Here is a 144,179-nt window from a genome sequence, read left to right on the forward strand (position 1 = left end):
CAACCATATTTGGCGTTTGTTATACCGACAGAGTATTTTTATTCGCTAGGACACCTTCTGTTTTCCAAACATGTTTTGAAGTTGCTTTATTTTCGAAAAAACACATGGATACAGATTATTTTGCCCATATTGAATGATGTAGATAACATATCCTCAGCAGTGAAATTCAGCAGTAGGCAGTGAAATTGGTAAAAAGTAAGTGGATGGCCAATCTACTACTGTTTAAAAACTGAAACAATTTGGCGAGTTTCTTCTATAAAATACCTCCTCGTTGAGTTAACGGGGATAAATACTGGTGTATGCGCACAAAAAAAGCACGAGACGCACTTATGCTTCATTAGCGTTTGGTTCAACTGCTATTTGCAAAATACCAGGATTGATTTGTTTTACCATCGACTTTTTAGCGGTCAAACTAGCACTCGGTTTATGTGTCAGGTGCACATGTCGTATGAGTACTCATCGTGATTGGTGAGCTTATACAGACCTGCGAAAGCTTTTATATTTTTCGTGGTCCCGAACGTGTTTATTAGCACAATGAAGCATTCGCCGCTATTATAGGAAGCCGAGGACACTGCCCCCTCCCCAAGTATTTACAAATAAAACAGCAACACATGCCACTGATTCACACTATCTTATCCATTGAGAGGACAGCAGTTTTATGACAAGTTGGCCGTATCAGACCACCATATCTTGTAGTAAAGGTTGCTAACCTGAGAAAATTATTACTGAATGCATGAAACCGTTTTTCTAAACTGTATCAGACCCGCAGAGATTCTTCCGAATATGATATCGTGGCGACAGTTGACAGGAATATGCCTTGTAATTTTTCTGCATCAAGACTCATGCAAAACATATTAGGGTAATAAGAAACGCAGTATTAAAAAACCACATACAATGCTTTTCTCCACTTGCGCTCAATCATTTTCCTCCTCACGCCTCACCAACGGTAAAGCTGTGTATATTACAAACTAAAGAGCAATCAACTACGCTTTATCTATGCAGAAACTCTGAACATTGAGTTATGAAGCCAACGGGAAGGCAGTCACTGACATGCACATTTGCACGTAAAGGGGAACATTATATCTACTGATTATCATCCATACTCGAGCCTCCAATATTTGCATGTCCGTACGCCAACATTCCATTTTCTCGTTTTCGAAAAAACTCTTTCAGACACCCTAGGGAATGCTTACAGGTGACAGCCCGCGGTAAAAGCACACAATGTGACCCTCTGTAGACTTCCGTGTCATTTCATCATCCGTGATCCTCGTTGGTGGCCTTCGCTCAGCGCAACTACGTCTCACTGCTGTATAGAATAACGCTTAAGTATCATTCTTTGGCGTTTGCATTAGCTTCGTCAAGCTACAAAGTGCTGCAGGCAACTTGACGAGAAAAAAAAAGGTTCATGTTCATGTGGAACAGACAAGAAATTCGACATAAATAATAGAAAAAGTCAAATGGGACAATGGTACAGACTCGAGGAAGTCAGCTGTCGACTTACGAAGCGCTCTGGTTGCAAAAATTTTAGAAAGGAGACACCACTTCCGTTTCTCTTATTAAGATGCGTATGTAGAAAGAAGAAGGTTTTTAATGTTGTGTAACTCGACAACTTCTATGAAACACGTTATCGTCATACAATAAAGTATACGGAAGAATACGTTATGCATCTTGGCTGCAAGAACGCTTTTTGAACACTCCAGCAAGTGAGCTCGCAAGCAAGCCAGGAAGTGCATAATATGAACGTGAAGTTACTAAAAGCTGTAAAAAAGCAACCTATATTTATTGCAGTTTGTAGATGTCAGAAGCTTTCTCTATTTGTTGCTTTTTTTTAGAAAGGTGATTTTATACACAGAACGAGGGAAGCAGAACAATATAATCAAAAGAAGCAGTAAACTGAAGCAATGAGAATAGGAAAATATCAGTCAATGCGAGACCAACGAAGTGTGCGAGTGATGAAAGAAGGAAACAAGGACGGCAAAATTATACGCGTAAGAAGTTTCCCTACAAACAAAAGCTATGTAAGCAGCTCTGAAACACGAAGCACGAAAAAAAAGACTAAATTGTCAAAATAAGAAGGGAAAGAATGAACAATCAAATCAAAACAGGTGGAGACGTAGGCCAAAATAGCCAGAAGCGCGGAGTGCGCTTCAAGCTTCGTTTCGCACCTCATGTATCGCTGACTCGCAGTATCGAGATTGTCACACTTTCGTGATAGAGTAAAATGGGAGTAGCTAGAACGAGGCCGCTGCTTAAAAAGATAGCATGCTTCATTTCTTATTCTTGCCGGGTTTACTTGACGTCAATTCTGTTGTCTTTTTTCATCTTCTGGTTTCGCAGGTGACAGCAACTCAACCCTTTTTTGTAACACCCTCACCTGCGGGGCAGTGCTAGGCTACATAAATACAGAAATAATGTGAGTCTTCGCGTATAAGTAAACAGGCAACTATTACGTGTAATCATATGATCGGGTGGAAACATTGCTGCAAGTGATGTTATGTTATTTATTTGTGGAAGATGTCTGAAAGAGCAATCGGGTCAATTTCGAATGCACGTATTACGAAATTGCGGGCTTGAAGATGACACTGCGTTGTTCGGAAACTTTTGATTGCTTATTGGTGTTTACACCTCAATTATTAGCCTTTTCTTCCTTTCTGTTGCTTCTTTCATCTTCCTTTCCTCCATGCTTTTCTTCCTCAAAGAGCACGCAGGAATTGTTGGTCGGTTGGTCGGTCGGTCGGTCGGTCGGTCGGTCGGTCGGTCGGTCGGTCGGTCGGTCGGTCGGTCGGTCGGTCGGTCGGTCGGTCGGTCGGTCGGTCGGTTGGTCGGTTGGACCCAAGAGGAATGACTCAAACCACCACGAAGTATCGGCCGTGAATCGCGCAGCAGTGGGATGTCGGGGAAAAGGAAGAAAATAAGGAGTGTGATGCCTAATTTTTATACGAACGAAAAGCTTAATTGTGCTAACAGGCAGTTAATAATAGTTTACCAATGAAATAAATAAAAAACCAAAATAATAAAAAATAAGTACAGTAAAGAATATATGAATTAGACTAATTACAAAAATAAGTAAGGAGTATATATGTACTTGTGAGATTAGCATGGTAGCCGTTTTAATTTTTATATAGTTGTATATCGCCCCACATGTGTCTCTGTTGCAATTACCCAGTGCCGAAGCCTCTAGAAAGAGCAGTACTGTTGTAGACACCTCAAGCCCGTGTTTTGGAAAGCTGGTATTAGAAATTGTTGCTGTAATTTTCGATACCTGCGACATTCTTAAAACGTGCTTTATAGTTTCTGTTTGTGTGCAATGGTGACAATGAGAGGCAGAAACAAAACGAAGTCTGTATACTCAAAAGTTTAAAGGTAGAATCATGCATCGCAATTTAGTGAATGTCACTTCGAAATGTATTGTTTCACACCAAGCGCTGTACCAGCGAACCTAAGGAGCTGAAAATCTACGCCATTTAGAACAGAGAGATGGTGTGTTCCTGCCGTATACAGAAATTTCAGAATCGCGTGATTGTACATATGCAGCAGGGTCTTAGAATATTCAGGACGGGGTCCTAGATTGATTCTCCCTCCAGTGTGTCAGCCGCTTCATTTAGTTTTAGTTTAGTGTAACCTGGCTTCCAAACAGATAGGATAACATGAACGGTATTGGGTTTATACGTATGAAATTCTGACAAACAAAGTGATGTCTTTGGTGCTGTCAGAGCAGTTCAAACTGACCAAGAATCGGTCAGTATAACAACCCAAGAGTTATATGTTGCGAGCTTGCGTATGGCCAGAATCACTGCCATTAATACTGCCTGGAATATCGGCGTCAAATCGGGCATTCGCAGTGAATAAGACCAATCTAATTCTGTTGAGTAGATGCCCACTCCTGCTTTCTCGGCAATAACGGAAGGCATTGTGCCCTGTTAGGTGCAATCGTCAGCCTCTTTGCTCCCCATTTCTCCGACGTTTTTGTATTTTCTGTCTATCCAAGCCAAGTAAACAATTTCTGATGAGTTGACAGAATCTTCATATCCCATTTAAAATTCAAGGAAAAAAAGTGTGCGTAGCTTGCCATAAAGGACCAAGGCGTAGTGGCGCTAATCGGTTCCTGTCTGATCTCGGCGTACGAGGTGATGCCAAATGAAGTGAAGTTAGCCCAAGTAGCTTTAAGGTACAGGAATATATGCCTTGTGATGCCAAGTTAAAGCACAGTTAGTCACAGTTGAATCTCACTCTTTCGGCTGTTTTACGTCGATGACCACACTAAACGAGTCGAGCCCAGTAGTCTCGCTTCGAAACGCGCTACCACGCTAAACGAGTCTAGCCCAGTAGTCTCGCTTCGAAACGCGCTACCACGCTAAACGAGTGTAGCCCAGTAGTCTTGCTTCGAAACGCGTTACCATGCTAAACCAGTCGAGTCCAGTAGTCTCGCTTAGAAGTGCCCTACCACGCTAAATGAGTCGAGCCCAGTAGTCTCGCTTGGAAGCACGCTGCGATTCGCAGTGTAGCGGCTTTTTTGGTTTTGATCTCCCCATAGTTGGACGCCGCTACCGCGTGCCGCCTTTATATGGAAAGAAGGAACGCATGCGCACCTGGCCCTGAAGTCATGTGTGGCGCGAGCATGTGTCCAGGCAAGTGGCAGGTGGCGTAGCAGTGTTCGTGCAATCGAAGCTGGCTGAAGTCTCTGAAACTGGTTGCTAAGAAACAAGTGGTGTCGTCCTACTGGTGGGGAGTTTCGCTTTTTTTGCATCAAATATAAGATGGCCAGGATAAATAGCTGTTGTGTTAAAATGTATTTTAAGAAATTAGAATGCGTCACGTTTCAGTGTGACTGCACCAGTAAAAAAAACGCCAGGCCTGCGCGGAAGACGCAGTAGAGTCGTGGCGAAAGCTAGAAGAGCGAGAAAAAAAATTTTTTTTGGAAACAAATACCAGTAAGCTCGCTGAATTTTTTGTTGTTGAAATTTGTTTTCCTCCGGTAGTTTGAGAATTATAACTCTCAACTTCATTATATTGCAGAAGTCTACCAAGAGGCCACGCTTTGATGTTTACTTGCCCAGATTGAAGTGCTCCTTGCAAAAACATATTTATCTAGAAAAACCATACTTACAATGTTTCCATAAAACAGCCAGACTATATATAGAGCCTTACTGTATAGCATTCACTAATAGCGTTGCATTTGTCAACTGATACACCACAGATATCCAAACCTGCTGAGTTCCTTACAGCTGCGTATCCACTGCTAGGTAAACAGCATTGAACAGAAATGCGGAGGAGCCAGACAGATGTGTTCGTAAAGTTTCATATTCTACCTGTGTTCTTTTTATACAATTATCGCCTATTTTAAGTTAAAATTCATACCTAAAGTCCAATAATTATATTAAACTTTCGCTGGCTGATTTCAATGTAAACCACAGTATTCGACATACTAGGCATAAGAAAAAATGGCATGTCCCTACACATCAAATCAAATATGACGAAAAATTGTTAAAACATACTGTGCCAGTCATATTTAATAAGCTTACACAGGCCGATTTTGACTCTTTGTGCAACTACAATCAAGAAATAAGACAATTTCGTCAGTCACGTCACAGAGATTCCTATTACTGTAATTAATGTATATTTTTTTTCTTTCATACCTTACCTTTGTGTTTAAGTTGTGTAGAACATGTTACCAAAAGACGTATGCACGTTAGTATATCGACCTGCTTATTTATACTTGTGTATCGGGTATAAAAATGTAAATCCATAAAATCCGCAATTTCGTTCACAGGCAAATATTTTATTGTCTGTACATATATAAATATATAGTGATGCATACAAACGTTTTGTTTTTTATTTAAACTGTATTGTTATCGCGTATTACTTTGTTTTTAATGTGTCGCTTATACTTTCTCTGCAGTGTGTTGCTGTCATTTATAAATGGGGCAGGACCTCTGCCAAGGTTTGGTAGCTTTTATCCCTGTCCCCTCTCTTTCAAGTCTGAAAAGAAATAAAAAGTGAATTGAATCGAATTGAATAATACATTGTTTGGGCGTGTAAGCCCACTGGAGTAGAGAGGCGCGATGTGAGGGTCAAACACGAATCCTTTTCTGTATGTGAACCACGGCCCGTTTAGCAACGAGCACGCGTATAATACTGCTGGCTATACACGCCATCTCCCACCCGGGGAGGAAAAACTAGACCGCTTATCATAAAGCCACGTTCATTACACGAAACAATATAAAACTACCGCAAACCATTCGTAGTGGAAATTTCAAAATGGGAGTATAAAAGCGCTTTTCTCAGGGAAGGTCAAAGCGAAGAAGTGCATGACGGTGTACTGCAGCCCCGCAATTGTCAATATGCTGTAAAAACTGGGACGCCTACGTAAAAAAGTCACAGCTTTGCCGCAAAGTCGAAGCAATGAACTCGATAGCAACAACTTGGAAGGACACGCGCCGAATGGCAAGCACATTGAAACGTGCCCCGCGTTTCTCACACACAAATGTCGCACGAAACGTACTCATGGTTACAGAGTGACGCGAATACACGTCTCAGTTAACACTTCGCTGTGTCGAAAAAGCGCGCCATTTTCGCTAACGGAAGCTGTGCAACAACTGCAGTGACCTTTGTGCGCCCGGTAACTACAACAAAATTGTTCTGATGGAACCCAAAGGATAGCCAAGACGTAGGATTCTCCCACTGCAAGATAAAAGTGTGTGATCGAGCATACACCCTCTTATTCTCTACGTGGGCCAAAGTACGCGTGAGAGATGTGCGCCACCGCGCGCTCACTGCGCCATCTTGCTGATAATGCTGAAAACACGATATTCCCCCCTTCCTCCCCGAGATGCCCACTAACATCGGTAAGTGGTAGATATAAATAGCTTGCCGTTTGTTCGCCCAAAGAAGTACTGGTTAACGCCTCGCATTACCGACGCGCAGGTCCCACGTTCGATTCCGCGCGCCACGGTCTTTTTCCTGAGATTTTTTTGTTCGTTCTTGTGTTTTCATATATATAGATACGTATACATATACGGTGCAAGACATTGACGCCCATGCCGACACCGGCGGCGAAATATAGCAGAGAGTGTTCATATATTTGTTATCGCAATAAATAACACCGCCTTTCACATAACTGGAACAGCCATCACGACGTAAGTTCAGAAAATTTTATTATCTCTGCTAATCCTATTTATGTTCTTATGTCAAATATAGAAGCTCACCTGCACCGGATAAAATAAATTCATTGTTCCGTTGGTTGAACCTGACTTCAAAATCATAGCTCGAACTCGTGGGACCAATGTCACACTTTTATATAACTCTGCAGCTTTAGTATGCCATTTGTAAAAACGCATTTATTCTCTGTGCGCGATAACGTGTAGAGCCGTCATTTTTATCAAAGGGAACGCGTGAGTGCGTGGTCTGCGCGCTCCGGCGGCTGCTTGCACCTCGCTCCAGCATCAGCAAGAGCAATCACTGCCTCTTTTTGCATCATCCAGTGGTGAGCAAAACAACGAGTCACTATTCATATGGAACTAGCAGCAAGGTTTCAACCCTCTTCATGGAGATTTTATTTATTTATTTATTTTAATACTGCCAACTTGCTTTACAAGCCATAGGCAGGAGTGGATTGTACACAAAAGAAAATGATGAACAATCTGTGAGAACGGTTCCAAACAAATCTGTGGAATAAAACTAAAAACAGTGTTGAACAATCTTTTCAGTATGTGAAACAAGAAACAACAGGTTCCAGTAAAACACACACGATAATACAGTTGAAAATACTGGTAAGAAAATACATGGACCACAGGGTGAAAAAATGTTTCAGTTTAGGACAAATAAAATAACTACAAGGGGAAAAAAAGAGAAGAATGTGCAAAAGAGCGCATGTTCACGCAGTAGCCTGCTCGACAACGATAAGAAGGGTGTAATGATTTTTGTTTCAATGTCGCACGCCATCTGGAAAGCGACAGACGCCACAGGAAACATCTCGGTCATAGATGAGCGAGAGCGTGCATAAACGACGACATGGTTGGGCTCTGTAATACATTTTCAGGCAATGCGTTCCATTCATGGATTGTACGAGGGAAGAACGATTTTTTGAACATGTTGGTTCGGCACGAGTATTCGATTAGTTTGAACGAATGAGATGAACGGGTTGGGCGCCTACTACACGGTTTAATATACAATTCCCTATCTATTTTGACATGTTGTCGATAAATCAGGTATAACATCTTGAGCCTGTCTCGATAGCGTCGTACCTCTAGAGTTTCGAGGTTCGCGTCCTGTAAAAGAGCACTGACGGATGTATGACGACGGTAAGAATTAAAGATAAATCTGACTGCTTTCCGCTGTATGTTTTCGATTTCGCTTACGTTTGATTGGGTGTAAGGGCCCCAGACAGGAGTAGCGTATTCTAGTAATGGTCTTATGAATGTCTTGTAGGCCAACAATTTTATATTGCTCGTAGATTTAGCCAAGGTTCTTCTCAGGTATCCAAGTTTCTTCATGGCCTTATTTTTAATGTGAGCTACATGGTTACTCCACCTAAGGTCCGACGTGATCACTAAACCGAGGTATTTATATTGCGTGACAGACGATAAGTTATGGCCATTAATGCTGTACACAAAAGGTAATGACTTCTGTTTGCGTGTTATGGTCATCGATACTGTTTTTCTGAGGTTAATGCTCATTTGCCATTCTAAACACCAAGTAGCTATAACTGATAAAGATGAATTTAGGATAGCCTGATCTGCCTTGCTGTGGATTTCATTGTAGAGTATGCAGTCGTCTGCAAACAACCGAATTTTAACTGGTATGTGTTGCACTATGTCATTAATGAACAGTAGAAAAAACAGGGGACCCAAGACTGATCCCTGTGGTATTCCAGACCGCACATCAGATGAGTCCGACTTTGCGTCGTCGACAACGACTGTTTGCCGCCTGTTTGTCAGATACGCCTCTGTCCATTGAAGTAGCTGGTCGTTTTTGAGAATGGGTTTTAGTTTTAATAGCAACTTTTGATGGGATACACGGTCAAAGGCCTTTTCAAAATCCAAAAATATTATGTCAATTTGACCTTGGCTGTCCAGTGTTGCCGCAATTTCATGTACGGTTTCCAGTAGTTGCGTTACGGTTGACATTCCGCGACGGAAGCCGTGTTGACGTGTGTCGCAGAGGCCATTATTTTCAATGAAGACTGAAATGTGCTTAAATATAATGTGCTCCATTAGTTTCGATGAGGTACAAAGAAGAGAGATAGGGCGGTAGGAGGACAGCAGTGAGCGGTCTTCTGATTTAGGGATGGGAATAATCTTTGCATGCTTCCAGTCGTGTGGTATTTCTGCACGTGAAAGTGATTTGTTGAAAATAATGCACAGATATTTGGCGCACCATTCCGCATATCTCCGGAGGAAAGCATTAGGTATTTCATCGACGCCTGGCGATTTTTTCACGTCAATGCCAAGAAGCAAGGACAGTACTCCCGCTTCGTTTATGTCGAGGGAGCTTATGGGCGGAGTAGCGTCTAGAACAGATATGCGTGGTATCTTGCCATCATCACTCGTGAACGCGGAGCAGAAGTACTCGTTCAGTGCATTTGCAATTCTGAGTTTGTCAGTCAACATGATACCATCAACACAAATATCAGACACGTGGGTCTTCTTTGGCGATAGATATCTCCAGAACTTATCCGGGGATGACTCAAGAAAGTTTTTCAGTGATACATTTTGATAGTGATCTTTAGCTTTTAATATGCCGTTTTTAAGCTGTCGGCGCAGGTTGGTTAGCTTATCAGAGTTTGCTTTTGATGGTCGTACCGTATGCTGCTTTCTCACTTTTTTTAATTTTCGCCCAAGACGCACAAGGTTTCTTGTCATCCACGGATTCGCTTCACGCACATATTTTCGCTTTTTGGGCACAAAATTGTCGATACAGTTGTGAACAAGTTTTTTAAAGAAGCACCATAAGCTATGAACAGAGCCGTCATGTGATTCCGAAAGACATACAAATTTGGAAAACTCATTATCTAAAGCATCAAGTATGTCGACGTCGCTAGCATGTGAGTACACAGGAATTAAGTGTTGGCTTTTAGATGGTTTTAATCGGAAGTTTAACTCTAACGTAAGAGATGCCATTCTGTGATCTGAAATTCCCTCAAATATGTCGACTCTCGGATTGCGCTTGAGGACGTGGTCGTTTACCAGGAAAAGATCTAATATGTTAAGTGCGCGAGTCGGTTGTTTTACTAGTTGCGTCAGCCCATGAAAAAGAACGATATCGGTTAAAGGTTCTGCTGCTGCGCAAAGAGCATTAGGGAAATCAGTTGACCAGTCAACTGACGGGGCGTTGAAATCACCAGCAAGCAAAATGTTCTTACAATGCGTGCCAGCTGTACACAAAAATTCATTCAAATTGTCAAAAAATATGTCACAGTTTGGTGGGCGGTAAAAACCGGCGATTACGAGATGGAAGTCGTTTAAAAAGACTTTCGCAATGACGCATTCGGTGTCTGCTATGTCAGGGGATCTTTGAACATGCATGGACTCTTGAAACAACAGAGCGACTCCGCCCCCTCGGGAATCTCGGTCCTTCCTATATATTTTGTACCCTGGTGGTGTTATCTCGAAGTCTAAGATACCTGAGTGCAGCCAAGTTTCAGATATTATTACGACATGCGGCTCATGCGCCACTATAATACTTTGCAAGTCGCTAACTTTGTTTACGATGCTGCGAGCGTTCAGATTAATGATGCGGAAGTATTTTTGAGTGACCGAAGAAGTTCACTGTTTCTTCCTAGATTTTTTGTTGGCTGCTAAAACGGGAATTCTTTTCATCTCAGCAGCATCCCAAGCATATGTATCTCCATTTATGATGACTTTGTCGTGTACAAGTTTCACTTTCTCGCCCTTTTTCCTGATATTTGCAGTGCTTTCCCATAAGTACCTCCTGGTCTGCCTAGTTTCTGGTGAAAAGTCTTCGGCAACTGAGATATCTTTTCCCTTCAGTTTAGAGCAGTTTCTGAGTACATTAATTTTTTCACGGTGATCAATTAACCGGAGCACTACCGGTCTGTTTTTGTTTCGCCTCTTTTGTCCTATTCGGTGAATTCTTTCGACTGTTGACACCTTTACACCGAGCATGTTTTCAAATATTTCAGAAACCACCGAATTTGTTAGTGACTGGAATGTTTCATCAGGACGTTCCGGTAAACCGAACACAAGAAGATTATTGCGTCTGCTCCTGTCTTCGAGGTCGATCAGTTTGGTTTGTATGGTCTGGATAGTTGCCTCAAGGCTGGAAATTTTGCTTGTGAGTTCTGTAAATGCTGCTGTCGAATTTTCGACCTTGGATTCAATAGTGTCAAGCCTTGCTTGCATGGTTTTTTGACCATCAAGGATTTGGCGCAAAAGCTCCTCTGTGTTCGGCCCAGGGTTCGATTCCACATCACCACACATTATCAGCAATGAGCATACAACATCTTGAACAAAAAAGTACAACTTATTCAGACATGTGGGGCACGTCAGCTGGATGAAACAACGGTTGCTAGTTTTGACAATGGAGTAATTTTTACTAACCTGCATGAAATACAGGAAGGGGTTCATGTTTGCTGGGGAGCAGCCGACGTGCCCACTGAAGAAATTGCAGCTCGGTCCGTCTCTTATAGTCGGCCGCACTGATGACGTCGAACTGGGGGGTGGGTAGATCTGGTCAATGTGGCCGTCGAAGTAACAGTGGCCGTCGAAGCAACAAAGAAACCCATCTGCGCAGGCGCCTCCAGTTAAGTCTGTCGATGCGGTGCCGTGCGTTTTTCCATCTACAGATGCGCTGCTCAGTCCAGTCGAGCCGACGAGAACAATCTGCATGAAATACAGGAAGGGGTTCATGTTTGCTGGGGAGCAGCCGACGTGCCCACTGAAGAAATTGCAGCTCGGTCCGTCTCTTATAGTCGGCCGCACTGATGACGTCGAACTGGGGGGTGGGTAGATCTGGTCAATGTGGCCGTCGAAGTAACAGTGGCCGTCGAAGCAACAAAGAAACCCATCTGCGCAGGCGCCTCCAGTTAAGTCTGTCGATGAGTTAAGTCTGTCGAGATTACGCGTAATCTTGCATAATCACCTTGAAGAGAGAAGAGGTTGTAAATTTGAAGCTTTTACAACAATGAAATCTGTACACATAGTGGAGCACGTGCATACGAAAACAAAATATTGAGCCGTAAAGACAGTAACACCGGATTGTCTACCGGTGTGCGCGAGCCGGCCCCGTGTGTCTCAGTGCCACTTATCGCGTTCTTCCTGTCGTTATACTTGTGTTACGGGCTAAGGTACCTTTATTTTTTTTCTTTTTGCCACGAAACAAATGTTTGAATATATACGCGTATGCAAGAGCGTGCGGGCAGAAGAGAATACATAAAAATATATTGAAGTACGTGAATCGTCCAGTAAGGTGGTCTCATAGTCGGTGAATCGTTGTAAACGGGCTGTGAAGATGTATTTATGCACTATAAAAAAATTTACACCTTAAAAGGTGTGAAAGAGGTGTACGTAATAAAAGCACCCATATGAACACTCTTTTGCGCTCCGATTTTTTAATTTGAGGTGTTCATGAATAAAACACCCTCAAAGCATCCCATTTACACCCTTACATGTGGGGTGTTATGAACACGGCTACGAATGATTGATTGATATGTGGGTTTTAACGTCCCAAAATCACCATATGATTATGAGAGACGCTCTAGTGGGGCCTCCGGAAATTTTGACCACCTGCACCCAAATCGGAGCACACGTGCCTACAAGGCTACAAATGCACGACATTTTTGGGCAGTTTTGCTTATACTGTTAGTATACTGTAACCATCTTGACACCAGCAAGGCTACTACTACTAGCTGCTTGCGGATCTAGTAATGAATCGAAGCAGGAAGTGTTGTTACAGAAACGCAGTTTTCATCGATAAAGCACGCAAACAACTGGATATCACCGACACAGGCAGATTAAGAGACTACAAAACAAAGCACAACGCCCAGTCCTAGACTTCCTTAGACTCTTCGGTAGTTATATTTTGTAATATTATATTTTGTGAGAGAACTTCGAATCTCCACTTTCGGCCATCCTTAGCTGTCACTTATTTTTCTTATATACGTAAGCTCTTCTCATGATAACAACGCATTTCCTGGTATGGTTAGGCGACAACTTTCTGGCAGAGGCCACATAAATCTTCCGATCCGTAATACTTCAATTCTAGAAAATTCATAAAGACAAAAAGATACGGAATCTTTACAAATTTAATAAACGTTCTTTGAACTTAGAGCCTCGCGTAGTCTCCTGGAAAAAAACATGATGTGGCAGTTGCATACAGTCGACAATTTTTAAAAGAGAAACTTCAGCTCCATTTGTCGACGTTGGCAGCATTGTCCGATCTAGAAACTTTTGAACAATCCATTTATCCACTTTGTGAGGCCACCTACAGGAGGTACTTGCCACTGATCTGCAAAGAAATTGGAAGATGGAAAATAAATTGGTGTTTCCTTATGACAGTCACCCAGTACTACCGTTTTTTTTCTTGTTGTCATGGGCATAAATTTGCAAAATTACTAAACTGGAAAAGATATACCCAGTTTTCTCAAGGAAAGATAATAAGACAACATAACTGCAAGCACTTTTGAATTAGGTCAATGGCACATATTATACTAAAGGTCATGACCACCACGTCTAAATGAGAGCGAAATTCAAATAACACCACTGTTCCTATGAAAGTGCGCTCTAAACACACCAGGTGCTCAAAATTAATTAAGGAACTACCACTATTTCACGTCTTATATTTTTATCGTAGTTTTAACACTGAAAATTACGCCACTCCTACATTTCGGTGCTTTATCTGTGGAGCTACACACGGTAGCAAAGCGTAATGTGACGGCTTTCAAAAAATCACTCATACACACAACGTAACTATTATTTCATGATCCCTGATTAATTGTTATAATAATGAGTTAAATCAAACTAACCCAGCAAGGTTAAAAAAACTCTACTAGTCGGAATGAAATGTTGTGATTAGCGAGGGACGCGCAGCATAGACCTTAAGATATAAATAAAGATATATAAAGTTTTGTCGACAGCATGAGTGACTTTTCTATCCTTCTCCCTATCTAACTTTTATTCCCCTTACCCCTTCTCCAGTGCAAGGTAGCATACCAGACTCAGCAATGGTTAAACTCCCTACCTTTCTTTCATCCTTATTCTCTCTCTCTATCTCTGACTCGCATGCCCGTGTTTTGAGATGCTGAAGAACAAATGCTATTTTAAACCCTTTCCCAACCCTAATATTAAAATCCTAAACTGGAGTCTTCAAGATTGTAACTGACGGACTGATTGACTGACTGACTGACTGACTGGCTAATGAATAACTAACCAAGTAATAACTAATGAATGAAAGCATGAACGAACCAAATAACCTAAATAAATGATATTGTACGTACTCCTTCAGGTGTGAAATGCAACAATGGGAACAGAAACAAAGACTAATTCTAGTCAGACCAAAACAACTTCATGACATGAGGGTAGCAGAGCAGCTTAAGCATTCGCGCTTGCGTGAAAAGAAAAAGAGAGCGTTGAAAACACTCACATCTACCGGTCGTCCCGATGTCGGGGCACCTGCGAAGCATTGCGACGCTTTTCGCACGATGAACGCGTCTTGAAGAAGAACTCAGCGAAGGCGATGAGAAAAGACAGACCAAGTCCGGCAAGCAGTACGACGAACACGCCGCCCACCTTGGGCAGGCCTAGCTCGCTCACCGCGTCGGTCCTGGACGCCGCCTGGTCGTCAGGACATCGCCTCCCTGGGTCCTTCACCTTCCACCAGTGGTCCTTGAGCGTTTGTAATATCCCGCTTTCTTGAAGACGTAGAATAGTTGATGAGAGTACGCTGCGGTACGGTGAACCTGTGTTGGAAGAAAGGGCCCAGCTTGTGATGGCGTGTCATCAACGCGATGCTGAAATCGAATTAGTGCGAGTAGGTGTTCGCGACTTCATTTTCATCACACCTTCGACGTGCACCTAAACATATTTGTTTCTGTTAGTAATTACAAACGCTTTTTAGAAATAGTACATTTGTAATCTTGGGAATGCCTCCCATACAAAAAGAGTACTTACGAACCTTCATTACAAGAGAGCCTGAATTAGGACTACGCTGCCTAACGGATATGCTGGGAGCGTATTCATGGAGGTACGCATAGGAAAAGACCCCTAACAATAACATTACCTGCAGGTGTTTTCTAGGTCACAACAACCTTGTTAATGACCCACGCCGTAATTGCGGACTAGGTATCAAGTACACTCTAAAAACTGTGGAAGGTATTGCAAATGTGCTAGAAACGCGAAGTGGTGTTCTACTTTCACAAAGCATCGAATAAAGTGAAATGCGTTTTCACTCTGTATGAAAAGAGAGAGTGAAACTGCTTTATACACTACTTCTCTTGGAGCGAGTGGAATTCACGCATACTCCTAAAGCATGGCAGAGTGAAACCTGGTTATACTGACGCTCCTAATCTATATATGGATGCACCTGCACACCACGAGTGGACTATCACTACATAATACCCGACCATATATGCAGTAAAAAGTATTTTATTTCTTGTTGTGGCAATAAAGACAAATACTACAAAGAATAGCGCTTTCAGCGCTTCTCAGTGAAATTTCGTGCACTCGGAGTCCTCTTGAATAAAAAATCGGTGTTTCTGGCTGCGTATTTATGTAGTTATAAAGGATAATATCAGCTCATTGAATTGGTCTTTCTCGAAACTGAATTGAAACAGATAATGCTTTATTGTTATTTTGTAATTCATATTTCTCGCTGTGAACGTTAAACAGGGAGGATGCTTCCTAATAAGCCTAATGTATGGCACAGCTACAGCGAAGTATTATTGCTTTAGTCACACGAGTTGAACAAGAATGACTGAAAATATATCAAGAATGACGACAACGACATTGTTTCAGTGTGTAGTACAGAAGTGCTATGTTTTCTACACACATAAATGGATAACCCCTTAACGAGTCAGTTCGAGCGCCACACAAAACTTTGGCTACGCTAATCTTTGTTTACAGCGAAACAAGTCAGATCGACGTTGCCACCCTGCGAGACACAAAGCAAACACATGAATTACAATCTGTTTAGTTGTCGCGCGTGCTGAAACACTTAAATCTGCATATCTAAATTAGAAAATGTCAAGACAGATCATGGGCATTACTTGTGATATGAAGAAACTAAGGCATAAGAGCACTTCCGGTGATGTTACTCTTTTCAGGTGAGGTACCTTAAACCTTTCTGGGGGAATAACTAAACTTTGTTTAAAAAAAAGGTGATTTACTCTGGGAATGAGAGTGAAAGATGGGACAAGGAAATACTCTCCCAAAAATAGGGCAGCACTCTGGTATGTGGTTCTTAGAGTCTAGAGTTCCTTATCATGCACACAAATCTTAAAACATGAGTATTCTTCTCATTCACTATCGTGGTAATGCAACTGGCATGGCTAGAAGTTCAACCCATGCTCTGTATATTCAGAGTGCCACACTAAATTTGTTATTCATCACCAGGGGATCATTCCAGCAGACCTTCAAATTAGGTGGCCGCCTAGCAAGAGTTCAGTTTCAAATATTCGTTTATTTCTGTTTTTTACCAAACCAGCAATTTTCGCTATGCGAGATGCTAGTCTGCGCATGCACAGTTACATCTTCTTGCCTGCTGGTAGTTGCGAAAATGTTGCTTCTTGAAACGATTGATTTGTCACAAGCACATGTGACTTTTGACGCGACTGCAGATTGTGTTTCTAGCCTACTGGTCTCCGAATAGTGACATAACGATCAATCATGCATACAAACAGTGCAAGTGGACGGCAATCTTTAGTCAATGTCGTCCCAACAATGTCGGCAAATTGTCTTCACGGCGCCTGTAAATAAGGCTGAATGATATTCTTTTCCATATAGGTTATTTTAAGGGACCCTGCCACACTTTCAGCCAAGGTCAGAAAACACTGTCGATAGGTAGTTGAGGCTTCCGCAAATAAGCGACGCAAACAATAAAGCGCAATATGTGCCCCAAAATTTTCAAATAAATCTCAAAGTCAACTAGAAATCGCTGTATATTCTATCTGCGAATGAAACCGTATACCGAAATAATGGTATATGGAGCGATCACTGTAATAGTAAGCCGAGCGTTGGGAGAAAATCTAAGTGGCGTTAGTGGTTTTCCCAGCATACCCATGGAGTAAACTATGATGAGTGGGACGAAGCGTCTGTCCGTGTGTCCGTTCATCCGCGCGTCCATTCGTGCACCCTTCCGTCCATCTGTCCGTGCTGCCGTCCGGCTCTTCGGACGCAAAGACGGACAGACACGGATGAACAGATGGATTGAAGCACGGACGGACAGACGGACGTACGCATGTCCACTGCAGGGCAAAAAACTCTCCCATGATCCGCCAATAAACTTGGTCTTGTGCTTTCGGCTGTCACGTTATAGCTGCGAACTTTTTAATGACATCGCCCCCCTACATTCTGCATCCCTTTCGAGCACTTGCCTTCACTCAGAATTCAGCCAGTTATCCTTCATGAGCAGCGGCTCTCCTGCCCACGTGCTACGTGCCCGGCCCATGTCTATTTCTTCTTCTTAATTTGAACTAATATAATCTTTACCCCAGTTTGGTTCCTGACCCACTCTGCTCTCTTTTTGTCTCTTAAGGTTGCTCCCATCATTTTTCTTTCCATCAGTCAATGCGTCGTCCTCAATTCAAGCAGAACCATCTCTGTAAGCCTTCCGGTTTCTGCTCCGTAGGCAACTACCGGCAAAAATATTGTTCTTGATGGTTAGTGGTAGATTATCATACATGATTCGAAAATACTTGCCGAATGGGATCCACCCTTTCCTTATTCTTCTAGTTATTTTATTTTCAAGGTTTGACTTCACGGTTACTTCCTGTCCCAAGTGGACATTCATTTACAACTTCCAGCGTCTCTCCCCCTTTCACAATGTGCTCTTTTCTGCCGAGACTGTTGCAGAACGCTTCAGTTTTGTGCATATCAATTTTCAGACCTACTCTTCTACTTTCCGTGTCCAATCCCGTAATCGTGAGCTGCAAATAATCCCCTGAGTAACTGATCAAGGCTATTTCATTAGCTAGTCACAGGTTACTAGGATACTTCCCATTAAGTCTTATTTCTAACTCTTGTATATGTAGGACCCTGAAAAACCACCTGTAAACATGCGGTGAGGAGAGATCGCGTCTCCCTGTCTTACACCCTTCTTTATTGAGATTTTGTCGCATTTTTTGTGGAAAACTATGGTGGCTGTACCTCTTCTGTAGATTTCTTTCAGTGTGTTTATGCAAGGTTCATAGATGTGCCTAATCCATGGCTCCTGCATTACTGCTGATGTTTCGACTGAGTGAAACACCTTTTCGTAATCTGTGAAGGCTATGTATAGGAGTTGGTTGTATTCCGTGCGTTTCTCTATCAGCTGGTTGGCACTATAAATGTGGTCTATTGCGGAGAAGTCTAGCTGTACAAAATCCTGCTTGGTCATTTGGTTGATTGAAGTGTAATGTCGCCCTCAGTCTATTACCTTTTATTGTTGTAAATAGTTGGTAATCAATGGATTATTGTTCACAGTGTGCTCATCAGCCTGTATTTTTCACTCCCATTCTATCTCCTTTCTAATGCATTAAGATGTTGGTGTTCCTCTAAGATTTGGTACCCTTCCCGTGCAATAGAGACTGCGTTTGTAATGTGGCCAGTGAAAAATTTCTCTGCTATCTTTCAGTAGATCTGTTGTTACCTTATCCTTACCAGCAGTTTGATTCTTTGTAGGGTTTTCCGTACTTGCCCTGTTGTTACTGGTAGGATGTCGAATTTCTCTGAGTTAATATTGCTTCTTACGATATCTTTCTGGTTATTTTGGCTTCCGCAGGGAGCTCTGTAGAACTTTTCTGCCACTCCAACTATTCTATATATAATAAGTATGACATTTTCTGACTTGTTTATTATGCATACATCCAATTTTCGCCGATGCACATGTTAGCCTTCACAGCTTTTTGGCTTCTGCCACTTTTTACAGCCTGCTCGATTCTCTCCATGTTATACCTTCTGGTGTCGGCTACCTCACGCCTATACAATAACTTCGAAATCTCCACTAGCTTTAGTTATGGTTGTATTTTATGCATTCGTGGTTTGTGATCTCTTAATGACATTTTTTGTCTCCTCAGATAGTTTGCCAGCGTTCAGTCTAGTGACTGCACCTCCAAATTCTCTTGCACAATTTTAATAATACTAATAAGATTATCCTTCATTTTATAAACAATAACGTCAGTTACACTATTCAGAGCCTCGAATCTATTGTGCAGCAATACTCTCCATTCCCGTTTTTCTCTCACCACTATCTCAATGATTGCCTTCTTGTGTATGAGTGTCAGGTATCGAAAATACTTTTCAAGTAGACACTAATCTTCGTGAAACGCCAATAGTGGTTGCTGTATTGCCTACGTAGTTTTATAAACATTACCTATGTATTTCTTTGATACAGCCGTCACGTTCGGTTAACGTCAATTGTGGTAAGTTGCCATGCGCTGAAGTCGATTTATGTTGCAGTGTCCAGGCACAGCATTCTCGCGAGCATGAGCGCTTCAAATCAGCTTGTGTGTGTTGCTAATACGCATGTTCCAGTTGGCATCGTTGCGCAAGTGAAAACAACAGGCGATATGAACCTCTCCAACTCTTCAACATATGTCTGCGTGAGCAACATTTGTACATATATTTGGCGTTATTTCATGAATGATTGAATGGTATGTGTTGTTCAACGCCCCAAAACCACCATATGATTATGAGAGACGCCGTAGTGGAAGGCTCCGGAAGTTTCGACCACCTGCGGTTATTTAACGTGCACCGAAATCTGAGCACTTCGGCCTACAATATTTCCGCCTCCATTGGAAGTGCAGCCGTAGCAGCCGGAATTCGATCACGCGACCTGTGGGTCAGCAGCCGAATGCATTAGCCACTAGACCGCCGCAGTGGGACGTCATTTCATGACGTGTCGCTCAATAAAAAAGTTGCAACACAGTCACCTTCCCTCCGCATGCTTCGCATAACGTTAACTCTCAGGTGCGGGGACTCTGCTGAATTTTTCGTCATATACCTGAACACATCGTATCGTTATTCGCGCACAAAGATGACATTACCTAGCACACACTAAGCACTGGTATTCTTTAAGCGCGTGTTCAAACATCTTCCGTAATGGAGAGGAACAGCACGGTGTGCGCTCGTGAAACCTACGGGAGCGGTCAAGCATATAAATTGTGCTTGAGCAACGCGGGAAACAAAGGTTGGTAGCTTGAGCCAAGAACGCGAGCCGGCGTTCTACGTCCTGCTGGTCTCAGTAGCGCTCCACCTAGGCGCAACGTTCGCCCATCGACATCGTTCCCTTGCTGCATTGCTTACTGCAGCAGCTTTATTAAAGTGACCACTGCTATCACAAATGAAGTAGTCGGTGATGGGGAACGTATCATGCATGTAACATGCGTGTGAAAGCTGCACGACTCCAACATTGAGAGGTTACGCGCCAACAAGAAGCGAGGCTTGACCTCCCAGTCCCAACTTGGGATTAGCCAGGCAGGTGGCCACACCCTGTACAGGACGTATACATAAAGTTCTTTCTAGCGAAAGAAAAAAAAGACATAACTACTTCGGTGACTCTCCGATGCTCCTTCGGTCAGGGTTGTTCACTGCTAACGTGGAGATTTAATGATTGATTCCAAGACTGCACGCCAGTGCACAATGTCGAATGCCATGTTTAAACTGCGTTGTGCTTCATTACTTATTTTAAGCACTTACACATGGCAGCGCCTCCAAGGTTCGCCTACAAAAAGCGCGGAGTTAACGAAAATGTGTGAAAGACATAGGGCGTGTTCATACTAAGCCCAGCTTTTGTATCAACACCTTGCCCCACCGTGGTGGTCTAGTGGCTCAGGTACTTTACTGCTGACCCGCAGGTCGCGCGTTCGAATCCCGGCTGCGGCGGCTGCATTTCCGATGGAAGCAGAAATGTTGTACGCCCGTGTGCTCAGATTTGGATACATGTTAAAGAACCCCAGGTGGTCGAAATTTCTAGAGCCCTCCACTATGGTGTCTCCCATAATCATATGGTGGTTTTGGGACGCTAAACCCCACAAGTCAATCAATCAATCAGTCAATCAAAACTTGTCTCAATACTTTAGTTGGTAAAATACTTGGTGGTTTTCACCGTTTCCCCAAGAGTCAGAGGTTTGATGATCAATGAGAAAACTTCTTGAATGGTTCTTTCTTTCTCACGTGGTGACGTTATTTTTACAACGTCATATCTGTGACAGAAATAAGTCACTGAAGTCTTAGTGGAAACCGGCATAGAACACTTTCATGTCGAAAAAAAAAATCCAACAGCGTCGTCTTCTGCATTGCAGACATTTTTAAGCGCATTCCTCAACTACAAAGGCGTAACTAGATCACACTTGTCCATCTTAGACCTATGCGTTATCAGCCATCCTTCTTAGTGCCATATCGGCGTGCTCAATATACCGAGATGCTTGTCGGTCTCCATGTGATATTAAAATGTTTTGCTACTGCACTCATAGCTTTGCCCTAGTAACGAAACCGATCATTTTTTTTTGTCCGCAGTCTTGTCTGTTCATAAACCTCCTGACAGTAAGGCCTATATATACCATTTTATGTGACGTTACTTCATAAACAAGCAGTGCAACCATAACTCAAGCTCGTCGTATTATTTTCACATAATAATCTAGTCAATGTTTAGTAATATGTACGTGTACGTTTCAAATCAGGAGAAACGATAAACAAATTTTATCACATACCTTGTGGCATCGCAATACCATATCCCTTTGAATCCAGGAGCCCTCTGAGCTGCGTGAGCTCGCACCGACGCTGAGCCACATACTCTATGCTGGTTGATTCCATCAGAAAGGCGTAGCCTCCACGCTCTACCCGCTCAACGCCCTCGGCGTTGGACGATACCAGGTCGTCTTTCATGACATTCCACATCTTCTCGTATGTCTCATGTTTGGAATCCTGCGCATAAAGCGTACCATTTGATGTGCGTGTCACAAACACTTAAAATGTACCACGCTCAAAAGTGCTGCACAGTCAATGACCAAATTTTTAGGACGTGCTTGCAAAAACTTCGAAATTCCGAGCAGCTCATTCCGTATGAAGTCATCAGGACCACGCTCTTTCCTTAATATCAATCAGGCTCAATATCCGATTTCTAGGCCACCGATTGTAGAAGCGTGTGGTCGTGTCGTGGTTTCACGACAACGAAAATTGCTTCTAGAATAGAACCGCAGATGTATGCTACATATATGTAAAATTAACATATACTGCATGAAAATATAGGTATACACAAATTTTGGTTTGTAAACACAAATTTGTCCTCTGCGCGTAGTAGTAACAGTGCACATGCATTTTTACTTCGATGTTGCCTGTTGATTTTGCACCTTCACTTTCAAGCCCAGTTCACATGACACTTATGGATTATTAAATCAATAACCTAATAGTACAAATAAATTTTATTAAAGCTGCCTACAGATAATTTTGCTGGCAAAGAATTTCGGAGTTCCGCTCTATGAAACCAAGCAAACAAGAGTGAAGTAAAAAGTTCATGTGTCTTTGTTTTTCTTGGGTGCTCCGCTTTGGTGGCCCTGTGTTCATCATGAACAAGTAGTACGAGCTCTGCAATAATTGTTTTTCATTTTACCAAAAAAATTCGCGAGGCAGAAACAACTTTCGCGAAGTTCATGCATATGAACTTTCATTTGAAAACATTAAGCATAAAGTTCAGAAACGAGCTCATACCTTGAAGAAAGCCTGTGTAGATCCAAAGCGGACACAGCCATACAGAACCTCGGTCTGCTTTGTCAAGTCTTCGACGCTTTCTATTGGAGACCGGAGCCTTTCTCGAGTCAAGAAGGACGCCAGGTTGGCGGTGTATGACGATACCAGTACGAACGAAAACAGCCACCAAGCAGCAACGAGAATTCTTGTGGAGGCTGACCTGCAAGATGTAGTCGTTCATCAGGCGATATTTCTTCCGGAATGGTAACTCATGTAGCTGAATCGGGCACTTTATTAAAGACGACAGTCTTTCTTGGGTACCTTCGACGCAAAAAGTTTGGTCTGTCTGTCTGTACACTTGTCTGTTTGTCCACTCTTAACGGCATCGGGTACTTGAAACGGCTGACCCCATCCGCAGCGCTCACCAATGTTGCTCAAGGTAGAGCGTTCATGCTTGTGTAATCGTCAATTAAAAAGCAAATATTGTGTATGTCTGGGGCACCATAACAACACGTATATATTCTGCTTGTGCGTTTTTTACTAGAAAAGGCATACATAAGTAATATTAAGGACCATAGCGCTTATCACGCTGCGCTGACCATGCAACGCTTGCACGGAAAAGCGAGTGTTTCCAACGCTTTGATAAGACGAGACGGTAGTGGCACCTACCCGTCGCCTTGGGTTCTACACCTTATAACCTCTGAGATGGGCGCGCACACTCGTCTCAAAGCCACGCGCTTTGTTTTCTAAGAAAACCGCCAGATGGCACTCATGTCTCATGTGTGACGTGACTTGATGCATTCGTTCGCCTCCGCTGCCCGCTCGAGGCACTCTAACGCAGCGTCTCCAGAATACCATTCACCAACATTCTTGCGCAGAACATCAAATAAATGTCTTGTTCACTCTCTCCGCACGAAAGACTGTCGTCTTTCGATGACATTTGCAGATTAACATGTGGATACGGGGCCAATTTTTTTTCTGCGTACCTTTGAGAGTTTCACTAACACTGCTGACGTTCGCCCCTTGCAGCGGCATCTGAACTAAAATAAATAAATAAATAAATAAATAAATAAATAAGAAATAGGAGTATAAACCTCTTCTTCAGAAAACATGCCGCAGTCGCAATGACATGGGAGATATTGTAATCTAAATATTTTAGGAACCTAAAAATGCTCACACACGAGCATTATTGTTCTGTTATATGCCATGTCCGGCTTTCCCTACGGCAAGCATAAGTTTTAATAATACTGCTTTTCTTACAACAAATGCGTTCAACTGGTTCTAAACGGGAGTCGTTTCTTAGCAAACATGAATCAACCACTGGAGAAAAGACGTGCGCGGGCTCTTTGTGTGCAATCTTGGAAACACGTTATGACATCCTAGCAGCGCGAAGAAACAGGACAAAGGACACAAACAAACGCAACTAATTATGCCAATCACTTTAGTAACTGCCCAATGAATGCGGTTTATTGAATTTCATTGTCTCGCACTGGGCTATATACCAGACAGACTGGATGCTGCGTGAATGTGCGCTTTTGAGAACATTACAACGCGCTAACGCCAGCGCCTACAGTTTGCATTTGTCTGAACATTGCGCAAAGCATGGTTCCACACCGAAATTTCCATGCACTTCCTTTTTATACGCTCATCATGACGCGAGGACTAGGAGGTAGCTGAAGCATCTTTCATGAAGAGGAACACTGATATTTGTGCCAGTTCACCCTCTTCATACCTTTTAGATTGTGAGAATGCTTTCCTCGACTACACCTGGTGACCATACGTGATGCTGTTCCTTCCCCTTGTAACTTATTTTCCCTGGTTTTTTTTTTAACTTGCATATATTTCTGCTGCAATTTAACCCAAGTTTTAGTTTGCGCTATTTTGTGTCTTTTGTGCGGTTTGTCTGCGCTACCATGTTGTCATGATGAACGTAGAATCGCGAATAGGCAGCAAAGGATAAGGGTACATGCGGAGGCAGTCAATGCTGAAAAATACTGTAGTCCTCTTGATGAAAGAGTGAAATGTAGATGTGCAATTGCTGTAAGTCACCGCTGCCACCCTAGCTTAATTAATGCGATTGCACCGTTACGACTTAAGCTTGTGCTTGATATTGGCTGCGCCGACATAAAAAATCATGATAAACGTAACATGATAGGCACTCCACGTAGCGTGTAGTGGCAGGGGAGGTAAGGATGCTCTAAAGCAACGGACGATGTCAACACAAATGTGTTCTTTGTAGGTGCTGCTGTTATCCGGGCACGTTCCATACCATTGCCCGAATCACTGCAAACGCACCGGGCCAAATCTTCCCCAAAAGGCAACCTCGGCACGTAGTAGCCATAATGATGATGGAACGTTTGTGGCTAGTTCTTTCCTTAGAAAGTGCAAATTTTAAGTATAAAAATGGTGGTGTAAGATACTGCATCGAGGGGCATTTTCTAATGCGCGTCTCCATGGCAGGTCTGAAGCAGTGAAAGGGGCATTGCAATGCCCAGTGTATTGAATCGTCACTGTCTTTTGAGGTTGTCATGTGCCGCCAACATCATTATACATGCTCAGTCTAGGCTGCGCTGTATCACTCCAGTGGCGATAAAATTCATTCTGACGTACTTTTGTGAAAATAGCACCCAATAAAAAAATTTATCGTGTTACGTTTCTTCAGACAACATTCCCAGTTTCAAGCCATTTCTTCTGCTCTAAATTTAATACTATGGTTCAGTTTACGCCTTCGTATTCTGCTCTTAGGCAAATCTCAAGCATCTCTAGCTTTAGACTTCGTGGCTCGTACTTTTCCATAAGACATGTCGCTCCCCTTTTTATGCAAAAAATCATTTCAGTGATATGCCAGTCGGTTAAAATGTACACATTGCCGTTGAGCTTCAGCATTAGAACCACACAGCTTTATACACATTTCGTTGCTTCTTTTTGTGAATACGTGACGGAGCACCCGCAATGAACTGTTCGAAAAGTGGCCTTTGCGCTTTGCATTTTACATGGATCACCGACGACTGCAATTGCTTTGCACCGAACGATAAGCACTAAATCAGCTCAATAAGTTTGACAGTAGACTACTGGCTGTTCAATACGAGGATGACATAGACGGTATTATTTACAGGAAGCATACCACGAACTATACTGCAGAATATGCTCAGCGTGTACTCGTATGAAAACTTCTTTTTTGTGCCTCAAGTTTACCGCACGTGCTATAATATTGAGAAAAGAACTTACCTCGGGGAAGTGTCGCAGCCTTGTCTCATGATTGCACTCATGGTGAACCACAGACTGTTTGGGAGAGTGAACTGGCTCTTGGCCGTTCTCACTTCATCGTGTTTTCTCTCATCACTGAATATCCGTTCGCAATGACGTGACCGCAACTCGCCAGATCGGCCGGCCATTACGACATCGAGGCCCGCACTACCGCAATCACTGCGGGTGACATATCCACCGCCCCCGCCACAAATAGGACTTCCCTGGCACGACCAGCAGCAATGCCCAGTCGAGACGTAGCTGCTTTTCCAGCGGGCCCCTCCCGCGCGAGCCACGCAGCTGAGCAACAAGCTGACCACTACGTAGGCTGCCGCGACGCACAACCACACATCTGTGGACAGTGGAGACAGGAAGAAGAGCAGCGAGTGGTCATTCTGGGGTTTCCGGTACAGAAGACCAACTCCGAGAGTCATGAAAGGCATGGTGAAATCAATGACTGCTTCGCGGGCGTAGGTGATGGTCAGGTCGCCAATCGCCAAGTCAGCCTCCTGTGATTAAAAAAAAAGCAGCTCATTTATAGCCCGTGTTTCTTACGATTACCTCAAGTACAAATTACGAGTATAATGAAGAATAAAAACTGGAAACTAAAACATTATAATGATGGAGCGTGCATACCCACTTTCGCCGTAGTTGGAACCCCAAGTGCAAAGCTGGCTTAACTTCTCGGTCAGCAAAAACTAGTGCAAACGGACCATACCATAACTCGATTTCGGTGCTGGCTTTTCATATGTATTGGTATTCGCATAACGACTCTCGTGTAAATTAGGTTATCAGTAAATAGGTTCGCACACCCGGCAATGGTTTCAAGTTTCAAATTTTCGGTTAGTAACAACGGAAACGTGTCCCTGACTACGAGCTACGAGTCGTTTTTCATCTACCGGCACAAGCAGAGAAAATATCGTACAAAAACATGTCAATGTAAAATCGAGAAGCTTTCTGTTCAGTGGTGTGTTCGGCATTGGTAGATAGTCTTTGCGTGATATGTAAAATGCAGAAAGGGTTTTTTTTTCATGTATAAGCATCGTATTGAAGCGTATTAGAAATACACAATCTAACAGCGCTTGAGAAGATAAAAAAACTGAACTTCCTGAATATTGTACGGCAATTAAAGTGTATTCTTACGTTTTTAGAGAAGATTGAAATAAAAAAAAACATGTTTAAACGTTGTATGGTTTCGAACCTCCTTATCTTGCAAAGAGAGGAACATAGAATATTTTTTCAAAGAACCCCGCGGCAGCCTGTAAGCTGAGTTTTCGGAAGTCTGAAACTGTAGAAATTACGTTTTCTTAGTGAATAGTTAATGCAAAACGATACTTTAGGTGCCGTATGGCAAGCAGAAAAATAACAAGAAATATCTTGTTACTGTGTCTTTCAACTCGGATTTTGCTATAAGACCAAAATTCAACGCTCAGTACATATTTGATGAACGACGTGCGTATCTAGTTAGCATAATACGGCCGAAATAGTCGACGTAGCCCAGATTCATGAGAGCAGCGCGATAAGAGAATAACTAATGCCAAAGGAGTCCGGAAGTGTTGAAGATTGACTGAGTATTTTTATCGTATATTGGTTTATCGAGAGAGAGAGAGAAAATTTAATGCGGAAAGGCAGGGAGGTTAACCAGAAAACATATCCGGTTTGCTACCCTGCACTGGGGAAGGGGTAAGGGGAGACAAGAAAAAAAAAAAAAAGGGGGATAGGGAGGAAGAGAAGCACAAACACACACACACACACTCGCACACAGTAGTGTCACAATCGTTCAACGAGGCGGGTCGCTCGCAGAAACTTCATCAGCGCCTTCGTTGCTTTATGGCGTGAAGCTCGATCTTTCCGACATTCCAAGATTGACTGTTCAGAAAATGGCTGGTCGTCGAGGCGAGCAAACACTGCTGAGAGGGACTGTCGCTGAGAGCTGTACTGGGGGCACTGACATAAAATATGTTCAATTGTTTCGTCATTGTCGCAATGGTCGCATGTAGCGCTGTCTCTCATTCCGATGCGGCAGGTAAAAGCGTTCGTGAAAGACACCCCAAGCCACATACGGCAGAGAAGGGTCGTCTCGGATCGGGGTAGGCCGTATATTGGTTTATCGTTGGTACAGCCCATTATGGGAAGAAAAAATGGCCCAGCAGACCAACACAAGGGGACAGAGCGCCATCTTTCAACGAAGCCTCGTTGCGAAATGGTGCCGAATTTCTAGACTTGCGCAAGCATGGAAAGTTCACAAGATTTGACAACACTTCCGCAGGTCACAGACGAAAATTCGTAGATGGTTCATGTTTCATTAAAAGCTATGCAGAGGTGCTGATACATGTTTACCAGCTGTTGCTATGCAGTTCACCGATCACTATTTGGAAACTAACAAAGATTCAATGAAATTCTTTTTGCGGTCGCTTTTAATTTCTTTTCCCGTTCTGTACAGCAATGTTCTCGCAAGTGAGCATGAAAAGCGTTATCATGACTCCAGTGCATGGCTCTACCATTGATATTTCATTCATATTGCGTATGTCACACTCATCGTGGGATTTTGAAAAAATTGGGTCATCAATTTAGAGTAAGGCGCTTAAGTTAGCAAACCACAACGCCTGTTTTGCAATAGAAAGCTGCGCCTTCGAGAGTAGATCTCTATAGTGTAGTCGAGCCCCATGCGCTTCTGCTTCTCAAATACTACAGAGGCTGTCTTCGATTCTAGGTGCGTTCTGTAAGCAATCGATTTACGGCAGGCTATTGACTATAAGATCATACAATTGCTAAACCTTCACGAATCGAATATAGACTTTACTCTGAAAACTAAACAATTTAAATGTCATCATAAATCCTTTCTTCTTTTGACTAAAGACATAGTAGATCCATAGGCTTTTATATTTAGGAATACTTGTATACTGAGTTGATTTTTTTTTTCTTACTGTGAACAATGATACTTAAACAGAATCGTTTGATACCAAAATTGTTTCCTGTTTATGTAAAACATATTCTGAATGTATATCATGTAGAAATAAGCTATGTAACTAAATAAGATATGTTTAATGTCACTTATTTGTATATGTATGTTACTGATGTGTGAATATGTGTAATATGGCACTGATGCAGACTGTATCAGGAGGTCAAGACCTCGTCAGGCTATTTAGCCTTTAGTCTTTGCCTCCCGCAGGGAAGTTTTTGTATTTTTTTTTCCTGCAAATAAACTTTGAAACTACAAACTTGCCAATGGCTGTTTCAAACTATTTCAGAATGCCTGCTGCAAAATATCTGCGCGGCTTCCACTTAACTATATTCACTCATTTTGTGCATTAGGAAAGGGCCCTATACGGATACGCACTAAGGCCACACGTTACCTGACAGAGCTGCACACTTTGTTGAAGCTTTTATAGCTGATGCTGACGTTAACACATGGCAGTGCGCTATGTAATGGGCAGACGTTGGAAATGCCCACTCGTTCATGAATAGCATATATCGACACCTCGTGCGAGTATGCGCTCCTGTAACCCAATGTATGACGCGTTAAGGATACTCCTAGCTTCTACTACATGACATTCCTGTAGTGAATTTCTTTTTAACTTTTTTCACAGCTTTCGAACAAATAACGTGCCTTGGTAGCAGACTTCCTGCTTGCCACAAAGGTGGCCTGTGTTGGATCCTCACTCAAAGCTCCAAAATTTCATTATCTCATTTGCCTCTATCCAGAATTATGGGTGATGTACAACGCTGATTTTTCGCTCAGAACCAAAGACGCCGACACCGAAACCAAAACTTGTGCGACACGAGCTCATTAACAATCTCGCGTTAGTAGACTAAGCGTCTTCAAGCATCGGCTCATTGCATCATTGGTGCAGATGTGATTTATGACCTCTACATCCGCTATGGACACAAATCAAGGAATATTCTTTTAGGTCTTCTAAGAACGCAAAAGTGATGAGCCCGTTAACATCGTACGTTAATTGAACACGCATTAGACACTGCTCTGCGGCTAATGCTGGATTATATGAAACGAACGAGCGTAGAAGTATTTTTACAATAGTTTAAACGTGCAGTTATTGTGTGGTATATGAACATTCTCGGATTTCGACCACGCTTCGACATGGCATATAGAACCAAAAAAGGGTACATCTATATTCTCGCAAGAAGAGCGCGATATTTCATGGAATTGTCACAAATGATGTATAAACAAAAGGACCACAGAGCAGCCTAAATACAAAAATAGAATAATATATCTAGATCAATGTAGGATATATTAAAATACATATACTGTTTCAGGGTTTACCACGCCAAAATCACGGTACAATTATGTGTGACGCCATAGTGGAAAGCTCCGGAAATTCCCATCATCTGGAGGCATTTAATGTACACTAGCATCACACAGCATGCAGGCCTCTGGCATTAGTGTAGCTTGAAGTAAATGTGACCGCTGAGGTCAGGTTCCAACCGGCGGCTGTCGGGTCAGCAGCACCATATATATCAAGATATATCAATATATATATATATATAAATATATATACCAGATTCTTTGAAAGTCATTCACGCTGGACCCGACGTATTGTATGCAAGAAAGAGACGACGAAACTTTCGTGGAAATGACTCTGACGAAGGCTGGTCCACCAACTGAAAACGTTTAGTAAAGACGCTTCCACGACAGTTTCGTCGTCTCTTTCTTGCATATATATATATATATATATCCCATAACCACTACACGACTACGGCCCAAAGCTTACGTACAGCTTTCCATCTACGACATTTTTCTTCATTATCATAGAAACAATGATATTTGACTCTTTATTCAATATAATATTAGTACACCCAATATAAAATAGTGCACACTGCCGATGAAAGTCAGCAGCGTGCACAGAATCACGCAATATCACCTTGAAACGAAGTTTTTGCTCAACAGGTAAGTTGAAATATTCACCAGACGCTTAGCAGTAATGCAATATTCTAAACTTTATTATTGCAGGGTGATTTCACGAGAGATCAACACGGGTCTAAAAGTTGATATTTTAGATTTCATTGAGTATTTTATATTTCGTGCACCTCTCACCAGGTAGCCCGAAAGTCGAATTCGTTTTATGATTAACGGCATAACTTACGAGAAAAAAATATCAAACTTCACCAACACGGAGGCACCAATCTCGTCACCTGTCGTTTTCGAAAATTGCAAATCCTATAAAAACGCAAATATTTTTGTTTCAAGGAAGATATTTTTTACCTGAAATTCATGTCTAATGAAGAATGAATTCATACGGTTTCATGTTTGTAGACCAAGTTTGTGGATACTTGTACGCAAGTATCCAGAGTGCGAATGCAAAACTGATGTATAGTACGTTAAAATGAATTTCACAATATTTTTGTTGATAAAATTACGGGAGGCGTAATCTTTGTCCCTACTTTGAACCATATATTCTAAAGCGTTGCCTCCTAGATGCGGCGCACAGCAATTCATCTGTAGAGCAGACGACGGATGACAACTTGCCCTAAAGCGTGTTCTTCTGTCTAATGCGGTAGTCTTCGTGCCCCAAATATTAAAACTTTGTTAGGAATCGTTTATGAACTCATTGAACATTCAATTCTCTTACCCAACGTGTTGCAAACACATGGCCGTTACAGCAGCTCCATCTGTGTGTCAGTAATGGAGAGGCACCACATATTAGAAGTCTCAGTGCTCTACGTATTAGAGTGAATTCAGATACTGTAGAATACCGTGTTCAAAATAGTTAATAAGCTCGTGCAATTACAAATTATTTTATCTTAGACGAGCTCTTAAGCACTCCACTCCCGCCGTTCGCCTTGTTGCATTTAATGCCATTGTTCAACCTACTTTAGATTATGCATTCATAATTTGGTACCCTTACACCAGAAAAAATATCAGCGAAATGAAAAAAATTCAAAAGAGAGCTGTTACGTTTATTTATAACAGTTTTGGTCGTACTTCAATAACATGTTTATTAGCAAAAGCTAACCTCCGAACACCTACACAAAGAAATAAAGTATTGAGATTGAAATTTTTCTTTCAGTTAGTTAAAGGTTATTTTAAGTTAGACTTATCACATATACTTCATTTGTTCACAGAATATACCACAAGGCGGAGGCATGCCTTTACAATAATCCCATTTTCCACCTGTAATAACACATTCAAGTATTCGTTCTTCCCTAGGACAATTACCGAATGGACTAACCTTAGTAACGAAGTTGTTTCCCAGTCACCCTTGAACCTTTTTGCTGCGCAGCTCTAGCAGCGAGTGTCTAATTCCTATGACATGTGCTCCTGTTGTTTATTTCAATCACTGTAACCATTCTGAACTTGTGATCATCTTGAATGTAGCGCTCATTTCTCTATATGCTCTTATGCTGGTTTATTACAAACCACTGTTCTTTTTTTTCGTTCTGAAAGTGTGTAAATGCCTTACCTGTTTTATATTTATTTGTTTGCCGATTTGTAAATTTATCAAATGTATATTCACCCTGCCAAAACCCTATGTTAGGGCTGCAGTAATCATAAATAAATAAATAATACAAATAAAATACTTCTATTTGCTGAAACAGCCGTTCTTCATCAAATGCGGTCACGTTTACTCGCATTTAAAGCTCATTGCCACTTTTCCGTTCCGATTTCTAGATTTCTCAACTTATCAGCGCATTCTCGAAAAGCTCTGATTTGTACCAAGAATAATGTCGCTAAAAACAAAATATTGCAACATGTTTCTCTATATTACTGTATGATGACCTTCGTTTGTCTATTAACGAGATTTTAGGAAAAATCGAAGATGGGGTTTTACAATATTCAAATTTCAGTGGAGTACACTTTTGCCAATATGAGAAATTTGAGGCAATATATAAAAATTTACATTTGCCCTACGGCACCAATAACTTATGTACCTAATTAACACACTATATCCTAAAAACGTGTCAAGTTTGAAAACGCTGCTTGCGTTACTTTCGGAGAAAAAAAAATAGGAAATACGTAACTTATTTTAAACGGTCGCGAAATTAGACCCTTTTTAAAGCTATTTTCTTAAAGTCTACAAACTTGAAACCGTATGAATTCATTCTTCATTAGACATGCATTTTAGGTATAAAATATCTTCCTTGAAACAAAAATATTTGTCTTTTTATAGGACCTGAAGTTTTCGAAAATGACAGGTGACGAAATCGGTGCCTCCGTGTTGGTGAAGTTTGATATTTTTTTTCGTAAGTTATGCCGTTAATCATAAAACGAAGTTCACTTTCGGGCTACCTAGTGACATGTGCACGAAATATAAAATGCTCAATGAAATCTAAAATATCAACTTTTGGACCCCTGTCGATCTCTCGTGGAATAACCCTGCAATAAGCGCTGCGTTATTAAACACACCATTCTTCTCTAAAACTATGAACTAATGCACACCAAAGAAGTATGTGGTAACTTTCAGGAAATTTCACACGAGTGGTGCAAAGCCTCAATGGCGTGCGGTGCTGGGCTGGGGGTTTTGTTTCCTTAAATTATAACACTTAAATGCTTGATGCCGGGGTGCACCATGGCTGTGCTGACGTACTTCCGTCATGGAAGCGACGTTGAAAAGCATGTACGAAGGAATGCAGAAAAAAAAAAGAAAAAAAGCTGCTTGCCATTCCCACCGCGACTTTCCAAATTCTTCCTGTTGCTGAAACAATGCACAATAAGCGCTAAACTCCGTCTAAGAAGAGACGCTTTATTTTCGTGTTACAGCGATTCCTAGATAGGCAAATCAGCCACGTTGTTTTGTGTTTATGAGTTTCCCTCTGTTTATATATGTTTATTTTGTGTTTCTCTCACTCCATTGAGTTTTCTCTTTGTGGCTTATTTTATTTTTCTTACCATTTTTCTTCTCGATTTCTATTTCTCACTTGCTTCCTCTTTTTTTTTTCATTTGTAAACGCGGTATCTCCGACCACAGCATATCTCCGACCACAGCAAGCGGTATACCGACCACAGCATATCTCCGACCACAGCAAGCGGTATACCGCAAAAGCACCATGGTGCTTTTGCGGTATCTCCGACCACAGCAAGCGACCACAGCATACGGCCGCACACCACAGCCGAGGTCCCTTCAGAGCTCTGAACTTATCATCGTCAAGGCAATCGACTTTAAACGGGAAAAAGGCACTTTGTTGGCGGGAGCGTGCGCTCCCTTTGATACAGATCACTATTTCATTTTTGAGTTTACCTTCGTTACTCCAGCCCTGTAATACGGCGTCGCTTATTTTTGTATTGTGGTTTTCGGACTTTATTTCCAGATATTATTATTTTAGGCTTCGACAGCATGCGATCACAGCATACGGACAGCCCTAGCCTCTCAAATATTTCTCCCCATCAGGACTGCCAAAGAGAAACATAAGCCATACAAAAGTACTGAACACAAGGGGCAATGCCAAGAAATGGCATAATCTAAAGCTTCCTTCCTTTTTATACAACATTTTTTTACGCAAGCTTTTTTTTTCGTGCACGAAGAGGCACGGTATCGCGCAGTACCGGCTTTTCTTTTTACTTTCAAAGCATTGTAAAGTCCACGAACTCTTCGATTTTTTTATGCATTGCTTACAAAAAGGTGTTTCGTACCCGCAGCAGTCTTATGAGTGAAGTCACGTAGGCGAAGAAACGTTTGTGGTCTTACCATGTCGAGTAGTTCACGGACCATGCCATTCCAATGACCGTGGGAGGTTCGGCTGCCGTAGGCACCATCTATGACAAGCCGCAACTGGTAGTGAAAGCCCAGGAGCCGGGACATTTCTCGTAGCAGATCCACGCAGAATCCCTCGAAGCGATCATTACCCACCATCTTCTCTAATGGCCCTTTTTCCATAACATAAGGCGCATTCTGTGACGAGAAAATTTCACTTAAAGCTTCTACAAGCAGTTATACAAGACAATTCAGTTGGCTTTCAGAATGCTGTCGTGGCGATCTGTCAAGTCTTCACCATTTCCGTGTCCACAAATATACTCGAAAAAAGAGTGGACGCTCACTTTCACACTATGTTCGTTAAGATAACCAAAAAATAACATTAGCTCTATTGTTACCACGTGATTTTTTTAGACTTAAGACGTACAACATTCTTTAGTTTTAACAATTGTGCTTCACTTTCACACTCCACTTGCAGATAAGGCGTAAAGATTACAAGTTTTGTCAGTTCAAGATTAATCACGACGTTCGTAAAGCGCAGGACAAGACACGCACAGAAGGTAGAAAAGATGGTAGCATAACTCGTATCGCAATTAGAATAACTGCCACCTGTATTAGAATGCCTGGGCCAAATCTTGTAAACAATATATAGTATAGATAAAGCTTCGCGGCAGTAGGTACAGGGTACAACCACCTATTTTAAGCTCTGCCCTTAAGTTACGAGGTTAATTAGCTTGTTCATGATTACAACGCAAGATTATTTCTCTAAACTTTACGGCTGTCAGTATAAATGTAAGGATATCTGGTTTTGTGAACATGTAGCACATCTATGAAAACATTTAGGTGAATAGACAATGTGCAATAAGCTTGATGAAAGCATACATGGTTCTAACAGGAAATAGGCTTCCAGACATGAGATACAGTGTATTAGGAAGACTGCGAGCATACCAATATTGTAGTAATCCTGAAAGTTTTGTTTTTCAGGGCACTCAAGATTTCTCGCTGGAACATCTGCTCTGTCTGGGCCATGGTGAGACCGGTGGAGGCACTCCATGTTCCGACCTCAGTAATAAAAAGAAAACGACCGGGTAGGTAATGTGGCCACACTGTACCCTTCACAAATATTTATATGCTGGTGCAGTCTAATGACAAACTTGTCGTGCAATAGGCATTGCCCACAATAAAAAAATGTTTAGCACATACAAGAGATTGTAGCTTGTTGCAATGATAAAAAAATGCGACCCCGGACACAATGCTATGTGAATGAACGAACTATTTACTATTTAAATAGTTACTTATCCTTTCATTACTGACGGACTTTATTTATTGTGCAGTAGTTAACTTAGGACGAGCAAGGAGAAAAAGGGATTACCTCTGTCCCATCCCACCCTCTGTTAATGATGATATGCAAAATATATTTCACAAATTTCATTAGGATAATGTTTAAAAGAGAGGGTAAATGTCATTCAATTGACAAATGAACAAGCCCTTGTTGGTGTCTCGGATGGTAGTATAGTATTTAGATACTGTTCTGTAATATACTGCTATAACCCAAAATATGCATACTTAATGAGGAATTAGGAAGATTAATCTTGCCATTTACTAAGCAAGCTCACAATGCGTTCATTTCACATTTAGTTTTGTATGAGCATAAAGATACTTCTATTAAGAGCCTACGTGGAATCGTAATGCAACAAGATAAAGAACTACGTTTTACTTCAATTGTTTGGTTTGTAACATGGCCCTAAACAAGTAGATATGATGCGACGACATTGTATTATCTGCGTCGAGGCTCAAGTAGTTCTGGACATTTTGAATAGGATTGGTCACCCCTCCCCCCCCCCCCCCTGACGGCGTCGCGAGCTGTTTGGCACTCGGAAATGCCACACAAGTTTTCTAACCTTTTCCTTCAGATTTTATTAACAATAAAACTTTAGATGCCTCATAAAGCGTGAAAACTGACCTGCGCCTCACGTTGACGGCAACACGAGGGATGGAAAATTATCGCTACATGATGGCAACATTGACAAATCGTAATTGATATTTCGATGATGAATAAATATAATAAGAACCTAATTCGAACAGAACAGACTACGGGTTGCCGAAACAAACAAGCCGACGTTATTTCACTGTCTCGTATTTAGCCGTTTTCTGCATAATTCTTTTGCATGTATGGCAACCAAAATTTTTTTAACTGCAATGTTCACATGGACCTTACGATGAGTAAAATGAAGCTGGACCCCCTCTGTGACGTATAAACTTATGCCTGCCAGACTCAAATAAAGTCTGCAGCTTGCATGAACAAAGCGTGTCTATGTTTAACTCTACCGGAGCTTACGGCTCCTATTTGTGAGTTCTTTTTTAAATAGATTGTGCATGATGGCTTGCAGTTACCACTAATTCTTTCTTCAAGATATCCCTCAGATCAACGCAGATGATCATAACACGGAATCATCTTTCTCGTGCAAGCAGGCATATAACACAGACTTTACCAATTACAATAAGCAAATATCATGCCCGAGTTACACAAAAATAACACCCGTAGGTGAATCATTGCATTGAGCTTAGATACAGACTGTTTAGGCTGCAGACTATGCGTGTTACAGGGAAAGGGCATTTCAATGCAAGTTCTCACTCATGACTTTTCTCTTTTTTATTCTCACATATATGTAAAAAATGATGTGTGCCAAACGCACGTAATCCACACTGCAGTAGAGCAATGACCCTGACCACTTTGTGGAGTGCATGTGACAGTCGTAGAAGTGCATGTGACACCGCCTCTGAAATATTGAGCGATTTTTAAAATGTCCCAAATGTCAAACCTTGGCAACTTTTGCAGAGCATTTTATTCCACCACCGAATATAGACTGTTCGCGCCCTCACCTATTTTTATAGGGTGTGTTCTAACAAAGAAACAAGTTCTCACCTAAGAAAGCTCTATCCCCAGAACTTCGGCACGTCCGCCATTGGTATGTGTAAGAGAGCCATGCCAGAGGGTTTACGTTTTGGCCGTAAATACTTTCTCGTTAATGTTGTAAACAATAATTACGCTGATCAGTATTAAAATGTTCGTTATACAGACTGAAATTTTTATTTTTCTCGGGAGTGGTTCCAAAATCTTTTCTTGACTTTCACTGCCAGTTCTTATCAAGAACGTGAACCGTGACACGAACATTTTTCTCTGTGGGAAAGCCATCTACCTGCATATTACCAAACTTGGTTGACGTCACAGGAATTATGAAGCTTTATTGCATGGGTCAAAAAGTTATCTTAGTAGGACTGCGAGAGCGTTGAGGTAAGCTCGAATTTGGTTGTAAACAGACTATAGATGGTTTTTCATGTTTTTCAAAAACTAGTTTGCACTGTTACATGATGACTTCATGCCTTGCGGCGCCACGCTAACAATAGTGATATTGCTGCAGTTTTTCTCCCTTTAGAGCTCACTTTTATGAAATCACCAGCTGCTAGAGGTAATGAGTAAATTGTGCTAAAAGTGCTAGATACTCTTTAATTTCTCACAATTTTCAACATAGAGTTAGAGCATGCTTTTTCATTGATTTCCTGCTCCTACAACCACCACCAATTTTTGCCACGTTTTGCCGCCATCGGCACTTCTTGCGCAGTCGAGCAAGCACAGGCGAAGAATCTTGCAAGCATCTTTCAGAAGCAAGACATGTTTCTTCAAACATTTATTGTGATGCTAGACACGTTCTTTGTGCCTTTAAAGCATCTTGCTGTTTTTGTTTTGTGAATTGGGGAGCTGCCTAATGAAAGGGATGCGAAGTGGAAATACGATGCAAGTGGCTGACAAGAGCACGGGAGCACTATCATGTAGCGAACACTCTATGCACGTCTCCTTCATAGAGACAGGCAGGCTCGGACGAATATGGTTTGCGGTTGCATCAGCGAAACAAAAATTACAAGAAGAATTGAAACTGCGCACTCGCGTATAGAATTTTTTGCACGTGTTTGTAGCATGAAGTTTCAAGTTTCAAGTTTCAAGTTGTAAGTGTGTGATGCTAAAAAGCTTTTTTTTCACGTATCTTTGAGGAATTCAGCTGAATTATGAGAATGCATGACAGTGCAAATACCAATGTTCTTCGAAAAAAACAAGGACAGTTCTTCACAGTAATTAATGTGTATTTAGAAAAAGTTGTTAACAATTCAGAGTACTTTATGCTTTACTATGAAAGAGCTGAAAGCCGTCCCATGGGCATCACACTTGATGATGCCGCATCGACAAAAATTACGGCTGGGCCAGGCCAGGCAAGTGGCAAATCATATGTCGTGTCCCAAGCAGATGTGTTATAGAGCTTGGAAGTCATTCCTCAACTACTTGAACAAACGTTTTTTGTTTTGGAAATGAAGTTTTAAGCGTAATAGATTTGTCCTTCTCCCTGACACTTACGTTAGCGCCAGTGTTGCCAGATGCTATCGAGAAAACAAGAGAATTGCAAATGAGCTCTGTGGAAATCCACTAGGTGGCAGAATGAGTAAGAAAGGAAAAAAAAAGACAACAACCCGTTCGGAGCATGAAGTCACAAGGAAATACTCATAACAAAAGAAGTCTTTATTGGGAGGAAACATAAATAGTTTCCCAAAACTCAAGAATATTTTTCATTGCGGTTAAAAATGATGCCGTATACAGGAAAGCTTTTTTAAACACATCGAAAATATTTTCAGCTATGAACAAATGCACATGGCTACTTCTTAACATTAGATCTAGGGAATTACTTCAGTTCGATTGAAAGCACGTTTACCGTTACTCACATTTCTCCAACTTACTTTTCAACACTCAACAATGAGCGTGGGCTCACGGGGTGGTTCAGAGGTCACCTAAAGAGGCGGTGTGCAAGATGTTCCCCATACAAAAACATAGTAGGACGAGGTATGGGTGTGAAGATTAACCTTCGCCTAAAGCACTTTCTACACTCTTCATGGGGAATCATGCGCACATCCATGCAGTCAATTACTAAGGCATCGAAACAGACGGTAAAGGACCAATGCGTCCTAGTGAACACAGTGATCACTAAAATAACTACGTTAGCTAGAAAAATGCTAAAACTTCCTTCCCCTCCAACAATGCAGCAAGCAAAAGTCGTACAATTGACTCGGCGAAAAATTAAGTTGAAATCCATGTATTGTGAGCGCAACTGGTAAACCTTGTTAGCGTTCAACATCATCTTTTGTTTTGTACCATTATGAATGAATGCATAGATATCGTTCAAATATCCACCTTACAATATCTTAAATGCCCTTACATAAGGGCCTCTGCTGTTAGAAAAAGAACATTGCTATTTTTCAGCTGTAGTAAAATAAGAAGTATTGGGGAGTAGTCTACAATGATTGGCGTTAAAACTGTTGACGTAGCATAACTAAACAGATGTTAGTATGCACCAACCGACGCCAGTCCCGATCGCTTCATCCGGACAACTTGCAGAGAAATATTATGTCGGCGTCCCATCGAATCCATGTGAATCGACCCGGTGAGTCCTGAAATTTGAGCCTGCAACAAGCAAAGGGAATACGGTGAGCGAATTAGAACAGAGAGTCGTTTTTACTGTTTCACTTGTTTCAAGGTAGAAGTTCTTTAAGGGCTTAAGTGCCGCAGCTGTCTGTCGTAGCCGCGCCTCGTAAGCGACCTGTTATCTAGAAGGCGCTCCCATCGCTCGCATCGTTGGAGATTTTTCGCAAACAGACAAACAGACAGACAGACAGACAGACAGACAGACAGACAGACAGACAGACGGACGGACGGACGGGCAGATTAACGGACGGACGGACGGATGGAGAAACAGAATGACAGACGAACAAGTGGACGCTTCGCTCCACACATCATTTCATTCCGTATATATGCCGGAATGTTTTTTGTGTTATCAAACTATTTAGTGGCAATTTTCAACTTCTGATGCAGGCATAATATCTTTGCTTTATTGATGTGAGGAGAAGCTAGGAAATGGGCTAGTTCGTTAAAAACTATGAACGTGTCTTACGCAAATTTAACATGTGGGTGGATTTCGACACACACTTACTGCGCTGGCTACTCCAAAACTTTTAAAGATATTCGCCAAACATCCCGCGACTTTCTCACGGCAATACATGCATCAGCAAAACGGAGGAAAGCGTAAACTGAAGGGCTCGTTTGTTTTGTTAGATGCACTATTATTGAGAACTAACAGACAATAATGCCTTAAAAGGATAGGGGAAGGTATTACAAACAATTGTAATATAAGTGTGCCGAAAGAAACGTGGGCAAAAAGATAATTTGCCAGGAAAGTTATGTTTCTGTCCGCTTTTCTTTTTCAGTTTACATTACAATTACCTATATTAACATCCCCTATGCTTTCGATGGCATTATTGTCTGTTAGTTCTTAATAGTAGAAAAAGGGATGCTTCAAACTGTCAAGCGGCGTACTTAGCGCAAACATATTACATAACAAGGAGAGTGAAAAAAATTTCTGAGCGTTAAAAGGGCAGAACCTTTTTAAATCTGCACAGCAATTTTGAATTCACGACCTTTCAAAAAGTGTTGTTTTATAACATATTTATGCGCTCCCTGAATTCTATATATGATGTTACCTCTGTATAAAACTGCATAAGGAATAGTTCATTTCTTTATGCAATAAATATGCCTAGTATATGTACTTTGTAGTATATATGTAGTATATGTACTTTGGTATATGTGAAGCAAATGAAACGGCTGCGAGCGCATCATGAGTGTGGCGTGTAGTCATGTTGTTACATTACATGCGTGTCATGACTTCTATGATAAGGGTCTGTCGCTTGTGTTCGCCATGCAGTCTTGTCATACTACGCCAGTTTTGCAACATGTCACGTGAACGAAACGACCGCAACAGCAGCAAGACCATGACATGTAAATCATCACATTCGAAACATAGATGTCACAATTTTCATGTTTTAGTGGGCGTTTATGCTCATTATACAGTTATGTTATGTCATACCAATTTTGGTATCGATACCATTACCAAAATGACCAGGAGAGCTTAAAGTTGTAAGCGGCTAGATAAATAGATAGATAGATAGATAGATAGATGGATAGATAGATAGATAGATAGATAGATAGATAGATAGATAAATAGATAGATAGATAGATAGATAGATAGATAGATAGATAGATAGATAGATAGATAGATAGATAGATAGATAGATAGATAGATAGATAGATAGATAGATAGATAGATAGATAGATAGATAGATAGATAGATAGATAGATAGATAGATAGATAGATAGATATGCTAAAAGTCGCCAAAGAAATGCATCGCTTTAAAGCGAAATTATGAAATTAGAGCACACACTGCTCAGCATAAAGAAACTTTACGCAGTGCGTTTTCCAGTAAACAGGGCTCTCTTTTTATATCTCAATCCCTCGTTCTCCACCAGCGCTCGTCTTGTATCCTTCCTATGCTCTGTTTTCGTGTTTCGCGCTGTTTACCTCAACGAGCTATGAGTCGTTACCGACTTTCTCCGCTTTCAAAACTAAGTATCTTTTTGAGAGATACGTATATGGGAGCAAAGATAAGGCTTTCCCGCAAGAATTTGCTGAGGGGCTTTTCCATAATCCTCTTACCCATCGATTCTATAATCCTCCCCTGGTATCACAGCCTGACACACTTGGCTGAGTCAGAAACAATGTTGGAGCTCTTATGCTCAGCCGTTAAAATAATGTGTTATATTTGAATGCAACAAAGGATCTCAGAGCTGCAAAAAACAACAATACGAGAAGCTTGGTACTGCAAAGTAGGGAACATTTTTCGATAATAACACAAGGTAAACAAGATAGCAGCAAGAACGCTTGTCAGTTAAGAAAGAATCTATCTGTTCCATTCAGAGCTTATTTTCAACATTCCCAAACTCATAAGCGCTGATTGTACAGAGTGAAGTCCTGCTGTTAAACGACAGAAAAATGATTCAGATATATTCTACACACCGAGATTATATTGGACTAGGAAATACTTACGTAGAAGCTCAGATCAAAAGCGGGGTATCAGTGTGACTTTTTTGAACGTGATAGGCGTCATTCCTTCTACTAACTTTTGATTTCAGTAGTGGCGCTTGTCGGAACTGGAGCATTTGGACGGGATATAATTATCGCAATACAGAATAATATGTGTCTTTGCAGTCTGCTGCACATTGACACCTAGTTTTTGCGGCTTTTACAGATGTGCAGGAAGTGTCATGGCACACATTAAGGTTAATATATTAAGGATAATTGATGAACGACATCAGGAACCAGCCCGATTGTGTTGAAGGTTGATGTCAGATAGACACCTGCTAACTGCAAAGCTTGTGTAGGCGCTAGTTGGTCATGCACGCATACGAAATCATATATATGCTTTTGTTCGTTTTCGAATAAAATTTACTGGTAGTAGGCACAAGTCTTGTCAAACGTGTTTAAAGTCCGTGCCTGATTCGCGCATAGATGCGTGGTAATAGCGAGTGCCTCTTTCTTTGAATTACATAGTATATGAATACTACCGCTGAATAAAGCCACGTGTATGTATTCATAATTTGTACTACATCCAAAATACTTGTGTGTTATGGTAACGGCCAGCAGTTAAGAAATTCTGTAAAAATTATTTTAAGTGGCAGCTGAAAGCTTTTTTATTTCATCGTAGACACAGTCAGCGTTTTTTATTCATAAACGGATAGCCATTTTCGCCAATCTGAAGTGCCAGGAGAAGACAATATTGAGTGCCAGAGCCAGTACTAAATACCTCAATGCCGCACGCCCTAAATTCTCCTACTAATTAAATTACCACGCTCTGAGATTCCGGTATTATGTTTAATTCTTCCTCTAATGCATAAAACAGAAGGTACTACTCTTAACATCAGATCATGTCTCGTTTTATATAGCACTTAATAATAAATCTTCGTGTAAACGTGCGGTGGGGCACATATGAAACACAATTAAGCAAATGACACGTCGCGCTCTTGTCTCTTGCTTTTTTGTCCTTCATGTGTATTGTTCTGTACGTGTTCCCGAACATATTAACCCACCAACTCCCACCTTGCTGTTCTAATTCATCTAAAATTACGTAGTGTACAATTCCACTGCGCCAAGCAATATAAAAATATCACAGCGTATCCACGGAGTGAATGATGAATAGTGGGGCGAAGCGCCCATCTGTTCATCCATCCGTTCATGTGTCCGTCCGCCCATTCATGCGTCCGTGCGTCCGATCGCGTTCAATAATGCAGATGGCATGCGGGTAACACTAACGAAAAGCAAGCCAAGGCCGCCGTCCGCAATCGTCTTCAAAGCACCCGCCGCTCTGCTCCATTCGTGCCCCACCAATGATCCGGCACCTACGGTGACTATATAGAATATAAGAGAGGCACTCGTTCTCCGCGCACTCAGACAAAACACGCGCAGCAGCCAATCGAACAGTACCGGCACTTCAGAGAGTAGCGGCAGAGTAACGCCATCTAGGAAATGAGACGAAAAATTTTGATACATTTCTTTCGCTTTTTTTTTCTTTCTCTTCTCTTCTTCTCTCGGTTACGCTTCACAAGTGACAGGGTTAAGCTAAGAGAAGCTTAGCCCCGAAAACGATATTAGAAAGAGATTGAAACACGCGTAGCGAAATGTGTTGTATACATAGTGTACACAGGGACATCGCATGCATATTTTTGGACGTTTGAACTAGGAGCCCACACCTGTTTAACTGCGTCGACGAAGGCCTGCGACTGTGGTCCATGTCGTGACGCTTGCGGCTCATGGCATTGCACGCTAGGTGGTCGAGCAAGTGTCCGTTCCGACGCTAGCCTTTGAACAGCACGTACCAGAAGGTCCAGCGCATCTTGTGTCAAAGCCGCATCTGTCTGGATGGAAGCATAATCAGCCGGTAGCATCAAGTTTGTCGTAGCATTTCTATTTTTGTCATTTAGAACTATGGAACCCAGCCTGTTTCTTACCTAACCCTACTTGACGTGCCACCACAATTCTTTGGCCCACCGAACGTAGAACTGAAAAGCTTCATGCTTTTTTTTCATAGTCGTTTCAATGGCGTTTTCACCCCATTAGTATGCAATTTATGACTATGTATCTTGCCGTGGACTACGATGGGTAAACATATTGTTACGGTTGGATTAAAGGATATGTCAATTTATTTACAGGGTGAGGATGAAGTTCGGTAGTCGCGGTAAAGGTGGAGTCCTCAGGTCGCACTAGACAACGTCGTCTTCCTCTTCTACATACCCAGCACATACTACAGCCCGGCTCATACCGTAGATATCCCCGGTTCACAGACGAAGCCCGCTGGGCGAGTTTATGTCACTGGAGGGATGAAATTTCTTGAGGCGAGCCACGTGCACCAGCTGCGTTCGATTTGACCAACGAGAAGGTGTCGTCAAGCGTGCCACAACGTACGTCAAGTCAGTCACGCGATCTACAATGACGTAGGGGCCTGTGTACTGAGGTAAACACTTCTGACATAAATCAGGTTTTCGTTGGGGGGTCCACAACCACACAGATTCACCTTTTCAGAATAAAATGACATCATGGCGTTTATCGTACCGTTGCTTGGAGCGATCTTGTGATGCCAGTGTGCGCAAGCGAGCAATTTGGCGGGCTTCTTCAGCCCGGCACAATGTTGCGGCCACGGACTCATCGGTATGGAGCTTAAATGGGAAGATTGTATCAAGGGATGTGCGTGGTGATCGAGCGTAGAGCAGGTAGAAGGGCATGAAGTCCGTGGTCTCGTGCTTCGCTGTATGGTATGCGTAAGTGATAAATGGTAATATCTCATCCCAGTTTTTGTGATTGGATGTGACGTACATAGCGAGCATGTTATTAAGAGTTCGATTGGTGCGTTCTGAAAACCATTCGTCTGGGGATGGTATGGTGTCGAATGTTTGAACTGTGAAGTACAGAGGCGAAGCAATTCTTCCACAGCGTCCGCAATAAATTGGCGACCACGGTAACTGATGATTACTTGAGGTGGGCCATGGCGAAGAACAACGGTGCGTAACAAAAAGGCAGCGACGCCATCAGCTGTAGTAGGTGGTATCGCTGCGGTTTCGGCGTATTTGGTAAGGTGGTCAACGCACACTATTATCCAGCGGTTGTTGTTTGAAAATCGCGGAAATGGGCCCAATATGTCGATGCCCACTTGCAGGCGTAGAAGTGGTTCTTCGGGGTGAAGAAGGCCGTGCGGTTTGCTGGTAGGTCGTTTGTGACGCTGGCAGTTCTCGCAGCTCGAGACGTATTATTTCGTAAATTCTCGCTACCGAGGCCAGTAAAAACGTTGCTGCACTCGATGCAGGGTGCGAATGAACCCAAGGTGTCCGGACGTTGGATCATCGTGCATAGTACGGAGAACGTCGCATCGCAGACTTTGAGGTAAAACCAGTAAATAACGTGCGCCGGTTGCTGAGTAATTTGTTTTGCACAACAGTCCATCACGAATGCGAAAGCGACCACTGCTTTTGAGATTCCAAGCGTCACCGAAGAAAGGCTCTAAAGATAAATCATTCAATTGTTCTTGTTTGAAGATATTGGCGTCAGGAAACGTGTGAGAGACCGCAGCAAAACAGATATCGAGGGTATCTGCACTGTCCTAAGTCGTGGTCATAGGCAGGCGAGAAAGGCAATCGGCGTCCGAATGACGTCGTCCACTTCTGTACGAAATGCTGAAGTCAAATTCTTGAAGGCGTAAAGCCCATCGAGCAAGGCGGTCAGAAGAGTCTCAGAGGGTAACAAGCCAACGTTATGAATGATGGTCTGTCACAATCGTGAATGGACGACCGTAGAGGTAACATCGAATCTTCTGAATCTCGAATACAGCCACTAAACATGCTTGCTCTGTCACCGTATAATTCATTTCAGCCTTTCTTAGAGATTGACTCGTATAATCAACAACATGCTCTGCATTATCATGGCGCTGAACAAGCACACCACCGATGCCAATTCCACTTGCATCACTGTGCACTTCTGTAGGAGCAGAACGATCGAAATGACATAAAATAGGCTCAATAGTCAGTAGAAGTTTCAGTTCAAAAAATGCGGCATCACAACCAGGTGTCCATTCGAATGGGCTGTCTTTTCGCAACAAGCTCGTCAGTGGGTGTACTACGTCCGCGAATCGGGGCACAAAGCGGCGAAAGTATGAATATAGGCCCAAGAAGCTGCGAAGTTCCTTCAGTGTCTGGGGTGCTTTGAATGTGCCGACTGCTTCGATTTTACGGGAATCCGGCCTGACACCATCTTTGTCAACTAGGTGACCGAGGACTAAAGCTTGTCGTTCAACAAACCGGCACTTCTTCGAGTTCAAAATCAAGCCAGCCTTTCCGACACAGTCTAAAACAAGGCTTAAACGGACGTTGTGCTTTTGAAAGGTACGCCCAAAAATGACGACGTCATCCAGGTAGCATAAGCACACCTCCCATTTAAGACCACAAAGGACAGAGTCCGTAAACCTTTCAAAAGTGGCGGGGGCGTCACAAAACCCAAACAGCATCACATTGAATTGGTACAGTTCATCAGGTGTCACGAATGCGGTCTTCTCCTTGTCTGAAGGGTGCATAGGTATCTGCCAATATCCTGATTGTAGGTCTATTGAACAAAAGTACGAAGCCGAGTGTAAGCAGTCAATAACATCGTCAATCCTAGGCAGCGGATATACATCTTTTTTGGTCATGGCGTTGAGTCTTCTGTAATCAACGCAGAACCACCAGGCACAATCTTTCTTCTTAACCAAGATGACCGGTGCTGCCCACGGGCTACACGACTCTTCAATGACACCTTTCTTCAGCATTTTATGAACCTGGTCGGCAATAACTTTTCGTTCTGAAGATGACACTCGGTAAGGCTTTTGTCGGATCGGATGGGCAGTACTGGTGCCAATTCTATGGTGAGCGCGAGAACATGGTAAAGGTAGTGGCTTCTTCTCTTGGCAAAAGTCAAACACAGAAGCATGTCGCCTAAACAGATCTCGTAAAGTCTGCTGCTCGTGTGACCGCAAAGTGGCGCTAATCATACCTAGGATTTGCGACTCGTAAGAGCAACTGCGCTTGCCAGAGACTGTAACTTTCTCGCTTCCATCGTTGTTAACGGCCGCTACAGAACCTTCAGTGGAATCATCGAAGACGCCAAGCTTCATTCCTCGAGGAAGCACAACCGGCATTGGCGAACAGTTCAGTGCCCACAGAAAGGTTGCTCCTTCATCAACAGATACCAAACAACGAGGGACGAGTATGCCTTTCTTAGCACATTGAATGATGGCAGGTTCAGCGATGGCGTCAAAAGATGTAACAGATTCTGGGGCTAACACCGCAACTGAGGTATTGGGAACGATACCAAGCACCTCCACCACAAAACTGTTACGGTTGAATTTAAGGATATGTGGATTTATTTACAGGGTGAGGATGAAGTTCGGCAGTCGCGGTAAAGATGGAGTCCTCAGGCCGCACCAGACAACGTCGTCTTCCTCTTCTACCTACCTGGCACATACTACAGCCCGGCTAATACCGTAGCAATATCTTATATTTCTGATACTGATTCTCCTTTTTGCACTTACCAAAAACAATGTCATATTTTTTTGTGCAAAACAGGCGTATCGCACAGCCGTTAAAAAATGAGCTACAACCAAGTTTGACGACCGGCAAAGTGCATCACGTGAAAGCCTTTTATTCGTATCCGCAGGATCAACAGTGATGACATGCATTTTTTTTCATCAAACAAATACATCAGCAGTTAAAGGGCCAGTTGTACATTACAAGGTAAGAGAACGAGTAAAACAATTAACGCAAACAAAATGAGCGCCAAGAATATAGAATCAAGAAAGGTGCGGCGGGGAGCATTTATTGGAATCTTGCAAATTAGAAACTAGATTGATGAGCAAAAATCGTGATGGATGCTGGTGCTGCTTCAATTCGCAAGAATACAGTATTGACGGTATATATACTGCCTTAACTTCTGCAAAATATTTTCAATTTCAAAGAACAAGATGGCTTAAGAAAGGGCGCGCCTAGCATGAAGAAGTAAATCTTATCCGAAGCCACTTGCACCTCGTGCCTTAAATATTTCTTAATGAGTTCCCAGCAAGCCATTGTTTCATTGTTTCCGCTGCACTTCAAGACCTTCACACGACGCTCCCTTCTAGGTTTTTTTCAAGGCTTGTCACAACGCAAGAGCAAAAAAAAGTATTGCGCAGTTTTTTTGTAATATAATAATAGTGAATAGCCTTACTGCGTTCATTGCACTCCGACAGACTCTTCTACATTCTTCATTGAACCTGATTATGTATTTTCCACGGCCTCGACATCCCCCAAAACAAGTTATTCTCATCTGCCTCCAAAACGGTAATATTTATTATGTAAAATGTATTTTTTACACGGACGTGCTGGAGACTTTGAAAGTGTGCCTGCTGTGGCCCTCGGCATGGCTTTAGTTTCTGCGTAGCGAGACAAGAAATCGGTGGCGACAATGATCCATCTGTTCCCTGTGGTAGAAGTTGGGAATGGGCCCAGGAAATGCATTCCAATTTGGGCGAATGGCTTTGCTGGTACATGGACGAAATGTAATAAGCCTGCCGGCCTACCGGGTGGTGCTTTGCGTCTTTGACAGTCGGCCCATTTTTGGACGTGATATTTCACAGCAGCAGGTAGGTTCGGCCAGTAGTAACTGTTTTGCAGACGGGATAAGGTTCTAGTGTAACCGAGATGTCCGGAGGTGACTTCGTCATGACAGGCTTCTAGAATTTCTTTTCGCAGCGATTCAGGGACGACGAGCAAGTATGGGCTGGTGGGAAAAAAGTTTTTCTTGTATAGGCCGTCGTTCCTTAAACAAAAAGCTGGCACTCCTCTCGCAAAAACTCGCGGCACGTCTTCACGTCGTCCTTCTAAGAAGTCGATAAGCGGAAGCCGGTCAGGGTCACTGCGCTGCTCTTGTGAAATAGTGGCCACGTTGATGACTCCCAAGAATGCGGCGTCCATAGACTCGTCTATAAAAGCGGCAGGCTCGACGGGTGACCGCGAGAGACAGTCTGCGTCGGCGTGCTTCTTCCCTGATTTATAAATAATGGTCATATCAAACTCCTGACGCCGACGGCTCCAGCGTGCTAAACGGCCGGATAGGTCTTTCAAGTTAGTGAGCCAGCAAAGCGAATAGTCATCACTGATAACCTTGAATGAGCGGCAGTACAGATATGATCGAAATTTGAGAACCGCCCAAACCACGGCGAGGCACTCTTTCTCGGTAGTCGAGTAGTTATCTTGCGTGTGAGAGAGAGCTCTGCTGGCATATGCTATCACTTTGTCGCAGTTATCTTGCCATTGTATCAGTATAACGCCCAGGCGTACATTGCTTGCGTCGGTGAGAAGGGCTGTTGGCGCTTTCTGGTCGAAGTGAGCAAGAACCGGAGGTGTTTGGAGGCGTTGGCGTAATTCGTTGAACGCTGTTTGTTCCTCTTCGCTCCAAAGGAAGGGGACATTCTCTCGTGTGAGCCACGTCAAAGGCGCCGCAATAGACTAAAAGTTGGCGTTGAATCGTCGGTAATAAGCGCAGAGGCCTAAGAAGCGTCTCACTGATCTTTTGTCATGCGTTGCGGGAAACTTTGCGACAGCATCGATTTTGCCCGGGTCAGGTTGAACACCTTCGTGGCTGACCACGTGGCCAAAGAAGCAAATTTCGCAGAAACCGAAATGGCACTTCTCTGGTTTTAAAGTCAGGCCAGCCGAACGTATAGCTTGTAGCACTGCGAATAATCGACTTATGTGTTCCTCGAATGCAGCTGGGAAGACGATAACGTCGTCTAGATAGACCAAGCATGCCTGCCACTTCAGTCCTGATAGCACAGTGTCCATTAAACGCTGAAAAGTGGCTGGCGCAGAGCATAACTCGAATGGAAGCACTTTACATTCATAAAGACCGTCCGGCGTCACGAAAGCAGTTTTCTCGCGGTCTCTCTCGTCGATCTCTATTTGCCAATAGCCACTTCGCAGGTCCATCGATGAGAAATAGCGTGCATGCCGCAGCTGATCAAGAGAGTCATCTATGCGTGGCAGTGGGTAGACGTCTTGCTTCATTACTTGGTTTAACTTGCGGTAATCTATACAGAAACGCAAGCTGCCGTCTTTCTTTTTAACCAATACCACGGAAGATGCCGATGGACTTTTGGAAGGCTGTAATACGCCATCTTGGAGCATCTTCTGAACTTGCTTTTGGATCTGCTCACGTTCTTTCGAAGCCAGACGGTATGGATTTTGACGGATCGGTCTCGTATTTTCCTCAACGATGATTCCTTGCCGGGTCAGTGGTGTTTGCTTGACTTTCTACGTGCACGAAAAACAATTTTCGAACTGGTGTATCAGCTCTAGTAGGCGCTGTTTATCCGAGGGTGACAGGGTTGACCAAATGTTGACAGACAAAGTTGTCGAGGCTGGGATGGTCGCGTCGTCCAGTTGCAAAGCGAAGCAATTACTGGCTTGGTCCACGTTGTCGTAGTAGGCAATCGCGGTGCCCTTCTGGGTGTGACGATGCTCGTTGCTGAAGTTGATGATGAGCACTTTTGCCCGCTCATCATTTAGTGCCAGAACGCCTCTCGCTATTGAAACACCTTGCGTAAACAATAGCGTGTCTATTCGCTCCGCTATCACCTCATTACGGCATGGCCGTTCACATAACACCGACATAAGGCATCAAGATCTCGGCAAAAGCATCACATCATCGGCTACACGTAAACGTTGCAGTTGTTCTTCAGTGGTGGCGTCGACATAAGGATGGGCGGAAAAGGTGACGATACGTTCTGGATTGTTGATGACGGCACCGTACTCTTGCAGAAAATCCATACCCAAAATCAACTCTTTACAACAGTCTGGTAAAATTACAAAAGTGGCGACGAAGCACGAATCACCGATTACGAGCTGAGTGGTGCATTTACCGGTTGGCGTCATTAGCTGTTCACCAGCTCTCCTTATGCTCGGCCCACTCCACGGCGTCTTGACCTTTTTAAGGCGGTCGGCGAGCTCTTGCATCATAATAGACAAGTCAGCACCAGTGTCAACCAATGCTGTTACGTGGTGTCCGTCTATAATAACGCCGAAGTCGGCACGTACAAATTCATTGGCATTAGTACTCGTGGTTGTCGTCATCTTCGTCATCACTGCCGTCACGTCGTCTTTGTGCAGAGGCAAGGGGGTCTTTTTGGCGTCTCGGCGATTGGAAACCTTGCCCCCGGATGTCGCGGCCGTTAGTTTTCCTGGGACGGGCTTGCGGAGCGGTTTCTGACGGCGTCATGGTAGCTTTGGCGATTCGGGGAAGTGTGACCTCGTGCAAGTGAGGGAGACCGCCAGCGACGACTAGGTGAAGACGCTTGGTTCACCGGCAGGTGATCAGCACCATGTTCCCGAGGGTCGTCAAAATAAGATGAAGTGGGCCGAGAAAAGTTTCCAAACCGGGCTTCTCGATGACAGCGGTAGCACGAGATGTGGCCTGGTTCGCCGCAGTTGAAACAAAGGGGTCGACGGTCGGCAGTGCGCCACAAGTCGGTGCGACATACTGATGGTCGCCGCACAGGTTCCCGCTGCCACCACGGCAAGGTAACGGGCCGTGGCTGAAAGGGTGCTTTTCTGGGGCAGGCGGATGACGGCGGACGGCATCAGTATAGGTCAGTGAACGTGGTTTGGGTGGTGGCGCCGGTGATGGAAAGGCTTACCGTAGTTTATGGCGCACGATTTCCGCAACAGAAGCAACTGGGGGCTCGGTAGACGGAAGGCCGAGGGCCCGCAGCTCTTCCTGCAGGATTTGCCTAATCATTTGGCGTAAAGATTTTTTGGAAACAGCAGCGTTTTGAGCGGCGGTACCAACAGGCGTTTGGTCGGGCAGGCGGTCAAAGTGGCAGCATCGTTGCCGGAGCGCCCGCTTGATGACAGTCGCCTCTTTGATGAATGCATCCACTGTTGTTGGTGGATTTCGTACAAGGCCGGCGAAAAGCGGTTCCTTAACTCCCCGCATCAGATGACGAACTTTACTTGCCTCGGGCATGTCAGGGTCAGGGCGGCGAAATACACGGGCCATATACTCAGCGAACATGGCCACGCTTTCGTTCGGCTTTTGCATGCGGGCTTCAATCATCTGTTGTGCGAGATCCCGTCGGTCCGCACTCAGGAACGTCTTGAGAAGCTTTTGGCGGAAATTGTCCCAGGTTTGGAAAGTAGGCCCCCTGTTCTCGTACCTTGTGCGAGCGCTATTCTCCTGTGCGAAGTAGGCACGGCCAAGTTTTTCTTGCACGCTCCAACGATTCACCACCAGACCAACTGCGCAGCTCCGCCCACCTGCTTTGACACTGTTCGAGAACGTTCCCGGACGCGGAGCAGTCACCCCCAAGCCACACAGGCCGTTGTGATATCGCGAGCATGTGCGGCCTTCAAGAATAGATCTAAACAAAGTTTATAATAAAAGCCCCACAAGAAGTACACCTTGCAGCTAAGCTGGAATATGTTGCGACATGCCAGGCTTTTTAGGCTGCAGCAAAAGTGTCATCGGTCAGTAAAAAGCCGCATTGTGCCTCTCGACGTAGGGAGCACTACAAGCAGAATAACCCCAAATACGTGCCCTGTCTGTGTGTGGTCTAGAACATAAAGGGCAGAGTGAATCCTGTTCAGTGGATAACAGGATTTAACGAGAGTTTCTGAGCATGCCTCTCGCACCCGTGCGAAAACTATTCAGGCCTCACAAAACCAACAAATACATTCATGAAACATTATAATCAATCACGTTTTCTGTATTTAAGGCTACCATGACTTAGCGGAAGCTATGGAGTTTTTTTTGTTCGGAGTACTCCCAAAAATAGTTGAAAGCTTCTACACACATCTCACAGGAACTGCTGTTGTACTGCTTTCTTTGCTGATGGTTTTCTGTGACCAGCCTATTTAGTGCAATGTCGGGCAGCAGGGCGTATTCCCAAAGTGGGTTCTGATGTGGCCTGCAAGCTATCCCAATTCATATTGAGAGACATTTTAAAATCGGGCTAGAACTTGTTTCTGTTTTTGAAAGCCCTGAAAACAAACGACATTCAAAGAAAAAACACGTATGTTTCTGCTGTGAATTCATGGGTACCATAGCAGACCTAAAGATTTTTCCACGTTGTCATTGTTTCCGTACTGGTGATATGCTTATAGACAACCAAGTCTACCTCTTTCAACTGTAGCAGTATATTACGAGCGCTAAACTACACAAACAAAACTTCACTTTGTCTAACAATGCATACCACTTTCAAAAAGAAATCCACTGGTTGCCTCAAATACGCAAAACTTATGATAAAACAAATATAAATTATCATGTAAATGTGGATATCATTAAAATGTTGATTACTGTTGATTTTGATAGCGCGTTTAAATAAGTAAAAAGCAAACAAATAAATATTTACTCGAGTATGATTTGTGCTTTGTATAGGTTCGCATTTTGTATCGTTTTGGGTGTTCACTGCTTTGTATATTCTCTACGCTACATGCCTAACAGCACCATTATGTTGTACTGAGAAGTGCAGTTAACTCTATAAATATACGTTTTCATTAATTTAGGTAAGGCTGTACAAAAAAGCCGAGGCCTTGATCAGACACTCTAACCTTTAGCGGCGGCTTTCTTTATATTGTGAAAGGAAATAATACACTCCTCTTTGTTTTCTGGCAGTGAGAAATATGCGTGCTGGCCTTAGTTTTGCTCGCCGTTTGAGCTAGTGGGTCATGCATAATAGCTGCGTCATGTCGTATGTTTATATTTCTTGTAGTTCTGGCCTATTATAGAACAATAAACAAGCTGACATTTATGAAGAAGAAGAAGTGTGTTTTGAATAGGAGCTGCTTCTGCTAACTCCGGCGTATTGCAGTTGTAATTTAAGTCTGTTGATCAGTTTCCGCTGCTCCCTTGGAGGGGATGGAAGTAGACCACTCCGGGCGCCGGCCGGCACCAGCGGCGTCAGCGGCGACCGCCTCCAGGAAGCGGATGGAACAAGCGAGCGACAGCGACAGTGAAGATACTCATGCTTACTATCTCAGCAGTGAGGACTTCTCAGATGATGGTTTCCAACCTGTGCTGAGCCGCAAGGCGAAGAGAAGGAACATGAGGACATCCTCATCCTCAACTATTCAAACTGTAAGGGAAGCGCCAAAATGGAACACTTATACCATCCTGTTTCTGCCTGCACTTCCTACCGTCAGCATGAAACGCCTTAACAGACAGTCTGTGTCGAGGTCTCTGGAAACGCTCGTGCCAAATGAGATCACGGACATAAGAGTGAACGCCAGAAAGGATATACTGGCTGTGGACGTTTTGCACGCAAGTGCGTTGGGCGTTCTACGCAGTGTAACTGACTTGGACGGCAACCAGGTGCGCTCTCGTGTTCCCTTGGGATGTGATGTAGTAACCGGCGTGATCTACGACATTGATGTCGCTATTTCCAATAAGGACTTACAACTTCTTGTCAAGTCAACAACTGATACTCCAATTGTTGATGTCACCCGGCTAGGCAACTCTCGCTGTGTGAAGATTGCGTTTAAGAGCACATCACTCCCCTCTCATGTGAAGGTGGGGTACTTCAGACATGCTGTGCGGCCTTTCATTCCAAAGCCTCTCCAGTGCCGTAAATGCATGAAACTTGGACATGTGAGCAGCGTCTGCGAGAATTCGGTGGTATGCCACCGCTGCGCCGAGCACCATGAAGCGGACAAGTGCGTCGCAACTGTCAAGAAATGCTCTAATTGCAATGGATCCCATGAAGCCACATCGAAGGACTGCCCGCGGATTCAGAAGGAAATTGCCACATTGAAGGAGATGGTGCGCGATCACTCATCTCATCGAGAAGCTGCAGCTAAAGTCAGAAGGCGTCGTTCACGTCGACGTCGGTCTTCGAGGACGCCCTCTACCTTCTCGACACGTTTGCGTAATCCCTCATCAGTACCACCTCGTTTGCCTCCCAGACCACATGCCGTGGGAAAGGCTGTAAAGGACAAAGCCAGTGAGCATACCATAACTGCGACAGAGTGGCCTGCACTTCAAAGGGAAGCAGCATCAAGCGAACCGAAGGAGCTTCATGACGGCCAGTCCGCGCTCTCGGTTCGAGATCTTTCCAACCAAGACAGGCAAGTGACTGCAATCGTCCCGGTTCGAGATCTCTCCAACCAAGACAGGCAAGTGGCTGCAATCGTGCAATCATTAATTGCCACGATTTGCACGCTACTGAGCAGCATACAATCTCCGTCTGCTAAGAGTGCACTGCAAATACTGGATGCACTGAATCCAGTTCTTGCTAACTTCGTATAAGCACAATGGCTCAACAAAATCTCCATTTCCGCACTGAAGTTAAAAGTGCGTCGATTTTTCAGTGGAATGCCAGAGGCATGAACTCCCGTATCTCGGACTTTCGCCAATTTGTTCGGGCCAATCAATTCCCTATACTTGTCATATGTGAACCAAACGTATGAACGCCTTATAGATTGTCCGGTTATGAAGCTTTTTGTTCAGCCGCTTGCGAAGAACGAAGCAAAGTAATTGTTTACATTCGCACAGACTTGACTTATCTTTCGCACCCAATAGGTTCAAATGACGACAATCAGTACGTGTGTCTTCGTGTGAAGAAGAATGCAGTTTCGTTCACGCTTATTGGTGGATATATATCTCCGTCATCGCGATTTGACTGCGACAGATTAAAAGACATCCTAATGAAAACCGATGGGCCTTGGATCATCACCGGTGACTTCAACGCCCATCACATGCTTTGGGGGAGCACTAGGATGAATGCCAGGGGCCGGAACATTGTTACATTCGCTTCCGATTACGACCTTTTCATCATGAACGATGGTACCCCCACGTATCTGCGGGGTCTCACGTATGGCAGTTGCCTTGACCTGACATTTGCGTCACGGTGCTTCTCTCACAAAGTTAAGTGGTTTTGCGATATTGAGACTCATGGGAGTGATCACATACCCACCTACGTGACGATTTATGGTATCACAAAAAATTTCTCTTCCGGTGTTGCAATTGGCACTTACTGGTCGATGTTTGCATCGCGTGTTAAAAACGCTTGCCAAGAAGGCCTCGCCTGCAGCCTGGAAAATACCATAGTGGAAGCTATGCAAGCGTCCAAATGTAAATTACCATTTTCGTCTAAAGTAACACAGTTTGACATCGAACTGGAAAAATTACGAGCTATACGAAGGCGTGCCGAACGACGATACAGACGCACAAGTTCAATTTACGATCTGAGGGAAGCAAGGCAGCTCCAGAAAAAGATTCAACGACGCATTTACAAACTGGAGAGCGAACGCTGGAAAGCATTCTGCGAATCTCTAGACCCTCATAAACCGCTGTCATATATCTGGAGAACAGTTCGTGGTCTTCGCTCCTCTCCACAACAACGGCACCCTTTTAAAGCTTTGGCACTCTATCATGGAAAAACAGAACTCGAGGTGGCTGAAGAATTTTGCACGAGTTGCCGGGAATATTATGAACGAGAGCATCGACGCCGTGATCGTTCCTGAGACGCGATTACCAGAAATGGACATTCCGTTCACCATGGATGAACTGGAAGGTGCGTTAGTCGCTTCTAAGCGCATGTCATCGCCAGGTCCTGATGGTATTACTTATAGTGCGTTGGGACACCTTGGACAAAAAGCTAGAAAAGAACTTTTAACATGCTTCAACAACTCCTGGCTCAGCGGCAGTGTTCCCCGAGAATGGAAAATTAGTCGATTAATACCACTTTTGAAATCGGGAAAATCACCATTGGACTTGACAGCGTATCGCCCTATTGCCCTCGCAAGCTGCCTCGGAAAAGTGATTGAAAGAATGGTTATATTTCGTCTCGAGTGGTACTTGGAACGATACACCAAATACCCTTCTTGCATGGCAGGCTTTCGTCGGGGCCGCCCCTCTATTGACTGTGTCCTTGATTTATCGACATTTGTTCAACAAGAAAAAAGTCGCAAGCGCATATCAGTGGCACTCTTTCTTGACGTGAAGGGTGCATATGATAATGTAGCTCACGATGCCATCCTCACTTCTCTCGCAGCAATGGGCATTGGTGGACGAATGTTTCAATGGATAAAAGATTATATAACTGGCAGGGGTTTCTTTGTACAAACATATGAGGGTACAACTGCCCAACATTACACCTACTGCGGAGTACCTCAGGGAGGTGTTTCAAGCCCCACATTGTTCAATGTGGCCCTCATTGGACTGGTGAAGGTTCTGCCAAAGTCGGTGTGCCTATCCATATACGCCGATGATATTTGCCTCTGGAGTGCTGCAGTTACTCGCCCTCAGGTGCGTGCACGAATACAGCGGGCAGCAACCCTCACAACAGCCTACCTTCAGAAACAAGGCCTAAATATATCAACTGTGAAGTGCGCGTTGATGGCGTTTACACGCAAACCAATGACGCCATACCCTGTTTACATCAATGGGCAGAGTGTCAAATATGCACGGACGCATCGTTTCCTGGGCATAATAATCGACAGAAATCTTTCGTGGAGCCCACATTGTGCGTACTTGAAGAAGAGACTGCTATCTATTGTGCATATCATGAAATTCTTGTGCGGTAAAGCATGGGGAACTTCTGTGGCCTCCATGCTACAGCTGTACAGGGCCCTATTTCTGGGTCTGTTGCGCTACAGCTTGCCGGTACTGACTAACACTTGCAAATCGAATACTCATTCATTGGAGAGTTTGCAGGGTCAGGCACTGCGTATCTGCCTAGGACTGCCCCGACGCGCTTCTACTTATGCCACAATCATGCTTGCCAAAGACCATCTGGTCAGGACATATATAGTTGTGGATTGCCTCAGAGCGCACATTCGACATGCTAGCCGTGTTCCCGACCACCACTTGGCCCTTCTACCTTCCGGAAGACCACGTGCTACGTTTTCAGACGTCATAGCCAAGCACCTAAACAGCATTCCATCAGGATATACGCTAGCTGCGAGAACGGCATGCCCTTTGTGGTGCCTCGACCAGCCGCAAGTACGTCTAGAAATTCCGGGAATCGAAAATAAAAGCAGTCACTCCAGAATAGCATTGAAGCAAGCAACACTGCTATTATTACATGAGTTGTACTTAGACCGAACGCAGATATACACTGATGGGTCCGTGTCATCCAGCAGCTCATCAGGTGCCGCTGTAATTCCGGCTGCAGAAACGACAATCAAGTTTAAGTTGTCGCATATGACTACATCTACGGCATCAGAGCTTGCTGCTATAAGGGCTGCTTTACAATATCTCGTTCAAGAACGTCCAGGAAAATGGGTCATATTCTGTGATTCGAAGGCAGCGCTTCAGAGTTTGCAGTCTGCCATGCGTAGGAGGAGCCATGACCAACTGGTACAAGAAATAAGACATTGCCATCATGAAGCTCTAGCACGAGGGCATGATATTATATATCAATGGCTGCCTGGACATATCGGTATTACCGGAAATCAATTAGCCGATGATGCAGCCATCTCAGCCCATGAAGAAACCCGTGTAGTCCCGATTCCTCTATCAAGCAATGATGCAGCAAGACAACTTTACCTGCTGGCTCGAGATCTCACACGCACGTTCTGGTCGTCTACCAGCTTCCAAAGGTGTCAATTTTATGAACTGGATCCTTCGCTCAAGCTAAAGCTACCATCACAACTTTCTGGCTCCGATGCGACACTGTTATGCCGCCTTTGGTTGGGTGTTGCATTCACAAAGGTGTACTCCTTTCGCATTGGTATGGCAGACACTCCTACATGCGACTACTGCGGAGATGAAGAGACCATCGAACACGTCCTGTGCAGCTGCGCTTGCTACGACACACAGCGATGCCAGCTACGGATGGTTTTGAATCGACTTGACCCCGGACCATTCTGTGTGCAGAAGATACTAGGACCTTGGGCATCTGCCTCAGTTGCGCAGAAAGCAACTAAAGCACTGCTACTTTACCTTAAGTCAACAAACCTGAGCGACCGCCTGTAAACTGTGTGTGCTCCCCGAGTGTGCTCGTGATTGTGTGTACCTTCTCATCTTTCTGCAACCTCTTTTCTCCCCTTTATCCCTTCCCCAGTGCAGGGTAGCAGACCGGATGTGCGTCTGGTTAACCTCCCTGCCTTTCCTTGTATCTTTATCTTTCTCTCTCTCTGACATTTATTTTCTGAAGACAGCTGAAACAGAATACTTCCCGAAGATTAAATACACCATTGGCCACGCGTTTTATGAATGACAGTAAGATATTCGAAATACATAAAACAACGTGCGTGTTGCCCGTATATATGAATCGGTATAACAGAAAACTAAAACGTGCGTTTACAGAGATCGTTGAGTGTTTATTGCGCTTTGTTTTAGCAACAGCAACAAATTTCAAACTCACGTGAAGAACGCCAAGCAGTTCGAAACTTGCAGCACACATCTCGAGCAGAAAGCACGCATGAAGTTAACATACACAGTACGAGTGCGGGCTAGCAAGCGCCACAGTTCGACATCTAATGCGCGCTGTTTAAACAGAAAGAAAGATGCACAAAACAAGTGCTCAAGTGTATAAAGGGCAGGCGTGAATAATTGTTCCTATTATTCTTGCGTTGGGTGTCAGCAGCATGCTCCTTTTGTAAATGCGGCCGTGGCAGCATTCGAAGTGACTTTTGCCTTCTCCCAAATTACGAGTCTGATAAGCACGTGTGCAGGAGAGACAACGCTCTATGAAGGAGGCACTTTGGGAAGACAACGCACACCTAACGCGAACCCATCACGCCATCTCGCTACTTATGCCAGAAACTTGCTAAAGCTTCGAAGCTCTGAGAACTGCCAAACGGTGTTTGGTATGTATGAATGGATTTGCGCTAACATTTCACACAGCATGTGCTCTGGGTCGTACTGGTTGGGACCACGCGCTGAGAATTAAAGGGTTGGTGGCTAGATTCCGTGTGACCAATGCTTTCCACCTAGTTTTTTTTACATTTAAATCTCCTAAAATATATTTTTCAACGTCACTTCCGCCAGGGAAGTACGTCAGTGGAGCTGTGGTAGACAACGGCATAAACACTTTCCTGTTAAAGCAAGAAAATTCCCTACTGTCACGATTTTTTAGATCATCCAAAGTCAGAATCATGTTCGTTTTGAATCATGCAACTTCGTATATTGTGCCAATCAAAAATAATGTGTGCGCTGTAGCGTTAAAGCCCACATGGCACCGGCCCTCGAGCCTAAAGGCACTCTCGTGAGTATTAGGGTGATAGCCGAAATCAAAGCTGTTTTGTTTGGCGGCGACGTATTACTCATGAGCCAGAATGTCAGACCAGTGCTTCAAGTAGTTTGAAAACTGATAGGTGACTGTACTATTCAAATTAAGTATGTGTAATGACATACCTCTGGCGTTTTTGTGATGTTGCAGTTCACACGGCTAAACTTTGTAATTAAATAAGAATGTTATGCAGCGTCTATATACCATGTTGAAGCCACATGCCTGGAAGAAAACATTCTGCTCTCTCACCGAACTCATTCAATTATTCAGGCACACGTGACGAGCTGAGCCATGTTGTTTTAATTTATTAACGGCAGTGCGATTGCGCGCTCCTGAAGCGGATCGCACAAGTCATGTGGAAAAAACAGCGTGTCATCGCGTTCATCATATTCAAGCCGACGATAAACTTCAGCTTGCCCGGAGGCGAATTGCTGTCCCTGAAACCCATACTATTTCTCACCTTGTAGTGCAATCAAATACACTATAGCGTCCTCATTTCAGAGTGGTGGCAATAAATGTAATAGTGCGTGGCAGATGCATGGAATCGAACCCGGCATCACGCCATGCGAGTTTCTAAACTATTGGGTGGTTGAGAGCTAGCCATTTCTTCTATTCTAAAGCGCAGGCTTGGCCTCCTCTGGCTGCAAGTATACGGCACACTATTATTTGAAAGAATTCATGTCAAATACCTCGTATGAAAGTCATTTTGGAACATAATTACGTGCCAGAAATCGACAACATATCGAAACCGAACTCCAATATGAGTAAAACCGCGAGGCCGAATCTGAAAGACTATTGTTTTGCGACAGAATAAAGTTTCTACATTCCATTTCATTCTTTCATGATATTAGATAGCTTAATTTTAGTGTACGAGACAGCCTTGCGCACGCAATGGGCGAGACAAAGCAACACTGCGCATGCGCTAAACCTAGAAGAGATGCGTGCGTTTGAGCGTACAAGAGATGCGCACGCCAAATGTCGGCGCTGACGTTGCTCCAGCTACGGCCGCGGCCCACCTTACCGGCAGCTGTGTCGCGAGATCTCTGCGGCTGCGAGCGTCGACGGCATGACTTCTGCGAAAAAAGGGCCGCTTTCATCGTCTACTGCAGTTCATTTATTCGCCTATAGATGACGAAGAGCACCACTCAAATTCAAGGCTGTTTTCTCCGAAGCGTACTTCATGTTTCGGTTGTTCAATACGGTAAAATAACGCTGTGTGCGACAGTCTTAGCCGTTAGGTACCCAACGCACCGCGCGCTTGTGTTCCTTAGGCATTGCTCGCGGTAAACTAAAACTGTCTATTATATCAACAAATGGTGGCCGCATTGAGTGCCACGTGAAAAAAAAATGGCAGTATATCCACGGAAAGAATGATAGAGAGTGGGGCGAATCATCCATCCGTCCATTCGTTCTTGCTTCCATCCGTCCATGCGTCCGTCTGTGTGACCGTCCGTGCTTCCAACCGCCTGTCCCTGCGTACGTCTGTTTGTGCGTCTGCACGTCGATCCGTGCGTCCGTCCCTGCGTTCGTTCATGCATCTGCCCATGCGTCCATCCATGCGTTCATCCGTCCGTGCAGCCATCCGTGCGTCCATCCATGCATCAGTCTGTGTGTCCGTTCGTCCATCTATTCAACATTCTAAGTACCACCATCTCGCTTCTTTTCATCATATATTCCCCATATAGAAGCACCACCATCCAGTGGACATTCCAAGGACTAAACGAGAGGTGCCACACGCACACTTTCTTACGGCTTGCGCTTCGTGTCTACTTCCCACCTTTGACCACCTTTTTCATGGTATATGTATTCATGGTATATGTATTCATGGCACTGCGGCTCAACGCTCGTTAAACCTTTCTAAAACCAAGGAGGCTACGCCCAGTGAGTATAACGTAGCAACATTTTCTTGTCAGATACGGCTCACTGTACATGCCAATGACTACTAATGTAAAATGAGAAACTGGAGAATTCAGCTTTTAGTTAACGCGCACGCTGCGAATTTTTTATTGTTAAACAACGCACAGTAGAAATCTCCCACCGGCACCACCTTGCAGGTCAAAACGTATGGCTAGTTACACACTACGACTACGACTACATCGAGGGACGAACGGGTGGCACTTTAAGGAGCTTCGATACCAGTGATCAACTAGATTTTGGTGCTCATTTGTAAGATGTATACACTGTCTTTACTTGTTTTAGAAGTTTCGTTTGTTTACGTGCAAGTTAAGTGTACGATAAACTTCCCTTTTTGAATCACTCCTAAAATATGTTTTACGCCTCTAATACATGTGCAGCTGAAGAAGAGATTGACACCGGTATTAAAATATACAAATCTTCCCTTAAGAATCTTAAGGCGCCGTAAAATCTATTATACTTATCGGCACAAATATTTTACCTAAGGGATGTCGGCCAGCTGCTACAGCTTTAGTACTACGAAAACTTTGAGAAACCTTGGAATTGCGTAGTCATGTTCGCGATTGTGGCACTAAGAGTTTCATATGCGCCTAAATTTTGTACAGCTTCGTTAAGCAGCATCACTATTAAGTAGAAAAGATCACGCTTACCAGTGTAGTGGTGATGAAGTTGTGGTACTCATTCATTATTCCAACTTTCTGGGCCTGAAAAGTGAAAAAAGGGAATATCGCATGAGAGAGAGAGAGGACTCGCGAGGCTTGTTGATGTGTCCTCAATTTTTCCGGGGTCTTTGAAAAACGAAATATTCTTAATAAAAACCTATAGCTGTATCCCAGTTTTCTAACAATTTTCAAGATTTGTCATTCTCAAGTCATTTGACGGCTTCTCAATTGTCATGTGCAATAATTATCGGCGTATTGATTCTAGATATACGCTACCGCAGAGTCGATATTTTAATGAAAATATTTCAAAATGCGCTCATATACATGTATCCAGGGAAGACAGACCTGCATGTCGCGAATAATTAATAATTTTTATGGACAACTAATAATTCTCGAGTGTGTTCAGAAAAAGCGTGTGACTATTCGACTGACTATTTCGTAGTTTTTGTTGTAGTTTTTTTTTGTGCATGACGCCCCCTGTGTACTGGGCACATGCTTTCGCCAAAGGCACTTCGGAATTTACAAGGCGTCCTTCAATTTCTTTTAGTAAAGATTTACAAATATTAATTTCAAGAAAACGATGGACTGTTTTTTAATGTTTTTTTTGTATTTGCTCTAACGTCCCACGAATTCTTTCTGCTTGGCTGCGTCGACGTTACGATAGCTGCCTTGTGAATATGGACAAATAGACGAACAATTTATCACCCGCCACCGCTGTGCAACCACGTGATTGATGAGAGATTGTGAAAGGAGAGGCCACAGCTGACCCCATTCCAGGGCACGAAAAGTCGGATTATTCGTAGGAGGACGCAAGTGTGAGATATTAAGTGCGTTCGCCTTTATATGTTAGTAACCTTGCTGTGGCGGCCCATGTTCGTTATATTGACGATTGCTCTAAGTCAGCCGGAAAATTTTGTTATTTTCTCTTTCACCAAACGCTCTGTCTGCAGTGAGCATTTTGTAAATATACATATAGATGGAGCGTGTTTCAAGAATTGTACCTAAAAATTATGAAAAATAAGCAGAATGGAATGTTTATCTAGCGCCTTTATAATCATTTTTTTGTTGCGGCACTCAGTTTGATAAAATTGGAGGCGTGATATATGACAATCATTAAATGTATCACACATTCCCCACATCTGGTGAAGTCATGTGGAGCTGTGTCAATGCTTCCTCCAAACAGCAACTGGCTACTTTGAGCTTTCACAAAAGGGGCTTCTAGAGAGGTGAAGCAAATGTTATATAGTCCTAGGGAACTCCTATAAGTCCCCCCCCCACCCCCCTTCAAAGAGGTATTTTCACGGGGTAACAAAATTTAGTTTAATTCAGCGACAAGACTCAAACCACAACGCAAAAGAGCGCCACTACCAGACCTAAAGAATGATGACACTTCTCACGACAATGAAGGTAGTAGTGTTATTCTACATTTGTTAACCATGTGTTGCAAGCAAAGCCCATAAGCCCATAAAGCGAATGCACAATTAGATAAAGGCTCTTTCCCATTACTGATGTCGTGAAGAGTGTGGCGATGGCACTGTTTCATTTTGATGATTGGGTTTCCCTGGCGAAGTTAGCACCAGCATCAGGTTTTCGGAAATGCCACGGCGACAATGGACTATTTGCAAGGAGGATTTTGATACTCGCATTCAACTCAACTATTTGTGAGGACTAATTACAAAGCTTAACTACTACCTAACTTTCCTTTGCTGTTTTCTTAAACAACCGCCCAATTATTTCCGTTATATCTGTATCTAGTCAAGCTCAGATGCCTTCCACAATTTAAAAGTAATTACGAAGGCAGTGAATAATATATTTTAATATTCAGACTCATCTTTGAAAAGACGCTATGTATTGATTTGCTGGGCTTCAGGCATGAAACCGCGGTTTGCGTTATGAGGGACGCCTTAGTGAGTTGACCCTGCGCAAATTAAGACTAAGTGTTCAAGTGTTCCGCGTTTGCTGAAAATAACACTCGGAGCTTAAGTTGGATAATTAGTATGCCACATGTTAAACTACTAAATTACCCACAGACGTATTTCCAAAATGTTCGTCGTTCTTTTGCAGCATCTCTGACATCTGCAGTCCAGAGTGACAAAAGTTTATCTCCCCTATAAATATATCTATACTAGCGGCGACTAATGGAAGTAGGTGCTATAAAAACCACCTCTATCGCGATCTCGTTGAATAAATATTTATGAAGGAGACAATGCTCCCCGACAGAGCCATTGCATGCATTGTCTAATGCCTACTTTGTATTGTACCGTTGTTCATTGCCTATCCCTATATAAAAAAAAGCGTTTGCAGTGTCTGCCAGTGCGTTTCACTGGAAACGCTGTACGGTGTGTCCCAGTGTACTACAGTGCGCTGCGAGGCAGTGGGACACACTGTACAGCATGGCCAGTGCTGTCCAGCGTGCTGAAGTGCACTGAACCTAGGCAGTGTTTTAAAGCGCATTGGGAGGCACTGGTCACGCTGTACAGTCTCTACGGCACACTGAGAACATTAGAGGCAAATCGGAAGAAGCTAGGCGCGAACAATGCACTTTCTGTAAGACATCATATGTAATCGCGAGATGTCGAGCGTAAAATTTACCGACCAAGATGGTATTCTCATCTACGTGCTACACATATATAGCTTTAGTTTTAGTTAGACAATCGATGTATGGGCGAGTACGCTGAAGCAATCAAATGTCAAGGGCACGCGTCAGGGGCGCCGCCAGAATTTAGCTAGGGTGAGGGGCACCAACGACAATGATGTTTCTGCAGGGCGGCAGGGAGGCACAGAATCTATGCGTCGTGTTTTGACTATGCTTGCTCCTTGGAAGGACTGAGGGGGGGGGGAGGGGGGGGCTTGCTAGAATTTAGGGAAAAAAGGCTCCAGCCAACCCACGGATGCCCTCCTGGCACGGGTGCGCTTTGCTTGCAGTTTGAGTTTCTTCAATGCATTTCATAAATGGCATCGATAGAACTGATAATTCGCAACACAGCATGACACTAGTATCAGTATGACAATCAAGACTAACCTATTCTAGCAGTCAGTCGTTCCGGCTCGTACCGCTGAAAGCCGCACGTCCCTGGCAGCATTTATCCGCTGCAACGCCCGGTCTCGGGGTTTTTAGCCTCTGATTCGCGTAGTCGAAGGTTAAAATATGACCACTCATGGGCCAGTTATGATGTAAACTACATTTTAATGGTTATTAAACTATAACTGAATGCCTATGATCTTCACAGCGACCATGGCACATGAAGTACGGCCCTAAGCCTAATGGTCGTTTCGGCTAGAGTGAACTGTTGTGGTTGTCGTACGCGGAAAGTAAACGAGGAGGAGATAAAATACTCCCAAACTATCAAGGGACAAAAATCTACAGTGTTCAGTGAGCAGTTCAGATGGATGCTGTTTTCTACAAAGCTGTGAACAACCATATAGCGAGACACTAGATTTCGCCCCGCCGCGGTGGTCTAGTGGCTACGGTACTCGGCTGCAGACCCGCAGGTCGCGGGCTTGAATCCCGGCTGCGGCGGCTGCATATATGATGGAGGCGGAAATGTTGTAGGCCCGTGGGCTCAGTGTTGGGTGCACGGTAAAGAACCCCAGGTGGTCGAAATTCCCTGAGCCCTCCACTACGGCGTCTCTGATAATCGTATGGTGGTTTTGGGAAGTTACACCCCACATATCAATGAATCAAACACTAGATTGCCGTAACACATTCGCAGCTATACCCTCACAAACTATGCACCAAAACATGCCCGATTATTGTGATCCAAGGCAACCAGCAAAAAATAAGCTAACAATCACCTGTTAGTTTGGCGCTGGCATGAAGAAAGGACACACCGCGTATGTAAGCGACAAAATCAAAATATTGGTGACCTGAAACAATTTTAGGATGAAGGAAAATGCCTTTATTCTCGTCTTTCAGGTGTGGTGTAGTGGGTAGCGGTCAGGCTCAGGATGTACGTGTGATGTGCTGAGGTAGTGAGTTTAATTCTGGCTCCCCACTTTTTTTCATTTTTTTTCTTTTTGCTTTTTTTCGCTGCGCGCGTGTTTCAGTCTTACTTACGAAGTGCGCATGACCGAAATTTAAAAAAAACACTTTAAAAGTCAGATTTCGGCCAATAGTGGGTGTCCCAGTATGCAGCGCCAGCGTGCCTCGTGTGGCGTGACAGTATCCCAGTGTCAGCGCTACACTGGTCCAGTAATCAGGTATGGCGCTGGGCCAGTGCCACTAGTTTTTGCGATAGGGATGTCTTCGCATCTTGCCAATTTCATTGCATTTCGTATCTTTGCCAGATGCCTATAGTATTTGGCTATTGGCTATCGCATTTCGTGTCTTTGGATTAGCGTGTGAGATGCGAAAGAAGTCGCCCTAGTCAGAATGTCTTCTCTAGTGATGCTATCACTTATGGGTCGTCAACCTTTTTGAGTCCACAAACAAAAAAGCTGTGCAGTGTTGGAGTGCCAGACGACACTAACTTTCTCATTGACTGTCGAGGTCAATTTTCGTGGCAGCAGTTTTAAAAACACAACTTTGCCGCAGAGAGGAAATTGAGGCTACTAATTTTCGAATGCTATCTTTTAGCTGTCGAATTTTTTCAATATAGAGAGTAGGTAATAGGCGCACAGTCATCATACCAAAACTGTTTAGTATCCCTAGCCCACCCTTTATCCTAAACGCTTGTGGAGCAATAAAATGAAAACTTAGATGCGGTCACTGACTTTGTCGAGTTGAAAAAACACAGGGACGTTTTGGGATTCATACGGGGTCCCTAAAACAAAGAGATGACTCGGGACCAATACAGGTGTGATGGGATGTGCGTGCAAAAGCTCCTCAGTCCTCCACTGTGTGTGCTGTGGGGATGGACAAACAATGAGGGCACTGGTGCATGAAAAAGAATGTGTCATCGTGGTTAGCTTGGCATGCGTGAAAGAACAAGAAGAGTGGCGTGCAGACACGAGGCCAGCAGAAGAGGGTGGTGTGCCATGCAGTTGGCAAGGTTGTGGTCGTGCAGGCGGAAGCAAGGGGAAGGCGGTTCGCCAGCATCACGGTCGCGGTGGTCTGCCCCGTGAGCCTGGTCGCGGTAAAGAGTTGGAGTGGCTATCTTCGCTAGACCTCAAGCTTCGACGGTTCGCGGAGCCAACGGGAAGCTAGCGCAGCCACCAGGTCCACTATTGAACGTAAGCCTGAGGGCTTAGCTGCAGGAGGACGCTGGTCCACGTGTCCGAGTAGAAGGCTGCATGGCTTCGTCGGTCTTGTCTTTGGCACATACTTTATCCGCCATGCCTACATTTGAGCGTAGCCAGGCTATTCGCCAAATCTCTGTAGTCCCGACATTCCCACGTTACACTTTCTCTACTTAGACGAGCGCCACACAAACTTCATGCATTCACTGGCGACACGCTCTTGTGGTAGGACTCAGCTTGTGCGTTGTTTTTCGAGGTTTTCGCCGTGTTGCATTTTATTGTGTTCCTGTATAACATCTTTGTTGTGTGTCTATTTTTGTGCGTTATTTTGATACAGCCAGGTGAACAGAAAACAGCGTCGTCATTTTTACTAAGAGCGTTGCTATCCCCACGATGCGTGCTCTCAACGTTCTATTTATTAAAAAAAAACCTCATTACAACCACTTCCTAGTTCACACAAAGAAACCGTATGGGTCCCGAACCTTTTCTGTGTTTCTTCAGCTTGACTGAGTTCGTAACCGCATCTACATCCTTATCATAATGCCTGAGTGCACGAACGTTTAGTGCACTCTTGACTGCATATGAAACAGAAATATATGGGTGGTGTATGTACATTTCTAGAGGTACCTTGTAGATGACTGGATTAAACTTCAACTTTCAGACCTCATAGGCCTGCATAACCTCCTAAAATTATTTCCAGTTGTATTCAATCGGTAATGTTAGACTTTTCGTTTTGGAAACGAAGCGAAAAAGTGTGTTGACCGACGTTGCGGAATTGGCTGGCTGACTGCGTGAAACTTAAGCCAGCGTGGGCCTTCGCATAGGTGTGATGATCTGTATATCATTCACGCTACTCAACAATGAAATGCGCAAAGGCTGTATTTGTCAGAAGATTACTGAAATACGCACATGCCTCAGCACATCCGCAAGTCTGTGGGTGGTAAGATCGAAAATGATATTATTTTCTCCTGCCTTGGCCACCTCTCGCAGAACACGCCGAGGGTCCGCCTTTTCGTCAAGTGGCTGCAGTGAAACTATTGAAGGCTGGCCACCAGGCCTGTACAGCTGCAGTAGCCCACGAAGCCGAACCAGCGCTGCAAGTAAAGGAAGGTGGATGCATTGCAATATAGTGCGCGCAGAGATGATTCTCAATACATAATTTGGCATTGAAAAGGAGAAGTGGTACCTTCTGCCTACTATTTGGTTCCGCCTTCCTATGCAACAAAAATGGGGGATTGATTGTGCTTGCGTGCGATTAAAGTGAATATCCCCAGCTATAATAAGGGAGGTTTTTCGTTCCCGTGGGCAAGATCGATTTCTACAGTCAAAACTAGACCGCAGAAAGTTTTGCACACAATTCACTTGCGATATTTTCAGAAAATTCTTAGTCGGTACGTTTCAATGCACTGGAAATGATGCAAAAACGGCCCCTTCTAAAACTTAATCAGCATGACGTAGCTTTTGATTTTAAATGAAACTTTCTTTTACGACAAGGTATTTCACCGCGATAACAATACTTCTACTTGTTGTTTAGGCATTGCAATTGGGATCTTCAAGCAGCACATTTTGAAAAATATCATCCTCAAGATAGACGATTTTAACGTAAATGTACACAGCTTAACACTACTACAGAACTTCTTAGATCAGTGTATTCACTTGAGCAAAAGTACTACAGCCAGGTAGGCGTTTTACGAAGGACTTTTCAGTCGATGTTCGTTGGAAGTCAGCTATTCCATTGTTGTTCATTTGAGACTTTCAAGAAAGACTCATTTAGGTATGCCAGATTTAGCTTCTTTATCTTTTATGGTGTAATGTTGAGCAGGATGGTCGTCAAGGAGATGATATTATTGCTACTTGTATTTTTTGTCACAATAGCAACCCAACACCAAGTGGACCTTCCGAACCAAGTGCTGCCACTCTGTCTCTTGATGTCATGTGCATACTGAAAAGAAAGCGCAGATATTGAATGTACATACGTCTCCTCTTTCATTGATTAAAGAGTAAAGACAGTAAGCACTGCAATGCCTCTGCGTAAATCAGTATGGAGAGAAGTCTTGTAAATACCGGGTTAGTGTTCTGATATGTAGGCATAACCATTTATTTGTGTACAAAAGTGCATTAACACGCAATTTTTGTAATATTATTACCTACGGTGTAATGTGTCAGCGCCACGATATATTGAGAGGCACCGGAAGTTTCGTTCAGAAGGTGTCCTTTAGCGTGCACTCACATCGGACAGCACACAGGTATTTAGCATTTCACTTTGACTGAAAGCCATGATTCATCCCATGGTCAACAAATGAGCACCCTAACCACTTCACGAGCGTGGCATATACATACCACTTTCTATCGGATAGAGCGCTGTAAGATAAAAAATATCTGAGTTTTCGCACTGCTCTCAATGAAATGCACTGCTGGAAGAAGAAGAGCATGTTTGACAATACTTGAAGTAACACTTGAAGTAACATTTGAAGTAGCCGCACTTCAGGCAATGACAGTTGAGGTAACAGCAACGTTATGCTTACCATTTGGTTTCTCGTAGATGACAGTAAAATGTTTCCAGCCTTGAGCCTTAACGAGGTCACACAGAGCACGACCAAGCTCCTCAGCAGGCGGTGTCATGGTCAACGACAACGTATCTATTGGCAAGGCACGCTCGTGACCTTCTTGTCTGTGCAAGTACACGTGTGGCACCTGATGCTTGGCGCACGCATGCCGCACTAGTAGCGCAGTCTCCGCTTCCTGGGAACCAAGCACTGCCAAGACGCCCTGCTCCAGAAGGCCGCACACTGTTCCGAAAAATCAAACGTTTACATAATCCACGTTATACTATAAACGACTATTGTAGCTGAGAAAGCGTACAAATGTGATTGTCCTATAAATATAAGAAAACAAAATTAGGGGAAAAGTATGAATTGACTTTCTCTAAGGAAGAACGATCTTGGGCTTTTTAAAAAATTATCCGGGACATTAAGTGACAAAAGGATGAATTTGGAAATTCCTTCAGTTCTTTCTGCGAACTTATTTTTGCACCACTTATGATTTGTGTGCACTCTGGCATCACGCTGTGTGACAGGTAACAATGAGAGGTATTAATTATAGATTACACACAGTATGGCACGAAGCAAACTCGATGTCCACACAAAACAAATTCCGAAAATTTCCGGTCGTCTCGCTAACGCTCCAGCATGACATAGAGAAAGCTTGTCGAGCAGCATGTATTCTGAGAGCGCTGCATGTACCCGTTGGATTGTGTGCACACACTTAGCATGCATTCGTCACTCATCACTGCCCTTAATATTAACGGTAGTCTGTAAAATCGAGCAACTTCGACACATTGAAATCTACAGACAGCTAATCAGAACTGTTCATTGGCGGGTCTCTGTTATCGTTCAAATTGTGCTTGTCTCAGACAAAGTGGTGGGATCACTTGTCTTTTTTGGCGCTCCATTGGCGTCTCTCTCCAAAACTAGAACCTTACATCGTATTCGCTTTATTTTAGCACCCCCCTTCATCTCTTATAGATACGTGCCTAAAGGCTGGCGTTGTCGTTTCGCTATCCCTTCGCTGGCAGCACAAACGAATTGGTCCTTACATGGCTTTGTTCTTAGGCGACTAGTTGGTGCTTGCTAAAAATCATGATGTAGCACGGAAATAAAAAACAGACATACAAATTTTGTGTGGTACTGTATGCCCGTTTCGTCGTCTTGTGCTGCATCATGTATATTAGCCCTTCGACGACGTGGATGTTCACGGGCAGTACACTGGCACCTTCCTATGAATCCATGGTGGCAAATAATATCTTCAGTTATGATGCTGTGGCGCTCTCTCTCGGGCTATTTTGCTATTTTGACTTGACTTGTAGCGCTCCCTTCTCAATTGATTTTTTGGGTCGTTGGTTAGGTGATGGTTGGTAGAGCGCAGTCACATGCTTCACTTCAATAGGTAAAATTGACTGCGTCAAATATTGTTCAATATTGTTGCTTCTATCACGAGGTGACGCGTGCTGAAATCTCAGTCCTCGAGAGAAATTCACCAATGGGTCTTTGGTGGACGCCACATGGTTTCTCTTTCGGTACATTGAGCGTGCCGCCAAGCGATGGCTTGGTACGGCAGGCCGCTACGCTCAAGTGACACGCACTTCAGATTCATTTTGAAATTGCTTAGAATACTATTTGAAAATGCCTATTGTCTCTTATAACTCATTATTATTGTGTCAGAACACGGAAAAACGAAGCCTTACGCATAAACTTCTTTCCTTTATTAATTAACGAGGGTCTCATACTGGCAGACTTGGTGCCTTACGTTGTATACGAGGGACTATTGGTCAGGTGCCAGCTCGTAATTAGTTCCCGTGCTACGTGATGCCACATAGGCTCATAAAGAATGTGCCGCACTCGCCGTCATGGCTACTGATGGCGCTGACCTACACTCTAACGTTTAAATTCAAAGATATACCCAATGAAGTGGTTGGGACGATAGCCACAGTGGTAGCGCAGAGGTAGGGCATAGAACGCGTTATTCAAAGGTCCCAGGTTCGGTTTCTGCCCATGGCAAGTTATCTTTTCACCCACTTTTCTTTCTTCACGTTTACATTACAATTCGGCCTAATGACTTTCCCTATACTTTCTTTGGCATTATTATCTGTTAGCTAACAAAACCAAGCGTAATTGTGCGAGTGCTCGTTTTAATTCAATAAAATATGCCAGAACGCTAGTACTCCACCAGCCACCACAATAACTTTCACTTTCTTGTCGAAACATAGCACGAACTTACTAGACAGAGTTTAGTTGCGCAAGATTTAGACAGATTCAGCAGATTTAGACAGATTCACCAGCCGTACGGACGCAGCCTGCCATTGCAAATAGCTCACAGGCTCCGACCGTACGGGTGCTCAGGACGCCCAGCTACATCTGTTTAATAAAAAAATTAGGCACCCGTTGGCACTCGACGTACCTAGGCAACACTCAGATAAATAATATATTCACATATTAGGAAACTCTGGTTTCCTTCCTGCTTCATCACACGCATGAACGTTCCAACAGCTGCAAAAACTGATGTCTCATCAGTGAGCATAATCAGTTACGTTCAATGAGGAGGCATTCTGAAACAAATAACGGAGACTTCAGGAGTGACGCGCCGTTTGCGTAGTGCCGAATGGAACCTGCAACTACATTGAGGGGTCTTCTGAAGCCGTCGATGATTGCTGTCGTTGGTCACTGTAGCAATGTTCAATTCAACTGAAGATATTGCGTAGGACAGAACCGTCATCGTACATGTGCGCTTATCCTGTCTTCGAAGATTGATTGGGTTGGCGGATTTTTTGAAAGCTTTCCAAAAAGAAAGAACTTACGAAGCCCGTCTAGAAAAGGGCCCACTTTTGCAGTTTCTTTCAAGGTTTTGGTTTCAGTTCATGCCATTCTGGAAACTTGAGGGAACGAGGCGGTTTTTTGCATTTTTCTTTATATGAGGTCTTCCTCAGCTGCATCAAAAACACTCAATATATCCGATTTTTTGCTTTACACTTTCTTGACTCTCGTTTTTACGTTTCTTTGTTATTGTTGTTGTTTTGTTTCCTCTGACGTTACGCCCTAACGTCTGTAGCACATCTTCCCAAGTCAAAGCTCTCGACAGAAGACTCGCACTCTTTATCATCTCAGGCTTCTCCATTAGAGAAAACCCAGCATCTTCAGATGGCATAGCGTCTCTCTTAAAGCCACGTTGCACACTTGTCACTCTGTTGCGAAAACTAGACGTTAAAATGGGACGTAGACGTGAGGTTCTCCAGTGGCGATATATTTTTTCTAACACCAATTTCTACTTCTGAATGTAACTTGCCAAAATATCTTCTAGTGCATCGTGTCCCAGGTCAATTTTTGGGCGATACATACTTGCGAATCCCACCACTGCCACCAATTTAACGGCTGGTCAACACACACAATCAACTTACACTTGAGAAACTTCTTTAATGTGGCCGCCAAAAACACCAGCTTTGATGATGATAATGATGCTTCAACCATTGGTCAAACCCAATCAGGGGGATTGGTCAAGTTTTGGCTGTGTGAATGGTTAGGCCTTTTAAGTAATAAATATTCCTACCATACACAAAAAAACATACTTGAACATAAAATCAGTCCAATAAATGTTTTTGCTAATGAGACCATTGTAGTCTATATTTTGAATACCTTCTACTTACCTCGTTTTCCCCTTAATGGCCCACTAGCATTCACTTTTACCCGTAACAATATTAAGCAATCTACGCGTGTCTTGATAATGACAAATTTTTCGCCACAGATGGTATATCTTCGTTATTTTTATAAGTTGTCTTTAATCTGCCTCGAAATATTCGCCACACTGCCATAATGCTTTCTTAGCACCCACAATCTCGTCATACAGACAATCGATGGTATTTTCCCAAATACGTTTCCGCAGTTATCGCAATTGTTTCCAGAACCTCTAAGGATTACAACAAATTGTAAGTGACAATTACATATAATTGGCATCCCAGGCATTATGAATAATACAACACAGAAGCGAAATATTTCTTTTTTCTTTTTTATAGACCAGCTTATTGATGGCCAAAGCCTTTAGAGGGACCCTAAAAACACAATAAATTATTTTATATTTATAATTTGTACTGTTAAAGCTCCATTGGCATCAGTTTTACTGTCACAAGCTAATTAGTAGAGGAGGTAATCAATGCTGAAGTTTTATAAATGAATCTCGGTCGAAATTGCAGCGCATTATATAAAAATCAATTTTCCGTGTTTTTTTCTACGTGGGTTGCATGAATTTTGTTTGAAAACTTTCTATGCCAAATCCATGGCACCCACAGGTAACAAACAGCTCTCATTTTATTGATTAAAGGCTACGTAGGCCCCAATAAAACAATCAGCAGGAGCATCAAAACTGCGAAAACAATCTCATGCATAGGCATAATCGAATGTATGCATTATGGGACAAGGAAGGCAATGTCATAACCAATATGGAGAGGATAATTGAGGTTGCGGAGGAGTTCAACAGTAAAGAAGCCAAAACAACCAGGATGGTATCGTAAGGAGCAACATTGATCCAGTGTTATTCGACATGCTACCAGTAACGACAGGGGAAGTAAGAAAAGTCTTAGAAAGAATGCAAAAATGCAAAACCGCTGGTGAGGGTAAGGTAACAACGGGCCCACTGAAAGATGGCAAAGAAAACATGTTAGAAAAACAGGCCACCTTGTATACGAAGTGTCTCTAGGCGGGAAGGGTACCAGAATCTGGGAACAACCCCAACACCATTTCGATTCATCAAAAAGGAGACGTCAAGGGCTTAAAACTCTACAGGCCGATAAGCTTACTGCCCGTTCTCTACAAACCATTCTCGAAACATTAGCTAATATAATTAAAGCGGCATTACAGCTCAATCAACAAAAAGACCAATCAGCATTTATTATAGGCTACCTAACGATCGACCATATTAGTACTATAAACCGGGTAATAGAGAAACACGCTGAATACAACGAACCCTTTTACATTCCTTTCACTGATCACGAGAAGGAGTTTCACTCACTCGAGCGCAAGAAGCACCTGGATTGCACCACCCACGACAAAAAATGATGACATCTGAGCTGCCGATGCAACAAGGCGTTCCAACCTTGCTCAGTCTCCACAAGAGTTCTGAGCAGTATTGTCAGAATCCATGTGTAGCCCACTCCGTGACCCACTCTGCCCGGAACGCAACAGTCAACTTCACCGACCAGTAATGTATAATTTCACCGGACTGCTTTCTCGGCCTTAAAGATTTAGTGAGATTGTGGAACTCCATCGGTGCTTGAAACTGTAAATTTGGGCATTATTTTTTATAATTTTTTGAATTTGTTGTAGTTTGTAATTATTGCCATTTTTCGGGGGGAAGGGGAATCATGTGACGTATTAAGGCATTTAAGGCATAGTAGGAGAATCCGAAAAGCTTTTTGGAATAAACCTGGCGTGTATGACATGATAGCGTTTATATATATATATATATATATATATATATGAGAGAAGGCTTGGAGGTAAACCAGGCACATGCCCGGTTTGCTACCCTACGCTGGGGGAATGGGAAGGGGGGCATACAGATGAGGGGGAGAGGAAAGAGAAGAGAAAGAGAGAAAAAAAGGACTGTCAGTCATTGGGCTGACGGGTATGCAGCGGTGGCACTACACAAAAGTTGAAGGTAGTCACGTAGGCCTTTAGTCCTCAAAAAGCACAGTACAGCTTCGACTGCTTTTTGAGCCGACCGAAAGGCGAGGACTGTATATCAGTAGCATCTGCATAGAGAGTGGCTGATCATTCGATTGTCGCAATACGTCCAAAAGCTTCTGTCTTTCAAAGGCAAATCGAGGGCAATGGCATATAAGATGGTCGATGTCTTCTTTGGTGCAGCAGACGTCACATTCCGCATTGTCGGTCAATCCTATGAGGGTTGTATATGCTTTTGTGAAGGCAACCCCCAACCAAAGGCGACAAAGAAGTGAAGCTTCACATCGACGAAGTCCGGATGAAGGTCGAAGTTTCAGTCCAGGGTTTATTTGGTAGAGTCTCGTATATCCTATGTTTGGGGTGTTCCACTCCAGCAGACACAGACTACGTGCCAGATGGCGTAGTTGCTTCGCAGCGTCAGTCCTTGACAAAGGAATCGGAAGGGTGTGCTCTTCTTGGTGCGATGTGTGAGCCACGTTGTCAGCGGAATCATTGCCACTAATCCAACATTGGCCAGGTAGCCACTGAAACTTGACCTCGTGGCCTGTTTCTGTAACTTGTTGAAGAAGGTTGACATCCTTGTAAGTTAACCGTTCATGGCAACCTCGTCGAAGGACTGACTGCATGCTCTGTAGGGCCGGTTTCGAGTCGGAAAAGCCAGCCCATTTACTCGGTCTTTGGGATTTGATGTACTCTAGGGCACCGCGCAAAGCCGCAAGTTCTGCCGCCGTTGATGTATTGACGTGTGACAGCTTAATTCGCAGAGTTATTACTCTAGCTGAAATCACCACCGCCCCGCCACAACCAGACGCTGTGGTCGAACCATCGGCGTTTATGTGCGTGTGGTTATTGTACACCTCGTGCAGTAGGTGCAAGCTCAGTTGTTTAAGGGCTGACGAACGCAATTTTTTGTATTCCTGGAGTTGAAAGACGTACTCGCGGAAGTCTCAGGGACCTCGGAGGATACACCAGTTTCTCAGCAGGCGTAAAACCTGACGTAAACGACGCAAGATGTGCACAGACAACTGCACTAAATTTCGTGTGGGGTTTCTTAGTAGCGAGGGTTGCCAAGTGGTGGGAAGGATTCCTAGCACGTTGCCTGAGGTAGGCACGCATCGTTTCGATGGTGATGTGCGTCATGATCGAGTAGTCCTGTGCAATCACAATTGTTTAAGCTGTCCATGCGCAGCGGGGTAAACCAAGGCATATCCTGAGCACCTGGGCTTGAATATTTTTGATTGTGCGCAGGTTCGTTTTCACGTGTTAGACATGACAGGTAGGCTGTACAACAGGAACCCAGTAAATATTACCTTGTACAGCTGTAACATAAACTCGACAGACATTCCCCAACTTTTCCTGGCAAGAAACCTAAACAGGTGACAAATGGCGGTCAGCCGCTTTTTCACGTACTTTACGTGTGGGGTCCAAAACAGGTTTTGATCGATTACGACTCCCAAGAACCTGTGACTCCGGCTGCATGACACCGACTGCCCGTTAATTGATATGCCGTAAGCGGACATTGACTTTCTGGTGACTTTCCACTTGCAATTTTACGCCTTTGTTTGCGTAGGTGGTGCGATGTCACTGACGCTGCCTTCTGAAGTCGAGCGTAAAGTTGAAGTCGAGTGACACCAGATGTCTACACACAGATGTCACCAGCATAAATGGACCAGATGTCTACACACAGGTGTCATCAGCATACATGGAAAGTCGTACAGTGCTTGGTTGCTTGCCAACTAGTCCAATGAGTGTTAGGCTGAACAGCGTCGGGCTTAGCATCCGCCTTGCGGGACTCCTTGGCTACAGTAGTACTAGAGTGTCGGGCCATTCTGTGTCTGCACGGGAAATGATCTATTCTGTAGGTAGCTCTGAACCCACATATATATCTTGCCACCAAGTCCCATTCCTAATGCGCTGCGAATGGCTTTGTGGGTGACATTGTCGTAAACCCCTTTAACGTCAAGAAACAGAGCAGCAGATAACCGTTTGCAGGTCTTCTGGTGCTCTACATGTGTCACGAAGTCAACTACATTGTTATGAGCGGTCTCGTCTGAACCCGGACATGGCATCTGGATATATTTTGTAGAACTCTAAGTACCACTCGAGACGCGTTAAAATCGTCCTTTCCATAATTTTTCCCACACAGCTCGCGAAGGCACTTGGGCGGTAAGAGGAAATGTCCAAAGGGGACTTGCCGGCTTTGAGAAGTGGAATCAGGTGACTTGACTTCCATTCCTGTGGAACCATGCCAGTCTGCCAGGAGTCGTTGTACAGCAGCAAGAGTGCCTTCTGAGCTTGATATCCTAGGTGACACAGAGCACGGTAAGTGATGCCATCAGGTCCTGGCGCTGAAAAACGTCTACACAAAGCGAGCGCTGCCTTTAGTTCGTCCATTTAAAAAAACACTCCATTCGGGGATCACGTTAGGATACAGAAAAGTCGGGCGTCTTCGTCCCAGTTGAATCTGCCCCGCAGGTAATCCTTCGACAGAAAGAATCTGCGACGTCAATCTCTTCGCAGCGTAAGTGAAGTGCCAGAGATTTTCATGGGTAGCGCTGATTACTGGTTGTACGAAGACTCCGGAGATGTAAACGTAAACTACGCCTAAACTACGCTTAAACTACGCTTAAGACAAACTTTGCTTAAGTATTTGATTGTTTCAACATTTTCTACTGCATAACATTTGCATAGTTTGCAATGCTCGATGTGAAGAAAAGTTTGTATCTACAGTTTTTGTGTTTTAGAAGCCTTTTAAAGAAGATCAGTTTGGTGTGTTCTTTCCGTTTACAATTGGGCCATCCAGATTAGTGACAGAGGCTTTCTGGGATCCCAAGACTCGCAAAAAAATACCCGTCGTTGCTTATCCAACTTGTCCACCTGACGCTGTATTTTCCTTTGTGTGCGTCTGGCCACTGTCAGATCATCAAGTGACTTCATGCGTCAATAAGGTCGTTCTGCACGACGACAAATCGCTCGGAGTTTCTCCAGAATAATGTCCATATCACTGCAAGATGAGCTCACCGGAAGCTAACCCGTGGTGGACTCGAGGGCACTCTTTATTGCGTCCTCTAGGTTGAAGGATGGGTCGCCAACTTAGTCTGCTATTATAACTTGTATTTCTGCCAATCGGTCCACTGGGTGGCTCTGAAGGATTTGAGACTTGGAAATCAATCTTCAGATAAGTTGGTTTGTGGTGACTACCCCTTGTTTCCAAATCCGAAAACCAGTACACTCTGCTGGCGAACGAGCGTGAAAGAAAAGTGAGGTCGAGGCAACCGCTATAGGCCAATCCGTGCAGATAAGTAGGGCTGCCATCATTCACGAGGATAAGTTCACATTCAGAAGCGAAAGACACTAACTGTCTACCTCTAGTGTTGACCCTGGAGCTTCCCCATAAGTAGTGGTGGGCATTGAAGTCACCAGTTATCACCCATGGCTGGAGAGTTGAATTCGAAATTCCCCGCAAGCACTCACGTTCTAGACGACTTGATGAAGGTAAGTAGGCTCCGCTTATTGTGAATGAGGTTGTCTTGTTTGTTACTGTTAGGCAAACGTACTGGTTTTTTTTGTCAGAGGGTACAGGGTGATGAACATAGGTTAAGTGACGCCGTGTGAACACAACGACCTTGCTGCGCTCTCCGTGGGTAGAAGACATAAAGCACTCATATCTAGACAGTCTCATGTGAGCATACAGGTTCGGTTCACAAATCACAATAATGGAGAACTGGTTCGTGAATACCTATTACCGGAACTCGGGACAAGTCCTCTGGCATTCCACTGAAGGACAGATGCGTTCTAGACCTCCTCTCGAAAAGATAACATGTCGCGGGCCATAGTTTTACCTTTGAGCTGCAAGCACCAGACTTAAAGTGTCCAGCACCTGGAGTGCGCTCTGCGCTGACGGGGTGTTCATGTTGCTTAGGAGCATGCGCATTGTGCTCATACGGGGTCTGCAACATGTTAATGACCTGGCGATCCTCAGTTGTCTTTTCATCAGTGATTCGTGACGGCATCGAGGTTGGCGGGATTTGATGCACCTCTGAAACAGGCTGTGTTCGTAAAAGGGATGGCCACTCTTCACGTGGTGGGAGTGTTGACGCTGATTCTGTTTTCGGTGTATCTGTCTTCGCAGACCTTGATGACGGGGGGGGGCAGTTGTTCTTGCTTGAGATGACATGTGTCTATTGGCAGATGTCACGTTTCGTGATGATCTTCAGTGGTGACGCCGACGTCGCCTGACAGTAGCAGCGGCGTCTCTGTGCGTTGAGTTGTCACACACCATGCGTTTCAGCACCGCGCGTTCACTTCGCACTCGCGGGCAATCTTTAGACGACGCTATATGAGCGCCATGGCAGTTGGAGCATTTGAACGCAGTTGCGTGGCAGGTGTCTTCTGAATGAAATTCGGCACACCGCGGGCACACGACATTGCTGGTACATACTCCTTTTACATGTCTCATCTTGAAACATCTGTTGCAATGTAGGGGCTTCGGTATGTCTGGATGGACCTGGTGGCGAACGTGGCCAACTTTGACGTGCGGGGGAAGACTGTCTCCCACAAAAATAATCTTCGGGCAACGTGACTGGCCAAGCCTTGCGAAGTTCTTGATGAGGATGTCGTCTGTAGTTGGCTGTATCAAGATTGGAAAATAGTCAGCGAGAAAGGAAAGGTCCACTTCATAAATGACGCCAGCACTGCCCTTACAGTAAGTGGGGATCACTGATTTAACTGTGACTTGGTCGATTTCCGATATTTTCTGTAGGCTTTACAGCACACTATGTTGTAGAACATCAATTGCCAGAACATTCTTTCGTGAGTTGATCCTGACGTCTTTAATCTCATTTGGAGCGAGTCATTCGAGGTATGCAGAGAGGACTTGCCTGTTAAGCCGCCGTAGGTTGGCTGAAGGGTCCACAGCCATGAAGAATATAGCGTGTGGCCAACGCTGCGCGGTAGCCTGCACGGTGGATAAACTCGCTGTCGATGATGTTCGTGGCAGTCTCCTTTTTGCATTGCGGCTCATGACGACTGTGTAGCCATCATCCGATGACTCGAAGCCGTCGGAGTAGAGCTCCGTTGCCTCGCTGTCTGTGCCACTTGAGCTGGTCCCACGTTTTCTAGCCGCTGCCAGAAGTAGCGGTTGTCCACCTCGAAAATTCTCAGAGGCTTCTCCGGAAGGAGGGAGTGGTAGCTCCCAGAATTCGCAGAAAAACAAATAGAAAATTTCAGACAAGGGTACAAGCGTTCTATGAAAAGGACACTTCGTCGTCGTATTTGTCGGCAATTTATTCTTAGGATGTTCTGTACAGGCACATAGACGTTTACAAAATTCGTCAACTTATTTTCAGGGTTCCTTTACCGGAAGAAGGAATGGTCGTCTTTTTAATAAAGTGGGAAAATGATGAAAGTTTACTTGCGTGTAATAAAGTGTTTTTAGGATTTTCAAATGAGGAGTTTCTCTGAATGCGGAAGAAAAACGCACTGCATTCCTGTGAAAAGCAACATCCCGCCCACAAGGTACACAGCCTCAGAACATTATTGAAAAAAAAATCGCAGCATATCCACGAAGTGAATGATGATGAGTGGGGCAAAGCGCTGGAGCGTTTCATCGCTAAACTCTGAACCATCCATGAATATCGCCCACTACATCATCAAAGACGTAACAAACACTGTATATACTTATACAAGAAATTTTATTATTCGTAACTGGTAGCTATACCTCGCTCCGTTCCCTCTTCATTAAAACGGCTTTATGGCCGGTGAAGTGGTGGATTGATAATGGGGCGTAGTGGATTGTTTGCAAGGACAAAGTAGTGGGCAGTTTGCAAAGATGGAACTATATGCGGTCACGTACAAACAAGGAATGAACACAATGGAACAATTTCTGGTTGTTCGACGCGCACCTGGATACAAGTACACGACTATCTTGCATTCCATATCGACTACTCCTCAACAACAATTTTTTTATGGTAGATGAAGTGGTGGATCGGTGATGGGGCGTAGTGGGATGTTTGCAAGGACGAAGCAGTGGGTAGTAGGCAAAGGTGGAACTTTAGACATGCGGTCACGTACATACATACATACATACATACATACATACATACATACATACATACATACACACACACACATACATACATACATACATACATACATACATACATACATACATACATACATACATACATACTAACATACATACATACATACATACATTCATACATACAAGGTATGGACAGGCACACGCATTTACATCTTCGCAAAGTTGCTCTGCTGTGGCGGGTCATGCAAGTATGGTCGGCAATAATGTGAAGAATTGTGTGATTTACTTGCTGCATTACTTTGAAGTTGATACCATGTATCCTACTCTCGCTCTTGCCTCTGGCCAAGTGCAAGGCCCAAGGAACGTTTTTCGGCTTTTCCATAGGAGATTACCTAGTACTCTATATCGTAAACGACTTTTTCTAAACAAGTATTTCTTCTTTAGCCCTTTGTATACCGACGCCGTCATTTGTGCACAAAACATATCATTGTAGTGGGATCAAAATAGCTAACGCATTCTTTGAATAATCAATTTGAAATTGTGGTATTGCTTCAGATTTTCATAAAAAGGTAACATTATGTGAATGAAGAGCAGAACGTGCGCATACCAATATGACGTTTTTTAGTCGCTCCTAGAGGCTAAGTCTACATTATTATAATACTCCATCGTACATATTTATAATAAATACATAGGAATGCGCCTGTCTATGTCTCGAGGACTTTTGCGACTAGGCTTGGCCGAGCCGGTTACAGCGATGTGGGTTCAGGGAGACAAAAGCTATTTTTGCTTGTTTTGGCCAACGAACTTAGTCGTGATGGACACCATTGCTTTATTACAGGGAGTAAATAAAAAAAAATAAAGGAGGGATCCAGAGTATATGCGACATAAAAGGAAGTCTCTTGAAAATATGCGACGCAAACTACGCTTTAGTATTTGAATGTTTCAACATTTTCTACTGCATAACATTTGCATAGTTTGCAATGCTCGATGTGAAGAAAAGTTCGTATCTACAATTTTTGTGTTTTTAGAGGCCTTTAAAGAAGATCAATTTGGTGTGTTCTTTCTGTTTACAATTGGTTAGTCATTGCTGTTTTCAGTTTCTCAAAAATTCATTTACTGGTTAAAAATCCAATCAACATGAAGAGAAGCATTTCTGCCAATGCTTAAAAAACCCGTCAAAGCACGACCACAGCTACCCCGTCAATTCCTGGTTGCTTATTCGGACAAAATTTGAAAATTAAAAGGTGTTTTCTCGAGAGCGTGGGCAAATAAACAGATGCAGGAACAGTTTGTTTGAGCGTGCACGGGCGTTTATGGGCATGTGCATTTTAGCAAAACCTGCGAAAAAGTGATTAAACCGGAAATGGTTTCAGTAAATCAGCGGGCATGATCTTTTTTCCTCGATGAATAATTATCAAAGCTCACGCTTTTGGCGGACTTTCGTACTCTTGGTTGAATCGTTCCGAAAAATACCGCTTTTTCGTTGATCTTAAAAGAGTGAAACTTTTTTCCTCAGAATTTTATATTCACTTTTTAATCACAACTTTTCAGTGCTCACTTGCTGCGTTTCCGTAGCCAGTCTCAATAGAAATGGCGCTTATAATAATAATAATAATAATAATAATAATAATAATAATAATAATAATAATAATAATAATAATAATAATAATAATAATAATATTAATAATAATAATGATAATAGTGCTAGTACCACTTGTAGAAGGAGCAGTAAGTATTACCTCAATATTTAAAGATAAGCACATGCAAACATACATACAGATAGATAGATAGATAGATAGATAGATAGATAGATAGATAGATAGATAGATAGATAGATAGATAGATAGATAGATAGATAGATAGATAGATAAAGTGAGTCACCCAAGCTTTTTCTGGGTACCTAAGTCACACTAGCTCGAAAAATTTAGGGTGACAACTTTTTCTCTTAGAAAGGCATCTAGGCAAAGAGTTGCATGTGTGGTTTTCTTTGCGTTTCTACTTCTCGTACTGTTTTTTACGCCATAAACCATCTCCACTTGAGCCCCACCTTTACACACTCTCTTCAGTTCGCTCGAATAAAAAAAGCATTCTTTCAATTCGTCATGTGCACCTAATGCGTTGGAAAACATGTGGTCACTGGTTCACGCGTTAACTATCCTTTTACAGCACTACATTATGATTCAATGTTAATGCTCTTTCTTTGTAATAGTGCCACGCAGCGTTCCCGGTAGTAATATAGTTCTACTCTTTTGTCTGTTTTTCAATCTTCGTAGAGCTAAGCCGAAGCTTTGAAGCTTTGCGTTGCCCAAAGTACCTTCGGCGCCACTCCAACGTGCAGCTTTTCCCTACATCATTAGCAAGTTGGCCGCAACGAAAGAAATAAAAAATGAGTTACCTAAACAACAAGATGCTCGAGAACAGAGTGAATGATTTGAAGCACCGTTTTCACGCTGCCCGAACGAATGACCCGACTTCTTTTCGGGCTCCTCGTTGACCCGAGTGTCATTCACCTCGCTTGATGGAGAGGCGCAGTGGAGAACCTAAATAACAGACCCCCCAGAAACAGGGCTAGCAAGACAATTAAAACTTCGAGCTGAAGTGCGGCCTGTCGACAAAAAACATTTGGCTACACATACCGACAGCCGCCTTCACAATATGTCGCCACAGACAACAATGGGGCCGTACCGGGCTTCTGATTTATTTCTCCCTGTCCACCTAGAAATATATTTTTTGTTGCACTAAAGTGAAAGCGCTGAAAAATTTGTTTACAACTTGTGAGTACGTCAGAAAGGAAGGAAGAACTGCTGTTACGGCCGTAAGCTTATTTCAACGTAGACTTTCGTTTATCGCATGGAAACAGTGAGCACTCAGGACTACATCTAATATAGTAGCCAGTACGCCCTCAGACACTAGATCAAACTCAAATTTTCTAATATATACATAAGCGCAGTCTCTGCAACTGTGCTCATTTACTAGCAATTTTTATTCACAAGCTTTGCTTGCATGAAACCAAACACAGCAAAGCAAGTAGTGCACATAGTGATGAGTACGATATGTAGCGCTACTGCAATATACACGAGAGTATACCTTAACGTTTTTAAAATATAAATTGAAATATGTTGTACATTCATACCGAAAGCATGTATTGGGATGAAGGAAAGAATATTGTACTTAACACTGAGGTGCTAAGAGCATTGAAATATGTTGCTTTATAACTTTTACAGGAGGCGTCAGAACTAAGGCATTTACGTAGTCCATTTCTTTGAAAGCGATGTGGCAGTACCACTCGCAGTGCAATAATTGTTTTATAAAAGCACAATAGAGTGAACAATGACTTCGCTTAGAACAATAAACTGTAACCTGAGAACTCTAATGTTACAAAATTCACTATCCTGTATTCTTTAGTAACGGAAAAAATTAACGTTCAAGTTTCGTTTATAAATCTCGTGCCGAAATCTCCGTACGTGAAGCCCCGAATTTAGAAATGTATTTTTCGTATTGTCGCAACACATGCTCGATGAGATCTTCTGAAACTTCGTATGCTAGGTTTGGGGCGATGTATTTGTTTTTTATCGATTAGAAGTTACGCAGGAACTCAGTACATGTTTTAAAAATATATCACCTCACCTCGCATTTATCGCATCGATGGATGCGATGCCTTGGGGGATTCCCAAGGCATCGCATCCATCGTCATTCCTTTTCGCGCTTTTTCTTGCTTATGAAAGTCGCTTTGCATTATAAGTGGTGTTTCAGCCACTGTGTACCTTACTAGTACGCGAAAAATCGGTTATCTATTTAGCGCCTCTTTAGAGATTTTTTGTTACCTAATTTAACCCACAGCAGTTTGTTTTTGGTGCCGGAGATATTGAACAATATTTTATAATAAAACGTCATTTCACCTGTTCATTTTTGGGGACATTTCATAAACACACGCTAAACAATGTTTTGGGGCCGCCACAACAGAACAGGCCCACGTATAAGTGTATATAGCCAAGATTGCTCTTTTCATTGTGATATTGTATTTTACAGAGTAGCTGGTAAGCTTTTCGTTTTGTCGTTTCGCAAGGACACAAAACGAACCCACACAAGTTATCCTATTTTTTTAATGTTCCACACTGCTTCCGGAACACGTGCATTTGTTTTTGTTTTTGTTTTTTGACATGAGACAATAATTCTGATGGGTAGGAGAACCAATAGAAAAGGCGAGTCACAAAAAAAAAGAAAATAAAAGGAACAGAGAGGAACCCTTGGCCAAAACGTTTTCTTGAAGCAGTGGGATCCGAACATGCGTACCCATGACCCCAAGGAGAGTATCGTTAGCCATCTTTTATCCAGGCACGCTAGCAGAGAACAGCATGGCCTTGTATAAGTAGTATCGCAAGCCGTCCAGAAAGGAAACTGAGAGTGACGGGGAGAAATAGAAAAGGGCGAGCGAGAGTAAAACATAGCGTTGAAGGAAAGAGATAAATAAAACGAAAGGGAGGGACCAGAATAAATGGCGAAAGATAGATGGGAAGATAAATAAAGAGGAAGCAAGAAGAAGAAGAGAGAGAAAGAAAATATATTTAGAGACAACAAAAAAATATATACAAAAAGAGACTCAAAGCACTAGAAAAATAGAGAAACAGAGAAAGTAGAGAGTTCAATAAAAGAATAAGAGTAAGAAGAAACACACAAGGCCATCAAGCTGTGCACTTCACCCCTGCTTAGCAACACTGTTGCGAAGCCGCCTAATCTTTTAAAAGGCGAAAGCACTTGATAGCTCATGGCAGTGGTCTTAAACTCACCTAAGCTAACGTGCCGTAGTTAAAAAAATTAGACCTTTATATACAATGCTCCGCTTTGTGAACAAGGTTGAAGCTGCAGAAGGAAGGGGGCAGTGAACACCTAACACGGCAATTCTGAAAGGCGCATTTCATTAACCAAATGTGATGTGTTTCTGGTGGATATTTGGCGTCAACATTAGAGTGGCATATCGACGATGATTTGTATAGTGACCTGAATACGGACGCCAATTTTTATATTACATTTTTTTCATGGTCATCTTTCAATACAAGGCTATGCATGAGTTAATTCACGAAAAAAAGAAAAAAATGCTTCGGACAAGTCTCATCTCTGCAGCTTACCCAAGCAAAGGGCTATTATCCGAAATAAGCCAGTAAATATCGCGACATCCCTTGAACAATAACACAGTTTGTTTCTTGTGAAGCCACGGGTCACAACAATATACGCTGCGGGTTTCAAACCCTGCCTTATAGAGTGCGAATTTTGACCGTCATCGTCCCGCGATGGCGGCATCTCGCAACCCGCTTTATTGAGTACAAGTGACAAAAAAATCACCATCAAGAGTAGGCGACCCAGGTTGCAGAATTTTGTGGTGTCATTATGACGTCATCGTAGTCTCACAAAGACGTCACACCACGCAACGGGAAATTAATACGTCATCATATCGCTTGATAGCTTGCTCTAGGTGGTCCAATCACGGCGGCAATGTCAAACTAGGAGGGGTGCCTTTAATCTCGAAGGCACTGTAGGGTCACGTTAGTCGCAGAAGAGTTTCTAAGGGTGTCTGAACAGCATAAATGCGCAAGCGGAGAGCAAAAGGAAGATAGGTTTCACGTTGCAGTCATGTTAAGTGAATGTATTCAAGTACACTTAGGTCTTGTTTGTAATGTGAAATCAACTTGAGGTAATATTCTTAGGTCACCGTGAAATATTGTCGGGTGTAGAATACTGTCAGCAGTGACGACACATTGTCTGCATTCAACAAACATGACCGTGCAGATGAATGATAGACAACTCCACAGTGAATCTGTTATAGAAACAATCAGCCAAACTCCCTGCCAAACTCAGATCACCTTGGCGCCCTCGTAGATATTACTTCAACGCTTTTCGCTCACTTATGTTGTCGCGTCCTCAACGTCTTGCTGAAAACTTTGTAAGTCTCAATTAATTTTGATTCTCAATATTATCAATCGTGATCCACTTCATCTTTAAGTTCGCAATTCGGACTTATTATACACAGGCGGCCGTTAAGTAGGTGCACGCCTAAGCTTATAAGACTTCTCACCTTTCTTGGAAGAGCGGAAGATGTCCTCTGGCTCCAGTCTCACGCCCGCCAAACTCAAGTGCGGGGTCCATGGCCGAGCTTGAGTGCTACCGCTTTCTCCATGTTGGGGCAGATCTTCACCGACGTCACTTGCATTTATATTAGCCCGGTCCAGTGCTTGGGAAAGCTGCTTCGCTTCTTCTGATGACCACGACTGGTCGTACACGACACCTGAAAAACAGCGAGCGCAGTGTCTAATGTAAAACTATAGCCACAAGCTCATACCTTTCCATGGTGGCGTACATATGCCGCATATATAATGTATATAAAAACTTGACAAACGCATTTAAATAGCAGAGAGGAATAGCCAAATGTAAAAGAAGAACAGAGAGGTTAGTGTCACACTTGAGTCCTTCCCTACTTAGGAAGTAGGTATTAACAATATTACCAGAACTTACCTTGCCAAACATCTGACAAAAATATTAGGCACGCCGTAGTGAAGGGCACCGTAAATTTCAATCACCTGATGTTATTTAGCGTGCATTGACAGCGAACAGCACACGGAACTATAGCACTTCACCTCCACCTAAATGCAGCCGCCAAAGCAGAGATCAAACCCACAAGATTTGGCTCAGAATGCAATCACCACACCAGTAGTCTACTATGGCAAACTAGAGTGAATGTACAAGAATAGAACAAGAGTAAAGAAATATACACCATCTCCCGCTAAAGGGAATCATGTGCAGATGCGAAGCAGCGGGTGCTAATGGTTACACTGGCGATGGTGTTCACGCTGGAGCTCATTCGGTGTTGTGCAGAAGAAAAACCTGAGAAGACGCAAAGAACGCAGTTATGGACTGGTGTTTTCTACAAGTGCGTGCTAATCAATGCTAATGAACAATGAGAGACAAAAGGATCCGATCGGACACAGAAACCCACAGCCCGATTTTATTTAACATGCACAGTACGAATTTTTATTAAAAAACAACGCACATCAGAAATTTTGCCCTTCGGGGTCAAGGTCCACTGCCTATATACGTATGGGGTAGCCAGTGAACGATTGTGCAGTGCGAGCTGTCGATTTTTTCAGTCAAAAAGCGCGCTAGCACAAGCTGCCTGCGTCGGCGTCGCCTGCGAGAGACGGAGAGCATAGGAGAGGAGACACGCATGTGCATTGGGGGTGTGGACGCCACGAAGAGAGATTCCTATTAGCCTGAGAACAAACACTGGCGGCGTGGCCGTGGGGGGGGAAGTGACGTCACGACAAGGGCTCATTTCCTCGGCGACCGAGTATCGCCTTTTTCTGCGCCCAACACGCGCGAATATATACGCAATATATACAGTAGTAATAATTGCTTATTGTTTAGGTGCAAGTCTACCAAGGTAAAAGGCAGCTGTTTACGCCGCTAGCGAAGTTTAAGTGAGCTGTTGCGATAATTTGATGGGCAAACTTACCTCCAACGGAAGATTCACTGTGAAAATGGTGGTGCATGACAGTGATGCATTTTTTGCTTTCACCGCTTACGCCTAGAAATCGGTTCTTAACGGCTTTACACTAGTTACCTCAACTTTCTTTACATTTTGGAGTACAGTTGTCACAAAACGAGTGCTCACGCCTTGTGGGCGAAGCCTTTTGTCTTCCGTGACAAAGGAGGAGAAGACGAGGATTTGCACCTGAGGGGTGACGACTCTAGCTACAGGCAAGAGTGTGTGTATGCCGCTATCGAGCGAAGACACGTGGCAACAGCTACGAGTGTGAAGCCGACGTGTTGCCGGCGAAGAAGTTTGAAGCTTGGAGAGGGGCCAACAGAAGACGTGAGGTTTCCTGGAAAAGAAACTTCGGGGACAGCGGAACGCGAGGTTTCCTAGAAGAGAAACTTCGGGGGCAGCGGAACGACAACAACGCTGGATTTTGAGTGAGTGATTCTCGGAAGAGTATCATCCAGACTTTTGTTCCAAGGACTTTAGACTGAATAGGTTTTCTATCTCTTTAGTCTTTAAGTGTCTTGGCTGTTCAGTGCATGCGACTGCATTGTAGTGCGTATTGTTGTCTGTGTCCCTTGTTTCGAGAGTGGATGATTGTACTGGGTAGTACATTGATTGGTGACACATTGTATTCAACTATTGTTGAGTGTGCATACTTGTGTATTGTTTTGATCTGCCATAACTGAGATTATAATTTTGTTTTGTTCATCAACTCTCGGCTCTGACTTGTTCTTTGGGCCACAGCCGGCGTCCGCTGGCACGCCAAATAGGACCACTTCTAAATTGTCCACGCTTTCGTCGTGCGCTTTGGGGGCCGATACTTTGGCCCTTAGAATTAGCCCGGCAATCGCCTCCCGAATTAACGGGACCTGTGACAATTAATCTGGCGTCCGCGACAGGACCTTTTGGTGCACAGTGTGTCTAAAGTAGTGAGAAAGAGCCTCGAGTTGTTGATGGTGCTATCGGAACGATTTTGTGTTTTGTTCAGTGTTCTCGTTAACGAGTGCAGGAGAGTGTTCCGATATATTGATTTAGGCTGATATTTTTTTTGCACGCAGACTGAGTTTCATTTTCGAGACACATGTATCTCGAAACGTTAGTCGCTCTTGGTGAGAAGATGGGTCTTTCTGGCGCCGAACTACGGAAGTGGGTCACCCAGAAGGAAAAAGAAGAAAAAGAGAGAGCCAAAGAAGAAAAAGCAGCTAAGTTGGAGAGAGAGAGGTTGGCAGCTGAGAGAGCGAAAGAAGAAAGAGAGCAGCTATTCAAGTTGGAGCTGGAGAGAGAAAAGTTGCAGCCAAAAGGGTGAGAGAAGAAAGAGAAGCGAAGATGGCTGAAAGGGAACAGCAGCGACAGCACGAGATGGAACTCGAGCGGCTCCGTTTGCAACAGCGAAGTGAAACTCCCGGCCAAGCTAGAGTTGAAAGCAGCGAACGGGAAGATCATGGCTTGCGCTTGAACCCAAGCAAGCTGCTCGTAGCGTTGATGAATAGAAGGACGACCTTGACGCGTACCTTCACAGATTTGAGACAATTGCAAGGAGCCGGAATTGGCCGGAACATCAAAGGGCAACTGCTTTGAGTACTCGCTTGAGTGGTGAAGCGCTCAGTGTGTATGTAGGCTGACGCCGACTGATGCAGCCAACTATGCAAAGGTGAAAACTGCTTTGCTGAAGCGATTTAGATTTACCGTGCACGGATTCCGGGACAGATTTCGGACAGGAAAGCCAGTTGATAGTGAGACGGCTACGCAGTATGCCGCCCGACTTTGCCATTATTTCGACAGATGAATTGAACTTTCAGGGACAGCACAGGAGTACGATGAGCTTAGAGAGCTCCTAATTAGAGAACAATTTCTTACTAGTTGCCACTCAAGCCTGTCGCTGTACTTGAAAGAGAGGAAGGCTGAGTCACTTGAAGGCATGCTTGAATTGGCTGATCAAATCTTGGAAGCGCAAGGTGGAAGTAATTTGATCAAAGTCAAGAAGGAGTGTCCCGAAGATTCGAAAAATTCGGCACCCGAACAAAAGAAGCGTGCACCGGAGAGTGTTCCACGATGTTTTCTGTGTAACCGAGTGGGTCATCGCGCTAACAACTGTCGAACTAACTTTACGAGTCCCACGGTCGTAAAATGTTTCAAGTGTGGCCAGACTGGGCACAAAGCAGACGCATGTCGAAACGGAGCGAGTCAAACTCACCAGGTATCCTGTGTGCTAGCAGCACCGAAATCCGATGATAATGCCATCACCGACAGATTCGTAGAGTTGAAAAAGGGAGAGAAACTTACTATTGTGGGTGCTGTAATGACAAAACAGCCAACCAGTATTACGAAGGGAATGCCAACGCTGCCTGGAAAAGTTGCGGGCAAGAAGGTAACGGTGTTAAGAGACACTGGTAGCTCCACGGTTATCGTGCGGAGAAATTTTGTACGGGAAAGTGAGTTACCAGGTGAAACCAAACCAGTTTGCCTAATTGACAGTACGGTTCGGACACTTCCCGAAGCAGAGATTGAGGTTGAAACCCCGTACTTCAGCGGGAAGCTTACCGCTCTATGCAATACGACCCCCCTGTACGACCTCGTCATCGGAAACATCGACGGGGCGCGAGGTTCAAATGACCGAGAATGTTTGGGGGAAGACCCGAAGATGGAGCTTCCGCTGACAAAGGGACCGCGAGATTCAGCGGAGAACAATCCTGTGAAGGATTTCACTCGAGCCCAAAGTGAAGCCTCGGCGCGAGAGACAGTGAATGAGAACATCATCGTATTGAATGAGTTCACGTGCTGGGCAGCTGGACTTACGTTGGCACGACCTCAACCGACCGACAGTGGAAAGGTGACGGAGTCGGCCAGCCAGGCCAAGTGTCGGGACATGAGCAAGCGGGTGAATAACCGGACAGGATCGGTTCATCGTCATGACCCGTTAACCATGTCGGAAGTGACAACGATGACTGAGACGCCGCCTCAGATACCGTCGTTGGAAAAGGCTCCCCGAAAAAGAACGTGGAAACACAAGAACAGATCGAGCGAGCACCGCAAGAAAGGGCGCAAGCGCCGTTCGAAATGCACAGGATAAGTGTTGAGGACGAATCGAAATGTGTTTGATAGTGCTATATGTTAAGTTAATGAGGTTGTTGTCCTGTGTCACAACTGTATGTCGAGTGAATCAAAATTTCTGTTACGGTGATGTGATGTATAGTATGGTACAATTATTGTAAAGACAGACCTTTGTACATTTGTATTGCTTGAAGTATGTGATAGAGTATTGTATTCATGAACTTGTGTCTATATTCTATGTGTTGTGAGAGTGAATTACAATGTACAATTGTAATGAGTGATCTATTGTGAATGTGACGTGTCATGAGCGACGGACTATGTTACAGTCTTTGAGAGTGTGGGGACTGTTCGCGCTCGTTTATGTGGTTTTGAATATTATGAGATAATATTGTTACGGAAAAGAAGAGACGCCATAACGACCAGGCTGGGAATTAAATACATTCCAAACCAGCGGTAATGGCGTGCCCGGTTCACCAGCGATTGCGCCGAGACAACCCATCGTCTTCCTCGTCAGGCACACACGCGCGTCGCCCACTAGAATATCAATATACATGCATGTAGCGTAACCCCCGGCGGCGGAAGCGCCGTCTCGGCGCATTTAGATGTCAACATCACTAGGAGAGTTGTAGGGTTTCAAGCGTGCAACATGTACAATATCGGTAGCCTGTTAGGCACATGAAGGCAACGGGGTGGCAAGACCAGTTTCATATGTTACAGGCGTAACCAGACGAAGGGCTCGGTATGGGCCTGTGTAGCGAGTAAGCAGTTTTTTTGACAAGCCAACTTGATGGGTTGAAGACCAGAGCAGTACCAAAGAACCGGGTGGAAAGTGTACGTCGCGGTGTCGTTGGTCATACAAGCGACGTTGCTTCTCTTGAGAGGTCACAAGGCGAGTACGGGTGATTTCGCGTGCGCGAGCGGCCCGAGTGATAGCGTCCATGGCATATTCACTGGTCGGTACTCCAGGGGACGGTATGATGGTGTCTAGAGGTATTGTTAGTTCTCGGCCAAACAGCAGAAAAATTGGAGAGTAACCGGCAGTGTCATGGCGCGAATAATTGTAGGCAAATGTGACGTACGGCAACGCGAGATCCCAGTCGGTGTGGTTGGTAGAAACATACTTAGCGAGCATGCCTGTAACAGTTCAATTAAGGCGCTCCGTGAGTCCATTGGTTTGCGGGTGGTATGACGTAGTCAGCTTGTGTCTCGTTTTACAGGACTGCAAGATGTCGGCTGTGACCTTCGACAAAAAGGTGTGGCCACAGTCTGTAAGCAGCTGCCGTGGAACTCCGTGTTGCAAAATCACGTCCTTGAGGAGGAAGTCGGCGACATCTGTGGCGCAGCTTGTTGGGAGAGCTTGTGTGATGGCATAACGCGTGGCGTAGTCGATGGCCACGGCTATCCACTTGTTACCCGAGGAAGACAAGGGACAAGGGCCAAGTAGGTCCAAGCCAACGCGGAGGAACGGTTCTGACGGAATATCAAGTGGTTGAAGGCGCCCGGCGGGAAGTGTCGATGGCATTTTGCGGCGCTGACATTTCTCACAAGCCGCAACGTACCTTCTGACTGAGCGTGCCAGCCCTGGCCAGTTAAAGCGTCGGCGTATTCGGTCGTAAGTGCGTGACACACCAAGGTGACCAGCAGTCGGAAGGTCATGAAGTTCATGTAGAACTTCCGAGCGAAGGTGTTTCGGAATGACAAGCAGCAGAGCCGGTCCATCCGGCTCAAAACTTTTGCGGTATAATACACCATCGTGGAGCACGAACGAGCGATAGGACTGACTGGAAGATGGTGATTCGAGGCGCTCAATGATAGCACGCAAGGACGCATCACAGCGCTGCTCGTCACAGATGCATGTCATTTGCGAAAGGGAAAAGACGCAAGGCTCGGTGTCGGTGTCATGCATAGTGCTCGACTCAGCGACCGGGTAGCGCGACAGGCAGTCTGCGTCCTGATGTAGGCGTCCGGACTTGTACGTCACCGTAAAGGTATACTCTTGAAGTCGCAGAGCCCAGCGCCCAAGCCGGCCAGTAGGATCCATCAGTGACGTAAGACAACATAGCGCATGATGGTCAGTTATCACAGAGAAATTAGTGCCATATAAATATGGGCGGAACTTTGAGACTGCGCAAACAAGAGCAAGACATTCACGCTCCGTAATAGAATAGTTGCGCTCAGCAGCTGTGAGGAGGCGGCTAGCGTAGGCGACAACTCGGTCGTGTCCCCATGGGCGCTGGGCTAACACGGCTCCGATTCCGTGACCACTAGCATCGGTTCAAACTTCCGTCGGAGCGAATGGGTCAAAGTGAGACAATATGGGTGGAGTCGTCAGTAGCGTGATTAGGCGAGAGAAAGCAGCAGCTTGGTCGGTACGCCACGTAGATGTGACGTCTTTCTTTAGAAGCTCTGTGAGGGGTCGAGCGATGGTTGCGAAATATTTCACAAATCTTCTAAAATAGGTGCAAAGTCCTACGAAACGGTGAAACGTTCCCCGTCTTCACCACGAAGCTTCGCAGTGGCCGCACCATTCAGTCTTCAGCCATGGCTATCAATGACAACAGCCTGTCAGCGTCTCCATCTGTAGCGCCAGCCACTACTTACCTGACGATGCCCACCCCCCGTGATCCAGGTACATTCTCTACACAACCTGGGCTCGACGTCGACTACTGGCTCTGTATGTACGAGCGTGTTATCCAGCACCTCCATGAAATATGTTACGGAAAAGAAGAGACGCCGTAACGACGAGGCTGGGGATTAAATATATTCCAAACCAGCGGTAATGGCGTGCCTGGTTCACCAGTGATCGAGCCGAAACAACCCTTCGTCTTCCTCGTCAGGCATACACGCGCGTCGCCCCCTAGAGTATCAATATACATGCATGTAGCAATATTCTTAAAGTGGGGGGCAGTGTCACAAAACGAGCGCTCAAAAAAGGGCGCGCCGCCAAATTCTCGCGACGAAGCGCCGAGAGGTCAACGATAGACAAAAAAGAGAAAACAAGCATCCAAAGACTCCCCGGGCACGCGTCCTTCTCACCTCGGAAGCGTGGGTTCACCGACGAACCTCCTCTCATCGGCGGCTGAGCAAGCCCTCGAAATTTCTCGATGGAAAGGGGCGTGGTGATGCCGGGTTGAGTCATCCGTCACGGATGGCCCCCGTATCTTCTCGCCCTCTCCCCAGCCTTCGCTGCGTATCGCGCCGACGAAATGATGCGAACTTTCTGGAACCGCCTGCGGAAGGTATTTTACCGAGCAGCGGGAAGGGAGATCAGCAGAAGAAGGAAGTTAACGTCAGAGTGCGTAGGGTATCCCGCCACGTCTGTCGGTGAAGGTTTTGTCCTTAGTGGCAAAGCAGGAGAAGAAGAAAGTATGCGCCAGAGAGCATAGGGTGTTCCACCTTGTGGGCGAAGCCTTTTGTCTTCCGTGAAAAAGGAGTAGAAGAGGAGGATTTCCACCTGAGGGGTGACGACTCAGGCAAGAGTGTGTGTCTACCGCTATCGAGAAAAGACGCGTGGCAACAGCTGCGAGTGTGAAGCCGACGTGTTGCCGGTGAAGATGTTTGAAGCTTGGAGAGCGGCCAAGTGAAGACGTGAGGTTTCCTGGAAGAGAAACTTCGGGGGCAGTGGAACGCGAGGTTTCCTGGAAGAGAAACTTCGGGGGCAGCGGAACGACAACAACGCTGGATTTTGAGTGAGTGATTCTCGGAAGAGTATCATCCAGACTTTTGTTCCAAGGACTTTGGACTGAATAGGTTTTCTATCTCTTTAGTCTTTTTAGTGTCTTGGTTGTTCAATGCATGCGACTGCATTGTAGTGCATATTGTTGTCTGTGTCCGTTGTTGCGAGAGTGGATGATTGTACTGGGTAGTACATTGTTTGATTGGTGACACATTGTATTCAACTATTGTCGAGCGTGCATACTTGTGTATCGTTTTGATCTGCCATAAGTGAGAATATAAATTTGCTTTGTTTATCAAGTCTCGGCTCTGACTTGTTCTTTGGGCCACAGACGGCGTCCGCTGGCGCGCCAAATAGGACCACTTCTAAATTGTCCACGCTTTCGTGGTGCGGTTCGGGGGGCTGATACTTCGGGCCTTGGAATCAGCCCGGCGATCGTCTCCCGAATTAACGGGACCTGTGACAACAGTCCGGAGTTATAAGATGTGTCCCAAAGAATTACAGATGGAATAATGGTCTTTTAAATTCACTGAATACATCGCAGTTTTATGCAGAATATGTGGGCGATTTCACAAAGTAGTGCTTTCTGCTAAAAGAGACGTTACAATATTTACAAAAAATATTTCAATATATTCAAATTGTTGAACAATATATTAAGGTCCCTTAAGAAACGCCCAAAAATGCTGATATGTTATCGGTATATAATTTACACGTAAATATTTTTTCTAAGTAGCTAGCTACCTGCAAATATGTAGGCGTTTTTCCGGTTTGAAGGAACTGTTGCTTCGATCAAACGCCGCGTCACAAGCGGTAGTGGTTAATTTGCGTGGGAGAACTGTTCATAGTGATTCACCGACGTAGCCCACGTAATATTTTAACGTTATTCGTATGAATGTGTCAGTGTCTGGTCTACCACTTCATATTCACGTACAGTTTCATGAAACTTGGAGATACTTAACTGCCAGTAAAATCAATACGAGTGGGCTATTTAAACAAGTATACTTACCTGTGAACATCTGCAGCGCCGTTGCTACGATGCTGCATGAAGCTGGCGCAATTAACCTCAACTAGTTTTTGTGAGATGAAGCCCCGAAATTACTCCAAAGAAAACGTGGAATCGAAATACGCGAGGAGTTAGAGAGTATTCTACGGTCCTGCAGAGAACATTTTCAGCTAAAGCGCTTCAGAATACGTTTCCACCACGATAGACTTAAGGTTGTATGAAATCCCTGCTGTTAATAAAAACCTCGTGGTACCGGCTGTTCTTTTGTTTATTTGTCTTTCATATTGTTATTTTGTGAACTCTGAATCGGACGAAGCCGGGGGAAGACGCGAGTTCAGCGTTTGGCTAAGCGCCCCCTAGCAACACGCTCCGCGATATCACATGTTGGACCACACTCAGATAGGGTGCCAAGTAGGAATACGGAAAAAAGTAATACTTTTTATGCAGCCAGTGAAGAATTTTTTTCTCAATGTTAAAATGATTTTACTTAGTATTCGACCATGCAAACAAATGCAACTGACAAAATAGATTTACGGAGCTTTCGAAGTTAATCAATAAGCTTCAGGTAGCCGACAAGGGAAGGCATAACTTGGAGGGAATTGAGCAGGCTGTAAGAAGCAGCAGACACCTGAATGTTGCGACGGCAAGCTTGTGCATGGACATAAGGGAAAAGGAAGGCAACGTTATCACCAGCATAGATATGATAGGTGAGGTGGACTAGAAATTTTACAGTGAGCTGTACAGAAGCCAAAACAACCACGATGATATCGCAAGGAGCAACAATAGCGCAGAAGAATTCGACATCCTACCAGTAACGACTGGGGAAGCAAGGAAATCCCTAGGGAGAATTCATAGGCAAAGCGCTGGTGATTGAAAGGTAACAACGGGCCTGCTGAAAGATGGCAGAGAAATTGTGTTAGAAAAACTGTCCACCTTATATACTAAATGTCTCTGCATGGGAAGGGTACCAGAATCTTGGAAGAAGCCCGACATCACGTTATTCTATAAGAAAGCAGACGCCAAGGACTTGAAAAAATACAGGCCGATTAGCTTACTGTCCATTCTCTACGAATTATTTACAAAAATATTAGCTAATAGAATCAACGCTACATTAGACTTTAGTTAACCCAAGGGCCAAGCACGATTTTTTACAGGCTACTCTAAAATAGGCCATATTTATACTATCAATAAGCTAATAGAGAAAAGCACGTAATACAACCAATCCCTATACATATAGCCTTCATAGATAACGAGAAGGCGCTTGAATCAGTCGAGACATAATCAGTTCATCAGACACTACGGAATCATGCCATCGACAAACCATACGTAACCATACTGGAAGAACTATGCGGTGGCTCTACAGCCATCATAGTTTTTCATAAGGAGAATGACTGAATCACAATAAAGAAAGGTGTAAAGTAGGGAGACACGATCTCTACATTGATATCTACCGCGTACCGAGAGGAGTTTTTTAGGGCCCTAGATTGAGAAGAGTTAGTGAAAAATGGAGACATTTTAGTAACTTGCGATTCGCTGACGACATTGCCTTGAAGAGTAACTAGGGGGACGAATCACATCGTATGATCTCTTAAGTGGACACAGAAAGGAGAAAGGTAGGTCTGAAAAGTAGCATGCAAAAAACTAAAATAATGGGCAGCAACTTGCTGCACAAAACACCGCTTTGCGATAAGTGGAAAGATGCTGGAACCTGTAAAAGAATATGTCTACTTACTACAGGTAGTAACCATGGAGCTAAAGAATAAGGGTGAAATAACAAGAAGAATAAGGATGGGGTGAATCCATTCCGTAAGCATTCTCAAATCATGAATGGTAATCTGCCACTAAACCTCAAGAGGAATGCATATAACTGCTGCATCTTGCCGGTATTTACCTACAGACAGAAGCCTGGAGTCTTACAACAATGATTCAGCTTAAAACCAGGTTGAAGCAACGAGCGATGGATAGCGCAATGATAGGTGCTACTTTAAGAGTCAAGCAGTTAGTAGAGTTGGTCAGGGAAAAAGCAGGAGGGATTCCATACAACAGCAGGAATTCTATAGAACCTTAAGTCTATCGTGGTGGAAACGTATTCTGAAGTGCTTTAGCTTAAGATGTTCTCTGCACGACCGTACAATACTCTCTAACTCCTCGCGTATTTTGATTCCACGTTTTCTTTGAAGTAATTTCGGGGCTTCATCTCACAAAAACTAGTTGAGGGTAATTGCGCCAGCTTCATGCAGCATCGTAGCAACGGCGCTGCAGATGTTGCACAGGTAAGTATACTTGTTTAAATAGCCCACTTGGAAATTGATTTTACTTGCAGTTGAGTATCTCCAAGTTTCATGAAACTGTACGTGAATATGAAGTGGTAGACCAGACACTGACACATTTAGGCGAATAACGTTAAATTAATACGCGGGCTACGTCGGTGAATCACTATGAACAATTCTCCCACGCAAATTAAACACCACCGCTTGTCACGCGGCGTTTGATTGGAGCAACAGTTCCTGCAAATCGGAAATACGCCTACATATTTGCAGGTGTCTAGCTACTTAGAAGAAATATTTACGTGAAAATTATATACCGATAACATATCAGCATTTTTCGAGCTTTTTGTATGGGACCTTATTATATTGTTCAACAATTTGGACATATTGAAAGATTTTTCTTGTAAATAATGTAACGTCTCTTTTAGCAGAAAGCACTACTTTGTGAAATCGCCCACATAATCTGCATAAAACTGCGATGTTCTTAGTGAATTTAAAAGACCATAATTACATCTGTAATTAATTGGGACACATCTTATAACTCCGGACTGTACTCCAAGATGTAAAGAAAGTTAGGGTAACTAGCGTAAAGCCGTTAAGAACCGATTTCTAGGCGTAAGCGGTGAAAACAAAAAATACATCACTGTCATGCACCACCATTTTCGCAGTGAATCTTCCGTTTGGAGGTAAGTTTGCCCATCAGATTATCGCAACAGCTCACATATTTTTTCTAGTGGCGTAAACAGCTGCCTTTTACTTTGGTAGATTTGCACCTCAACAATGAGCAATGATGACTGCTGTATATATCGCGTATATATTCGCGCGCAGTAGGCACAGAAAAAGGCGATACTCGGTCGCCGAGGAAATGAGCCCTTATCGTGACGTCACTTCACCCCGACTGCCACGCCGCCAGTGTTTGTTCTCGGGCTAATAGGAATCTCTCTCCGTGGCGTCCACACCCCCAATGCGCAGGCGCGTCTCCTCTCCTATGCTCTCCTTCTCTCTCAGGCGACGCCGACGCAGGCAGCTTGTGCTAGCGCACTTTTTGACTGAAAAAATTGACAGCTCGCGCTTCACAATCGTTCACTGGCTTTTATCTGAAGTATTTGTTGCACCTAGTCACCTTTAAGCGATGGCCCTGCAGATAAGCAAATTGTGAAAGGCTTATGCTGGCTTGATTTCCGAGTGCAGCAAACATCACTTCGAAAGGTCAACAAACTGTGTCGACAACCACATCCATTTAGAATGAGAGACCATGATTCGAGCTTTATTTGTCTGGCAAGAAACCTTGATTTGCTGAAGAATTTAAAATTATTAAATGCAAAGGCTTCAAAATGTGGTGGCTGGTGGTTTTTACATCTATAGCGTATATGTATATTTGTCATTTGTCTGGTGATGTAGTATTTTTTTCTACCTACAAGATGTGTGCATTCTCTCAGGCTTTACAAAGACTATGGGTGTACATAGTAGAGAAAGTTTAAGGGCAAGAAATTGACATCAGCATAACCCTGCCGTTTTGCGCCTAAATTGCTCTATAAATGTCAAAGAAAAGTGTTATCTTGCACTTCTAAATTTATTACCTAGCCTTTTTGTGAAGAAATAAAAGAAAAGCGCTGTTCTCTTGTTAATATTTATTAATGTGTCATTGTAGTTAGCAACCGTGGCGTTAACACAGGATTATATGTTGTTATGATAATCCATTTGAAAGAAACAAGTTTGTTTATTTAGAAGGACGGAAGCCACCCTAACCACTTCTTTGGTCCATGTCGCTCTGGTCACGATGGCGTTTAGTTATAGATTACGAAATAGAAGACAACAAAAATCTGGCCACAGCGTTCATGTTTTGTTCTTTGTTAAAGTGCTATGACTGAAATCACGATAGTGTTATTTTTTGCTTTCCAGAGATTACCGTAAGCGAAATCGACTCTGAAGGATCATTGACCAGTGTTTAAACGGACTTTTATTGAGAGTGGTTAGCAAGTGACTATTTGTTTATGTTTGTTGTTTATACTTACTTTTTGTTAAAACTTGTTCCTTGGAACGTATTTCTGGATTGTCTCATACGGTGCGATGTGAAGGCTTCATAGAGAGAGAGGAAACTTTATTAGATCTTGGCCGGCAGCTTGGTCTTGGTGACCTCAGATGGCGGCGCTGAGTCCCTGAACTCGGGCGGCATCTTCGGCATGCCGGACAGCCCAGAGCGGGTCGTTGAGCTCCGAGCTTCTGAGCGCCGCCTCCCAGCGGCGGCGTCGCCGACGGAGAAGGTCCCCCGCGGCTCCCGCAGACGGGACGGCGGCGGGAACGAGTGAGCTCGAGGCTTCCTGTTGCCTGGTATTGGCAGCCGCCTTAGGCGCATCGCGAACGGCGGCCGTTTCTCGACCATTGTTATCGGCGCATTCCCAGAGCATGTGGCGCAGCGTTGCTCTGTGCCCGCATGCTTTACATAGATCGGTAATGTGTAAGTGCGGGTAGCAGTGGCGTAAGACGACCGGGCTGGGGTAAGAGTGGGTTTGTAGTAAGCGATAGCTTACGGCATCGTGTCTGTTTAATTTGTCATGCGGTTGCGGGAACTTTCGCCTTTCCAGTCTGTAGTGTTGCGTAATATCTCGGAACGTGATGAGACGATCACCCCACGACCATTGTGGTCTGTGTTGTCGCTGCGTGTCTGTCAAAGTGTCTCGATCCGGCAGATCAGAAGCCCCGTTCTCGGGAGCGGTGGCGGCGGCCACGGAATGTGCCGCGGCTCGGCGAGTGAGACCTCGAGCCGCGGCGTGGGCCGCCTCGTTGCCCGGAAGCGGGAGATCGGTGTGTGCCGGGGTCCAAAGGAGGAAGACTGTTAAATTTTGTTGTGGCGATCGCGACGCTGAGTCACCATCACCGCACATCTTAAGGATGCGGGCCGCTTCCCGCGAGACGCGACCGCGCGCGATGCCGCGGATTGCTGCCTGCGAGTCGCTGATTACGATCGTAGCGTTCGGCACCGTGGCGATTGCTAGGGCTATCGCGGCTTCTTCGGCCGCCTCCGTATGTCCCGTGGTCACCGTGGCGCTCACGAGGCATTTGCCCGCACGGTCAACGACCGCAGCGGCGTGTGCGTGTCTCCCGTCCCCATATCTCGCGGCATCTACGTACACAACTTCGTCGCTAGTGCCGTACTTCTTTTGAAGGTCACTAGCTCGCTGGTTACGGCGCCCGACGTGGTGCGTCGGGTGCATATTCTTAGGAAGCGGCGGAACAATTAGGCGGTCGCGAACCGAGGCAGGAACATCCGCTTTTTCTCCCTGCTGAGTGTGGTACCGGATGCCAAGTGACTCGAGGATGTGTCGACCCGTCTTAGACCCCGACAAGCGTTCGTTTTGCGAAACGACATGGGCCTCAATTAACTCGTCGAGTGAGTTGTGCAGTCCAAGTTCTAGTAACTTTTCAGTGCTCGCATTCAGTGGAACTCCAATTGCTCTCTTGAAAGCCTTTCGTATTATACATTCGATCTTGTTTTTTTCTGAGCCTAGCCATTTGAGGTAGGGGGCAACGTATGTTATACGGCTTATTGCGTACGCCTGCACTAGACGGATCGCGCAGTGTTCGCGCATACCAGTACGTCTGTTCGTGATACGACGTAGGAGTCGGATCGTGTCGTCTACCGAACGACGTAGTCTTCGCACCGTCTCACCATTATGGCTGTTTGCCTGCAGGTGTAACCCCAGAATTCTAATTTTGTCTACGTGTGGAATGGGAGTGCCATCTGCCAATAGAACGCTTATTTTGTAGCACTCCCTTTCCTCGTCGCGCGGGGTTTTGCGACCTCTACTTGTAGGTTTGTAGATTAGAAGTTCCGACTTGGTTGCCAAGCATTCGAGGCCCGTTCCTCGCAAGTACTCCTGAACTTCGTCTACACCTGCCTGGAGCGTACGCTCGACGTGACCGTCACAACCTCCGCCGGGAACCCAGAGGGTGATGTCATCCGCGTAGATACTGTGATACAATCCTTGTATGCCTAATAATTTCTCGGGTAGCCCCAATAGAACTAAATTAAAGAGTAATGGTGAAATTACTGAGCCTTGTGGCGTGCCCCTCGAGCCCATCTCAAATTCTTGCAGTTCCACATCTCCAACGACGACGCGTACGCGTCTGCCGGCAAGGAAGTCACGTATGTAATTATATGTTTTTTGTCCTAGTCCTAATGTTTGAACTCTGTTTAAAATTGCTTCGTGTTTAACGCTGTCGAAGGCCTTTTTAATATCTAGGCCAAGGATCGCCTTGGTTGAGCTGGTAATGTCATCAACAATGTGGTGCATCAGCTGAAGCAACGCGTCTTGTGCGGAGAGATTGTGGCGGAATCCTAGCATGGTGTGCGGAAATACATCGCGGACTTCGAGAAAGTCAGTCGCGCGTTTGAGGACTGCGTGGTCCAGGACTTTTCCTACACAAGACGTGAGCGAAACTGGCCTTAGATTATCAAGCGCAACCTGCTTGCCCGGTTTAGGAATCATGATAACTCGAGCTCTTTTCCACGCTTCAGGAAGGGAACCGCGTTGCCAGCACTCGTTGATATAAGTCACAAATCGGGAGATTGACTCGTAATCTAAGTTGCGGAGAGCCTTGTTCGAAACCCGGTCCAGGCCGGGCGCCGATCGGGTGTTTAGTTCAAAAAGGACTGCCCGAATTTCCGCTTCGCTAAATTCGGCGTCTAGTTGCTCATTAGCAACGCCGTCATAATCTGGGTGTTGGACGCTCTCTGCCGACTTAAAGTAACGGTCACGTATTGCACCGAGCAGGTCATCGCCTTTATGATCATTCACAAGTCTCCGAGTTTTATGGCCTTGTGCGGCACGAGTATCTTCCGGATCCAATAGGTGCCGGAAAAGGCGCCAAGCACTCGCCCTGCGCATCTGTCGCTCGAGGCCGTTGCACAGGTCTTCCCATTGTGACCTACAGACTTGGAACGCATGTTCCTCAATTTCTCTGTCTAACCGTGCTATGCGTTTCCTCAACGCCCGGTTATGTCTTTGGCGTTTCCACCTCTTGAGTAGGGCTTGCTTTGCTTCCCACATGTGTAGGAGCCTGCCGTCGATTACTTCGAGCTTCGCTTCGGGCGGGATGTGGCACGTTACCGCGTCTACGTCCCGATTGAGCGTCGCGGTCCACTCGTCTATATCCGTGATCGGCTCGTCGCCCCGCCCGCCTTCTGCTCTCTTTTTGCGGAACGCGTCCCACTGCACTAATTTGAGTTTACGGCCTGTGCTTTCAGAGTATGTTCTACGAACGCTCGGGCCCGTGTCTACCGTAATCTCTATCAGAGAGTGGTCACTCCCTAAGTCCTCCTGCGTGTTTTGCCAAGACGCCGCTGTGGCATTCGACACGAACGCGAGGTCCGGTAGCGTGTCTGCGCTCACGCTGTTACCCCGGCGCGTCGGATCGGCGGGGTTCGCGATCAGTTCAAGCCGTTGGTCTTGCGAGTCTTCCCAAAGGTGTTTGCCCTTGAGCGTTTCACGCGTGTATCCCCAGGCCCCATGGGGCGCATTAAAATCACCCGCAATTAGCAGAGGTGCGCCGTTGGCGGCCGTGCTTGCTCTCCGGAGCATCTCCCCAAATCGGTGCTGTAGCGTGGGTTTACTGTAGACGTTAAGTACAAACAGGCCTCGGCCGCGCTTAGGAATTAATTCTACAAAAACGTGCGGTATCCTTACGCACTCAAGTTCGCGCTGCGCCACCGTGATGTTACGTCTAACTAGCACGGCGGCAACCGGCGCCGGACGCGGCGGGGGCGACGGCAGCGACCGCGGTCGCGCCGACGACGAGAGCGGATCGCCCCGCCCTCGGCGACCCGCGGCCGCCCCCGGCGCCCCACCACGCGCCGAGCGCTGTGTAGCACGTTTTTCTTTCCGCCTGTTGTCCGCCGCGGCCGCATTTATGGCTTTGTAACCAGCTAGTTTTGCCGGATAATTTGTTTCCTGCAAAAGGATAATGTCCGGTTTCGTCTCACGGCTTCGAATAAATTGCTCGAGATTTCCCCGCTTCCTCCTATATCCCCGGCAGTTCCACTGCCAGATCGTGTACTGTTGTTTGTGAGTGTTAGTGTGAGTGTGCGCGTGTCTAGCCATGGTGATGCTTGTGTTTAATTTAGCCCATCGCCGTCGAGGCGACTGGGGTGCGGCTGAATCTGCGGCTCGGCGTCTGGCAGCGCGTTCTGCTGCTGCTGACTCTGTTGCTGTCTAGCGTAGGGCTTACTCACCGTTCTAATCGGTCTGCCCGCAGATGGCGGGAGTCGCGCTTCAATGTTTTCTATGCGCGCCGTGTGCGCGGTGAGCATTTGTGTCATTTGTTCAGAGAGCTTAGCTATCGCACTATTGAACATGTCATTCATCTGTGCCACCTGTTTAGCAAAACGTTCATCGAGGCTGGTCTCGATAGTATCGATTTGTTTCTGTAGCTTATCATAACGGCCAAATCGCTGTGTGAATTCGTGCCTGGCAGGATCCAGTGCTATCCTTTTCGCGATACACGGGCGGTCTTCGCGTCCGCCTGCCCCCTCTCCCGAACTGCTCTCGTCATCCGTGCCCATCCCCGCCGCCTCGGGTCTCGACGGAGTCGAAGACCGAGGCGTCGGTGGTGGCGGCGCCGTCGACTGTTGCTGCGGTTGATGCATTCGTGGAGCCTCTCCTTTCAATTTGGAATTTTCCGCTCTAAGGGCGGCGTTCTCGCGTTTCAGCTCTGAAATTATCGATTGTAATGGTCCTAGGCGTTGTTCTAGCGCTCGCTCTACCGCTAGCTTGAGCTCGCTCCCACCGCCGCCACCGACGGCGAGACCGCCAGGACGTCCCGCCGAAACAACGCCGCCGGCGCGAAAGGCGGCTACATTCGCCCATCTCACCTGCTGCCATGTGCCCATGGGTCCTTGTTGTTGCGGCTGCCGCCACGTCTGATGCTGCTGACTTTGTTGGGTGCCTTGGTTGACAGCTGCGGCGCCCGAAACGGCGCCACCGCGCGTCTTCGACATGCTTCTCGGCCTTGGTGTCCGGCTGCGAGAGCGGGACCGGGATTTACCGCCGCCGCCTCTCGCGTCTCGGCTTGTCGAGCGTCCTCTTCGGGTGGCGTTGGATGAATGACTGTCAAACGCCGGATAATGATTGTAGTAACCTCCGTTGCCTTCGGTGCTAATGCCGCTGTTGTAGATGCTGTCGGACGCTGCGGCCACTTGCTCTTTTTCACGCCGCTTTCGCTCTAGGCGGCGACGCTTGACTATGTAAGGAGTCTTGTATCTCGCCTTGCAGACGCGGTCACCCGTGAGATGATCCTTGCCACACAGTTGACACCGCGGCTCGCAGCGATGGTCAGACGGTGGGTTACTCCTTCCGCAGCCACAGCAAATCTTGTCGGCACGGTTGGGACACACGTCGGAGCGATGGCCCAGCCTCCCGCACGCGTAGCACACGTCAATGTGCTTTCTGTAGAGGGAGCATCTCACAAGCATAGGTCCATAGTATACGTGTCTGGGAACATGGAAACCGTCGAACAATACGATGATGTTGTCCGTGGTGCCCATTCGCTTGGCATGCAGCACGCCGGGGTTGCGCTGCGTCACTAGGTTGTTAACAATGTCCTCCGGGCTCTCGTCTTTGGAAATGTTCCTAATCAGGCCCTTGGAAGTGTTCTCCGGGGCGGCCTGATAGGCGTTCGCCTCGAACTCTCGGTTCCCGATGCAAAGCTTGCTGATGGCTCCGTAGCGTTTGGCTCTGTCCGCGGACGGAGTGCTGAGCACCACGACGTTCTGTTTAACGTTGAGGCAGATGCTGTTCTCTCTAGCCGCTTCTCTACCGATACCTGCCGCGTTACGAAGGCAGCAGTAAATGCGATCTATCTTGTATTCAGCCCCGTTGAATCCGCCGCGGGGGCGCACAATGATCCTGTAGTCATCGGGCGGTAGCTCTGGCATTCGGCTCGCCTTGGCGAGGTGCTGCAAGTAACGAGCACACTTCTTTTTATTCTGCGCCGCTGTGGCAGTATCCGGGGCAATCCCTGTAGTCTCCGCGGCAGCCGCCTGTTGCTGCGTCTCCGTCTTCTGGTCTTGCGCTGACTCGGACGCGCCGTCGGCCTGTTTCGTTCTCTTTACGCTGCACCATCCTGCTCCCTCGCCGAAATCTTCCGGCCGAATGTCCTCTCCTTCTACCTCTACGACATCCATTTAGCCCTGGCAAAGGCCTTGTACGCTGCCGTCGGGGATCGGGAGCTCCGAGGAGGTCCGGCGACACGTTAGGCTTGCAGGCCCCACCGCCGCAGCGGCCGGCCTATGGCGTCGTGCGCAGAGACGCTGGACTTGGCGTTCTTGCTTTCGTGGTGGAATAAAAGGCGCCAATAAGTGGCTAAAAAGTGGTCCCACCTGGCAAAACTTGGTGTCAGGGAAGTCCTTGAAACTGCCGCCGATCGATGGTGAGAAGCGTTTTCCACGATAAATTCGACAATCCACCAAAAACATAGGAAAGTTGCGGAGCCGCCGCGCAACACGTCCGCACTCCGTGGCCCCCTAGCGGTGTCCCCCCCTGAAGGCTTCATAAGAAAATTTTACCTATCAAGTCTAAACATTACGTAAGAGGCACCCGCCTGTGCGTTGGAAACAGACTACTTTAGCCTAGTACAAAGACTAAAAGTTTTGAAAAGGAACCATGCATAAGAAAACATTGAAGATATATCTATTCTCTCTTTCATGCATACACACCAAAACAGGCCCTATAAGAGTGCATACTTGAATTAAAACATTGTCGTGCCTCTAGTACTGCAATCTTAAACGGCAAAAAAATATTACACTGGCATGGGAGCTTACTCATGCTTCTTTGCAAAGAGATGGCCGTAAAAATTTTGTTGCAGTTTTTACCGACATGTGCATGCGATTATACTTTATAGAGGCGTGAATATTTGGAGAAGCAAATATAGCTCGAAATGCGTTGTATTTTCAGACCGCATATCTTATTGGCAAGCTGTTGTGATCGATTGGGCGTTGGTTGTTTTCTTCACTATGCTTTTGCAGGGAGAAATTAAAGGCACCGATATCACGCTGAATGCTGAATACGTTTATGACACCCCTCCTCACTTTCATCGAAGTACTCCATCGGTAGCACTAGTATAAAATGAGTCCCTGAAACAATATTGGCTGAGAACAACTGTCTTTGTGGGTAAGTTGTTACACCCACTGTTCATTTCTTCAGTTTGAAGATGTTCTTGACGACATTTATAAATAAAGCTGTTCCAAAAATTGTTAAGCTACAGGCCAAAGACAAAAGAACATGCTTTGCGTTTGCCAGCGAAGCTGCAGGAGCTCTCGAAGTGAAGCGCTGTAGCCATTTAATGAATCCCCCGGGTGAATATACGTTGAACTGCAACACTTTTAGTTGTGATCGATCTAACGCTGGAGCCATAGTAAATAGCGAGCTTCCGCTTCCCCTGAATGATTAGCGGATACTATGACAGAGTTCTAAGCTACAAAGTTCACAAGAAACTTCTGTGACTTTGTTTCCAGCATCATTCCAGACGAGATGTCCTGTAACAAAACAACTGCTACATGGTCATTCCGTTTGCGTAGAATGGTAATTTTTCTGCCTTCCGCTTATAAACCCATGAACGTCTTTATACGTTCCAGTGTTTCAGCTAAGGGAAAGTTCAAAATGTTTATGGGTAGCCTGGAAATATGTGTATGCGAAATAAATGATAACGTGGCACTGCGGCTTAAATTGCGTCAATATAGGAAGCAAATACGAATACTACCAGAAGTCACTTTTTTAAGACCACTCACTTTCTCTCAATTGAAGAAGGAATACTACCTCAAACATTTAGCATAATAGAATCGGTTTGCAAAAAATACACTGATTTATAGCTGAGGTAATGATCAATATTTCCCTCTTTTTTCAAAGCAACCGCGTTAAATAAAACTACTCTTTAGGCGTGGCATTAGGTTGAATGCTTTTTTCTATGCTTATGAAGTTTTTAAGAGTAACACTCAACATTACTCCTTTTTTATAAAGTTATTTTGCGAAATTCCTTTCAGCAAGATGCATCTGTGTCTGAACTATTATAACACGAGATATGTATATATACATACACATATCATCTTACTCATTGTAGTTGATCGTTGCAATATTTCGCACGAAAGTGAAAAGTTCTCACCGCTCAGACATATTGTCAATGCTTCAGATGGCTCTCAATCATTTAATGATTAATGTTACATGAGTTATTCATGGCATTTGCGATGACCTCATTTTTGCAGTAGGCATTTCAGGAGTTCCTGTGCAGATAAACAATATAAATTATTGCTATTATGCGTGAAAAGACAGAAATTGAGCCAGCAGCTAGGCTACGTTAGATGCTAATAGTGGTTAGTGATTAAGACGGTGAGTTAGCAAATAAAAAACAGCCTTTCAAAGACAACGTTAGGTCATCCTGCGCCGCGAACAGAGTTCAAAAATAGGTATGGTAGATGATTTCCGGGAAAATATTCTCTTGAAAGTACGAGTATACATGCCATCTATTGCTCGCATGCCTACGTTATAGCAATGCCTCGAATCCAATGAACTTGTTTAATTGTGCTTCGTATTACCTTCCTTCCTACTAGGCTGCAACTTGTAGCGGTGAAGCCGTGAGAATTCAGCGTACAACGTGTCTGTGTATATGTGCACGTGAGATTGTAGGAAAATTAGTTGCTGTGTCCAATAACCTCTAAAACGAAAATTGAGAGGTAACTTATTCGCCTTTTTATGCGGTGAATACGACATGATTATTTGACACACTGGCACAACGGGACAGTCACAAAACCTGAATTTTGGTGAAAAAAGGGGGAACTTTTCTAATTTTTTTCGTTTATTCTTGTGTGCGCATGTGCATGGCCACGGACAAACTGCGACTTCATGGTGTACGAGGGGGGGTGGGGGGTTAAACACGTCGCATCATTTCTCTAGAATTGCCAACAGTTGGTCAAAAGAGTGCGTCATCATATTTGTGACTGCAATACAAAGCTCATGCTTTAATTCCTACCCTACTGTTGTTGGTATGTTAGTTTAGAAGCTTGCGTCACAAAACATCGGTCTAGAATGTCGAATCTGTAGCACAAAAGAAAATTTTTTGTGGTAGGTGGGAAGTTAGCCATACTTCTACGTTCGCGCATACATAGAGATGCGAAATAAAAAAAAATGAACAAAAAAGTTTGAACCCCCCAGCTCGTTATTGGACCCCCCAGTTCATTATGCTAAGGCTATAAAACAACTGTTGTGCTGCCTGTGATGAAGTAATTATGTAATTGCTCAATGGTCCATATATGCTCCAGATTTGTATTTCTCTTTGTAAATCAAACATGTGAAAGGGAACACCCCAAAGGGAGGGCATGATAAAGCATTTACGATTGGTGAAGTGCATTTCATAAAAGTTCCAATCCTGAGAGGGAAAAACGAACATTTGTCATGGCCATAGCCAATTCCGAAACAACAGTTGGCACCGAAATTTGCGACACATGTGTAAAAAGCAAGGGACAACAAATATTCACATGAGCGGGAAGGAAATGAAGATAGACAACCAGCTTTCAAATGGTCCTGTCCCTACCATTTGTCCATTACTGAAACACTCTGCATTCTTGCAGAATGCGACGCTGAATGAAAATATTTCAGGGTGTCTGGGACTATGTTACGCTTTGGGAAAAATAGCTATATATTTTATTCAAGTGAACCGGGCTTGTTCAAAGGTTAGCTTTCGCCGATTAAATAGCAAAGCTGTTCAAGCATGCTTTAGTACGTTTGCCGTACCATGATTCATTGGCTCACCTTAGTTCACTGGTATGTTCACCTTAGTCCATTGGTATGTTCCCCATAAGAAACGGGGACACAAGACGAGGACACACGGCACAAGCGCTAACTTCCAACATAATGTTTATTACCACCGCACACTCGCCTATATCGCCAAGAAAAATAACATCACATGACATGAATGATGCGCACAAAAAATTAATTTCTTAGAAAATACAATTCTTTATCACTGAGCGTAAGAGAGGGAGTGCTGACGCACTTACAACCCAGTGAATCGATAGCCTCAGCCTCAATAATCTCTCTAGTAAGCTTGTCAAACATTCTCTTGATAACTGTACATGCATTGAATATCGGCGCGCAGCCGCAGGATTTACAATGTATGGCCAATCAACTTCCCTGGCCGTTTTTCACATTATTACAATGTTCTCTTAATCGATCATTGAGACAACGGCCCGTCTGTCCAATATACTCTTTACCACAAGAAAGCGGGATACGATAAATAACGCATATGATACAGGGAACATAAACAGTTCGATGATTCTTATTACAACCTTTGGGTTTTCCGTCACGGTCAAGAAGGCCACACAGGCTGACCAACTTCTTGGGAGCCGAAAAGACAAACCTAACTTCAGAGCGCTTAGCTAATTTCTTTAGGTTGTGCGATATCTTGTGATAGTATGGTATGACGACTAGGTGCTTCGGTTTCTCGGAATCACGACTCGCTGTACATCCTGGGTTGCGAAGCGTACGAAGCAAGCCTTCTGCAACTGAAGTTTGGACGTGCATAGGATAACCTGCTTTCACCAAATGATCTGACTGATTATGAAAACTATTGGCGATTTCGTGCTCACAAGATTTGCTTAAAGCATGACGAAAACAATGACTGATGATGCCTCTTTTCACTAGTTTGGAGTGAGCCGATTGGTAAGGAAGGACCGGTTTGTTCATACGTGGTTGGTAAGCCCAACATATGCTGTTAGCATGAAAGGTGAAGAGGACATCGAGGAATTTTATGGCATTGCTTTCAGGCAGTTCGTGTGTGAGAGTCAAGGGTTTAAAACACTCAGAAAAATGTGAAACTATTTTTGTCAAACCTGCCTCATCCGCTACCGTGTCGTTAGATAATAAAACAAGATAGTCATCGACATACCGGAACACTTTTTTTATCTTCAAATTATCAAGACGTAGGAAAATTGATCGGTCCATTCTGCTTTAAAATATGTCGCTTAAAATAGGCACAATGCAGGACCCGATACAGATTCCGTCCTTTCGAATAAAAGGCTTGTCATCCCATGAAATGTAGGTCGTCTTGAGGTAAAATGATAAAAGTTCTAAAAACCGACTGACAGGAACACCACACTCGGTTGAAATCTAACAGAGCCAAACAAATCTATGCACTCTTCAACCGCAGGAAGCAACTGATCATGGGGAATGGAATAATACAAATCAGTCACGTCGACTGAAAAACCATAAACATGCTCAACGACACAAGTTTTCACATAATCTATGACTTGATCAGAACTTTTTACTATGAAAGGATCATCAACATTAAGCCGGTTAAACTGTTCTTGCAAAAAGGTAGCAATCGATTTTTGCCAAGTATCACATTCTGGAATGATTACCCTAAAAGGCATATTACTCTTGTGAGTCTTTGCATTAAAAAACACTTTTAAAAAGTCATGCTTACTATTTGTGATGCCACTGACAACTCGAAAAGGTTAAGGTCTTTGCATAGCTTTTTTGCTGCCGATTTAAATTTTTCAATGCGGACGTCCTCGCGAGAGGAGAAAACAGAGCTTACGGCAGTGTGAGCCTTAGAACCAAACAGTCCCAGAGTCAGGATGGCGAAGCCTCCTTCCTTATTAGCTGGAAGGACGGTAAGAGAGTGCTCCTTGAGAAAAGCCTCAACTCTCCCGAGAGGAATTTTGGATCCAGCTGGTCTGTAGCGCGAAACAGTGTCAACGCCTTCTGAGACGGAGTGAGGTTGCTCTTGTTCGGGCACATGGTGTGAAACTTGTCACACCATGGCTAGAAGTTCCGGTGGAGACGTCTTAGGTTCCACCGCAAACTTGGGCCCGAGGCTTAAAGTCCGGAGGATGTCGGGAAGCACGGTGATCTGTTCAGGCACGTGAACTGTCGGCTTTTGATCGGTTACGTTTTTGGGGACGCCTGTGCGTAGCACTGGCAATTGTCGAGCCCAGAGGAATTCCGTGCTTTGGTCGGCGAGGCGCTGAAATTGTCGAAGCTGCTGCATGGCCACAGTATCTTCGAGACGATCAAAATAAAGGCGGACAAGTATTGTTTATGTAGACGTGCTTGTCTATACCATTCTGCCTTCAAGATTTCGCACACCCTAAGCCCATGACCAACTGAGGGGGCGACGTTGCCGAAAAGGCGCTTGACTTCCTGAGGCAAAATGCTGTGGCGAATGCAAAAAAGCAAGGGAACGAGCTTGACAGGATGCAAGAGCGATGTAGGCGACTGTAGCACATGGGTTCGAAGATGAACATTAAGAAGCGCCCGTTGTACGAGAAATAAAGTTCAACACTGTCGAAATTTAGGCTTGTTGGTGCATTGTGACGACAGAAAATAGCGCAAAGAAACGGGGGACACAAGACGAGGACACACGGCACAGGCGCTAACTTCCAACATAATGTTTATTACCACCGCACACTCGCCTATATCACCAAGAAAAATAACATCACATCACATGAATGATGCGCACAAAAAAATAATTTCTTAGAAAATACAATTCTTTATCATTGAGCGTAAGAGAGGGAGTGCTGGCGCACTTAGACACCAGTGAATCGATAGCCTCAGCCTCAATAATCTCTCTAGTAAGCTTGTCAAACATTCTTTTGATAACTGTGCATGCATTGAATATCGGCGCGCAGCCGCAGGATGTACAATGTATGGCCAACCAACTTCCCTGGCCGTTTTTCACATTATTACAATGTTCTCTTAATCGATCATTAAGACAACGGCCCGTCTGTCCAATATACTCTTTACCACAAGAAAGCGGGATACGATAAACAACGCATATGATACAGGGAACATAAACAGTTCGATGCTTCTTATTACAACCTTTGGGTTTTCCGTCACGGTCATGAAGGCCACACAGGCTGACCAACTTCTTGGGAGCCGAAAAGACAACCCTAACTTCAGAGCACTTAGCTAATTTCTTTAGGTTGTGCGATATCTTGTGATAGTACGGTATGACGACTAGGTGCTTCGGTTTCTCGGAATCACGACTCGCTGTACATCCTGGGTTGCGAAGCGTACGAAGCAAGCCTTCTGCAACTGAAGTTTGGACGTGCATAGGATAACCTGCTTTCACCAAACGGTCTGACTGATTATGAAATTTATTGGCGATTTCGTGCTCACAAGATTTGCTTAAAGCATGACGAAAACAATGACTGATGATGCCTCTTTTCACTAGTTTGGAGTGAGCTGATTGGTAAGGAAGGACCGGTTTTTTCATACGTGGTTGGTAAGCCCAACACATGCGGTTAGGATGAAAGGTGAAGAGGACATCGAGGAATTTTATGGCATTGCTTTCAGGCAGTTCGTGTGTGAGAGTCAAGGGTTTAAAACACTCAGAAAAATGTGAAATTATTTTTGCCAAACCTGCCTCATCCGCTACCGTGTCGTTAGATAATAAAACAAAATAGTCATCGACATACCGGAACACTTTTTTTATCTTCAAATTATCAAGACGTAGGAAAATCGATCTGTCAATTCTACTTGAAAATATGTCGCTTAAAATAGGCGCAATGCAGGACCCGATGCGTCGTATTTCTGTCGATGCGCTATTTTACCTTAGCCACTAGACCTTTTACTAGCCACTATACCTTAGCCACTAGACCACCGCGGCAGACCCCGCGGCGGTGGTCTAGTGGCTAAGGTACTCGGCTGCTGACCCGCAAGTCGCGGGTTCAAATCCCGGCTGCGGCGGCTGCATTTCCGATGGAGGCGGAAATGTAGGCCCGTGTGCTCAGATTTGGCTGCACGTTAAAGAACCCCAGGTGGTCTAAATTTCCGGAGCCCTCCACTACGGCGTCTCTCATAATCATGTAGTGGTTTTGGGACGTTCAACCCCACATATCAATCAATCAAGAACACCGCTGCGAGGCACGGCACGAAGATAAGTTCACGGATCACACCTTCATGATAGAGCGTAGATACACACTAGCCACGTGCGTCACAAGCAAAGCGATAAGGATGGTAAGTGATTGTGGCATTACTCCCCTTTTAAATAAGCATCGGCCCGATGCTTAAAAGAGCAAACATCGAAAACCGAGAACAGTGTCATAAGAACACACGAGAACAAAAAGAAAGATCAAAATTCGCAGTTGGCATTGCAAACTGGAAGGTCTATTACCGCGTGTATTAAGGTTTAAGGCGCACGACATGCACAAGTTCTGGGTTAGCGCGGCGACACTGCGGTGTCGTCGCGCCATCGAGGACAACTTCATAGTCCAGTTCACTAACACAACGTATGACCTTGTAAGGTCCAAAATAACGGCACAAAAACTTTTCGCCGAGTCCTCGGCGGCGAATGGGGGTCCAAATCCACACGCGGTCTCCAGGTTTGTATTCCGTATGGCAGCGGCGTAATTTGTAGCGTCGAGCGTCGATAGACTGCTGTTCCTTAATCCGCAGGCGTGCAAGTTGTCGGGCTTGTTCGGCACGTTGAAGGTAGCTGGCGACGTTGTGGTTCTCTTCTGTGACATCTGGGAGCATGGCGTCCAACGTTGTAGCTGCCCCTCTGCCGTAGACGAGGCTAAAAGGCGTCATGCGTGTGGTCTCTTGTATTGCAGTGTTATAGGCAATTACGACGAATGGAAGGATGCTGTCCCAGGTTTTGTGTTCTGCATCGACATACATGGCAAGCATGTCAGCGATAGTTTTGTTCAGCCGTTCCACGAGGCCGTTTGTCTGCGGATGATACGCAGTAGTCTTCCGGTGGCTGGTTTGACTATGGTGCAGGATAGCTTGCATTAGCTCTGCCGTGAACGCTGTTCTCCTGTCCGTGTTGAGGACCTTGGGGGCACCGTGTCGCAACAGGATGCAGTTGACAAAAAACTTTGCGACCTCCTCTGCTGTCCCGTTCGGCAAGGCTTTTGCTTCGGGATAACGGGTGAGGTAGTCAGTTGCTACGATTACCATTCTAATGCCAAAAGTTGATGTCGGAAAGGGACCGAGAAGGTCCATTCCAATCTGTTGGAAAGGCTTTGCTGGTGGTGGTATGGGGTTCAGCAGCCAGGCTGGCCTGGTCGGTGGCCTCTTTCTTCGTTGGCACTCACGGCAAGTCTTTACGTACCACGCGACGTCGGTGGGCAGTCGTGGCCAGTAGAATTTCTCTTGGATTCGGCGAAGAGTGCGCGCATATCCAAGGTGTCCAGCAGTCGGTTCGTCGTGGGAAGCCTGTAGAATTTCTTCTCGAAGGTTGCTGGGAACGACAATAAGATACGTAGTCCTAATGGGCGCAAAGTTCTTCTTTACGATGATGCCATTTTGAAAACAGAAGGATGAGAGTCCGCGCTTGAATGATGCAGGGGTTGATGAAGTTTTGCCTTCCAGGTATTCATGGAGACGCTTGAGGTCAGGGTCCGCGCGTTGCTGTTGCGCAAAAGTGCTGCTACTGATAGATCCAAGGAAGCTGTCTTCGTCGTCGTCGTTATTTGGGGCTTCATCGACAGGGGCCCTTGACAAGCAGTCTGCGTCCGAATGCTTCCTCCCAGACTTGTATGTTACGGTGACATCAAATTCCTGGAGACGAAGACTCCATCGAGCGAGGCGGCCGGAGGGATCTCTCAAATTTGCAAGCCAGCAGAGGGTGTGGTGGTCACTCACAACCTTGAATGGTCGTCCGTAAATGTAAGGACGGAATTTTGATGTTGCCCAAATGATTGCGAGACACTCCTAAGTAGTTTAATCGTTACTCTCCGCCTTCGACAGCGAACGGCTAGCGTATGCGATCACTTTCTCGAACCCGTTGCTTTTCTGGACAAGGACCGCGCCTATGCCCACGGTGCTTGCGTCGGTATGAATTTCAGTTTGGGCATCTTCGTCGAAGTATGAAAGGATGAGAAGGGACTGTAAACGACGCTGGAGGTCCTTAAAGGCTTTTTCTTGCGGCGTTTCCCATTGAAATGATACATCAGCCTTTGTTAGCTTCGTCAAAGGTTCAGCTATGCATGAAAAATTCCTCACAAACCTTCTGTAGTAAGCACACAAGCCAAGGAACCTTCGTACGGCTTTTTTGTCTGTCGGCCACGGAAAATGCTCGATAGCGGACGTCTTCTGGGGGTCGCGTCGTACACCGTCCGGGCTGGTGATATAGCGAAGAAATAGCAGCTCATGATATGCAAAGCGGCACTTCTCAGGCTTTAGGGTAAGTCCTGAAGACTTGATTGCATTGAGTACAGCCCTCAGTCTTCGCATGTGTTCGTCGAAGGTTGCCGCAAAGACTACGACGTCGTCGAGATACACGAGGCAGGTTTGCCATTTCAGTCCTGCCAACACCGTGTCCATTACTCGTTGAAACGTTGCCGGTGCGGAACAAAGCCCAAATGGCATGACCTTAAACTCGAATAACCTGTACGGAGTGATGAAAGCCGTCTTTTCTTTGTCCCTTTCGTCGATTTCAATCTGCCAATATCCGCTTTTGAGGTCCATGGACGAGAAGTACTTGGCATGACAGAGTCGGTCTAGGGTGTCGTCTATCCTTGGGAGCGGGTAGACATCTTTCTTCGTTATGTTGTTTAGCCTGTGATAGTCGATGCAGAACCTGAGGCTTCCGTCTTTTTTCTTTACGAGAACGACTGGTGCTGCCCAAGGGCTTTTCGAAGGTTGAATGACGTCATCGCCAAGCATTTCGTCAACTTCTTTCCGAATCGCTTCACGCTCTCGCGGCGACACACGGTACAGGCTTTGGCGGAGAGGTCGGGCGTGCTCGCTGGTTATGATCCGATGCTTGGCAATTGGTGTTTTCGGCACCTTGGACGAGGTTGCGAAACAGTGAGCGTAGCTTTCTAGGAGAATGCGGATCCGATTTTGCCTGTCGCTGGGAAGCTCAGGGTTGATGTCGAACACAGGCGGCTGGTTTTGCATTGACTAGTCTTGGTGGGATTGGTCGAAGATGGCGAACGTGCCAGGAATGTCCCCTACTTCATCTAAGAAGCCAATCGTGCTGCCTTTGTTGAGGCGTTGGTGTTCCCTGCCGAAGTTGGTTACGAGCACGTCACCTTGTCCATTCTTGAAGAAAGCGATGCCTCTTGCGTGAACTCGGCAACGGTTTTCGGCGGGTTGCGAACTAGGCCAGCGAAAAGGGACTCTTACTCCTCGCATTAGAAGCCCAACCTGCTTTTCCTCTGCCATGTTCGGATCCAAACGGCGGATGAGGAGCTTCATTTCCTCGACGTATATAGGCACAGTTTCGTTAGGCTTTTGGATCCTCGATTGTAGCAGAATTTCAGCCCTTTTTTTGCGCAGCATGTTGGCAAACGTCCTCAAGAAATCAGTCTTGAACACCTCCCACGTAGTCAAAGAGGCCTCGTGGTTTTCAAACCACGTTTTAGCGGGGCCGTCGAGTGCGAAGAAAACGTGACTCACCTTCATCTCGTCATCCCATTTGTTTAGTGAAGCCACCCGAGTGAATTGGTCGAGCCAATCTTCTGCATCTTCTGCAGGCGAGCCGTGGAAGGTTGGAGGCACTCGAGGCTGTTGCAAAATGACAGGAGTGGGCGCAGCTGGTAGGCTCATGGTTGACGTCGAGTCTTCTTTTTTCAGTCGGGTGTACTCCGGTAGTGTTCCGTGTTCCGGTGGCAACCCTTGTAGGCGGCGGCTACTGCGAGTCGCGTCGCTGCTTTTGGGGGCCTCGTCCTTTCGGGCAGCTGTCGGCTCAAGGAACTGGTGCATACCCCGCACCTCCAAACAGTTGTCACGTAGCCGCGACGATGAAAGAACGTGCACGACAGGATCAGGAGCAAGCCGCAACAATCTCTTATTTCACTGGGCTGACCTGCACTCGAAAGAAACAAGTGAACTGCCGTACAGCTGGCGAACTACTACACCGGTGCCCACGGCTGCCCTCGGCTTTGTCGCGAGGGGCGTTTTCCGATAAAACGCGGCACGAAGATAAGTTCACGGATTACGCCTTCATGATGGAGCGCAGATACACACTAGCCACGTGCGTCACAAGCAAAGCGATAAGGATGGGAAGTGATTGTGGATATATTACCAAGAGAACAGCGCTTTTCTTTTATTTCTTCACAAAAAGGCTAGGTAATAAATTTAGAAGTGCAAGATAACACTTTTCTTCGACATCTACAGAGCAATTGAGGCACAAAACGACAGGGTTATGCTGATGTCAATTTCTTGCCCTTAAACTTTCTCTACTATGTACACCCATAGTCTTTGTAAAGCCTGAGAGAATGCACACATCTTGTAGGTAGAAAAAAAAATACTACATCACCAGACGAGTGACAAATATACATATGCGCTTTAGATGTAAAAACCACCAGCCACCACATTATGAAGCCTTTGCATTTCATAATTTTCAATTCTTCAGCAAAGCAAGGTTTGTTGCCAGATCAATAAAGCTCGAACCATGGTCTTTCATTCTAAATGGATGTGGTTGTCGAAACAGTTTGTTGACCTTTCGAAGTGATGTTTGTTGCACTCGCAAATCAAGCCAGCATAAGCCTTTCACAAAATTTGCTTATCTGCAGGGTCATCGCTTGAAGGCGACTAGGTGCAACAAATACTTTAGATGAAAGCGATGATTGCACGATTAGCCTCGTGTAGTGTTGACTCATTATTGCAGATCGGTGCTCGGGTCAAGTTGTTCAGATCCTCTTTCTCTAAGCTTATAACCTCAGGGCATTTTAGGTTATAACAACTGTCCACATACCGTGTATTGTAGAAAGGCTAATAAAAGTGATGGACCGAATTATATAAATCGAAGTTCTACCCTAATGTTTAAGATCTAAGACAACATTATTAACTCATTGCTTGTTTCATTGTTAGACACGCGCCATTGCATTCATATAACTGTGTTTCCGTTGAAGACCATTACAGGGTGTTTTTGATATCATTCGAACTTTCAACAATCGTAATGTCAGACAATATGCTTACATTGTTAAAATATTTGATGTGAAATACAGTTAATTATTCGGCAGCATACCTATTGTTACGAGTGACTGTGTTTATTTACAGAGGAGGTGAAATGGCGTTGTGACATAGCAGCGTACTTCTGAGACAGGCGTAGAACGCTTCCACCCAACCACACAGTCCAGGCGCCGCTCCACTACTCTTCTTCTTCCTCCGCGCCCCGTTGGCTCGCGCATCTTCGTTTCATTTCCCCCGGCGGCAGACGAAGCTCGCCGAGCGAGTTAAATAGGCCTATGATGGTACTGTTTGAGGCGGGCTACGTGAACAATTTGCGTAGTGCGCGAACGCCGGTTATTGGCTGTGACTCGGGCGACAACGTAATTCACATCACTGAGACGAGTGACTATCACGAATGGGCCGGAATAGTTTGCTAGAAACTTCCGGTACAATTCTTTTCTACGAACAGGAGTCCACAGCCACACGTAGTCACCAGGAGAAAACTCTACGGGGATATGCTTGGCATCGTAGCGACTCTTGCTGTGTTCTTGCGAAGACAATGTTCGAAGGCGCGCTAGTTGACGTGCTTCTTCAGCGCGACACAACGTCTGAGCGATGGGCAGATCTTCCTGATGCGAGAAAGATAATAGAGTGTCCAGAAAACTCTGTGGATTTCGTGCGTAAAGCAGAAAGAAGAGCGAATGTCCAGTCACTTCATGCTTGGCGGTGTTATACGCGTAAGTAACAAATGGTAAGACGGCGTCCCAGTTCCTGTGGTCAGCATCAACGTACATCGATAGCATATTCGTGAGAGTTCGATTTGTTCTCTCAGTGAGACCGTTAGTTTGCGGATGGTAAGGGGTAGAGTGGCGATAAGAGGAGCCACAGAGGCGCAAGATTTCTTCAACCACATCGGCCATAAATTGTCGTCCACGGTCACTGATGACAACCCGTGGAGCACCGTGACGCAGTATGACCCGTTGTAACAGAAAAGAAGAAACAGCGGTTGCTGTGGCCGATGTCAGTGCGTCCGTTCCCGTATAACGCGTTAAATATTCGACGCACACTATAACATATCGGTGGCCCGATGGGGTCTTAGGAAGGGGTCCGAGCAAGTCGATGCCGACTTTTTCAAAAGGGGATGTCGGTGGAGGGATGGGCTGCAAATAACCTGCCGGGGCAGTGGTGGATCGCTTGTGGCGCTGACATATAGCACAGCTGGTGACGTACTGTTTTGTGGTCTTCCACATTTTCGGCCAGTAGAACCTCTCACATAGTCGATGTAGCGTACGTGTGAAACCGAGATGACCGGATGTTATGTCATCGTGCGCAGAACGAAGGACGACCTGGCGCAGGCTTTCCGGCACCACTAGAAGCAATGAGAGGCCATCGGCTGAATAGTTTTTTTAATACAGCAAGCCATTTAAAATTTTAAAGTGCTTGTCGACGGAGTTATGTGCAGCTTCGAGCAAGGGTTTTAGAGTAGGGTCGCGCTGCTGCTCACGTTTGAAGCTGCTGGTATCTGGGAAGTTGGACGAGACAGAAACTAAATAGTCATCAATGTCATTGTCGTCAGCATTGGTGTGTACTGAAGGAAGGCTGGATAAGCAGTCGGAATCTGTGTGACATCGTCCGCTCTTATAGGTAACAGAAAAGCTGTACTCTTGGAGGCGCAACGCCCAACGAGCCAGCCGGCCGGACGGGTCACGAAGTCCCACAAGAGAGAAGTGAGTGGTGATCGGTCACTATTGTGAACTCGCGGCCATCTAGATACGGTCGAAACTTCTGAATGGCGAAGACGACTGCTAAGCACTCGAGCTCGGTGACGGTGTAGTTCGTCTCTGGTCGCGTCAGTGTCCGTCTGGCATATGCTACGACGGGCTGGCAACTGTTGCAGAGTTGGACCAGCACAGTACCAACACCTAGTCCACTAGCATCAGTAACACTAGCAACAGTTTGGTGGAAGGTGCCGGGTACATCGATCTGGACGACAAAGCTCTACCTATTTTGTGATGGAGCAGACGCTTGGCAGGCTTGCCACCGCAGCTACCAGACATGGAGGACGCGGGAGCAGGCCATAACAACCTCGTTGCTGATGAGCAACACGCTCACCCGCCAGGACAAGATCACTGCGGCATGCCGGAACGTCAGCCGAGGACCTTTTCGGCAGCCGGATGACGTTGTTGACGACTGGCTCAAGCACTACCAAAGAGTGAGTCGCAGCAACCGCTGGAGCACTGCTAAGCAGCTCGAGAACGTGGTGTTTTTTCTCGTCGGCACCGCGTCTCTTTGGTTCGACAACCATGAGAGTACATTTTCGTGGACGAGCTGAAGAGGTGTTTTGGTGACTCAACAGCTAAGGTCAAGCAGGCGGAGCAAACGCTTTCACGCGGAGCTCAGTTACCTGGCGAAACATGCACCACCTACATCGAGGCCGTCTTGAAGCTTTGCGGAATCGCGAGTGCGACCATGTGTGACGAAGATAAGGTAGGTCATCTGCTCAAGGGAATCGCGGAAGACGTGTACAATTTCCTTATCACTAAGAAAGACTTACACACACCTTCCGACCTAAGGAGGCACTGCCGAGCGTTTGAAGCGCTAAAGAGGAGGAGAGTCCTACCGAAATTTGGACGTCTTGAGAATGTGCCCACGATTGCAAGTGTCAACCTTCCATCGCAGGACGACATCTCTTCTCTTATAAGACGAGTGGTTAAGGAAAAACTTGCTCAACTGCAAGCTGTAGACACCGCTGGTGTCTGCCATCAGTGTGCATTCGACCAACGGCCCCGTGAACCACTGGTACCTCGGATGCGACAGAGCTACTTTGAGCTTCGCCCGAATAACACCGATCGGTTCGAACGGAGGAGTGAACGATCACTCGAAAACCAGGAACGCAGGCAAGCTGCGTCACAGCGATTTACTCCTCGACCACCATCGCCCGGCTTTTATCAACCGACGAGGTTTACTTCGCCGGGGACGACTAGGCGCCGCTCCCCTACTCTTCTTCTTCTTCCGCGCACCGTTGGCTTACGCATCTTCGTTTCACTATATATAAAATTAAGCGAATTTGAGCTGATAAGCACTTCGCCGTCTGGACACTCATTTCTTACAAGCAAGCTTTTAAATTCGCTCAAATAAAATCATAACGGCATTCCTTATCTGGTATTTTGAAACATACCATTACTTGAACACCCCTGTGCGCTGACCTTCATTTCAAGTATGAGGGCGTGCTTGAGGCCCTAAATTTAGGTGGACATTGGGAACCTCAGATGAACGAACTTTGCGGGGCCTTCATCTACGGCGTCCCACACAATAATGACGTGGTTTCGGAGGACATTGAACCCGGATAATTAAGATTATATATTCTCTTTGTCACGACAAGGCTGGTAATAGGTGGGCCTTTAGACTGAAATACTGAATGATCAGGTTTCGGCAAGCCCTATTGTATATGACGTCAATACTTTGGTGCGATAATGTTATATCAGAACCAGACCGAAAAATTAAACACCCACATGCGTATTGTTCTCCGTTTAGTTCCGTGGAACAGTATCGATGAAACACTTTAAGTACATTCTAGCATAGAAGCCAATGAATATGTATTTTTAGGCTGTTACTATCCACTCCTTAAGAGAAAAATCTTCATATCACCGTGTGAAGTGTCGTTGCATGGTTTCTTACAGTGTCAGCAGTATACAGTACGAAGGTTTCCTGTTCAAAGCTATTCTGTTTTTTACAGGTTTATACAGATACACCAGGTTTATACAAAACTACCACCACCAACACCATTGACGCATAAAAAATTGTCAGAGTTTCATAGAAAAGTGCTGCTAGTCATCAAAGAAGCTAATTATTCAAAAGTTACAGTTTTACTTAAAGTGAAAGCACTAAGAAGGACAAACAACATTCAGTTTGGCGTTCAACATGTATCAGAAAATTTGGTTAAGGAAGCGAACAGACAATGATGTTGCGGAGATCTCGCCGGGCGGGGATAATGAAAAAAAGGATATGAAATAAGGCAAATGATTGTGCATAAGAGCCAGAGCTCCTTTTACGGCGTTACAGACGATGGTGAAACAACTAGTGGGTGGCGAGCTTGTGTGAGGCCTTCCACAGCCTCATCTCACATCGCTCCGGGGTGTGGTGGCAAAATGCAGCCAAAATGGGAATGGCGACAACCTTACAATTCATTCTACTACAAAAGAGCACTAGGTAACCAGTGAAGACTCCCCATGAGTGTTGCTGGTGTGGTGGCTATATAGCTATTCCTCTTTTGTAAACCGTAGTACGCGCCAGTGACATACTACGCCACATTTGGTGACATCGGGAAGCCGGCTGCGTGCACACGGGAGTCAGCTTAACAGGTGCAGTGCTAGTTGTCACTGGATCGTAGATGGCATTGGCGATCTTTGACCTAGATGTCGCTACAGAAACCCTAGTTTGTCGATGGCACCTACCGCTGTTTACAAACATGGAATAAGTCTACAGAAGAGGGGTCTCAAAAACCTCTCGTTAGTTGCCTGACGCTTCACATGCAACACATATTTGAGAATTTTTTAAAGTAGTAATTGACTAGTTTCCTGGTCTATTGCAAATTTGTTGCGCTTTCTTCGGGTAAGCTTCACAGACGGGACTCGTCTGAAACATTTTTTGTGGAGGCACTGTTATACTTCGGAAGTTACTTTAAGTTGTTACATCATCGCAGAGGGAAAGCTATAATTCGGAGCTGCTGTCTACATTTTGATCATTGTGAAAAGCAATACCCACATGATTTCAGAAGCCTCCCGTCATATCCCTTTGAAAATTCAATCTTATATGGTATGTATGGCAAGGTCTTGGGCGATTTCATTCAAGCTCTCCACCTCACCCTCCCCTCTACACTAGCGCACCTGCCATCTTCACACTTCAGGCCCCTGTGGGTTTCTGGGAATAAGTTTCATGATGACCCACTTGATGAGGTAAGTTTGAAGCCCCTGAAATAAAATGTGTGCTTTGTGTACAACTGTGGTATGAATAAAATAAGCGAATAGCATTGGTCTTTGCGGAAACAACAATAAAGAAGTTATCTTCAAATAATTGCTTATTCTTCCTGGACCAGTGAAATAATCAAAGTGTTGCTCACTAATCGCAATTCAGTAGTAACGCTAATGTATCTGCGCACCCTAATCATGCCAGATGCAAAAGCTCAGCCACTTTCTTGGCTCCCACTGCGGTTGAATGCACATTTACGGTGCGCCCACATGGCTTTATCACTTTTGTAATCAAACGGCCTGCGCATCCCAAAGAGCCCTGTGATTCCCACTGCGTGATGCTATACGTTATAGTACAAGTCAGCCCAAGGTAATTCCGTTATAAGTGCCAACGGGAACAGTAAGCGCTCATGGCACGATCCTTTAACTCCCGTTATCAGTAGAGTTTGCGATAAAGTGGACGGAGCCAACCACGAATTCGCCCACTTACAAAGCTTGCCTGCCCAGCCTCAATCTATTTCCCCGGAAGAGGGCGGAATACGCGTTCTATATATACATCATTATTATTCTTACAACGCACCCATTATTTATACAGAAATGTGCCGCAAAGAAAAGCCCAGTAAAACAATCGCACACGTGCACCTACACTTACATACTATAAGCGATAACGCTGATAACTAAAAGAAAATTACATAAAAAAAAATTAAACGTTCAGGTAAGAACCAAGGAAGCAAGCGAAAAACAAAATAAAGACTCTGGGAATGATTTCGTTTAAGCTTGCCCCAAGGGAAGGAACGTCGAAGCGTAGCGTTATGTAATAATGGCTGCAAATACGAACAAAAAAAGACGTGACAAACGACAAAGAGAGTCTGATAGTGGCAGATACGCAAATAAAAGCAAATTAAGTAACAATGCAAAAATACCTACAATTCACGCATAAGGAAAGGAAAACTGAGCGTAATAAAGTACGCAAACCGAAATCGGAACGCAGGCAGCCAAGTGTGCCGCCCAGAGCAGTGTGAGTACACGCTTTTTCTTTCAAGCGCCATTGCCCAGCCAATGCGACATCGATTTCGCTGCAACAACCCACCATGGTTCCTACATCTTAGACGGAGAAAGCCACAGCCATTGAAAAGCGGCAGCGCCCTTACGGTGGCAGTGGCACCGTCATATGTCCTCGGGATGTGTGACTTCCTTTTTTTCGCGCAGTTTTTCCCGTCGCGAATGCCGTGATAGTTGTTACTTTTTTTTTCAGACATCGCTTTGTCACACATGCATTACTTCCGGTCATCGTAGTAACGAGCCGATGGTCCTTCGCGCGCCATAAAAAGCAACTAACCACTGCCGCGAAAAAAGGACAGCAGATGTATGACATCACCCCGCAGCACCGCTTTCGCAATGAATTATAGTGATGAAAACACGTACAGATTGCGAAAAAAGATATTTCTCTCTTGCCTCGCGTACACTTATTTCTCTTTTTTTTCAATTGCATGGTCAAAAAGCATAATTTGAAAAAGTGAGAAACCATGTAAATTGCTGTGCGCTTCCAGGCTTACTTGCGACTGTTTGTGCGCGCGAAATATTGATGGCAGGGGAACTATGGTGCCGTATGCTTATAACAACGTTTTTTATTGCCTTTTTACACACTACCACAAGAAATAGAACTATTTTTGTGATGAAAGTGGGCTTTCCGGCGTTCTTTGATGAGATTAGATTTTATGATTATCAAGAGAAAACAACTGCGATGTGGTCTTAGAATTCTTCATTCTCGCCGTTTTTACATAAGCCGACGACAGGGCAGACCGTGGTGGGAACCACTTCATGGCTTCATTTTATTTGTAAGTCAAAAGCCTTACATGCTTCAACAAAAGCGATAGTTGACCGTCGGTGGATCCAGTGGCATTACGAACGAGTGATACAGAAAGAAATCAATCATGCGATGGTGCCATTAACGTGGTGACAATGAGGTCTCCAGTACCCAGAGTGGTGACCTCATAGCAATATCACTTTGACGTTACTGTGACCTCACATCACGTGATAGCGTCATTCCCTGGCACCCTAGCTTCGTCACTGGTAGTCCAATCACAGAGGTAACGCTAAGCTAGGCGAGGTGCTTCCGGTCTTGGAGGCAGCGCATATTACGAAATGCCCAGGATCAGAGCAGCGCCTCTATCCACCGTCGGTCCGCCCAAGTTCGGAGAGTGGTCGTGATGCGACGCTACATCATCAGCAGAGCACGCAGGTTTCTCCCGGAGTTGTGGCAGACATATTTCCCCCTCCTTATCAACGTACTTCAGATTTGTTCCTAGTTGCTCCTTGTTTGTGGCTCGAATCGACGTCATTCCCTCATCGCAGCGCAGGACATTTGGTGGCGTTGCAGTAACCCTTCACCATTGGTTGCTTGCACAGCGCCACGAACGGCGACACGCTATCTCAAAACACGGTACCTTTTACAGAGCCAGTGCGACCGCCGATATTGTGCACACAAAGAATAAAACACGCCACCTCACGGATCTATACAAAACTGAACAAAAGTTACTCCGTATGATTCCCGTTGTGAGGTGTTGCTTGAGCGGTTTTCTCGCCCTTGAGCGCAAAGCACACGTGAAGGCGAGGCGATGGTCGAGAGCAGGAAAGGAATTGAGGAGAGGATGGTGAACGGCTGCATCGGGCGGACCTCGCTGGCATCGATAAGAAAGGGGAGCCGTTCAACAGAGCACCGAGGAGCGGACGGAACAATCGGGAAGACGAGAAGGCTGAGGGTTGCACGCACACGTTCTCGGGGCAGTTCCCATTCAGCATCGGCAATAAATGAACGTCTCAGTGTTACGACTGGAGAACCAGTCACTCGCTACGTTGTTGGTGCCGAAACACGGGATTGCCCTTCGAGAGACGTCTTCATGTCCCAGCCAGGATGAACTCGAAACAGCTGCTGAAGACTCGAGGTGCACTCAGGGCTTTTCCTGTAGTGCAAAATCACACCATGTGCAGAAGGCTTTCGATGAGTGGCAAGGCAGGATAAATAGAGACTGAGCAAAAGTGATGTCTCAACTGAATGCGTAAAAGGAACCTGCGATTACTTCTTCTTTTCATTATTAATATTATATTATATTATTATTATTATTAGTAGTAGTAGTATTAATATTATTTTATATTATTATTATTATTATTATTATTATTATTATTATTATTATTATTATTATTATTATTATTATTGTTGTTGTTGTTGTTGTTGTTGTTGTTATTGATTATTATTATTATGATGAGGATGATGATACTAGTTTGTGCTCTTTTTGAACCTTGTTTTCTTGCTATTATTTCCGACTCCAGCAATTGGTGGCGTGGTCAGGGAAGGTGCTGGGTCGATGCTTGGCTCCTTTCAACACAGAACCCTTCGCACACCTCATTTTATGTAGTGTTTCTGTGCAACTTCGTTGTGAGATCGTGCTAGCATGATCGCAACACATTCTGCCATGGTAAAACAAAACATCTTCACTTTACGCATCCTCGGCAATGTAAGTGTTGGAGGATGCCGACGCGACAGAAAGCATATAACCTTGAATGTGAAAGAAAGGAAATGCGGACATTGCACAGCTTCACGAGTATCGTAATACAGCTGGTGGCGACGCCCATAGCCAACTTATTAGGGATCAGAATAAATTAAAAGCAGTCACTGCTTGACTCAACAAACCGTCTCAGCGCTGGTTTAGTGGACACAAACTATATATCCCGGGTCAAGACTACAGTTTAGACAATGACTAAGGTGAAGGTGTGAGGGAATTGGCTTTTTAAAATAATTGTTCGCCCCAGTGTTACTGCGCCCTCATAGGGCTCTATGAGGTGAAAATTTTCATTTTTCGCAAACTACGAGGAAAATCTCCAAAAATAACAATTTTGGAACATCTAAAAACACGATTGCGTCCCTGTCAATAATTACTAAAAACCACATATGTAATTTCAGGTGTCTGCGTAAACAAAAACTTGAATAACATGGAGAAAACAGGGGTCAAGCTACCTCAAACCTTATACGAAAGATACGTAGTACATTGCAGAATTCATGCGCATGGTTTCTGCATTGTACATTTCATGATAGTTACTGAAGTGACTGAAAAAACGTACCTTTGCAGTAATGAAGACATTGCATTATTACTAATGTTATTATCGCAAGTAGTAGTAGTAGTAGTAGTACTAGTAAAAGTAGTAGTAGTAGTAGTTGTTGTTGTTGTTGTTGTCACTAAGTCTGCGCAATAGACATGACACAATATCGTCAGAAGGCACTGTAAGCGCTAGGGCGTATCTAGAGGTATACCAGCCTTTCTAATGACTGCAATAGAAGCACCCGTCTTGTGTGTGTTCTTTTCTCTTGCTCTCTCTCTCTCTCTCCCTACACACCCTCTTTCCGACCCCTGTTTCTTCACCCCAGTGCAGGGCAGCAAAGATGCAAATATCCCGCTAAGCTCATGACCTCCTCCTTAATTTCTCCCTCGCTACTAGCAAACTCTGAGATCTAAAATCGGCATACAAACTGATGACTTCAACGATATTTTATAAGAAAAGATTGGTAACAATTACCTATTATCAATCTAAATGGTTGCAGATGTAGTTACTAAAGACAGACGCAGTGTGTGTGTGTGTAATATCTGGCTTTCTAGTTGCTCACCTGTATACTTGCACCGTGGCTTTGTAATCAAGTTATGTCTCCTTTTGTCAGTCACCCTAATCTATAAGAAAAAGAAGCGTCATTTCACTCTCGATACCTACGAATGCGGCGTTCCCGTCTATAAATCTTTAAAAGTTTCAGGCTGAGGACTCCGATTACTGTGTTAAGGAAGGCAACAACGAGATGAACGAAGATGAGCCCTCCATCGTTCGTCTCTTTGTCTCGGGTCTAGCCTTGCGCAGTAACCACTCTGGAAAATCTCCTCGGGAAAATTGTGGAGCACATCACACTGCCATTTAGGACTCGCGGGTATTCTGTCCTAAAGAGATTACTTACTCTCCTAAAGAGATTGAACGGGTTCCTTTAAAGAGACATACCTGGGTGAGGCCGATGTGAAAGAAATAAGAGTTAAACATATTTTTTCTTAGCGTTTTGTCGATGAACGTAGTGTAATCTACAATTTGTGACACCTTACCGTTTTTCAGAAAAAAAAGAGCGTATTCAAAGGAGACTGGTCATTGAAGTACCGAATTTTTCATATAATAACCGCAACCATGAGATATGTTTTTAGAAGAAAAAAAAGCGATGCCCGCAAGAATGTTCTGCACAGAAATTTTGATATGCCGCATACGTGTAAAAAAAGAGACACACAAAAGAGAACCTATGTTTTTTTTCTTCATATAATCAGTGCTCCCTGGTCCGTGAAGCGGAAATATAACCCATTGCAATGCGACCACTTAGGTAATAATTCAGCTCAAAGAAACTTTCCGGGGTGAATCCCAGACAAAAAAGAATATAGAATAAGTGTGATAAAGCAGAAAGAACTTAACAGCTCACTGGTACGTTGGAGAACTTGGAAACACTAAATCGCAGCGAGCATACTCACACCAGACACGCTAAGAGGCAATGAAACACATATCTCCCACTATTCCCGCTCTAAGCACATTTCTCGGCACACCTCTAATTACTGGCTGGGCTTATCGGCGTGGAATTCCACAAATATAGATGGACAACGCATTCAGGGAGCCGGTAAATCTTCGGCCGAAGCAGCGTTGACACTTGGGGAATTAGAGGTCTAATGGCGCCCATTACGGGGTTTCTGCAGATAGGTTCGGGGGTCAAAATCTTCGCTATTACAATGGGCACAGTCATTCTTTGATCCTAAATCCTTCCGGGATTCTTTGCAAAGGAGGACGAAGAAGAAGAGACCGCTTCATGACATGATAGTCTTGAAATAAAGCCGCCATTTCACCCTTACTCTTTCTGGTCAATTCGCCGCTCTCTTACGGATTATGGCTTTGCCAAACGATCGGCCTCTATAGATCACCAAAGACCGTAGCGACACTTGGACCCTCTTTTTCGCAGTCGTGTTGGTACTTGCATTAAACTTTTGTGCGCACTGTTTTTCAGCTGTTTCCCGGCTCAGTTGTACTTTACAAAAAAAAAAATATCACTGCGTTTTGTTGCATAGTGAGCATCTGAGTCTTTTGTTGCGAGGCTTATCACCATTTGAGAATGTCTTTAACTCGGTTTATACAAATTAGGAGCTCCGAATGCATGGTTATTGTAGATGTTTTTTTTTATTGTTTCATAGCTTCAAAAGTGTAAAAAATAGTTATATTAATATAGGTGTGTGAGGGAAGTGATTATTTAGTAGACCTATTTCACTTGCTCCAACTTTTATGCAGGGCAGGCGTACGGCTGTTTATTAAAACCTCCTAAAAAAAGGAATTTTTTTTTTCTGAGCAGGCTGATGCAATCGATGGTTTCTCACTAATTGATGCATCAGACGTGAGAACCACCTCTCGAAAAGGTCTGCGCAATCGAGTACTTAATAAAAACGAGGTAGATGACGCAGCTACGATGGTGTACCAGACGAAATCGTGTCCACGAGGCAAAAGCGTCCCTTGTCGCCCTGCACTGCGCACCACGAAAACCCAAGGCAAGTGGAGTTCCATGATGAACGAGCCACAAGTTTTATTATTGCTTTAGTTTGTAACAGATATCAATGAGCGGCATGGGAAATCTTGAAGCGCCACTGCGACTGTGCACTCGAGATTAATACCGCGCAATTGACAGCAGTCCGGGCGCTGCTTTGCGAAGTCAGTTTGTTGCTCAACTCCTTCGTTATCACAGGAGCGTTCTGGTTGATCCGTTTTGTAAACACAGTTCTCAATTTGGTTAGCGCTAGCGATAGTTATCTGCTGATTGACTACAATTTCAAGCATTTGCTTGCGTGCGTGCCTCTCAGTGAAGCCTGTTCGCGTGATCTAACGCTGCATTGCTGAATTGGTGTGCTTCCGGAAACATGAAAGTTGTGTGCGTTAGACTCACTAACGAAATTTCTCGGGGTTGGCTCGCCTTAGCCTTCATGCGAGCCTTTTACCCTCACTTGTGTAGTTACACGGAGAATGCCAACTACAATTTATACGCACAAGCATTCGGATAAAAGCTGGGTTGTTTTAACACAGTGGGAGTATGTTAGTGTATGTTTTGTCCTTATTGTATTCCTCACATGCTCTCCGTAACATCCTGAACGTCTCTGGCTGTAAATTATATAACGCGTACGTTTTCCTTTTAACTTGACCATGTTCAGAGCTGTATTTCTGCTTCCACGTTTGGTACTAATGCTCGTAACTGCTCTTCGCAGTCTCACACACAGAGCAGCAGTGGCTACAGGAAATGTCAAAATTTCGCTCAGTGTCACTAGAAAAAAAGTGCAAATGCAAAGTGAAAATATCCTGCAAATATTTTTATACTCCATGTTGGTTGCTATTAGCCACCATAAATCTTATCTCAACATTTCTTATGCAAACGTGTCGCTAAAGAGGAGCATCTCACTGTTGCTAAAGTAGCCTAAACTTTCCAGACAGCCAACAAAAAATGAAGACAGGAGTGTAAAATAATAAACACGACGAGCATTACAACGGTGCGGCTTAGGCTCTACAGACGGATTGGGTGACAACGTGGGTTAGTTCACTATCAATGAGTCTCGCAATGTTCGCGATGATATGTTATGTCGCTGACTTGCGTAACGTCTTGCAAAGTGCTATCTTAGATGACACTCGTGACTTGCTGTCGTTAATAGACTTTGCGACACGCAATTCACATGGGCGGTTCTGATAAATGCGACACGCAAGTCACTTATTCCTACCACCCAAGTGAATTGCGTATCGAGACTGTAGCATGTATGCACTCTTCCACTCTGTGGGTGCTTTTCTAGTAATTTGATTTCGTAATGCTAATGGTGGTTCCTCGTAACATGATGCGCAAAACTCTTGCGACCCTTGCATAAGGCCAGTAGTGATGGCGCGGTGTTCGTTTTTTTTTTTTGCCGTTGGCCGTGAAGATATTGCGGCATTCGCGTGGTGCAATGTCGAACGAAATATCACTTTCCTTCTATTTCTATATAGGCCCACTGTTAAAATCTAAATTGGTCCGCATTAACTCACAGCTGTGGCGTGACTTACATTCTTAGTTTGTATGTTTTTGGCTTGCGAGATCCCACAGTATTTAGCAGTGAAGCTACTTATGTCACCCGTCCATCGTACTCCACGAACACGCAACCATCATCATCATGAGCAGACACACGCCACTTTCATCTTCTTCTTTGTCTCTTGCTTCGCTTCTATAACTAGTGCACCAATTTGTCTGGCGTGGGGTAGAATAAACCTGGTGGGAAAAAGGACTAGTAAGGGAAGATGGAAAGAAAGAAAAAGCAGAGAAAAAAAGAAACGAGCAAAGAAAGAAAGGGAGGAAAAGAATAGATATTCTATACATATACAATTTCTTGGCGAGGTGGGACTCAAGCCTGTGTACCCAAAGTTCGAAGAGGGGCATCCTAACCACCCGACGATCCAGGTACGCTATAGCAGCACATAACGTAGCCTTGTATTGTATATTATACAGACACAGGTTGGAAAGTAAATTGAGGTTGGGGATAAGAAAAGGAGGAGTGGCGACAATACTGCATGACATCGAATGTAAGAAAAGAGGGTATATGGAATGAAAAAAGGAAAGAAAACGAGAAATAAAATTAAAACAATGGCAGGCAGAAATTCACAGAGAGATAAAAATACTTACAGAAAGAAAAAGAAACGGGAAGAATTAAAGGTGAAGGGTAAAATGAAAAACAAAGAAAAAAAACAGCTGCACTGGGCGAGAAAGGGAAAGAAATATACGCGCATACGTGAAAGATGTAGAAATAAATGTAGACTGGCTCAGCGTTTCTTCAAGCTTGTCACCAGTAGTGCGAAGGGGACTTCATAATTTCTACCATACTTCCTATGTGTCTCATGATATTGAGACATACTAAATGTGAGATCTTTCCTCCCTCACTTAACCACACTTATGAAGCGCTCAATTAGTTTTCGTTATGAAGCACGATTAGTAGAAAGAACCTCAAGTGATTGTCAGAACGAAGCAACGCATGAGGTGGTAAACATAAACTATTTTGTATCAAACACTCTGAATTTTTTATTTGATATGCATAATTTGTTAAAATATCGATGAAGTATAGCACTCAACAAAACAGAAATAGCATAAGTTTTCTCTTTTACTACACTTATATCTTCATTTCATTTTCGTTAAGATCACTCTTTCAGCCAAGTTAAAATGAAGAGTACAGTTTCCATGAATGGATAAATCAACTGAACAATTAACAAAAATTTCAACTTTTTATACGATGTAGCGTTAGCAGCTAACGCTTTCAAAGTTGATCTCTCGCGTCTTTACAAAATGCCGGTGCATGAGAATAGGGCCACTCTAGGAAAAAAAGCTTCTTTAGCGAAGTCTCTTCGCCCAGAAAGCGAAGAACCCAGGCAGGGATACGAGCCCTTTGCTGATGCCAGCTGAGATATTGTGCGTTCTTGTGTTCACGACCACGCTCTCACGTTGACCTCGGTGTCTATAAGACTAACATGAAAAAACAAGCGTTGGGGACGAAGTTTCATTTGCACGTTTTGGAGTTGACCAGTTGCTGAAATTTGGGATCCATCAAGACGTTCAGCATCTTCCGCTGTTAATGAAGGAGATGAATGTGGAAATAGCAGTTTATAATAAGCAGCTATAGATCTACAGCACGATGTAACAAGCCGTGGTGGTTTCACTTGCGGGCATCTGACTCAGAGATGTTGGTATCCCAATTCCGCATCTAATGCACAATACAAGACAAGGAAAGAGAAACAACGATGAATACATAGCGCCTGTATTCGTCTTTTCTCATCCAATGAGCTCTACCTTTTATTTTAAGACATTGTGATCAGTCAATACAAAATGTCTTAAGAGACGATGCTGAAGAAAATGCAAAAAAAAGGAGGGGGGGGGGGTGCTGGCTTACAGAGTCACATGGGTAGATCAGGAAATACATCGGGGGCGCCCAATTAACCTGGAAATCTTAAGCTCTGTAGCGAAAGCACAATTTGTTGCAATTGTTGTTTACGTGCAAAGAATTTATCTGGCTTATATCTCAAAAACACGCTGTCAATATGTGCGACACCATGCAGAGTGGAAGGCTCCGGAAATTTCTTCCGTCTGGTCTTCTTTAATGTGCACTGACACCACACTGTACGTGGGCCTTAGCATTCCGCCTTTAACTAAATGCGACTGCCATGCTCGCTATTCAACCCGTGTCCTTCAGGTGAGCCACCAATTATTTTTGGGCTTTTGCGTGCCTCCCATTTCAAGAAATATTGGTTATTGACAGATTTTTTTTTTACTTTTCCGTAGTTCGTGATTACTGTGGTCACCGTGGCGGTCACTGACAGCAATTTATGCTCCAGCATTGGATTCCGCTGGACTATAATACTTATCAGAGCAGCACCACTTTGACGTGCTTGACTGTCCTCTCACACATCTTGCCCAAAACTTTAGGGGCGTCCCTCGTGTGCCCTACAAACTAATATAAAAATAAAAGGTATAAAAAATTGCAAGGTTCGTTTTTTTTATTTTATGCCTACTCAAAACTTCTGACTTGATGCATACCATATAGAACTAAGACAACAAACGTTTTTATTTTAATTCAGACCTTCTAGTGTTGCCATGAAAGGCTCGCTTTGTTCTATGCTGTTTTTTTGTTATTTAATAATTCAATTTGCTTTTTTCACCGTGCATGCACCAGTGCGGATATGGAGAAGGTTTCAAGAAAACACACAAAAGCTGTTCTATCTGACTTCCAGCTTTTGCAAGCTATAAACTCTGAAGCTATATTCGTTTCATTATACCTCTTGAGCTAACGTTGAAAAAAAATCTTTAAATAATTGTGTTTTCATTTTTCAGGAACACGTTATTTCATTTCTGGTTTCTATCAAGACTGGAATTTTTTTCTCTATTCAATACGCTGCCTTGTCTTGTGCTTTTTTTAGCGGCACGTGCAGGTATATTACGGGCGTGTATTTGCACTGTGAATTCCACTTCCTAATTGAGGAACCATGGGAACAATAAATCTGCTGTTTTTGTTTCCTTATCGGTTGGCTTGATGTCAGACTTGAGATTTCTGTTAATTCATGTGTCTCGTAGTCTGTGTGGTCTAAGTGAAATGGTCATTTTTACTTCGTCGTGTTCTGGAAGCGTAGCTGTCCAGCATAGTCTCTCCGTTTCACCGTACACGCAAGCAGAATCGTATTGCAAACATTGCTGCACTATTGTGTTACAATTGCTACGTTCACATAACCTATGGGTGAATCCGTCTCAGGTACGCAGGAGACAACAACAAATTGTGATGTCAATTTGCCACCCCTAGCGTAATTGGGGGGAAGGGGGAAGGGGGCAGGCTCCCTCTTTAGTTTGTGAATTTCGCATGCATATGTATTCGCGCACACATATAAACACACGCACGAACCTACATGAAGTATACTGAACATTTTCTGCCCTTTCGTAGAGAAAACATTTCTGGCTAGCTTTGATTCCGTCATTGAATATAATATAAATGCCGACACAATTGACGAAATTACGCTTGCTCGCCGGTGGTCTTCATGTTTATGACAAAATGGGCTGACCATATTCTGGGAACCATCAACCTAAGCTATCCTTGTGCAAGGATTTCCTGATTCTTCGTAGCAGACGTCAACCGCCGTCGCTTCGCTGCATCATCAGAGTCGTCTTTCTTGAGCGCGATGGCCATTCTGTTTCATTAGGATAAGAGGGTTCCAGCAGTGCGCTGCAAAATTTAACTCTTGGAATTGTCCAACTATTAGTTTGCTTTTTAAGAGTCAAGACTTCTGTGCAGCACATCTTGGAACTTTCTTGCCATGATTGGAGCAGTAAAAAAATATTCATTCTCTGGGGCACAAAACACGTAGGGGCAGTTATATCGGTACAACAACTTCACTTTCTCCTAATGGAGCAGCGCTTCACGAACATTTCCTTTTACTTTTACGTGTACATTGGATACTATTTACTTCCATAACTGCATATTTTGCTAAAACACGTCTGGTCTTGCGGCAGTCTTCTCAAACAGGAGGATGGCAGACAACATGCGGGCAGTACCTTCATATGGAATAAAATGTCTGTTAATTTCCAATAATATTTTCGCTCACATCGTTGCCTTCCATATTGCGAATAATAATGCGCTGTGCTGCTAAGCTACAGACACTGAATTGCTCTACCATTTATTTCATGAGCCACTCTACCAGGTGTTATAACAAAACCATGGAAGCTAAGCTCTGTTTCAAAATTTGGGTCCAGATAGCAGTCAATATCTATCTATCTATCTATCTATCTATCTATCTATCTATCTATCTATCTATCTATCTATCTATATATCTATCTATCTATCTATCTATCTATCTATCTAGCCGCTTACGTTTCGGTGCCATTGTGGTCACCCCCTTTACTTGGCGTGAATCAAAATTAGCATGGGAGGGTAAGGTGGTTTGACGAATATGACGCGCTGGTCGAGACATGTCAAAATTCTGTCGCGTACGTCGTCAAACACTTTCCGCCGGACAGTGGCACGTAACTACGGGCCAGTATGTGCCACTGGTGTGCGGGTACGTGCCACAGGTGATCGACACTTAGTATCTACCCAGGAACGACGATAACACACATGGGCAATTTTAACGCGCGAGCGTTATTCAATACCCGACGTCGGTAGCTCAACGCAAAGAAGACATAGAATGAATGTTAGTGTTAAGAAAAACCTGACATAAGCAGCGTTGAGCCTCCGATGAATGCAAATAATAAATTTCAAGGTCCCAGCAGGAATCTAACTCAGGCACTCTGCGTTTCAGTCAAGCATTATACCACAGAGCTACTCCAGGTCTCGGAACTACTTTTAAAATAGACGCTAATCTTCGGAAAACGTCATCAGTGGTTTCAGTGCTGCCTACCCAATTTTAAAAAACATTATATACGCACTCCTTTGATCCAGCCTTTACGTCGAGGTAACGTGAATTGGGGTTAGGTGTTATGCGCTGAAATCGATTTATGAAGCAGTGTCCAGGGCCAGCATCTTCGCGAGCATCAGCGCTTCATATAAGCTTCTGGTGTTGCTAATACGCATGTTCCAGTTTACATTGTTGCGCAAGTGCGAACAACTGGTTATATAAACATGCGCAACTCTTCAACATATGAGTGTGCGTGCAACATTTGTACATATATTTAGCGTCATTTCAGGACGTGTTGCTCAATATAAAAAAAATTGCAACACGGTCACCTTCCTTCCGAATACTTCACATAACGTCGATACCCAGGTACGTAGAATCTGCCGAATTTTTTCCTCGTTGTTAAATCGTGGTTGACGTCTCTAACTATCGCCAGTGTCCAATTATTGCCAGTGGCAGTGTTTAGGGACAATCTGTTCAATTCTGTCGCCCTCTTCCTTTCCCCTATTTAAACTTTACGCAGTGTGCCGTCTCTATAGTGTAACCAAATTCCATCACTGTGGCCCACTAGCGATACCCTGCTTCAAAGTGTTGGGAGTGGATGCTGAAGTAGCTGTGAGTACGTACAAACAAATAATTAGTGGACCGTTAAGCTTTGCTTTTAAAAGTTGAACGTGATAGCCATATCCTGTCTTCAGTGCATATTTCAAACAGTGCATGAAAGTCTTTCCAAACTTGCTACGTGTCGTTAACCGCACAAGTGCATTAACGTGTGCGCCTTTTGTAATCAGTGACCGGTTTGAACCACGAACTCCTCATGATAACCAGGTGTTTTGACACCCGATGGCAATGTACGCTTGTACCACGCATTGATAAGGAAATATTTCGTGCTATATTGTGAGACCTCTGTGTGTGAGGACGCGCGCGTTTTTAATGCATGAAAGTTACTTTCACTGCATTCACAAGCAGACCCGTGGCCCTGTTATAGAACACCCACTTGCCACGCAAACGACCCGCATTGTATCTTGAATTGGACCCAGAACTTTATTATTTTAATCGCATCTTACTCAATTTTTTGGTAACGCACAACATGATTTTTCGTTCACTTGATTGTCACCTTGAGAGCGCGCACACTGGGATCCATAATCAAATGCAAAATCGACAAAGTAGTGTAGGCAGGTGCGCTACCTGGTACATTACATTGATGGCCACAAACCTAGGGAGTGCCAAAACATTCGCAGTTCTTCTTGCTCCAGGACAACTAGAGGTTTTGTTCTATAAGAAGGGACACCCGAGAATAGTATGCATGTGAATTCCATGATGGGGTGCATGTACATCTTGTACAACATTATCAAGGCGTACCTTCGTAACCCTTTTTTACGGTTATGTAGGTTGTGCAGTAAGCCTAACGCCTGTTGTGCCTTGATAGTTATATACTGTATGTGTGGACTCCAGTTACGTTTTTCATTATACATGGTTCCCAAATATATTATAGAATCTACTTGCTGGATGAGTTCCTTTTTATATAGAATTGAAATTGAAATTGAGCCTGCAACCGGAAACACTAAGAGCGCACTTTTGTTGACATTTAGCGATAATAAAATCGACTGTAACGAAATTTCTAACATGTTAATATACCTTTGTAATGTAGTGAGTAAATATCACAGTCAGCAGCAAAGAATGCGATGTCGTCAGCATAAATGTAGACAGTAACTTTTTTTTCTGTTGAAATAGTGCCCAATAAAGCATTATAAAACACTAGACAAATGAGCCCGCTTCTTCGTCTTCCACCGTTCAAACGCGTATGGTCACATACATTAGCAAGATGCAAGCAGTGACATGTTAACGGCTATTCCATTGATTAAATCAAGCATAACACTTCTAAATACTCAAGCTCTTCATTCACAAATTATATTATTCATAAATATTGCCCATGAAATGTCTGCAAAATTATACTGGCATAAAAATAAATCGAGTGTTCCCAACGTGATACGCACAGTCAGTGTACAAACGTATCTGCACAAGCTAATCATCCGATAAATATTCTCTTGTGCCGATCATTGTGTGGCACGGCTATACTTGCCGTTTTCAAACTTTGTGCAAGTTCCAGTAATGGTCTTACAGTAACTTACGGAAATACGGTACGGTAAGAGAGTATGGTATTACGGTCGCACTCCCTTTTTGCTCATCGCGCTTTTACCCCTCCTAATTCCTGTGATAATGCACCACGAATGCTTTCCAATCTCCTTTGTGCAGAGTCCAGTCCTTAAGCAGTCCTCCTACATTGGTTAACACCCCTGCTTTTCTTTTCCCTCCTGTTCCTTCCTTCTTGAGTGCTCGATTTGAACGTTGTCACATTCAGCTTCCACAACTTGCAGTGCTGCTAAGCTTATTGCATTTCAGCTTCAAATAAGCACTCCATACGCAAAGTCACTTCGCTCTCACGCGTAAGACCACTTCATTCATAGCGCACATCTGTCTTGTACTTGCCTTGCATTAGCGAGTGATTATATTCGATACCCAATAAATAAATAACGAGCTAGGAGAAGAAACCTTCGAGGCTACAACATTTTGGCTTCTTTGGCAGCACCGTCTGAAAAAGCGTGTTATCTCTGGAGGTATTAATGTATGGCCGCCTCTAGCAAAAAACAAATAAACAAATACTAACGAGAGTGCAATTTACACTATAATTCATAGCATAGAAACTCGCCACGTGCTGGCCCTTGAACGGTGATTATGAGTATGCAAATCTGGTCTGAAAAACTAATGATATAGATAGACATCAGTGGAGATAACGTATAATTATTCAAAGTAACTCTATACAAACGACAGAGCTCCTAGACAAAGGATGACCAAAAGTCATGAAACACAGTTTATTTCTCGAGGGTATAGCGAATACAAGCGAAACAGCACGAAAAAAAAGAGCTCTAAAAACACAGGGAGCGGAACTTTCTTAGTTGTTATTGATTTCGCGCTGTTTTCTTTCTATTGCCTATGAGCCAACTTTTCCAGTTACTCCTAATCCTCGGGAGAGTTACTTGCTGGGCTCCGAAAACCAGAATTATTATATCTCAGACACTTTCACAAACAACCAGTCACACAGGTCTAGTTATTGCGTTCGACTACTGATCACCATGTCGTGGAATCAATCTTCGGCAGCTGCATTTTCGATGGAGGCGAAAATAACTTGGCCCCGTGTACTTATTTAGGTACACGTTAAAGAACCGCAGGTGGTTGAAAATTCCAGAGCTGTGTTATACTGCGTTTCTCATATTTATATTGCGGCTTTAAGACGTTTACATCAGATATTATTAATAGGCTTTCACAAACCTAGCTTCATATGCTGCCTAGATCACAACGGGGTTCCCTGCGCGGAATTCGCAATACATACGTCTTGAAAGGGGCAACAATGAAAGTAAGAAGAAAACATAAGCATGCATATAGCGTTCAGTTTAAAGGACGTCAGTGCAGGGCAGTGGCAACACAGGGAGAAGTTTTTATGAGAAATCACAATATTTCTTCCACTTCAATGGGATCAATTCAGCATTGCTTCTTGCTTTTATTTCATTCCTTCATTGCATCGGTCTGTTAGCCATAAAAAGTCCTAATTCTGTGCGCACCATACAAAAAGCTACATGTTGTGTCATCTTGACAGCGGTTTGTATTCAACAGAAAGACGCAGTAACATAATTGGTAAGGTGTGTGCCTGCTTCGCTGCAAATGTCGTCGAAAGACGCTAGTCTACTTGTGTAGGCCCTGTGTGAGATATAGTCGCCATTTGGCAGTGATGTCGGGAAATAAAAAAAATTGTAAAGAACACAGAGCCAGTGGTTGGTGGCAGCAGCGTTACGTTTTAGTGAAGCGTACGAAACACCCACTTTTTTGTGCACAGCTTCGCATTCTCAGCGCCACGCAAGAAACGCTAACGCCTTTGGAAATACGTATTTATGGATTTTCTATAATGAAACAAACCATCGAATACATAAGTACTGACGTTCCTACAGAGATATGCGTAATATTTCCTGCTTGATCCACAATGTTCACAAGAATGAACGCAGCCACCAGATCAAAATGGCAGGGCATTAAAGAAGTGCTTATACTTTAGCCGGGTTTCTGCATTGTTTTGATGGACGGACGGACGGACGGACGCAAGGACAGACAGACAGACAGACAGACAGACAGACAGACAGACACACAGACAGACAGACAGAAATTTCTGCATTGAAGTATCCTAACAAATACATCATAATCAAGAAAAACATAATGAGAACATCAGAACAGAACCTATGAATGATAAATTGTCCCGTCTGAAAAGAAGAAAAACTGGAAACTTATGCACTCTTCTTTGAGCGCATCCATAGAGAGATGATCAGGTAGTTACCTACACTGCACCCGGAGTCATCAAAACGTATGAATCATGTATTCGCGTCAGAAAAGATTAGTCATATAAATGTAAAATGACTTAAATTACCTTAACAATGACGAAGGGGGAATGCTTATGCGTCGCAGGAAAGAGAGATGTTCAGGGCTTGATCATGTACATTCGGTAACGACTCCTGCTTTGGTGGCTCTCACGCCCTTACGCAAGACCGGCGCAGCCCATATTTTGCCAACTATATGCTCGTAACGCCGGCATATTTGTCATCGAAGGCTGTTATTCTAAAGCGTGATGTACAGTCGAACTCTGTTTTTGAAGGAAGCGGTACGCCTGCTTCGGCATCGATTAACGCTCAGTCAGCCTCCCACTCGGTGGTCTTAGCGGCAGCGGCGTGCTAGATAAATTGGTAGGCCGGCTTATAGCACTGCAGACAGGACGAAGCCCCTTTTCGTACCCGTCTGTATGT

The 144,179-nt window shown here is 44.4% G+C and overlaps 1 protein-coding gene across 1 annotated transcript; it reads right to left on the reverse strand.

The window, feature by feature from the left end:
• Window positions 1–14,599: 14,599 nt before the first annotated feature.
• On the reverse strand, window positions 14,600–74,714 carry LOC119182358 (glutamate receptor ionotropic, kainate 3). Its single transcript, XM_075894626.1, has 9 exons — window positions 74,645–74,714; window positions 71,220–71,483; window positions 69,604–69,788; window positions 63,505–63,558; window positions 34,724–34,927; window positions 26,064–26,590; window positions 22,857–23,055; window positions 21,860–22,073; window positions 14,600–14,914 (listed from the first exon to the last, which is right to left on the reverse strand). Exons 1-9 carry the CDS (start codon window positions 74,712–74,714, stop codon window positions 14,601–14,603), a joined length of 2,031 nt encoding a protein of 676 aa, XP_075750741.1. The 3' UTR covers window position 14,600.
• Between the last annotated feature and the right edge of the window lie 69,465 nt (window positions 74,715–144,179).

Source organism: Rhipicephalus microplus, chromosome 5, assembly GCF_043290135.1.
Source record: "Rhipicephalus microplus isolate Deutch F79 chromosome 5, USDA_Rmic, whole genome shotgun sequence".
NCBI classification, from domain to species: domain Eukaryota; kingdom Metazoa; phylum Arthropoda; class Arachnida; order Ixodida; family Ixodidae; genus Rhipicephalus; species Rhipicephalus microplus.

What these genes read in the sequence shown, in the direction of transcription:
- LOC119182358 (XM_075894626.1), bottom strand. Translation starts at nt 74,714, where the DNA reads ATGGTTGAAGCATCATTATCATCATCAAAGCTGGTGTTTTTGGCGGCC. An exon ending in CATCTACGAGAAACCAAATG is followed by an intron (nt 69,789 to 71,219) that starts GTAAGCATAACG and finishes CTTTACTTGCAG; the next exon opens with CGCTGGTTCGGCTTCGTGGG. An exon ending in CTACACAGGCTTTCTTCAAG is followed by an intron (nt 22,074 to 22,856) that starts GTATGAGCTCGT and finishes CTTTATGCGCAG; the next exon opens with GATTCCAAACATGAGACATA.